Genomic DNA, 144,179 nt, shown 5'->3' with positions numbered 1-144,179 from the left:
AAGTGCGTCAGGACACCAGAGGAGGCATCAACTGAGCGAAGCCACCTTGGGTTACCTCCAAGCCCACCCACCCATCCCCATCTCCTGGAGGTTCACAGTGAATGACAAGGGAGGTACAGAAAAGCAGGACAAGCATATTGCAAAGCTCTCCTGGTGTATGCTCGCAGACGGGGCCTGGATAGTCACAGCTTAGTACTTGCTTGGACCCCGAGTGAACCATCCCACCTGTGGAGTGAGGGGAGAGAAAGCTGTTTAGAAGGGCAGCCCCAGATCAGTGTCTTGGGAACAGCATTTCCCAGGATCCCTCAAAAAAACAACTTCATCCGACTGCTCCTCAGCTGGTTAATCTCTTCTTTCAGAAAAAGAAGAGCTAGAAAAAGATCTTGAATTTTCTGCCACTTTTCAGAGGTCATGTTTGGCCCTTCAGTGGCCACTGGCCCATTCAGGGATGCACAAAGGGGGAGCAAGTCCACAAGCTCTTGGTGGGTCCACAACCACCACTCTCTGGTCTCTCCCCAGCACAGAGGTAGAAATATCTGAAGCGATAAGGCTTCTCCCCTTTCTCTCTAGTAACTCTTTCCTAGACTGTGGGATTTCAGTGTTAGAAAGCATTTTCTGCAATTCAGGCAGAGTTGCCCTTTGGTTAATTGTCTCATACTTCTCATGCTAGTTGTCACCTTTCCTTTCTGCTCCTGGCTCACCGGTGCTGCTCTGATGGAGCTGCCTGCTCTTCATCATGGGGTCTGTAGGCTCCACGGACACAAGGCAAAAACAGACGCAACTTTTGATCTTTCACGGGTTTATTTCTCCAAGTTCATGAATGATTTTAATACTCAGCCCTGTAATTAATGGTTCATTTTCTAACTGGGGATGAACTGGAGCAAAATGGATCATGTCAAACCTGAAGAAATTGTGTGCCACAGCTGATAATCTCTGGAGACTTTCAGGGAACACTAAAGCTATTACTCTTTCAGAACAGTATATTGTCTCATTAAATTTTCCCAGACTGCAGCGATGGGGCAGGTGGAATCTGTCATCCGTCCTGGAATGAGGCTAATTTGGGGCAAAACTAATGAGTTTTGAAATATTTATTTGCATTGCAAAACAGTGAGGAGAGACTGAAAGGAGATCCCAGAATCCTGTTTAAAAAGCACACCAACATGTATGCATACACACACACTCACTCCCACATACACACACTTTTTTTTAAGCAAAAGCAAACCAGATTGCATTACCCAATAAGATTAGTACTTTATTGAACCTCATTATAGGTTCACGTCCTCCCATAGTCATATCCCACTGTGTTATTTTTGGCACATGGAGCCACATGATTTAGTATCCTGTGTGAGAAAAATGAAGTCTCTTTCTAAAATATGTTGACTATTATTCCAGATGTGGTAGTTGCCTGAGATTCTTTTCAAGCAGGTTTTTATGGCTGAGGTTGTTTGAATCAGGCATTATTTATTTATATGTTCAAGTTAAAGAAGGGGTGGGAGCAATTTTTAATGAAAGCAAAAGGAAAAGGGATAATAAAGTGTGCTCACTGGAGAAAGAAATATTTACACATAATTTTTGTATGTTTCCCAAGAAAAATAAAATGAGGGTATATTGAAAAGCATAGTTATTATTTGGCATTCTCCTGCAATAGCAAAATCCCAGGAAAAGCCTGAATTTTAAGTAATTAGACTTTCCAGTTAATTAACTGGTTATAACTGACTGTGTTACTGGCAGTAGGTCAGAGAGAGGCAATGAGTCATTACAGATTCTTTTAAGGCAAGATCACAGATTTGTAGATATAAATGAGGCAGAGAGGTTGAGGGGAGGGAGAACGGACCAGAATTTCTAGCTACCACACAAAGCTTTCCATGTTCGGAGCTGAAGTCTTGATTTATTATTGACCCACTCTAAACAGCAGAGGTATTTGCACAACGAAGCCGTGGGCATAAACGCACAAAACCAAGTAAGCAATTGAGCAGCAACAAGGAAGAATGAGCAGTTAGTGAGTTGCATGAGGAGCAGTAAGAAATGAAAGCAGAGATGAAACTTATCCAGGGTATGAGCATATTGCCACTGATTTCAGCAGGAGCAAGATGTAACACCCGGAGTGTGGGAAAGGATGTTCCCCATGGTGTTTCAGGGCATTAATTGACTGCTAATTACTACAGGTGAGGGAGGACCTTCTCTGTGAGCAAATTCTTTCTAAATGCTTGTCATGGAGCATCTTGTGTCACCCTCAGAAGTGGGTGGCCCCAGACAGAAGATGCGAAGCATCTGTGGCAGCTCCTTTGACGTTCGAAGCATGAGCATCATCCCAGTGCAGCGTGCTGGGATTTCAGCTTCAGCTTACAAAGAATGCAAAAAAAAAAAACAAAAAAAAAAGCCCATAAATCGTGAAGCAAATTCAGCCAGAAGACAAGCTCACATCACTGTAAGAAATAAGGAAATGGGCCCAGGCCCAAATTCCCACTGAAGCATCCAACCAGCTCTTCCAGTCCAGGGCCCGTTCCCACAGTGATTTTGTCATGTATGTTCCCTTCCACATGTCTTGAGCAGAACTGAAAACGGAAGCACCAAAATACTGGGTGAAAAGTGTTTGTGTGGTATTTTCCTGACTGCAGAGAAGAACAAAGCCCTGGGAATCGCATTTCATTTCTAGTCTGTTTTGGCAGATTCAGTGGGGTGAGACAGCACAGTCTGAGTTGAAAACAAAGGTGGGTTTTGAGTCTTCCTCCAAAGAGGCTTCCTAAGTTTTTTGCTTACTTCGGTAAGTAAGCAAAGTAAGGTAAGGTAAGCGGACCCTCCCAAAGTAAGGTAAGTAAGTGGACCCTCCGCCAGGTCTGCAGAGCATCTGCAGCGCTTGTGCTCCTCCATGTTTCCGTGACATCAGGTGTAGAGCTGCGAGGTTTAAACTGAGCTGATAAATAGCCAGCAGAAATGTAGAAAATCAGTATAAACTGGTTTATCTGCTGGGTAGAGATAATAAAAGCCTTTTCTGCTTCTAACACCGTGTCCTAAATTATGCCAGAATTCAGTGGCAAGATGTGGTTTATTATTAAAGCATTGCACGGCTGGCGACACACCTGGCTGCAGCACGCACTCCTGCAAATTAACTCTTAGCCTGCCCACGCTCCCATGTGTTTAGTCAGACAAGCAGTGCAAAATAGCCAAAGCAGCGTGAGGAGTTACTGCTTTGAGAGAAGTGGATCGCGGCAGCACTCTCCCTCCTTTCTCGTGCGTTGCTCCAACGCTGGTTCGTGTGAACTCAGTCCGCTCTGCTCTGGAACGGATTAAGAGCACTCGTATGGCCGATGCTACCTCTCCAGAGAGGGGGAACGGGCCCTTCTGATGCTTTTGTAGCTGTTTCCCAAGCCACCATTTGCCTCTTGCCCTGCGCGCGAGACCTGTGATTCTGCACTTGGCCCACAGGAGTAAAGGGAAAGAGAGGAGCAGTGCACAGAGGACAGTGCAGAGGTTCAGACAAGTAAAGCAAGTAAGAAATAATAAATGTAGGAGAAAAAAACATAAAGGAAAGTGATTGGAGCAGAACAAATGTGAGACGAAACCAGTGCAGATTAATAGAAAAATCCAAAAAAAAAGCAGAAATGCTGGGGACGTTCCTGCAGAAAGACTCCACGAAGACACAGAAAGTGAGCAAGAACCTAGCAGAAAGGAAAGACAGGAAATTTCATCCTCATCTATGTAGCCACCATCTTGGCTCTTAACAGCTGTCAGCTATGCACATTTGCTTCAGATGCTTCGCCAGAGAGTGTATCCAAAGGGCAAGGCAGGAACGGCAGCGCGTGGAGTTACAGCGTGTGAGATTCACCTTTTGCAGCTCTGGACGCTTCGGTGGTGCCGGGACCTGCCTGCTGCGCACAGCAGCGCCAAGGTGCTGCCGATCCAGACGCATCTTCCAGGAGGGGCAACAGCTTGCTTTGGGGATGCAGACAGGCTGGCATTAGCTGCAGAAGCAGAGAAGCAAGCCAAAGCGGACTGGGTTTGCTTTATTATGTTCTAGTTCTTGGGGTTTTTTAGCCCAAGATAAAAAAAGATTTCTTGAGAACGCTTCAGATCCTCTTTGCTGAGGCTGGACATTGCCACTGCACACTGTGGCACCACACTGCGGGTGTAGATGGACCCAAAACATCCCCCCAACAGAGATTTGAAAATGTTTTCCACAGATATTATCTCCCAGTTCAGGGCGTCTCTAGTTAACTGCTGTTTCCACAAGCCCCCGGAGACAAGCATGTGACAACGGGGAGCGTGGAGCAATATGTACTGCTGCGCTATTGCCCAAAGTCAGCCAAGGAGACAGCAGCCAGAGCAAAACAACCTCCGGCAAAAAGCACCAGCTTCCCGGGGTCTGCCTTCGTGAGAATATTTCAGCACAGGCACAATGCAATTCTTGTTTGCCGGCAGCTCTGCGCAGGCGCAGCGAGAAAAATGGCACAGAAATGTGTTGATCAGCGGCCTCTTCTTAGCAAAACAGCGGGTGCTGTGTGCTGCAGCGGGGCTGCCTGAAAGCCTGCCGGTGGTTTCAGCGGGCTGCTCCTTCGACTGCGCTCGGACCCAGCTTGCGCGCTCCTGCCCCTGAACGCATGCCTTCATACGCCGGGGCATATGTCCCAGGCTCGCACATATGCGAGCACACGCTTGCGCTTATAAAAGGGCCGAGAACCTCTTTAGAAACGTAATACCTAGGAGAAAACAAAGGAAATGTGGCCGTAAGAGGAGAACAGGGCTCGGACATACCGTTTTTCACTCGTCCTGGCTAGAACCTGATGCCACGAGCAGCCCCACTGGGTTCAGAGCCTTCCCCGGCAGTGCAAAACTGCCAAACCGACGAACGGAGGAGTCGGAGCCTGCTTTTCCTTTTATGTGTGCCAGACTGACACCATTAGCAATCCCCAACTGGCCTGCACAAGTGAGAAGAGAATTAGGCATTTTTTGGCTAGATTTTCAAAAGAGCACTCAGCAGCTCCTACGGTTCTATTGGCAAAAAAATAAAAGGGATCAATCTAGAAAATTATATATAGATCTGCTGCTCTGCATCTATTTACTAACAGCCAGATGTGAGCTGCAGTCTGGGTATTTCAGCTAGAAGGCACAGAAGCGCCAGCTACAGATTAGGTACAGGAAGTTTAACTTTCATCCCGTGGCCTCCATCAAGTCTTCAGGAAACTGAGGAAAAAACAACATTACACTCTGATGCTGTGATAGGGCAGAGTAGATTGTTCTGGCTGAGGCAAGGGCATGAAATGAATGATAGTTGTATAGGAAAAGGCCATCCCTTTGGAAGAGGACAGATATTTTCTAAAAAACAACAGGCAAGATACAGGAGAAGAAGGAAGAACCCCTTTTACACCAAAAAAACCCACAGTGCATCCAGAAAAATAGGATACCCAACCTTAGTCCTAAAGTTCAGACATGTTTCCACTTTTCTCAGCACCTCCTGCTTTCAGCTGGTGGTAGAAGCAGAAACAGGGGTAGAAGCTCAGTAAGAAATGCTGTTACTGGGTGCATGGCTGAATCAAGGACTTTAGGAGCCACATGAATGCCTGTCTCTGGTAGGATCTGTGCGCTGGAGAGGTCTGGATCTGCTGAGATCCACATTTCAGGAGCACCCAAATGCAAACATAAAGTCATACATTTTTACTTGGCTACTCCAGCCCCTAAAAACATCCCACAGTGTGTCTAGCACAGCCTGCAATGAAGGGATTTCTCAGCAACAGGCAATCTCAGTCGACAGCTCATCTTCACTGGGTTGTGTCAGCTCTCTCACCTTTGGTACGGCAGGTTCAAGCCTCGGTAGGACAACATAGCTGTCTTCCCTGGAAAAAGGCAATGAATTTTGTAATATGTGATGCTTGCAGAGGAAGCCTAAAAAGCACCAGTCCCATCCAATTTGTAAGGACGTAGTAACCTGGAGCTCCACAAAGCTCAAGCACTGGCTGTCTCCCAGTCTGCGGGTGCCTCTGTATACTTAGAGAGATGTGAGACAAGGTATTTGCACAAAATACCATCATTTCAAGCAATCTTGGTCATTCCAAATGATTCCTCTCTCTCATGCCTAGCTCTTATTGCATTTCAGGTCTCATCAGTGTGGTTGCCTGGGAAGTTCTTCAATCTCGTTACTGGTGTCCAGCTCTATTCCCTTCTGCAGCCGTCACAGGCACCCTGGTATCGATGCACCCTCCATCTTCAGCAGTTTTCCATTGCTTCTACACAACATCCAGTGCGATTTTTTTATGCTGAGCAGTTTTTTGGGGTGGAAGAAGAGAGAATTTCATGTTTTGGATATTACATAGGCACACTGAGTTACTAGTATGAGGTTTAACATTTTTTCAACATTACTCAGCACTCAGGGAAAAAAAAAAGTCAGACGACGGATTTACATCTCTGAATTTCAGTGGATGTGAAGGGTCTAAAATCTCCCTCATGTTTCTTTTTATTGATTGCTCCCAAGATGAAACAATTGGGAGTTTGAGTAAATTTATAACTAGCTTGTGAAATAAACCTCACATCTAGCAAAGATATTACACTGAACAGGAAACAAGCCCACAGAAATTCATTATGTTCCCAGAATTAAATGAAAACAATATAGTTTATGGACCATAGAAGGTAGTTACAGTAAAAATGAAACAAAAATCCCCAGGCTGCAAAGCAACCTCTCGCAGCGGTCCTCGATCTTTTGGAGGGAGCATGTTTTAGCTGCCAGTTTTGTGTCATCACTTCAGCATTCATGATCTTTGAACCACATACTGTAAATTGCAGCAGAAAAACACACACGTACAGTATTGCGCCTTGATTCTCCCCAAAAATGCAAAAAGCCAGCCGGGGAGGTGAGCCCGTCTGCAGCGTGAGGGCAAGAGGCACGGCAGGGGCAGGCATTGCACCCGGCATCGGAGGCAGCAGCCTGGCCGCATCCACTGCCGGGGAAGCCAGCGCCGGAGAGTTAGTGCACCTCCGCTGCCGGCGTTTGGAAGGGAAAGGACAACATGAGGTGGAGCCTTTTAAGCTAGCAATGAAAGACAGAAGGGCTCTTGATAGCCCGTCTTCCTGAACGTTTATTTTTAGAAAAAGCATTCCTCTCCTCCGGCTGCTCCCAGCTCTCTCCATGACCCGAACTGAGTTTCTACGGTGGAAATGATCTGTTGAATTTCCAGCAGGGGAAATCTGCTTACTCCTGGGTAAATACTGAGGGATGGTTTTTCAGGAAAAACAAACGACTAAATAGCACAACTAGTAAATACGGAGAGCGAGCTGCGAGCAGCACCTCTTGGCTTCCGCGGGGAAGCAGGCACGCTCCCATCGCACCCGGGGGGGAAAACTGCCGCTTTCGACTCTGCATTTTGCTAGTGGAAATAAATAATTAATTTCTCATTACCAGAGTCAGCCTTAGAGGGCAAGATGAAACCCGGGAAAACAAAGGTGTATGCCCACACCCCCGGAGACAAGTCTGGCGATCGCAGCCTGCCTGCGGTACGGTCTCTCTGAAGAAGGCATGGGCAGCAGGATGCTCCTGTCAGCACCCATTTTATCTGGAGCAGTTGTGAAAAAGAGCTGGAACGTGAAGGAGAGAGAGAACTAGACTAGAAGACGATCATCTCACGCATTTACAGTCCAGTAGGAAGGAAGATTTTTAAAGGCTGAGTCGTACAAGGAAGGTAAATGAACAAAAACACATCATTAGAGCACTGGAAACATGCAGGGTTGCCCCTAAGCGCCCATCACGGCCGGGGGGAACAGCCAGGGCTGCGTAACGTGTTCTTCAGAAAAAGGCTCACTTGAAGCACTGGAGATTTATGGCAGCGATAGCGTGCTGTGGAAGTGATAAATGATGTTTCTGTATCACAGGCAGACGCTGGGACATAAAAGAGCAACTGCAGGTTTGAATATGCCTTGAAATAAGGGCTTGAAAATCCGGACTCGTTCATATGATGGTTGAACCCATCACCTGAACGTGCAGCTGTTTGGCTATATTACGCGTTCCCCCAAGCTGGTGAGCTATCACCGTCGTGGCCGGGAACGTTTGTTAATAGGCCTGCAGGTGAAAAGAAAAAGGATTTAGAGGGTGCGTAATGCTGCTGACTTTTGCCCAGCCTCCTACTGCTGTCCCCTGGCCATTGCTGTCTGGTTGAGCCCTGTGTACATCTATCACAGCAAGGCAGAGACAGGCGTCACCCTGGCTCCAGCTACAGATGGGGCTTCTGTCGCTGATGAAAACAAAATCTTACTTCAGGCTGATAAAACAAGATCATATTAAGCCTTGCTAATTAAGACCTGACCCAACATAGGAAAGCCCTGCTCAGTGGCCCATAAACAATAACTCTGACAGACAGCCTTTAAAAAACGGCCAGGGACTTGGGTGCACAGCAAGCCTTGGTCAGAAGGTTAATAGAGAGCCAGCCTTGGCTAATGGCAGCGTGGCCTCCTCGGCCAAGCGTGACAGGGCTCCTTCCCACGCAGAGAGGTGCTGATGGAGCGGCAATCGCCTGGCTGAGAATACGAGGGTACGAGGAGGCAGCTGGGAGCAAACAAGCCTGCAAACCCAGCTGCCTGCTCGGAGAGCGGATGATAACTCTCTCAGGCCACGTCTCACCCAAGCAGCGGTAAAACACAGCAGGAGCTGAGAAACAGGTCCCCACGCAGAGCTCTGCTTCCATGCCGCTCGGCGGTATCCGCTCTCCTCCCCACAGTGCTTCGCTGCCTCTCCGTATTTTCATGTGGCCTCCAGCAATGTCATGTTTGAAAGTCTCAGAAGGGTTTTAAAACAGAAATGGGGAAGAACCTTCCTTGTAAGCCAACACTGTCCATTTACAGAGGAGGCTCCTGCTTTTGAGCAGGGACAGTATCATACCCTCCAAGCAGGGTGGCTTTAGTAGACATAAGGCATCAGCATACAGAAGACCTTATTTCTGTTCCCAGCTCCACCAGGGACCTGCAGGTAACCTGCTCCATGCCTCAGTCCCCCCCGAGAACCAAAACAAAGACCCTGATCCTTTTTGCAGAGCACATGGAGATCTAGTGGCGCAAATCACTGCACAAGAACTAGTCTTTAAGTTTATTACACATCTGTGAGGCACCAGCACATACAATAATCGCAACAAAAAGTGAAGGAAATGGCTGTGGCTCCCAGCTTATTGAAACAGGGAAAGTAGAAAAGCCGTTCTGGAGCGGCTGGGCAAGCTTAGCAAGCCAATGGAAAGAGTGAGGGGACCGCACGGGATGGAGGTCCCCTCCCACTCTACATCCTTCATTCCTTCAGTCATCCAAACATGCAGTCACAGCAAGATGGAGAGAGACAAGTGGAGGAACAATGTTATGGCAGCTGGGATCGATCCGCAGCCGAATTCACACCAGACCTCAGCTGCCTTGAGAAAGCCGTATAAGCGGCACTGGCCAAAACTCAAATTAGGAAAAAGAAAACCCATAAAATGGCTTAATAGTCCCTAAGCGAAGCAGGGAGTGAAACTCAAATAGCAAGGAAGGCAGCTTAAAGAAGGGTCACTTCTTTAGGAATTACTGCATGGAAGAAATAGAGTAAGAATTGCTTAGTGATCCCCTCTGCTTTGGGGGTTTGGGGAGTGGAGGTGGGTGGGAAAGGGTTTCCCTCCAATGTTACATTTCCTACGGTATCCTTTTACCTCTGGAAAAAGTTTTCACATCTACTGAAATAGGAGAATATGCAACAAATAGTGTAATGGAAAACCTGGCAAGTTTGGTTCTCTGTAGAGAGCCCCAGAATTTCAACGCTAGGTTTTCCTGGTCTGCGTAATAAGTTTCCAAAAGGGGAAATCAGTGTGATGAGAGCTCCCGGTGTAGGCAGGAGCTCACTGGGCGCTGCATCCCCCTGCTTGGGAGTTTGACATGCCTGTCCAAGACGCATCATGCTCTCTGAAAGGAATGACTTTCTCAACTGGAAAAAGGAAAGCTTTTTGGCATCACAGGCCCATTGATCTGGCAGAATTTTTCAAAAGAAACCAGGTTTCTTCTGACTGTTTGACTGAACCTGTCTCCATTTCTGAATGGCAGAAAGGTTTCCATAGTATTATCCTTCCCCAGATTACAAGGAACATGGTCTCAGCTGTGAACAGTGTTTCTGGACATGTTCAACTCTGAAGTCATTGGGACTTGCACTGAGTTTAAAACTGGGCACCACTTTAGCTGCCTCCCTCAATCAACGTGCAGCAAATGGACTCCACCATACGCTGTGACCTAATTGTCACGGGAGACTGCTGGGTTTTCCAAACCCAAACTCTGTTCGCGCTGAAGTCAATAGTAAAACTCCCATCTGCTCCAATGAGAGTAAAAACCAGGCCCAAGCAAAACACTTTGGAAAAATCCCACTCGATCTAAGTGTTAAGATTATTACATATGGCAATGAAAATTACAGACGTGCAGAGAACGGGTGAGACATCTGCGGCGTTCTTAGATGAGATATCGTTTATCCACTTGCTGACAAAGGCCAAATAGTTGCAGAATTATCTCATTCCTTGACAGCACCTTTTCCAGGCCAGTTGAACCTCGGCCCCTAAGTGCCAGCTACTGATCTGAACATCAGATGCCTTCATCTCTTGAGCTGAACTAGTCTATGGGCAACAAAGGCTACGTCTGCTTAGGCCAAGGGAGACCCTGCAGCCACGCAGCCCGACTCCAGGTCACGCCTGAGCCAGGTGTCCACAAGTCCCATCTCATGCGTCCTTTCCATGCAAAGGAAACCCTGAAAGCAGCCCAAACCACATCCAATCCTGCTAGATGATTTTGAAAGTAGCGTGGTCAGCATGAAGCCAAGCCTGCTGGGCTTCTCTTGTAATATTCAAACAGGGGGTGTTTTAATCACAAATATAAATATTCATCACAATTTACAGCTATTTCCTTTTATTATTCAACCAGTTTATGTGTCTCAGATGAAGCCAAACTATGAATCTTTTGAGCATCCCCAATTGCTAATCTACACCCGGGCTGGTTTCTTTCTTGCTCTCAGCCTGCTGATATTCAGCAGGACACTAACTACACAGCAGGGCTTTCTCAGCCTTGCGCACATCCAAAGACTGTATTCAAACAGCAATTACTCCAGCAGTGACTTATGTGGTTGAGCTGCTGAGGCCAGTGCTGGCAGGAAACACATGTTAGAAATTAGTGCGTGTCTGGTACTGTCTCCTTTCTCTGTTTCTCCAGGTGGCTGAGCAATAGCAAGCACAAGAACATTTTCTGATGCTGACCCTGGTTAATGTGAGCATAAATACAAGGTTAATACCCAAAGGATGGCTGATGAAGGAAAAAGTGAAGAAAAGTAATCAGGATGAGAAAAGTAATTCAAACAATTCCTTGAAAAATGTGCACCTTTGGCTTGTATTCTGACAACAAAGGGTGAGATTACTGTGAAATAGGAGAATAGCATGTGTTATGTTACTTACTCCTCAGGAAGTAAATCATCAATGTAAAGAAGATGTTAAATCTCTTAGTAAAACTAACTCTATCACTATTTTTAATCAGTCGGTATGCCCCAGTAAAAGGCAGCATGTGCAGTGTGTGAATTCAGATGTCTTTTTTGTATGGACAGATAATGTTTTCTTGAAATCTTACAGTTTAGCTTATCCTCAGGGCTTTCAAAATCTGCTGCACTGAAACAAAGATCCTGCTGCCAGAAGTTTCCGCAGAGCCAAGCGCATCCTTGCGCAGCAGCCTCCTGAGCACCACCCTGCGATGCTGCGTGCTGCGTCCCCTTCCCCACACACACCTCACTATTGCAGGCAGAAAATGCTGTTTATTCACATCCAAAATATGGCATTGCACCTCCTACAGCTGACAGACCTGGAGACTGTATTCCTATTTCTATACTGGCCGAACCGCAGCTCCGAAGCTTCCCAAGGACCCAAGCAGCCATCGCACCCCTCCCTCGCACACCGGAGGGGACAGGCTGAGCAGAGCCCATAGTCACCCAGCAATCATCTGTGCACCGTGGCCACCTTGGGAGAGCGGCAGGCCAAACCGCTGCCCGCTCAGCCTCTACTGCACAACTCCTCTTCTCTTCGAGGGACAGGCTGGGGAGGGAGCCAGCTTCATCCCCAGGGTATTTCCATGGTGTCGGGGAACGAGGAACTCCAGCAGAGCTTTTCCGTTTCTATTACTAGAGACGCTGATGCAAACAAGGATCAGCCAAAAGGCAGGGATATGCGATACCACAGTAATTATTCATCATCTCAGTCTTTTTCTCATCTTTAAATATTTTTTCAGCACTGAGTTTAAGATCTTTTCTACATGTTTGGAAAAGCAGCATTCTCCCACTTGCCCCTTGCCTGATGAACAGTGCAAACTATCAGGACAAGAGGACCATGATTTTTTATTATCCTTCTGGCAAGAGAAGACCAAGGGCCTGATTTCGCTCTTGTTGAAGTCAGGAGAACTATGCTTGCAGCTGAAGCAGGATCATATCCTAGATACACGAAAAATGCACAGAGATAAGGAAGACTTGTGGTTTTGCTATCTACTTGATGGCTTGCCTGTGAGAAGCGCAGTGCCAGCACGTGTCCAACGTGGAGGCTGCTGTACTTTCTGGGCTGGCCCACACTGCTCCTCGGGATGATGCCTGAGGCCACCTCCTGCTACAAGGGAGCGTGGAAGCAGAGGCTGGTGAATACAGCCTTCTCCCTTTTCCAGCCCTCCCAAATTCACCTTCCCTGAGCCATTTGATGATGTCATTTCGGGCAAATAAATGTACTAAGTCCTGCATTTTTTAATGCCAGAGACTATAGCACTTTCCTGTGGGAAGGAAGAGGGAAATTCCTGCTCCCCCTCCCAGCACATACTCATGTAAAGTACAATCTGTCCCAAAGCTTTAATAAATTTTTATACATACTTCAGGCCAGTTTTTGCTCTCAAATTCATGAAGGTAAATCAGGAATGAACAGACTTCAGTGGAGCTGCTCCAGTTTTTCTGAGAGCAGAATTTCACTTTCTCTACCCAGTGCAATCAAATGAAGCTGTGGGAACCATAACTTTGACTTTTCTCTCCCAGACTGACATCTCTTCTTCTTCCCACTTGTCCAAAGGTTTGGTTTCATTGAGGAGTTCTAGCTGTGATTTTCTCTAATTTGCTTGTCTGCTACTTTTTATGTCCCAGAGAAGGGACACATGGCCAGCGTGCCATGAGCCAAGGTGAGGGACCATCGCTTCCTCTCTGGTACAGCTGCATGGAGTCACACAGCATGACCACAGCCTGTTTACATTAGGCATATATCCATCTCCATGGCTGGGCACATGGTTTAGGCTTGCCACTTCTGCCTTTCCCAGGAACACTTTATTTCCCTGCTCAGAAGCTCCTGCAGCAGCTAGGAGCACTGCTGGCTACAGAAATATCCATAGGATCTGCCGACCTGTAACTTTTTATCACTGTTCTTTCTACCTGGTGAGCAAACCAGCAGCACCACGTCTCCTCTTTCATCGGTGGCCTTTTTGTCTCCTGAGTAAACAGCTACTTATGCCTGCGTTTCAGTCAAGTAACAGCAAACTGGATCCTGCTCAGGTGAGCGCGCACAGCAGGCTGAGTCTCACAGCCGACTCGGCACTGACGCTTCCAACGCCATGCCCTAGAAATGCAGCCGTGGGGCAGCGCTGGCCAGGGCCCAGCTGAACAGGACCTGTCTCTGCCAGGAGGCCCCTCAGCCAGAGGGACGCTTCCAAAAACACTGTTCAACACAGGCGAGGTGCTGAGGGAAATGACAGCAGAGGGACAAGAAATCTCTCCCCAGATGCTTGCGTTGTCAAGATAAGAGAAGTAGCTCTTATCCATAAAAAGAAACATTCCTAGAACGTTATGGCTAATGCACAAAGGGATGAGCGTGTGTTCACCCTGGCTCCTGATTTACAGCGTTGTGGATGAGTATTAGGAAGTGCAATTCCTTTTTCAGGAGAGAGGCTTTCAGCACGAACAATAGGCAAGGATGTGAATGCTTCTAATGCTGCCTATAAATTCTTGTTGAACAGGTAGGAGGGAGAGTTAAGAAAGAGCTCGCTTGGTTAGAAAAACATTTCAAATCATTTCAGATAATATGAAATGAAAATTAATACAATATATGTTTTCAACCTTCTGTAAGGCAATAGTCTCATCAAGCACAGAAGCATGGCTCTGGTTCTCCTCTCTCGTCCTTGGGGGCCGCAGACCAGATAGGAGAAAAAGGCTTTTAACCCTCTCAAGTCATCATTTCTCTGAGCCTTAGCTTCCCTCTCTCTACTGTGGCTCTTCCAATTCAGCAGTATATCACTCTTTCTGCTTTTGAGTTGCTTTTGCTCTACCACCTTTTAACCACATGTCAGCTCGGGATGAGGGAAGGGAGGAAATCTAAAGTCAGAAAAAGTGCAGCTTAAGACAAAAGTCCAACTCAAGGCAAGTTTCCTGGCCCCCAGCCAAGCCCTGCTCTCAGCTTCTTCTAGCAGTGCATCTTCCCCTTGTTTCTGACAGATCCGTGCTGCAGGAGCAGCATTACATCTTTATGTATTTTGATCTGCGAAATAAACCTCCTAAGTTCTTACTTTGTCTTCTGACCACCCAGTAATGCATTAAAATACACCACATCACCTCTAATCTGTAGCTATAGACAAAGAGCCTGCCTAAAACCACTCTTCCCTCAAAGAAAACCAGACGCACTTGCAAGACCTTCAATTACCCCTTAAGCCACCTTCTCCTCCCTGCTCCACTCATCCCTAAAGTCCCTGGAAAACAGATGGTCCTTGCAGCTTGCCTGAGTGTTTAATAAATCTGGTGTCTGGTGGACCAAATGAGAGGAAGCACATTGCAGAAACAAGGGGCTGGGATGCGAGCGCCCTGCCAGCTACTCCCCCGGTTCATTAGGAATTTCGGCTCAAGCCCTTCTGCCGACCGCGGCTGCAGCAGGCCCGCGCTGGGCGGGGGGAACTCCCTCGCTCCTTCTCTCTCTTTACTACCTAGGTCACAAAATGGTTAAGACTTTGCAAGCTCAGTTCCAGACATGGAATTCCATCCCGAAACGCACCGGCAGCCAGCGCCGATCCCAGAGCGCTGCTGTAACGGGCTGCTGGTGTGAAATGCGGCTTAATGAGCGGGCAGCTGCGCTCTGCAAGGGCTCCCCTTCCCCGGGCTCTCACGCCGCAGCCAGCGTGAATGTGCTCGGGAACCCAGCGGGCAGGTGACAGGGCCGCGAGGAAAGGCAGCGAGTGCCATTTCCGGGACGAAAGACCACACTCGCATCTCCAAGCAAAGGCAAAAGAAAGCTGTGTCCAAGATGTGTCTGCCACTTCCAAAATAATTCACATGCTTCTGGCAGGAAATACATAATGTCGTCTCACATGTGCTCTCTGCGGAGGAGCAGAGTGGATTTTTCTCCTGCCGACTCCCCCAGGGAAACACATTCACTGCCTTTCCTTCACCCGCTGGACGTACACACAGTGCACCCCTGCTTGTGCGCAAGGCGCCCTGGGGAGCAATGAGACCATACGTGCCATATTTCATGATGGAATAGCTGACTTTTCTTCTTAGATTAACCCTCCAAGAACCTCAGTGTGACCATTTGGCAGATCTGCTCTAAAGTCGCTGTCTGCCTGTTGCCCACAGCCGTAACGGGGATAAGCCACTATGTGCATGAATATGGGACTACTGAACACAAATGTTGGAATACCAAACACTGATGCAGAAAATATCTTCTTTGCAACTCAGGAACAAGTATCGCAGCCATTAGCCATCTAACTCTCATCTACAAAGATTAGGGTCCAGTCTGGATCGAACATATGCCAAAAATATGGACCAGAGTAATGCTGAATACTTGTAATCAGCTCATAAAGAGGACTTTCATCAGCTTTTTATGTGGATTTCCTAAACAGGGACACTGATGCAAAGTGACTTGCTGAGCATCAGTGGGTTGGGTGACACCACTTCACACCACCCAGATACCACAGGAGGCTGGAGAAATGGTGGGTGGAGAAGGAAATCAAAGGATGAATTTTGCCACTTTTAATTTAAATCTCAACTTGTTAGAAAATATCAAATAGCTCTAATAGGTACACACAGGGCTTAGCTTCCTAATGTAGCTACCAGAGAGAAAACCCATTTCCAATTTAACTCAAGCTGCACCGAGGTTCCTATTTTGGGAAATGTAGCTTTGATTGCTTAGGTGCAGCACAGGGATGTCCTCTCAAGTGTGTTAACTCTGGGGTCACCCTACATTATGCACAAGGATATAAAATATCAGCCAAGTTCAATTTCCTTTCTCATTCTGATGGAACATAAAAAAGAAACTACAGTGATCCCAAAACTTTCTCTGAACAAACAGAGGGCAAAGTTACTGTGCTTTAACGAGCTTCTATCACCCTGACTGGAGAGCTGAAGTATTTCAAGACATTTCTCGTCAGCTTCATTGCAAAGTTAATGACCTGTTCGTTACAAGAGCACATACAGATTCAGGCTGAAGGATATGGAGCCATCCTATTTGCCTTTGCGATTAACCTCTTCCTGGTATTTCACCTCAGAAATGTGACCAAAGAAAGTCACCAGTGTAAAGGGAAGAGACTACTTCGACAGCAATTAGCTGGTGGACTCCACATTTGTGGAGTCTAAGCGCAATGGATGTAGATGAGGATGTTTTCACAGCAGGGCCTTCTTTCCTCAAACCTGGAACAGACTGACAGTTCAATGTAGCTAAAATAGAGGAGATTAATGTCAAAGAAACATTATATGTTTCTATAAAAGCTGGACTGGCAAGAGTTAAATTAGCTTTATCTCAGTGAGTGGACAACTCTACAGACCAAAGCAACATAAAAGACTGAAGAGACTGATTTCAAGATGAGAGTTTATGAGAAGAGGATCATTGTTTTAACACACTTGAGTGTTAACAGAGAAAACAGGTTTAAAAGGGACTGTCTTCATATCTCCAGATTTTCTTAAAAGAAAAGCTTGAATTCGTTCTCAGAACATTATCGAGAGAGGAAAGCTTATTATATAAAAGGACACCATCTGAATCGAAGGCACTTGAATGCACAGAACACAAGATTATCCTCAAAGCCTGTTTTGCGAATGCGCAAGTATTTCAGTTTGCTAAGATAATTTTGAAGTGTTTATATAGAAAAGAGAATGGCAGTGAACCACTTTGAAATAACCTCTAAACACTTGAGGACAAAACACTTGAGCATCTTAGTTTGCCAGCAAATAAACTTCAGGGAACTGAACCTCAGAATAGCCAAGGACATTTCTGTATAGAGGGAAAATTAAGTAGATAGGCTGAGAAACAGGAGACAGGCTGCTAGTCACATCTATGAAACATAACTCTTCATATATCTGTGGCCTTGAGGACAAATAACTTTCAAGTACTCTTGTAAGCTTCAGAGCAGGGAAGTTCAGAGAAATGAGAATTTGTTATTAAAATGGTTATAATGAACTGGAGAAGTCGTCGGCATGATCTCAGCTCGTCTCAGTAAGCTCTGAAGATCCACTCGTTTGCAGAGTGGATCAGTTCCTGGAGAAGGTGAAGCTCCAGGCCTTGCGCAGAAAACCTGCCTTTCGGCAGAGAGGCCAGTGCCATTGGCATCATGGTATATGTTCTTTTGGAGCCTGATCCAAGGCATGTTAAAGCCACTGGGAAACATTTCAGTAAACATTATATCTGGCATTCAATGCTTAAGTGACTCATAATCTCATATTCTGTGGCAAGTTTAAGAATAATAATTTTGTTTAATAGAGGCTTTTATTTTTTTGCATGAGGCAAAATGAATATATTCCACATTATTATAAAATTCTGATTTCTAGAAGTACCCCATTTTAGTGCCTCAAGGAAGGGCTTCCTTTTCCAGAATCTTGCACATCGCGTGTAGTTCATTTTGGAGCATGACTCGTTTTTAGACAGAAAACCCTTTCACTGCCAGCTTTGTGTGGGACGGAAAAGTTGTTTCCCTGGATGCAGTTTCCACTTTGTTCCTTTAGACAGAAGCAGTTACAACCTAGAAAACAGAGACGCCACAAAAGCTCTCTCCTCTAGGATGGCTACATGAGCATTCAATTTTCCAACAGCACCTTTCAGGTGTGAAAAGAATTAACATAAAGACCTTATTGCTTCAAGATGAATCTCCCGTCAGGTGCACGCAGACAGGGGCTGAGGTCTGCATGCTGCGCCTCCGAGCGAGACCTGCCAAAGGATAAGCAAGGGCTTAGTGCGCTTGATCCTGCAAAGCGGCCAGAGCTCAGATCCCAGCTCTGCAAGGCAGTGAAATGCAGACTTAACTTTAAGCACCTGAATAGTCTCCCTTACTTAGCAGAATCCCTTTTCCAGAGCACATGTAAAACAAGATTGGACAGAATACCAGAAATCTGAGAAAAAAGTGCGATTCCCACAGTAAGTGGGAAACAGGCAAGGAGGTCTAATAAGCATTCGTCATTCCTCGAAGCGGCGCTTGCAGCGGACACTGCCTTGGAGAACGATCCTATCTGGGGCTGAGCTGACAACGTGCTGCGCTGGCTTTGAGTCATCTCAAGCGCCTGTCGGCTGTGGAGGGAATATCTTTTGTTCCTGGGGCAGGGGAGGAAGAAGAGGAGAGGAGGAAGCTTTTTCTGTGGATAGCTCAGCAAAAGGAAATATTTCCCAACTGTGGCAAGGTTACTTTCAATATACTTCACTTGGTCCCTCTAAACTTCATTTGCCGCTGTCCTTGACGTAGCAGTAGAGCAATTTCACGGTTCGTCTTGCCCTCAGAAACGCCCTGGAAGCCTTTCTGCATCAGCAGAGTCAGGGCTCCTTCCAAAAGGAGCTGCAGAATTTAATTAACTCTACTCCATGTTTGCAGTCCTGTGATTTCTCTTACCTTTAACGTGAACTCACATATGGATTAAAGTGAAATAAAACCTACAATTTGAGTTCAATTCAAAGCTGATTGGAAACATGTATTACCTTTCCTTGACCCGGCAGTGAGAAGGGAAGTTATTACAGTTCTTTAGTGAGTTTGTAAACTCTTTACTGCTGTGGCAGTTTTAATCCTGCTGAGAGAAAATTTGATCTGGAGAATAAATTGCTCCCATTTTATTCTTATGTTTTACAATCACAGGTTTAGATAGCAAATAAGCACCAAGTTATTTTGGAATCAACAAGCAAGAGTATTATCAGAATCCAGATGGCATTTTTTAGGTTAAATAATAAATAACCATAATTAATAATAAAGAAATGCTCCACATCTTGCAGATTTTAACATGCTGACATGGTATAGAAAAATTTGGAGATTTTAAAGATTCAATAACATGGTGACCAAGAAACAAGTTGTTTGTCCGAACAAAACTAACAGACAAGTAGGTGATATATTCCCAGGCAAACCATCAGATACCCACTCATTCCCTGGAAGTTGCAGACATTTTAGGGTCACACAGAATAGAGTCACAAACTTCAGATGCCGAAATACTGGAAATAGTTTCATGAAAATGAGAATGAGAAAATGAAAGTCTAGTCCGACCGAATTCAGAGCAAAATCCTGTTGGTTATAACACGCTAACAAGAGCTAATGGCTGTTTGCATGTCAGCTAAACTGAAGTGGAAATAGAGCACACGTTCTGAGCGAGGAAGGTGATTAACACATTACGAAAGGAAGAATTGGATTCTCTCTCTCTTGAGGTCTTCAAACCGAGGCAGGATGCCTTCCTGCAAGATACACTTTGGCAAAAAAGAGGTGACGAGGTCCAAACAGAAACTAGCTGGACAACATTTAGTGGCCTATGATAGATGAGAGAGATAAACCTAATTTAATGCTCCTTCTAGCTTCCAGTGCCATGAATCTCTGAACAGAAATCCTTGTGGATTTTCACTCAGGAAGTCTAAATCAAATATCTAGAGGTCTTTGCTTAAATTAAGCAAATCGAATACTTTGCACAGGACTGAAGCATCTTCATGGTTCGAATGGTTACACTGTACCTCCTATTTCCTTGCTTTTATGCGCTTGTCCAGCGGTAGGGCACGACTCAACCACACTGTCCAATGTTTTCTCTTCATTTAACAGGAAGAGCCAGTTCTGCACATTCCCATACCCACAGACCTGCCCGCGGAGGTGCAGCACCTTGGCGTCCACCGAACAGGAGCCGGCGCTGTCAGGAGAGAACAACCTGATATATCCTAGCAATAGAATGAAATGCCTCTTGCTAAGGATTTTCTTTCATAATTTCTTAAAATTATGAAGAAAGTACAGGAATGCAGAAAAGACATTTTCCCTCTAATCATAATTTCGCCAAGCTGAACACTTGGGTAAGTCACCTGGGCATTGGGGCACTTCTAAATACGGACAGTCCACCAGCAGTATTTTCTGTAGCACCTAGGTACCTGATTTGCAGAGTTTCTGAGATTCATTTGTCACATCACTGAAACAGAAATGTAAAACTCTCCAGGACATTCAGCCGAAAAGTGATGTCTATTATGAATGAGCTTCAGTCTCACCAAGCCAAAATGATCAATAATATTTGGCTTTGACCCAAATAAATTATTTGTACTACACACTGGAGACACCATAACATTATTTATTTATAGGAACAACATAATTATTCTGTCCCTTCTGGTAGCTCCACTTTTTGGGTGGTGCAAGGGTAAATAGAAAAAATCTTGACATTTAAATCAAATCAGGCTGAAGATGATTCAGTGTGAACAAAGCATGAGGGAAGAACTTAATGGATTTGCTTTTGCTGACATCTGTTCCTTCTGACACAGAAAAATTACAGAGAACGATAGCCTGCTTCCATGGGTGAACAAGAAACTAACGGTAAAATAGAAATAAAATCGTAACTACGTAAGAAAACCTATAATGGGTCACACCAAAGATCTACCATCTGACAGTGGCTGGCGACACACACTTGCAAAAAAAAAAGGAGAAGGGACAGGACAGTTGCAGCGAGCTCCTTCCCTCGGTATCTCCCTGCTTCTGCCAGTCTCTTATTTAGAGACTTCCTGAACTGAAGCTCATGTCCAGACTACCATGTTTCCTATCTACCAGCTGACCGGCAGAAATATTTCCACGGTTCAGGTACACTTTGTAGGAGAAGTCACTCCTTTCTGTTTGTCAAAAAGCTGCTGCCCAGTAATTTCACCGAGCGCTCCCTAATTTCGTCTTACGCCAAAAAGGTCTAATCATGCCCTCCTCAATTTCTGTATTCCACTTCCAGTTTAATGCTCTCTGCCATATTCCCAAGCTGAAGTCTGTCCATTTAGCCTCTCTTTTCATGGAAGCAGTCACCTATTTCTGACCCTCCGGATCCACCCCGAAACCTCTCCCTCGCCAGGGGCTTACGAGGGCCGCAGGCAGCATGGCCTCATCCGGGTACGTATTGATCTTTCCTGCTTTGTTCTCAGCTCTTTTCCTACCTTTTTATAGAGGATAATATTAATTTTTGATACTTCTGATACTCACTGAAATTCTTTAATTTATACATGTATGAACTAAAGAGGTAAGCTGGATCCCGCATATAAAAACCCACGCACACAGCTGCGAGCAAGGTCTAGCGGGTTTTGGGGAGGAGGAGAAGGGAAAGGTAGGGATTGCTTCTTTATAAACCCCAGCAGCGTCCCTCAGCCCCGGGGCAAACGGCGCCCGGCTCCGTCCCTGCCCCGTGACTCCGCGACACTTCTGCTGCCGCTGCTGGAGACCACAACCCGCCCGAGCCCTGCCGCAGCCTCTTCCCTCTGCCCCGGCGCCCGCGTGGGGAGGAACGAGCGTAGGATTTCCGCGCGCTTTCTTCAGGATTGCAGTTACCAGCTGATTACGCTCCCCCTGGCCCCAATTTAACTTGCTATCGTTAAACAACAAGGTACGGACCAGACTATCTAAAGCCTTTGAGTGGTAAATGTAAACTACACCCACGGAAAGCTCCTGATCCGCAGCCAAAGCTAACTCGTTAGGTGCAGCGAAAGAGCAGTTGTAACACTGTTTTTCTTGAAATGCTGACTGCACTGGGGATATTAGATGAGGAATGTTTAAATGGAATATAATTTTTACTTGGTCAGTAATAACCCGGTGATGTTTATAATTGCTCAGGTCTTATAGGTCACCAGTTATTAAAATGCAGTTATTAATTTTGCATACCTACCAATGTCTGGTGCCCCTGCAATGCTCCAAAAGACAGAAGGAAAATTTGGGTGATTGGAAAAGACATCAAAGATGTTGTCTGAGAAAGCAGAAAGGGACAGGGGTGACGGTGGGAGAGGGACGGGCAGCGAAGTGCTGCGAGGAGCTTCGGCGGTTCGGCAGGAAGCCCCCGGTCCGGCAGGAGCTCTGCTCTCCCCGGGAACATCCCCACACCTCCGCTGCTCCGCGCTCTGCAAACATTCCTCTCCAGCCACGGCGCAGAGGAGAGGGACTTGCCATTAATTTAGTGTTCAAACTGTTCTAAATCAGGGAGAGGCAGCCCCAAGACTATCATCTTCTCTATCGTGATTTTTGACGAGGAACATTAACTTCCCCGATCCAGCGCAGGCCTGGAAGTCCCCCGCTGTGTGCAGAGCAAGGGCTCAGCAGAGCTGGGCGGGAGAGAGAAAACTGGGAGCTCTGGGGTGATGCTCACGCCAGCCCCTGGCCGGCCTGGGGGTAGGCGCAGAAACAGCGCTGGGACAGGGGAGGTTGAGCCCCCCGGTCGTCCCTACGTGGTCTCCCTGCTGTGACACCCTGCTGCTGTTTGGGAGGCCCTTCCGCGTGGTGGGAGGATGCATCAAGCTCTTTTTGCAAAGCAGAGGTCGCTCCCCGGGCCACCCACAGGACCGGGGAAGGCTCCGAGGAGCGGGATGGTGAGCGGCGGCAGGGAGGCTTTCGAGCCTTTCTGCCTCCTCGCCGTTAATCAGCGCGGGGTTAACGTGCTCGCGGGAGCATTCCGCAATTTCAGCCTGACTCCTGGCTCCAAGCGTGCCGGGCAGCGGGACGGCGCGATGGGGACGGGAACAGCTTCTTCCCTGTGCTGCTCCCGGCGTACAAGCCTCCCTGCTCGTAGCTAAGCATCTCAGCCGGACTTTCGGCATTGCTTCTGTTTTCTTATTCGCTCCTAAAAGCCTGCCAGGGAAATGCCATGCTAACGCGTTAGCCTGTGCTCTGCTCTGCACGCGAGGGGAGAAGGGCAGAAAGGCAGAGGCACAGAAACCGGAGGTCACCGCGCCGACGGGCAGCACAGAAACGGGCTTTGTGCAAATCTGCCCTGCCAGCTCCCTTCATTCCTGACTTGAAACACTTGCTGATAATCCACTCCTTGACCTCTCCCACACAGGATGCAGTGTCGCTATATGGAAGCCATATGGAACAAAGGGATTGCTCTTAATACATGCTGAGCATAAAAAGTAAAGTTTACAATGGCACCGTAACCAAGGCAGCTGCATCGGCTTTCTGCCAGAGTGCCCTCGTGTTGGCAGCCGAAGGCTTGTGTGCCTTGTAGGATAAAGCGTGGCGGATCAGGCTTTAATAAGGAGCATTTCAGTCCGAGGACATGTTTGTGCCTTTCTGTAACTGAGCTAGCTCCTGAATTTATTGTCCAGGTTTTCCCCCCACCGCCCTTTGAATAATCATTAAAACTGCGAAATGCTTTCTGGAACATGCGAAACACATACGACTCTTGATGTTCACGTTCCTTTGAAGGAGGATACCTGTTTCCCATTAATAACCTGTGTGCTATGGGGTGTATCTACGGGCGATTTGCTTTCTAGTGATTGCAGGTTGGAGTACAAAGCTCAGTAACAGCCAGAAAAATACACAGAATTTCTGCGGTGAATGTTTTAAATGTGCACACATATCTCATGTCTAAAAGTTAGAAATGCCCCATTATTTGCTGATTGCTCCCCTGACGGGACTTGAACCGTCCTTGCCAGGATAAATGACCTACCAGAGGGGATAGAAGGGTCAACTGAAAATTAGCATCATTTTACAAAGAAACAATAAGACTCAAAGTTTGTCCCTTCAATACAGAAATGAGCACAAGGCTTCAAATAAACTTGGCTAAAGATTTAGAGGATGGAGCTCCATGTAAGGTTTTGACCTTCTTGTTCCCTGCTTCTTCACTGGTCTCTCTCCCTAGTAGCACGAGAGATGTTCTGGCAGATACAAAAGCCACTTGATGACCAAATTCTGCCCAATGTTTTCATCTCACTTTTATTGACAAGGTGCTGTCATATTCTGTCCTGCATTTCCCGTGCTTCTGGAGCAGATGGCTAGGGAGAGATTACAACCAGCATCTTGTCTCTAAACTCCTTCGCCTTTCAGGGAGGTTTTATTGGAAATCTCGTCTGCTCCCATTGGTTTGGTTCTGCGCCAGCTCTCAACGAGAAATGGCCCATTTCCCGCTTCATTTCCTCCTCAAAATTCACAGGGAGTACTCAGAAAAGCCTGGCGATTTCGAACCAAGCCCCATCCAGAAAGCCCAGCCCAGGCTAAATCCGAAACCAGAAGCAAACCTCCGTTATTCAGCCTATCGCTCTTGGGCTGGCATCACTCGAGGCGAGACCGTGCTTTGCATGCTTTTAGCCGCTCCAGCAGAAAACCTGCTGTCCGCTACAGAAGAGAGCACACGCTTTTCTTGCCGATCGTAGGAAACGCGTGTCAGCGACAAACTTGTTGTATGGCAGTGCACCAGCAACGGGTAGTTCAGCAAGACCAGCAAAAGACACCCCTTTGCCAGGTTTCAGCAAGGAAAAAAGGATTTAGTTTGGGTCCAATTATTCCATTATTACACTCAAGAATTCAGTACCCCTCAGAAAAAAAAAGAGAGAAAAATATGATGTGCTTTCAAATGCAGAGATTGAGTCGCTTTCCACGCACACAGACCCAGCTTGGCACTCTGGACTTCTGGGTGGTGAAAAAATGAAGGGCAAAATGTGTCTTTTCTTGTAAGCTAGCAGCTGACCTCAGGATAGCCTGAGGGCAATTTAAACCTATCTCTGCCTTTATTATGTGTGTCATATGCCCCTATTCTTCCTTTGTAGTTTAAAGCAAAAATGACCTTTTATAGCTATCTAAAGTGTAATTTTGCTCGTGTTTTCCACTCTCACCATTTGTTTTGAGTTAAATATCAAACAGATGTGCACCCATTTTTTAAAAAAATGTTTAATATTAGAGAGCATGCCCTCATATAAGACTGGGAAAGCCTTTCAGGGAAATAAGCCTTTCAAATAAAAAGGCATATTAGTAAATTTTAAGGTGATTTTAACTGTATATTTTCAAGCATTAAAGGAAATAGATCCAGCAAGCCATAAAGTGACAAGTGGGAGGTGGGGAAAGATATACGGTACTAGTTTGAAAGAGAAATTAGACTTGGAACAGGGTGGAAAAATCCACCTACCCCGGAGCTATTTGGATTCACAGGCTTGGGGGTAGGGACATTGGAGCAAGGGAAGAAGCGCCAAAGACTAGAAGGGGGTGCAGGTACCTGCATCACCTCCCTCCTTCCGGAGACAGGTTGCCGACTGCCCAAATCACATCATGGAGAGGATGGCAGCAACCTCCTGGCTCATTTTATATCCCACGACTAATAGGTAAACAGCAGAGCACACAGGTTTTTCAAAGCCAGCTCTCAGTTTGAATATCATGCTGTGGCTCCAATGAAAGTATCAATCAACTCAGTAAAACCTTCACTCCAGCTCCCTTCCTGACTGTGCTTGCAATGCCGATGGTGCAGGGCTGCATTAAACATTCCAAATCCCCTAATATTTCTTGGCGTTGCACATATTTAAAGTTCAGAGCTAAATTACCTGGCTCCCATGATCTGTAACAGCCATCTCTTCTGTTGGCTAATGCTGAAATCAAAGTATTTCCATGTGGCTGCTTGAATTTCTTCTCCTGTAGGGAAGGACTTTCTCTGCTGACATATGCCTGCAAATTACATTTCCATTTGGCACCAAAGGTGGTTTGTATAGCGTTATTCTAGGGCTTTCATTTGCAGTTTGTGACACTAGGGAAGAGAGCTGATACTTTTGGGGAACTGCAGGGCTATTGGTGTTTTACAAAACTAGGGTTGCGTCTGCTGGTGCAATCCAGGAAGATGTAACTGGTTACGACTCCGTTAGGCTGCTGGAGCAGTACCTGAAACACCGAATAATCTGAAGTCATTTTTCTTAATGACTGCTTAAGGGAAACAATCCTGTTTCCATCCACTTTGCTTTGACAGTGCAACCAAGCCCAGGGGTCTGTAGGAATTAGAGCTTTGAAGGGATGGGGAAATAATTCCCTGCTTGCTCTCTCTGTTGGTTTTACAAGCCAGACTGCCAACTTGCACATCCACAGCAGGCTCACAGGTTCAACTGTTTAGCTTTACTGCACTGTATGAAATATGGTTTCCTCAGCTTTGGGCAAAAAGAAAGGACATATCTATTTCTTTTAATCTCTTTATTTCTCATGTGCAGATGAAGTGGGAATGGAGTATAATTTATGTTTGGGGAAGTGTATCAAGGACCTTGGAGGCACGTTCCTGGCTCTGCCGCTCTATTGCTGTGTTATCACAAGCAAGTCTCTTAAACAAGGTCTCATAATTATGAGGGCTCTTGAGCCTGCGGCAGAAGGCAACGCCCGTGTTCGGGTAACCTTTGCATATCCCAGGAATGGGCCATGCAGAGCACAGCACCCGGAAGTCACAGCAGCTGCAGGTGCTTTCACTCGACACTTTGCACACCCCATTCCAGAGTACCTATGACAAGCCTCATCCCTGTGGGTTATGTGCAAGGGCAAGGCAGAGCTGTGTGCTTCGACACTAATAAAGCCAAATATCCCCCTTTGTTTAACCTGAAATGACTCCATTGAGCACCGCCGGTTTCATTTTGAGAGTCTTTTACCACAAGTCAGTGGAACTACGTACACCAGCTTAAGCTGAAAGTCACCTCTGAGTTAGAATTGTCTTCATGCACCAGCTAAAAGTCCATCAGGCATTGGAGAAGTCTGTGACATTGCAGAAGCTGCCTTCCCACAGCCTTGCAGGGACTGCTCTACCATTGCTGTTTCATAACCATTCTCACTGGAGTTAGGATGCATTTTCCATGCTAATCAAGATGGCCCACTGCAAGGACTCATCCCTTGTATCATAAATTTTAAGGTCAGAGAGCACTACTTTCACCTACGGGAATTTGTTCCTTCGCTCACCTATTTAGTTAAATTATGAAGGTACAAGCCATATCATCACCATCTAAGTCTAGCATGGGGTCATCAGTCACTGATTTTGGTTGTGTTCACTCACAAAAGAGCAGCTCAGCTCTTTGGAGGCCTTCCAACCTGCCTAGGGCTTGATCCAACTCCCAGCAAGTCAGTGGAACCGAGATTGGCCCTTCATCCTTTCATCTGGAAAGGAAAATTAGCACAAGTCAGGTTGGAGAATGGGAACAGTAGAGTATGCAGCTGTATTATTACGGCAACTGAAATCACAACCCAACAGAACTCAATAGTGCTTTTTAAATTCAGTCCATTAAATCAAGGCAACCCAATAAAACCAGCTTTTCACCCTAACTATTGAAAAAGAACAATGAAATTATCGCTCCTTGCTGGACCTGTTACTTAGCTCAGTAGGATTTTCCCATCCTTTGCTGAGAACAAATATAGCAGCTGCCAGAATGTCAATGTGTGGTACTAAGCAATGAGAATCATTTAGATTCCAAACCATCCCATCCTAATCCTTGCCTCCCCACTAGCCGAGTTATTCATAGGATAACCAGAAACACCTGGGTACAAGGAATTTCCTGCTGCAATTCAGCCTTAATTTCCTCAGATAGTAAAAACCTAAGGCTCGCAAAGGTGAAAGAAACCAGCAGTCAATCAAGTAAATCACCACCACCACCACCGCAGCAGTGATAGTACATTCTAAATTAAATTTTAATTCCCACCTGATGGTTTGCCGTGAGTTACTTTTATACGAACCATTCATCTGACCCACCTTTGTATTGCAGACAATTTGTTGGGGTCCCATTAGTTATTAACACCCATCCAAGTCCCAGAACTGCTTTTTCTGTATTTGTGATCAGAATCAAAATGAGAACCAAAGAAGGAAAGGTCTGTAGATATTAGATAGATATGTGAAGGCTACATGGACAGTCTTACTGGGGAAGCAGTGAACAACAAAAATGGCAAGAAATGTCCCAAGTTCCAACACGAAGTACAAACCGAGATCATGCCTGCAATGAGCTTAGTCAGCTTTTTTTGTGGCCAATAGTCTGACCAGTAAAAAAAGTCTCAGAGTTTGGCACAATCTGGCTTGACGTTGTTCCTCACTAAAAGAACCTCAGACGTGAACCAGAAAAGGTGAGTGGGACCAAGGCACGTGGGCAGAGCTGTTTGGAGGAAGGTATGATGGGGCATTTCAAACCAGCACTTTTAGCCTCTCATCACCTGCATAAAATAAATAAATAAAAGGAAACCATGTCTTTAAAGCCAGATTTGTATAAGAATATTCATGCAGTTCCTATTTTTACATACTCAGTATGGCATCAGCAGTCATTTCTGCTTGCAATTCTGCCAGATCTGTCAAAGTGACACACACAATTAAAGGAGGTTTTGGCAAAAAAAATACCCCAGAAAAGCTGCAGAGGAAAAAAAGTGTGAACTCAATAGAAGAATCACCACAAAACTGCTGACATTTCTTCTTCTTTTCAGTAAATCTAAATACAATTATTCACAATGCCTCTGAAAACTAGACTCTTTTTCCTAAAAGAAGCTTTGCTGTGCTGCTTCTGAACAGCAGCACAGCTTCTCGCAGGCTACTAAAAGATGTAAGCTTGCAATCCTCGCCAGACAGGGGGCAACAACCTTACGAGTCATGTTAATAGACAGCTGTCCATCACCAGTGAGTGAGCCTCCTCCAGCAAAGGCGTTATTAGGTTTCACCGGCAGGCCCAACGACACAGGCATTTCAGCAAAATATATTGCAGCTTCAGCACACCAAATACAGAGAAATGTAATAGCACCCTTCCATGGCGGGCGACTCTTTGCCTCCTGGGGCAGGTGGGGAACATAAACTACTTGATCAGCTGTACAACTATTTTGAGATGAAGGATGTTCTAGTTACTGGTGTGAACGCAGTAGCATCTTCAAGGAACAAATTTGCTCTGACTGGTTGCAGTGTGAGGTTTTTTAAGAATATGTTGTTTTAAAACATTCTTGTCGTTTATGTTTGAATAACAACAGCTTGGCAGCTGGAATGTCTGTTTTCAGCTCAGTAGCAAACTTCTTTACACATCAGTTGCCTCTCTCCCATCAAGATCAGTGCAAGGTAATGAGAGCTTTTCAAACACTGAGACAAGGCAATGAAGAAGGGTGTCTGCATCTGCAGTGAAATGTAGTGTCAAACCAAAAGAAAAAAAAAAGCTATTACAAAGGCATAGTAAATTTTGCCTTTGCAAGCTAAAAAACAGTTTAGGATGTCATGGCAAGAACTGAATTATGTTCTTGCCGGAGTGAAATTCTGAACAAAATGACCTACACTCATGAGGAGAAAACAAAACAGATGGCAGATTTGGGTCTTTTCATTCTGATTTTGATCATGCTACAAAGCGGAACAAAGCAAGGAAAGACTCCCAGAGTCAATGCCACCATTACATCTCATATGTATTGCTGGAACCTCTTGGAGGAGAAGGAAGAAGCTCTCAACCTGATGTCTCCTCTGTAATTCGTAAGGCCCAGCTCCCCACTGCTCTATTCCTTGGGCAGTTGTTCAAGAGAAGCCAAAGGAAGAGCTGTCGAACCACAATGGCAGCTATTAAAATCCACTTGGTCCCCATTACTCACAATAAAACATGTCCAAGTGACAGGTCAAGATAAGCAATGGTCTTGAAGGGCAGAACATCTGCAGTGAAGAACGTTTTCCACAGACCAATATTTCCAGCCTACAACGTAGAGATTTCCCAGGTAGGGTGTGTTTTTTATTATTGCTATAATGATATATGTATACATGGACAACCAGCTCCAACAAACAGACTATAGGAAGGAAAGGTTAAAGAAGTTACAAGTGGACTGAACGAGGACTGTGCCAGGAAAAACAAATGCAATCATACGAAAATAATTAGAGCTTTTTTAAAGGGGAGGAGACCTCTCTCCCCTTCTTCAAGCTTTTTTTTTATATTCCTCCCCTTCAGTTAGTCTGTGTAGTTTTTTAATTCATAAAATGTATTCTGTAAGTGGGATTTTCCAACCTCCTGGCTGTTTACAGCAATTAGGTTTGCCTCTGTAGTGCTATCATGTCTATTTAAAAATGTTTATCAATCACTACTTTGACCAAATTTCAAAGCATATTTATGTTGCCCAGCAACAGGAAAAAAGCTGGCTGCTGTTTCCTGAGCAGAAAATTAGGAGTGTAATCACCTAATGTCATGTTGCTCACTGGTAATTAAGCAAATTATGTTCAAGAAAATGCCTCATACTAAGGTTACAGCAGTCACATGTGCTTCTACCTGCAGGATCAGATCTTGGCTCCTCTTCTTGGCTTGCTGGGCAGCCTGAAACGCTTAACATTTGACAAAAAGTCCTAATAGCTCAGGCAAGCCTCAGAGCTATAAATCAGATCAGGTCGCGCAAGAGAGGGACAAATCGCACTCAGACCTCTTGAAAGTCACCCCAGTGCCCCGACTACACCAGGAGCCTACCAGAACAGTTTTCTCTAGGTCTTATTTGTATTCTCTGCTTCCAGCAGCCAGGCCTGACTCCGAGGTCCTGCATCAGCTGGTCCCTCCCCAGCTCAACGACACACCAGTAATGCTGCCCAGGGCCGGCCATGCCCAAGGGTCCACTTGGCCTTAATGAATGTGGATTGATTCCTACATGTCTCTGGATGCAATGTGCACTAGTAACATGTCTGTGCTGTCTCAGGTGGCTCTGATGATGCCAATGGAGCCTTCTCCTGCTGTGTGAAGGATGATGAGAACTGGGTCGCCAGTGCTCTTCCCAGAGCCTGGGAAGAGGAAGCCATGGGCATTCTGAACTGCTCAGAGTCTTCATAAAGTAACAGCAATTAATTTTAATCCCCACTAGATGGTGCAGGAAGTCAATAAATGTCAATTGTTCTCTAACACTGGACTTGTCTTTCAAGCGCTTCCATGTTCTACTGCAAATGCCTCTTCAGATGGTTTCTCTGATGAAGCCCTAAACAGAACTCCAAGGCTTTTTTATTTTTTTGGTTTTTTTGCTTGAACTGGAATCTTAACAGCACCTAAACTATTTTCTGTGCATCAAAAAGAGATTTTGGGGGGCCATAGTTCTCTGTATGTACAGCACATTATTATTATGAAGAATAATAAAACCAACAACACTAATAATACCCAAATAGAAGTGACTTAACAGAAATTTAGTTCTACTGACATTCAGAACTTCTCTATGAGATTTAAAAGGAAAGTGCATCCTTTTTCTATAATGAGCTGGTTAAATGTATCAAAAGACAAGATCTGTTGTCTTATAATTAGATTGTAAATGATTTGGAGGCACAGACAGTACAGCTTCTAGTACAAATGATCTAATTCATGGTTAAAGGTCTCCAAGACGCTGGAATAATATGAAAATATACATACAGATAATGAAATCCTGATGGTTTTTATAATTATTTCTGTCCTGCAAGATTACAATAGCTTCATACCCCTGTTTCAGTTTTCTGAATCTCAGGTCATAAACCAGAGGGGTCTTGCAGGACCAATATGCAAGTTATTTAGAAGAGTGTTTGATGCACATATGACTTTCTGTAACACTGACACATGGCAGCATGTAGATCTAAAACCAACAACAAAACATGCACACGCTTGGGTAAGGATGAAAGAGAGAATGAACATGGCAGATGTTAGCTGGATCACATAATGCTTAGCTGGAAGGCACTCTCATACTCTGGTGATGAAGGTGGAATAACATCCTGTATGAATGAGAAGGCAATTTACCCAAGGAACTTTCAAGCGAATGAAAAAAAAATACAATACTATACCCATGAAACAAGCCCTCTCTCTTCAATCCTAACTTTGCTGTAATGAGGCAGGGCTACCAAATATCTATATCTATATGGGTCAGAGGAGTTTCCAGCTCTCTGAACACAAATCAAATCTGAAGAGATAATGAGCCAAACAGGGACATTAATTATTTTTTATGTTGTCATTTATTCTGAGACATTTAATTAATGTCATAAAAAAATATAATATACATTTTCAATAAAGAATTCAAAGTACCACAATCAAAGATCACATGACCTTAGTTTCATTATGAAAAGTACCTGGATTCAATAAAAAGACGACATAGTTTTATCCTACACATAAATTTGGTTCAGGCAGTAATATTGAGAGAGGTTAAATGGTAAAGAAAACTAATCTCTTGAAGCAATATGAATCATAGGAAAAGAGGTTGTGGTAAAAAGGTAATAAAAATCACAGCTGTAATTTTCTTCTCACAGAACTGATGCCTACTAGCTAATGTACAACACTGTCGGTGCCTCCATACCACAGCGATGGACTCATAAACATGTTTGAACAGGGACCAAATCTGCAGCGTCTGTAGGTCACGCATGGAAAATGAAGAGTAGATGCAATCTGCTTCATATTAAGCAATGAACATCTCCTTAAAACGACTGGCTTAAAATCTTCAAAGTGTCACTGGGGTAAAAAAACATGAGCAAATTGCCTTCTGGTGTCAAATGGTGCAGTATCATCATTTCAGTGGAGCTGTGCCAGTTTACCCCAAAGGACAACTTGATGCACTATATTTCCAGTTAGTGTAGTTGCTTGCTTCTATTTTTGATGCCAGTTTAGATGAATCCAAAACAATTTAAAACTTGTCCTTTACTCTTTGCTGTTTATTCTCTTTGCTGTCAGCCTGCAAATGAGACTAGACCAAGGAAAGTAAGTTGTCTTGACTGTCATTTTGTACAACTTGGACGAGTTCAAAATTTGGTGTCAGCCTGCAGAGATCCACCTCGTGGGCAGCACATCTGGCCAAGCAGTCATTTGGATTCTGGAGCAGTCATTTACAGATATGTATAGGAAACCTTCACATTTGCTTTTCAGGTGTTTCCATTCTTTATTTTAAGCCTAGGCATGTTTTGGGTTTAAGATTTTTAATAGCCTCTTTGGGGGGGGATCCAAATTTGACCTGAAGAAATATATCATAAAGTAATTCTTCTGCTAATGCTCAAATGCTATTCAGAGGCAGTGAACTGCTGTGTATGAATACCCGGCACAGCAGTAAGGGTTTGCCACAAAAAGGCTTTTAATTGTTTGAAGGTGAAGCAAAAACACTAGTTCTCCACTACAACTTGCTTTTCCCACAGAACGTGATAAACACCTCTAGGAAGAAATGAGCAAAAAAGGAAAAACAATGAGCCTGTTCATCAGACTTACTGGTTTACTTTAGTCTTCCTGAGCCCAAATTGGAAAAACAGAATAATGTGTGGCAAGGTGTCAACCTATAATGAAAATAAAGCCAAGTGTCTCAAAGCCATTGCTTCTTGAAGGGTGTGACTCCAACATGTCTTCATAGATTTACAAAGGAGATGATTCTCTCATTAGGAAAATGCAGTTTGGTTTCCCTACTGGCATTAGAAAAAAGACTGCCTTTAGAGTATCATTCTGAATGACAGCACTACTGAGAGGTTTATGAAGAAAAGATTAAATTCGTTTTTTTAACAAATCAGTTTTTCCCTGTATTTTCCTGGTACCTATACGAAAATCTTTGCCACACATGCATTGTCCTGCTATGAACTGTGTAAAACTATAACGGGCATCTCTGGGATGACAAAGGCACTGGCTCCATCTCATATGTGAACCTTTTTGATGAAAACATTAGACACAGGCTGGAATTAAGTTGGCTCATGAGGAACGGTTGATACTTCTCAAGAATAAAAATCCCACCTCTGTTATTCACCAGCTGAATGTGGACAGCATCAGCTCATATTCCTAATAATTTTCATATATGGGCATCGAACAGACTATGAAATGGATGAAACTTGAAACCTTCAGCAGTGAGGCCTCTCTGGATTTGGTGCTCATGCAGAAGAAAAGAAAGAGAGCTGAGTAAGACTGAATTGTTTTAGGCTCTTAAGCAAATCTGGGACCTTCTGTCATGCTGGTTGTGAACTGGACGTGACCTTCTGCCATGCCACTCTCTCCTTCCTGCATCCTTAAACCTACAGCAAAATATTGGATTTATTCATAATTTCTCTTACTGTTTATTGACAGACCCTGAGGAAACTTCCCCAGCATCCTTTCCTTCCCATTTCCCTGGCAGCCCTGCAGCTACAATTAGGATTTATTCCTTCCTGAAAGTACAGACTAAGTCCTAGATACAATCACAGTCAATGACCTCCCTTTAGGTAGGGTGTCTTAACATTCTGCTATATTCCCTGCAAGTTTCTATATTAACATTACATTTTTGTTTAATTATATTTACTCTGCTTTTATAGCTGTTAACTTGTCTGATAATCAAAATATGGCCATCGAAAGTGCATGTTTAAATGCCTTATTAGTGTACCAAGTCTCCTGTATACCTTCTAGAGGAATAGATGTTGCCTGCTAATGCTATCTGGAAAATGTGAGTCCAGGAGCCAGGAATAATGGTGTAATTGAACATGTTTTACACAGTCCAGAGCACTGACAAATAACGATATAAAGCAAAACAAAAAATACCTCATGAAATACACTGCAGGTATTGCCTAATGAGAAAATTCCCATCTTCAAGATGTATATCTGACCAAAATCTTTATTAGATAAACTCAGCAAACTCTCTTCAGATGAATCGTCTTGCAGTCTCAATAACTTATATCTGCTCATTCCAGCTGCAGTATCATATGTTTGCTTCTCACCCTATAATCTGCTCTTAGAAACAGTCAATGGCAATCCTTACACACTGCTAACTGATCACAACCTCCTCATTTTAACATCAGTAGTTAATCCAGTCAGCGAAAATGGAGGGTTCCACTTGCCTTTTGAATAACTGCTTTTCATGGCCTGTTGAGCTGTTTCCCATATTTAAAGAAAGGAGCATTGCAAATCAGAACTGCATTTGTATCACAGCACCTCCAGCACCGCCATCTGCACAGGAACAGCACACATGTACACAGCAGCGATGGTGACAAACTGTTCTCTTTGCAGCAGGAGGTGAAAATTTCATGAACACAGGTTGAGTAGAATAATTTTTAAAAAAATGATAGCCAAAGCAATGGGAGACAACCTATTATAGATCTCCTGCACACTTATAGCCACATGCTGAAGGATCAAGCACAGGAGTAGAGGCTGTTTAACCAAAAGACACCAGTTTCCTGGTGATGATCTTCTATAATCCTCTCCCATGGTCAGTTCCCCACCTTACATTTCTCCCCCCTTGCTTTATCCCATTCCCTCTCTCCACTACCTAGGGCTTTTCTCACCACTCTCTCCTCTCCCTGACCCTTTCTTTTCCTGCCACTCCTCTCACACAGGAGGACTGGTAGAAGTGGGCAGTAGCATGATAACAATAAAGCATCCAGGTCTGTCTGCTGTGTCTTCAGATCGAGGTGATGGCATGGGTCTCCGCAGAAAACAAGAAACTACTGCAGATGAAGAAATCTTAAAGCCACCTGTTGTAATCTACAGAATAATCAAGTGAAGCCTTGTTCTTCCCCAGTTTCAGTGCAAGTTTCCATTGTTCTGGCAGATATATAAAGTTCCATTGGTCTCTTATAGAAGTCTCTGGGTGCAAAGGCACACAAACTAATTGTGATGTTCCAGCCCACCCCAGCGGCTGTCCAAACACTCTTCATCCAAGGCAGATGTGACAGCCCCCAGATTTGTTCAACCCTCACTGAAAAGCATTGCAATACAGCCAGTTTTGCAATACAGTAATAGTAAATTTCTCCCTTCCCTTCCCCACTGTCTGAGGGCTAGTACGATGAGCTGCTATGCTGGCAGTAAAGGACAAGATCACACAGAATGTATAGCAAACCCAAGGAAAATTGGAGTTCATTGGCGAATTGATTGACTAAGGTTCAGATGCAACACAAAAGGTAAAATCACATTACCTCATCATCCTTCCTTTCATCTTATACAGCAACCCACCATCCTTGACTTTGAATTCCTTCCCTCTTCTCTTTTTTAATGCCTGTTCTTTTCTTTTGATGTCTGAAATAAAAATCAGTGTGCTGGAAATATTGCAGTTAATATGTGGGAATCCAACCATTGCATTACTATTGGGATCCCATTTGATTTGAGGTGCATCACATTGACCTCACGTTCCACACACTGGCTGCTAGATTTTGTTTAGAGTCTGAACAAAATATTATGAGAAAAGTTTATTAAAGTAAAGGAGGAAAGAGCCTGATTTTGGCAGAATTTCCTACTTATAGCTTTGGGAGGTTTATAGCTTGCCAGTAGTTAAAGTCTTCATCCTTTGCACATTTCTCTTCCTTTATGTCTGCAACTGCTTTCCATACTGGCAAGCGTAATAATGTTGGGACTGTGAGCACTGAAGTACACAAGTATGCTGACATCAGGCGTGAAGCATTGCACCAGGAGACTGGAAAGACATTTTACAGTGTATCGTTTCAAGGGTGGAACACCATATATTTTCTTTGCTTTTTGTAGCTTTCTTTAAGAAGTCTTAGCGGCGTGAGCTGCTGATTCAGCATTGCCTCCTGGCTAGCTGTGAGACAGTGAAACTGAAACCCGAGACACAGGACTGGAAGAGATCCCTAGATCAGCAAAGCCAATCTTCTGCTATGTCAGAAAGAATATCATGCAGTCTTTCAGATTACTGAGGTTTGTTAAGGTGGCAACCAAAATATTGTTAATTCATGCTGCCAGCTAGACTGCACGAATAAACTGGGGCTTGCTGTCTGAGACCACACAGTCTGGGATGGCCTGCATCCTGAAAGGCTTCATTGCTTATTTATGACAGCCTCTGCAGACATGGCTGCTTTCCTTCTCCAGCAGCGTTTGCCAACTTTCATTTCTTTGGCACTAAGTATGGAGAAAATTTTGCTTCTTGCCAGGGTATTTGGTAGTAAATTCTTTCTAGAGCTTTGTTTAATGGTACTTGGGTCTAGGCAAAAATGCAGTTTGTCCATCTGCTCACTAGCTGCTCTGTCCATTACAAGTCCTGAGACTGTAGCACCAATTCAAGTATTCTTCTGCTCATTTTAGGGTTCCCGCTATTTCCTCCTCTCCTCTAAGGCATTCTGCTAAGCACATGCCTTAGTGATTTGAGTATATGAGCTCTTTTCAGATGTAAGGGCCTGATGGACATTTAAATTCTTCAAAAATCCTGGGCATTTTTCAGCAGTTTTCTGCAAGCCTACCAACCTGTGTCACCTGCTCCAAATATGCTTTTTGTTTTGCATCACTCTGAGTCCTCTGCCACAGGTTTAGCGCCACCAGTTCAAGAACATATTTTAGATTAAAGCAGTAGCTTTCCTGTAGTCTCTACAACTGAAATTTCGGCCTGTATTTTTTTATTCAGTGTTCTGCCTGTAATTCGCATTGTCTCTGCAGCAATAGGGTTGTGTCATCGCATGCTTTCAGTGGTTGCCAATTCCCTTTCTTCTCTTGCATAGCTCCGAGGATGTCAGGGTAACCTGGCAGGCCCTGATCTGCCTGTCTAGCTGGCTTTCCCCTTCCCTATTTGCATGCTCCTGCCTGCCTGTGTGTCCAGTATTACTTTAGGCTTTATAGACCGCACCTCTGTGAAGTTCTGCATGCTATTCCTGCCGGGGAGGTGCAAAATTTCACCCTTCAAATCACTATAGCATGGAGCAACTTTATTTTTTGTCCCAAACTGTGACATAAGGACTCCTCTAGATGCCTGTTCTATGTTTTTATTAGCCAAGGCATACGTTGATTATGATCTTCTCCACAGTCTTACACACCTTTCATACTGATTTGTGGAAAATAGCAGCAACTGTCTCCAGAACAGAATAGCTTATTAGAGCACCATTTATAAATCAGACGATAGGCCTTGTTTTTTAACTTACGCCAGGCCTTGCAGTGCAAGATAAAGTGGTGCCAGACCACACAGTTTATCTCTAAGATGGAGGAATAAGCTTTGGAATCTGGCTTCGTTCCCAGGCAGATGCCAGCCATCGACATATCCTGCCTAGAAGGGTCGGCCAACTCTAGTTTCTCTTGCTTTGGCTGTTGTTCAGAACTATACTCATAATAAAACTTAGTGACAGATGTAATAAACCCTTTTCAAATCTACCTCCCATTGCTACCAATGTAGCATGATGTCTTTTGTCAGCTATTTCTTGACCCTCTAGTCTTTTTTCTGTGCTCAATACAGCTTTGAGTGGAGCATTACCCTCAACTCCTGACTGTTCTTTATCCTCTTATGAACCAATGCAAAAAAAAAAAAAAAAGAAAAAAAAAAGAAAGAAAGGAGAGAGAAAAGCTGAAATTGGGAATTCAGTTCAGCTGAGTGCTTCTTCTCCTTTCTTGTCAATTCAGGTGTGTATAAAATTGGCAGCTTTTTTTCTTTTTTAATTTACACATAATGTCAATTATTTAGCACTCCTCCACATTACTCCAAAACCAATGTGAACAAGTTCATAAATTGTATGTGCTATCTTTGAAGCCTACATATAGATGGTTTGACAGCTGACAGAAGCTTTAGTGACCCTAAAGCTCTTTCAGAACTGTCACTGAGAGACTTCCAGCAGCACAGTTCCAGCTAAGTCTTAATTAGAGTCAAAAGCTCTGCTATTTAAATGCAATTTAAACTCCACCTGCTGGCTGAGCTCTTTAATGGCATCATGTCCTCATACATAGAGCAGAGGTGCTTAAGCATTCCTTTTCAGTAGTATGGGGCTTAGGAAAGATCCCATGACACATCCCATTAAAAAAAAATACTAGGCAAGATTTTCTGCAGTGATTAATGATTTCTATAGCTCTGTTTCCAGGTGCCTAATAGATACATGTCTAAAGGATCTGATTTGCAAAATCACTAGTCCCTTTGAAAATGCTGGCCACCACAACAGAGACGTATTCTGAAATGCATATGGATCTGAGGAGAAGCAAGAGAAGTCTTCTCAGTTCCAAAAAAAAAAAGAATATATTTTATGAAGAAGGACTGAGCTAGTGGTTTAAGCACCCAGATGTTATTTCTCTGGCCAAATCCAGTTTCCACAGATGTATTTCAAATAATTGTATAAGAGTAGACTTAATTAATTGCATATACACATGCAAAACACACGATGCATACATATGATAATGAGGGTAGTGGGACTGGGGCAGTGTGTTGACATTAATTTCTGTCGGGACTCCTGCATGCCTCTGTTTTTAACAAATCATGCACTGAAAGAAAACTAGGATTTTGTTTTCTCTTCTTTATTTTAGTATCTAAAAAGCAAGTTCAGTGGAAAAATAATCTATAGAGCAGTTTAAGAATATGAAGTGTACTCAGGAGAAATGCTGTGCACTAGTACGTTTCCATGTCTGTCAAGGGTAATTTAGCATGAAACTACATGTCTTGTTTTCCAGAAACTGGCCATACCTTAAAAAAATGTTATCACATTAATGAGGCAAAGACCTCCGAGAATTTAGTACGTAGCATGTAGGGAAATCAAAAATTAATTTAAGAGGCATATTCCCAAGCTCTGGGAGCTATTCACAATAATTAGTATACTCAGCAAGTCACCAAATGCTAACTGTTTTCTTTTCAAAAATAGTACATAGAAGGATTTAGGTTTTCATTAATGTGTTTCATATTCATATTTAATATTCTTTTATAATCTAATAAATGTTTTACGTGACAGTATTTCTATTGCATGAACTGTTTGGAAAGTATTCACCACAACTATCACCTGGAGAATGCTTTGTTTTCCATAATTCAAGTCATGGCACAGGTCAACAGACAGACAAGACTAATTCTGCTTGACTGGCTGACCCACAAGCTTCAGGCCCTGTAAGCACTTCCAAACAAATATCGTGGCATATGTCTCATCGATATTCACCCCAATGCTTTCCATAAGCCATTTTTAATGAACAAATATGTGATCAGATGAATTAGCAAGAAGCAAATAGGAGGGAAGAGCATATCTCAAAATGAATTGTAGGGCTTTATCCAAATAAAGGAACAATGAGTATTTTTCTGCCAAATTTTTTTTCTCTTCTAGTTATATTATGTCACAGGCACCTGCTTATTTTTATTGTGTCCAGTCATATAGTCAAAAGAGGACAGAAGAAAATCTGCCTGACATCCTTATATCTTTGCTCGGGTTCAGGATAGTGATATTTTCCTCCCTTTGTAATGGCTAAAACAACATGGTTCCTTCTTCTTCCAGGGCCATGCAGAATGACAGAAGGAGGGACCTGTTCACTTGGGGATACACAGTTGACTGGAGCTGTATGCTGGTTACCCCATCAAAAGCAGGACATACAAGCACAATCATATTGCTAACAGCAAAGCCCGTGAGAAAAAACAAAACCCAACAACAATCATTTGGTTCCTCATTAACATGTGTAAACTCTTAAAAAGCACGAGTTCTGAATAGTTGTCAAGGAATCACGACTTTAGTTAGAAATAATTGGTTATAGTTCATACCCTTAGCATCTGTTCAGTCAGCCTACACAGCCCATTTGGAATTAGCAGGAGCAGCTGATAAGGCCTTCCAAATAGGTAGTCAGCACTGCTAGAGATTTCAGCTGACAAAAGAGTCTGGGGTGCAGTACAGGTGATTCCCGTAGAGGGAGATGTTGCTTTGTTTCTCCTTTATTTTAAAGTTTTGTTCTGCCCATGCCATGAGAAAAAGTTCACGTTTCAGTCATTGTACAAACATATCTCAACATGAAGATTTCAGATGAGCAAAACACGCACTAGAACTTGTCATTCATGTATATTACTGAATTAAACTTTTTCCATTGTCTTCATGTAAAGCTTTTCTGGAGATTTCAACTCCACAAAGAGCTAAAAATAGACTGCTAAAGAGTGACAGTAGTGAATTGGCAAAAGCTGTAGAGCCAGCATCACTAAATTTACAATTCATGACTGTTTTCTTAATCCACTCTCATTACATTTCCCAAACAGGGAAGGAGAAACTTTCCCTTACAAACTGATAGTGCAGCTACTGTACTCTCAGCACTACCAAGCTCTTTGGGTCCATCAGCAGGCACACCGGGACCATGTGGACTGGCACTACTTTTGACATCAACATGCCAGCACAGTTCAGATTTCTGTCTCCATCACAAACAAGCATCCAGCACCATCATTTCTTCATTCTGTACTCCTTTGTCTGCACAGAGAACAATACATCAAAATAAACAGAAGAAACAACGTCTCAGATATGAATGAATTTATGAAGTTCAGTTTAAACTGAGGATGCTAGCTTCTGATAATTTTTTGTTTCCTGTGATGGTTGGTGATTTTTATATCTATATTTCAACAAAAGAAAATGTTTAATTCAAAAAGTAGGGTTTGATTCATGAGGTGAATATGAAATCTCTCTGACTTCATTGCTGCCTGGTATTATGGCGGACTCTAATTCTCTTGACTCCTTCATGAACTATATTCTATCTAATGTCTGTTGTCCAGCACAGGAGCTTTCTTAATTAATATTCCCTAGAGAGGTGATCTGATTTTGCTTTTGCAGGCAAAGAAATGGGACTGTTTTAAAAATAACCTCTTATTTGAAATGATGTATCATAGAGCTCTCATGCAGAACAGCAGTTAGTAAAGTATTCCATAGCAACGGCCACATCTTAATAGAAGATCATCTCCTGGACATCTCCCTCTGCATTTCTGCAATTACCAACTGTATCTCCTACCACCTGCAATTATATAAAATCCCTCTAGCAACTATAGCTATTGCTTACATGGAAAATTAATGTTGGGGAAGCAAAGGGATTTAATAACTAAAAATAAGAAATATGAGCTATTACTGCATGAGTATCCACCAAGCTTTCCACCAGCTACCAGTAACCACCGAGCAGATCATCATGGAACACAATTTTGGATCCTGGGACTTACTCGTACAAATCAGAGCTCTGAGACTGAGTGCCTTGTTTGCACAATAACACAGAACTTTCCCCAGCCACTTGGCATTAAAAATGCAGTCATGCAAGGGGCTGTTTCTGAATAACAGAAGGAAATGAACTGCTTTGCTTAATGTACAGCCTGAATCAAGTTATGCACAGAGCAGAAGGCTGACTACACATAAGAGGTGGACAAGTCTTTCTCTGCGTGCTCCACTGTGTTTCAGCCTTATTTTAGAGCAAGCTTCTTCCATACTGCTGGGAGACATGCATTTAAGTTTCCTCTGTCACTGTGTCATACTGCAATATTGCTACCAATTTTATAGCTTAAAATAATGACATTTCGCTTTTATTTTGAAGAAGTAGGTTTTGAAACACATTATATGAGAGGTCAATATTATCCCTACTCTACAGATCAGTTATGATTTTACAGATTTGGGCATTTTTTTGAGTCAGAGCTGCATAAGTAATTTCACAACCTGGGTTAAAAAGTGCAAGTGTCATAGCTGTTTTCATTTTCCAGATTCAAAATGGATGAAGTTTCCATTCCTTTAAAAAAAATCTCATCTTTTTTTTAAAACATTTTCAAAATAATTAAAGACTTTTTTGAAAGAGGGTATAACCACTCATAAAAATTTCCATAGTTCATATTTTCCTGGAAGAAAGCAATTACTAAAATGGCATAAGATATTCAGAAAAGTTGGTTGTCACAAACTTCATTTTTGGAAAAAAATAAAAGGTAGTCTGTTTTCCAAAAGTTTTGAACCAAAGTCGCTTATCTGTTCTAACTTATCTCTATCTAGCAACCTGGGAAATGAATCACAGACATCCACTTCTTGTGCTCTGAAAGTATTACTCTAACCATAACATACTAGCACCAGTTGGCACTTCTGCTACAGAACAACACATCTGGAAATAATATGGAGTCAACAGTGCCATGAGAATGTCAAAGCAGGAAAAAATAATTGTTTTCCTTGTCCAGAAGAGGGTAAGCAGGCTCACAACTGTCAGGACGTGAATGTCAAAGCAAAGAGTGACTATCTGAAAATGGAATGAATTCTGTTCATCTGTGGTAGAGAATGGCAATAGTCATCTTTCAAGCTGAATGCAAAATGGCAGCTCACTTCAACAAAAAAGTCAGTTGTCAGTTTTTGAAGTATGCTGCAAACCAAACTACAGTCCTCTGTCTAGGTTATAAAGCTAAAAAGGGATCATTAAGATCAGTGGTTCTGACCCTGCACAACATAGGTATCAAAATTCATGCCATGATTCCAGCATCAGGCCCAAGCATTTGTGGTTGATCTCACTTGCAGTTGCTCATGAGCTCGATGTGCTAATTTTGAATAACAGGAAATCTGCATATCTTTATGGTGGCTGGAAGCCCATGTGAAGTGAAAGAAAAGTAAAGACCTGTTCCATACACATTCAGCTATTGTAGTGCAGAATTTCTCAAGACAGTAACAACCACGGTGGATTAGAGCAGTCTATAAAGGCCAGTGTCAGCCCTATGGAAATCACAGTTAATACTCTCTGCTGTCAATGGGACAGATACTAGGCCTCTGTGTGTTGCATTAAAGAGGGTGATGACCATTGACTGGATTTGGTAAGAGGTCACTGTGCCTGATTGATACAGAAGGCAAGAATGTTGACTGCATTAAAAGTATTACAGGTACATATATGTGACTGTCACCTGACTACAAGGAGTTAACTGAAGCACAGATTAGTAGTATAGTCTGCAAAAAGCAATAGCTTCAGATAGCCCCTTCAGAGAAATAGGTTGTGCCTGAGGAATCCGTCCTTTCTCCTGACCATATGAAGATGAAAGGAAAACAGCAGGAATCTGTGGGCTTTGCACACTGAATTCCGTAAAGATATTTCAGCAAACTGAAGTAACCTAAGACTTGCGTTGTGAATATCCGATATAATAAACACACGAAAAGCCAGTGACAAATGAGTTGACACATTCAGAATTTACACAGCTATCCTAAAGTGAAAATGCTTATCTGAGTTTAAGAGGATTACCACCAGCCACAACCCTTCCCACATTGCTCTGTCCCCTCCCTAGTAATATTTCCTTCTCTGCCACCTATGCTGCATAAACAAGTTAAGTGTTTATATTCCCAGTCACTCAGAACTATTATCTTCTGCAAATAGTCCCTTGAGGTTGCTGAAATTGATTACGGAGTCATTGTGTCAAAATGAAGCAAGAATACAAGAATGTAAGAATATGAACTGTTTATATTAATCATAATGATGGTGGAACTCTGGAAAGGTGCTTTTTATCATTCTATATCTAAATAAATACAACTCTAAACTGGCAAACAGAATACAACCTAAGCCAAGATTCGTTTTACTGATAGCTTATGTCCTGCAACTTCGCAGACTTTGTAAGCAGCGCTCCCTTTTAGGCAACCATTCGTGCCACACTGTGTGCTTTCAAAGCTAATCCAAAATGAGCACTCTCTGCAGATCCGGCAGATATTCGGTATGATAAATATGTGCTTTGGTGGGAAGGTGGGAAGGTAGTCAACGTTAACATTAAAATGATCAACACCGATCTCCGTGCTAGGGTCTGCTGTAGTAGATGGTCCAAGCTATCCCACAAAAAAATTTTTTCAGGCCCTCTGCAAATTCAAGCAGCTGTCACTCCAGAAATTATTCAACAATTTTGTTTTGAAGGCTTTCTTCAAAAGCACAATATCCAGAGACTTCCCTTAAAAAACAAACAAAATGAAAAATGATGGTAAAACAGCATGGAAAGCTACCTGCACTGGTTTCCCAGATAAGTCTTTCCATCTGCCCTTGTAGGTCAGGTCCCTTCGCCTTGAAATGCAGCCTTGCATCAACCCCATTAAATAAACAATGTTACAGGCACTTTAAATTCATCATAGGCCTTTGCAGCTTGTCCTGTCAACAGAGATATTCGGTATTATTTTTTTAATAAAATTTGTGGGGGTGACAGCAGAATGGGGTGGGAAGAGACAAGCATTGGAGGACAAGTTCTGTTCTGTGCTCTGCACACAGCGTACAGGAAGGGTTGCTGTGTGGGTAGCACTACCCGTAAGAAAAAAGGGAGCGGAGCTACGCTGTGGTGTGAATGCGGAGGAGGAGGTGGGAGGGAGATGGTGGTGTGTGTGGATGATAACACAGAGAAAGCATCGCATATCCTCAGCTGTGTAAGATGAGCCACAGCAGATGGCCTATTAAGTATTGTATCTATATCCTTAGGTTAAGGGCAATCGCGGACTATATGGTACTTTACTTAGCAGGGAGTCTTTGTTAGGCAAAATTGAATGTATGAATAGTATTCAGTTTACAATTAGCACTCAGGGAGCACAGTCAGACCAAGGCTGCATATGACAGTGTGCTGCACAGAAACATAACGAAAGATGATATCTTGGGAGACCAAGAGTTCAGCAGCATTTAAAAAAAAAAGAGCAATCCTGGCCATATATTTGGATGACAACATCAAAATTATAATGACTGAGATTCATTAGTGTAGTTCCAACGCTGCATTGCACACAGCTCTGTATGTGTAATGATTCCTCTCCCCTTATTTCAGAAACTTTTCGAGTGATGTTTCTCAGACTGGCGAAATGTGTAACCCTCCTTTTTTTTATGCAAGCTGTCCCCAGGTCCCCATTTTTCATTCTGCCTTTATGCCATGCTCTTCCTTTCTGCTTTCAATTTCTGTGACAAAGGAACCATAAATATGTGCTGATACTGAGCAAAATAAGGAGATCTGGAGCACGGGGGGAGGTTGACGTGAAGAGAGAGAGGGAGAGAAGAATCTCCTGGCCTCCACTACCTGTTCCCCTCATCCCTCCTCACCCCTTGCCCCACAGTTAATGTCACTGGGCCACCATCACCTGTCACAGCTCTAGCCATGAAAGAACAGCATGGGACACAGAGGAAGCGGCTGTCTGGACGCTATGGGCCGGCAGCCTGCTCCTGTGGAGGGCTTTGGGCACTGAAGAGAGGGAACGCTCAGCCCAGATGGTCGCAGCAGAAGGGTCTGGGAGTGTCAGTGAGTCAGGCATCTCCCATGGTGTTCGAGACACCAGCTTCCAATGGTCCCAATAAACGCAGAGGCAATGTGTTATAACTTGTCAGTCCCACAGCCAAGACCCGTTGTGGGAGCTGCCCTCTTTGGCTGGCAGGGAGGGCAACCGGGAAAAGGCAGGAGAGCAGGGAGCGGTGAAAGGATATAGGCTCCTGCCCTCGGCCTTTGCCAGTACAGGTCGGAGGGCAGGACCTCATGGAAAGCGGCAGCAGCAAGCAGGCTCTCCCGACACAAGGTGCACTCAATGACATCTGTGTCTCTAATGCAGAAATTCCTCCCAAAGCTCCATCTGGGGCCTTTATAAAATGGCAGAAAGCCATTTTTGTACAGTATGAAGAGAGCAGAAAGAGCATGTGTGTATTGTGACAGCAGTAAAGAATCAGTCTCCCCCTGACACACACCCCAAACCAGAAACTTCATTTAGAGAAGAAAGCAGCATTAGCCATATGCTTTGTCCTCCCCACCCTCCTTTTTTTTTCTGCCTTTCCATCGAAGATTTAAGAGTGAACACATTTTTACACAATGGCCTGGCTAGAGGCGGGGGGGGGGGTGTGGGGGGGGAGCAAGCAGCTGTGGAAGAAACGGTGCCAAGGCCCCGGCTCCACGCAGGGACGCGGCTTCTGAATAGGCAGGCCGAGCCCTGGCATGGGAGCCCGCCGCCGCAGGGGCCGCAGCACCGCACTCCCCCGCGGAGGGGAGACGAGGGCGGACGCTTGCGGTTGGCGACGCGGGAGGCCTCCCACCCCCGCCAGGCCACACCGCTGCGAGGCCGCCGCGGAGCGAGGGGCGAGCGGCGCCCTGTGAGGGGAGCGCGCGCGCGCGGCCGTTGCGCCAACGGACGCCGTGAGGGGAGGGGGGGGGAGGGGCCTCCCTCAGGGCGCGCGGGGCCGCCCGCCCTCCCCACACAGAGCGCCACGCGGGGGGGGGGGGGGGCGCGCGCGTGGGCGGGGGGAGCCGCGGCAGGAGGGGTGACGGGGGGGGGAGAGGGGAGGGATGTGACGCGCGGGCGCGCGAGGCATTGTGGGAGCTCGCCGCCAGCCCCGTCGAGCCCCGTCCCCGTTGGCCCCGCGGGCTGAGCCGAGGCAGCGCGAGCGGCAGCGCGAGCGGGGCCGCCGCCGCCGCCGCCGCCGGGAGACATCTTGCCGCCGGGAGCCGCGCCGTAAGTCAGCGCCGCCGCCGCCGACGGAGCGGGGCTGCCGTTACTCGCCCACCGCTTGGGGCGGGGAGGGGGGAAGGGGGCGCGGGGGGCGCGGGGCCCGGCGGCGGCGGCGACACTCGGGCCCCTCGCGGGGGGCGCGGGGGCCCGAGGCGGCGCCCGCATCCCCTGAAGCGCGGGGGCGGGGAGCGACTTCGGCAGCTGGGGCGGACGAGGAGAGAGAAAAGGGTCCTGTCGTCCCCCCCCCGCCCCTTACTGGAAAGAAAATTGGGGATCCGAGCTGAGCTGCGAGGTTTGTCCCCCCCCCCTTTTTTTTTGTCTTGTTTTCCTGGTTTGTCTTCACTGAAACCAGGAAATCCACTCCATTCCCAGCATAATGGTGGCAGTAGAATCTTATTTTTATTGAATCTGCATCTGGGTTATGGTATTAAGATTGGAATGAGTCCAGTGAACACCCAGCATACACTTGCATCGCACAGTGATTTCAAGGAATCATTAGTCTTGAACCAAGATTTCTCTCTTTTCTCTGCCCTTATGTACACGTATAGACTTTTCTTCTTCTCTCTTGCACCTCAATAGGAAAAGATAATATAGAGAGACTGCAAAAAGCACGGCTAAAAAGCAGCAGAACACGTTTTCAGTAAATCCTACTTTGCGATGAAGAAACTGTGGCATAAGAGTTATCTGCCAAATGTTAATGACTTAATAAAAAAGCAAAATGACATTTTTAAAACCATAAGCAAAGCAATCAGAAGCATCTAAGAGTAGTGGAAATAAACACTGCGCTTGGAACGGGGCCCCTTATTATTTTAGAACTGTCACTTCTTGTATAGCCTGCAATATGTCTGCCTGCAGGATTTGAGCAACCTATACAGACTGTCTCTGGGTGTGGGTGTTTCTCGTAGGGGACTGCAAGTACTGCAAGATGCAGGTGAATGCAGGTTCTTTAGAGTAAGCACAAGGTATATCACATGAGTGCCTAGATTTAGACAGAAAACTGACATGTTTGTGCATGTAGGAGACAGTAATGGGAACAAACTGTTTCTGTAACTTTATCTTCCAATAGTCCTTTTGTTTCCTATGTAATCTTTGCAAGTAAGTTGCAGAAGGCCCATATATTTGCATATATGAAGCAGGCAGTCAGGACCAGCTTATGCGCAAGCACAGTGGTGTAAGACTGAGTTTGCTTCATTTGTGTTGCTGAAAGGAGACTGGTTGTTGAAGTACGTTTGGATGAGGCTTATTATTATCTCTTGACCGTACAAATGAACCATTTTTTCCCCCACAACTGTGTGTGGCTGTCACTTAGCAACAGGTCTGTAGGGAACTGTTCAGATCTACTGCCTCCCCCCATCCCTAAGAGTAGGTAGAAATAAATGAACTAAGGAGCGAGTGATTAATTAATAAATCAGCACCTGGGTTCCTATGCACAACTTGGAGTTAAAAAGATCTAGGCATAAACAAGACAATTACAGTTGCATTGACAAACATTTTAACACAGTTGGTTATGTGAAACTTTGAATCAAGGGGTCCCTAGACAATTTTTTTTTTTTTTTAAAGCAGTCTGAAAGACAGGAATTGTGTTGTTTTGGACCAAATGATGATTCCAGGTTATTTTGCTGTGTTATGTATCATGACCTTTCACACACAAGGCATACTTTTCTGATTGCTGGTAAAGCCAGATGTTGACAGTGCAGATTTAACCATAATTAGGTCTATAATTTAGTGATAAAACTAGAATTTACCTAATTATATTAACATAGGAAAAATGTTTAAACACTTTTTATTTGATAGATGAGCATTACTAAAAAGAAAATCCTGTCACTGCAAACTTAAGTACTTGTTAAAAGAATTTAATATGTTTAAATGTCTTCAGGATTTTCCTGTTTTTGTGGATAAAATTCCAATACACAGCAAGCAGTTTTGATAAAAGATATTTTCTTGATAAGACATGTGAAATATTCACATTCCTGAAGAATGGTCAAAATCTTGTTTACTCAAATTCAGAAGTATTTTTGTGCAACCTGGTCAGTCAGGATCAGGGCCAATTGTCTTTTCTACATAAAAGGTAGCCCTGCACCAGCAAGCTTATAATATAAGGATAGGAATAAGAGAGGAAGGGAATGGAATTGATCCATAGTGTCGTGTCCTCCCTCCCCCCCCCCAAATTCAAAATGCTTTTTGGGGGTGAAGGAATATTGATCCAGTGGACAGTCCAGTGACCATTAGGTTTTATCAGCTCAATGCTTCCTATAGGTAGAATTAGAAAAGAAACATGGTAGATCCAGTGTTTATAGAAAGAATGCAGTGTTTGCTCATTTGTTAGGGAAATGCAGCTCCTAAAGAGATGGTGGCCAGGATTCAGCTCATGGTCCTTGCTCTCAAAGGAGTACAGATACTAGAATCACATCATCCACAGCCTCTTCAGTGAGTTGAGTTCTTGCACTCCCTCCCCTCAGCCGTATACAGTATATTTTCAGTTTCATACTTCATCTGGATTTTGCCTTGAAAATATCCACATTCTGTAGTGAATTTTTGCCTTCTTTCAAAAATGTCAAGTGACAAAAGTTCTTGAAGTGTTCTTTGAAACAGTTTTTTCTGAACATAGATTGAACTCATAAGCAGTCCAGTGATTTAAGGTTCTCTTATTGAATTCTATGCTTCCTAACATACAAAATGCTGTAGTGCACAAATGGGCTTGTTTTTATGTCAGTACTCCCAACAGTGGTCAGTGAAGACAATTGTATTTACATTTTCCTGATTATTGGTGGCAGGATGCCCAGCTAAAACTCTTCTCACACTCCCAGTACTGTTCATACAGAAGGTTTGCATGTTAAGTGGGTATTTGTTTTGGTGTTTCAGAGCCGTGGTGGGAGGGAGGGACTTTTGCCAGTTAAATAAAATTGTGTAATAGTATTCAGTTCAGCACACGGATTTGGCAAAAGTATTCTTCTTCCCTCCTTCACTTTATTATTATGGGAAGATTTTAGCCTTCAACAAAATGAAGATCTATGGGGCATTCCTAGATGAAGAATATTTTCTCAGTTTTTCAAGTGAAAATATATGCATGTGTAATGCTACCTTTTCAGATGAGAAATTAATAGCTGTTTTGCAACTAGTTTTACTCCTCTTTTCTACCAGAGGTATTTTTATTTTTACCTTTTCAAACCACAAAGATTTACTGCTTTGATAGAACACTTCAGCTAAAAATTGAAATCAGTCGGACCAAATAATTACTTAGTGATTAACTCTTCCTTTATTACTGTGGTACCTAAGAACCACAGTCATAGACCAAGACACTGTTGTGCTAGGCAGGCATTATTAGAGACCATTTTATACAGACTCTATAAGCAATGCATTTTATAAATATGCCAGACTAGCTTCTGATTAGCCAAGAATAGAGCAAGCTAGTTGTCAAAGCAAATTCAAATGCACCTTTTCAAAAAGAGTTCACTGAGCAGCTATTATTGTAGTACATAAATAGATTGAAGATGGAATGGCAGCCCTTACATTGTTAATCTTTTGAAACGGAAAGAAAACAGTGTTGCAGTTAATCTCTTGTGATACAAAAATAAACAGTTTAGTTCTTATACTGGGAAGAAGAGAAAATCTACTTAATCTTTGTATTTATCCTATTGGAGTAAAGGTCTCCTGCATTCCGCTACATGTGCTGGTGGGATCCTGTAGATCTAAATTTAATCATCTGTTTTGTTGAGTGCAATTAATATACCAATGTAAGCTCATGATCAGAACAGCAATAGCATTCATAGTAATTTGGTAAGTAAGAACCAGTATCTGACAGCTATTAATAGCAAGGTTTTTTTTACTGCTACTGTTTGATAAAAGGGTCAAATTAACTGAGCTAATGAAGTACTGATATTTGAGCCACTAGACATTATGCATCATTTTACCAGGATGTTCAGGCTGTACTCCCAAATATGATGTTAAACCTTTCAGAAAAACAGATGCCTATAGGCATTTTAGGAAGACTGTGTTTAAGTATGCTTTTAGGGGAGTATCTATCTTCATACAGAAGAATTTGGCCAGAGTTGCAACAGCCAATTTCAAACAGAAAAATGTTTATTATACTGATTTCATCAGTACCTGTGAATATTTTGTTTCTTAGAGAATTTATATCTGGCTCAAAGACCAGACAGCAGAGGAGCCCTGTAGCTTAAATCTTTGCTGTGAGCCAAGTTAACTTACCATCAAATTTTCATTTCTGTGGATTTTGAGACCTCAGAAAGCAGTATGAATCTGAATGCAGTCATTAAGTGTTTTTCAGAAGTCTGTGAATCAGGTACTTACACAACAGAACCACTGAAGACTATAGCGCTAAGTTTGAATCAAAGTCAAAGGTGAACTAGGCAAGTTCACCTCTCAGTGATATCTCCTGATAACCACAGTGATAATTTTGTGAACTGTCACATCAAAACTAAACCGTTCTATTGTCTGATCTTTGAAGAACCTGCGCATTTGTGAAAGTTTCTCAGTAACTTCACTGCAAAGGCAGGAGAGGGGAAAGAAAGGAAAAAGACTGGTCCATTAACTGTGATTTTTCTTTTCCTGCACAGATCTTTTCTGCTATGCTATGGTACATGTGATAAAGCTCCCTGTGGTTGGCACTGCCTCCCTCATCTGGTGGTTACCAATGACTCAGCAAACAGCTCTGGTTCATTAGTGTTGGCAGCATTCCAGCGTTTCTGGTGTTACAAAGATAACACTTGAGAACATGTAAAACACACCATTTTCTTCAGTTTTTGATCTGTTGCTACTCTCTTCACATTCACCTTCAATGAACTTTGTTGCGGCTGTTGCACGTGAGCTCTCCTCTTTCCCTTCTCTGTGGCCCTAGACTAGAACTAGAGAAGAGACTTTGAGAGGTCATTGGGCTGTCCCTCTGCTCAAAGGCAGGACAAACAGGTTCTACAAAGTAATGATCCTGAATCTGTAATTAAGCCTGAAAAAGCTCTTCTGCTCTTCCATGCCAGGCTAGATTAGGTGGTTGGCAAAATTAAAAGTGCTACTTGAAACTTAACTGGAAATTCCCTCCCTTCACCCCCAACATCTAAAGATCTAGAAATTCATTACATGTTGCAAGAATGGGATCCTTGAGACAAGAAGCTCTCAAGCTTATTATCCCATTTCACTTAGTAACACATAATGCTTTTAATACTAAAAGTTCCAGAAGTTCTTGCTTTGTTCAATATATATGCCCCCCACCTTTCTGATTTGGGCCAAATTTTTCCTTGTAAATAAGCTTACAGCTAGAAAGTTCTTTAATGTACAGTGTCTCACAGGATCAGGTTAATTGTCAAGATAGGTCCAGGGTTATCCCAAGTATTAATGAGAGAAGTGTGACCAGCAATATGAAATAAAGGGGGACATTAGCCTCTAGAATTTGCAGGGGTGGTAAAATAAGCTCATTATGAAAGAGAAAAATACACCATTTTGTATATGGTTAAGTAGGTTTATATGGGTTTTAGATAGCCACAGATGACAGGAGGCTTGCAGGTATTAAATATAAAATAGTATGTTTAGAAGGAAGAACATCTGAACACCAGATGAAAGGTGTTGGAAACCAGCAGCAAAGCTTTTTGATCAAGCCTGGTAGGGGAGGTTGGTTTGATAGACTGATGGCAATCAGCAGGACATTCACAGACTGAGCATCACTGTAGATAGATGAAATATAGCAAGAGACAGTGATGCACAGTACCCATTTTTTTCCCCACATATGAAGGGTAGAGTTACAGAAGTAGTTCCTATGAAGAGAATCATTTCCTTGGAACTAAAAATGAAAAGGTAGTGCTCTTTGATCTCCTTATATAACCAGCTTTAGCATGGCCATCCATGTATATCTTCCATTTAGATTTTTAAATTGGGCAAGTTGCATTTACAGAGCTCCTTCAAAGCTGCTTTGGCAATAATGCTGTATTGCTCCATATTTTCCTCATACCTTACTCCAAATGTTCTAGCAGCTCATAGCTGGAATGACACTCCCCCCCCACACACACAAAAAAAACATCATTAGGATATAAGGACTTTCATATTCTCTTCCAGCTATTCTGACTATCCCATAAACTCAGTAAACTAAATTCCATAGATTAAAAACCATAACCACCTGCAGAGAAGCTTTGTGAGATCTCAAATCCACATCACTCCAAAAGGAGACCAGATTGAATAGGGATTCCATGGGCCTTCTCCCCTTTCTACCCCTCAGCTGGCATTACCCAGCTATCAGGGGACACACAGTGGAACTTTTGGAATTTTTTCAGAAAAAGTCAGGGCTGTTATTTGCTTCCTTCTTTTCTACACCATTCCCTTCTTGTTTGTACATGAAACACAAGTTTTGTTTTCTCATTTGGGGAAAATAGTCTGGATTGAATTTGTTCATTGTAATGAGCAGGTCTACTGGATGTGTGTTTTGTAGAAGTGCAGATACACTGTTTATTGTTGCCAGTCTTGATTCGTACTTACACCAGTTAGAAGGTAGGACCAATAGTTTACGTGGGGCATGCAGTTTCAGCTTTTACTTTCCCAGAATACTCTGTTCTGCATCAGGGTCCTCACTTAGCTGTAGAAAGTGGATGGATTTTCCCAGGGGAATAATAACCCTTTTTAAGAAGGGTTGCATAATATAAAATGCACTTTATTGTGCATTGTGGATGTGTAAAATCCAATTTCTTTCTTATGGAAACACTTCATGATTAAATACTCAGTCCACTAGAAAAGATTGTTTAGCACAGCTTTAGATGAATGTAACTGCAACCACTGCTAATATTTCAGTGTAGGAAACTCATGCATGCATAGGTTCATGAGGTTTCCCCTGCCGTCAGTAAAGAACCTGATATTTGTTTCCATTAGCTAGGCTTGCAAGCTATTTAAGATTCCCACATAGTTACCACCTACATATCTTACTATAAAGTCATTAAAATATAAGAATATGCTATATATTCTGACTTTTCTGGTGTCTAAGATTACAGCCTTGAACACTTAGGCAACTGGTTAATAGAAGCTTACCACTTAAGGCCTCCAAGTTTTTTCTTTGGAAAAATTAGTTCTTAACATTCACTTTAAGTTAGAAAACACAGGATTTATAGGAGAAAATAGAAGTACAGGTATTTTTCATGCCTATTTTTCTGGTGTTTGAGTCAGTAAACATTTTTGACTAAATGGACTAGGGACTACATGAATATTTGCAGGCAGAAAGTTCATAGCCAACAAAGCCACAGCAGCTCTCCTGCTAGCAAAGACAGTGCTAACTAAACGACAAACTGCAAATCTTAACTGAAGGGGTTTTGGGGTGGGGTTTTTTTGTTCTTGGTTTTTTTTTTTTTTTTTTTTTTTACTCAGTTGTATGCTTCAGTCTAGGCAATTTCTTAAGACAAGGAAATTGACTTCTGTTCTGCATGGAGTAGGAGTTATTACAGCGCTGAGTTCACAGTGGAAGAAAGAGGAAGCAGTGTTTTTGGTGGCTTCCCCCCTCCAAAGTTTCCTGTCTGCTTTTTAACATCAGTTTCATAAATGTAACCTGACCTGTGTCCAAGCTAATAAAATGGGAATATTTGTTTTACCCTTAGCAAGCCATAAGCCTGCTGCACTTACTTTGCTTAGTCTGTTATCCAAGCATAGAATAGAACATGGAAGTGGAGAGGGCAAGAAATGGTCAATACTCAAATGTTTCTTTAGTTACCCTGAGTGGGATTTGTTTGGTACTTATGAAGTGTGGATTTTAGTGACTCACTGAGATTTAAAAGACTGCAGGACATGTCAGCACAGAACAGAAGTTGGGTTGGGTGAACCTGTTTTGCCTAATTCAGAGTTCTCTGTCACTGAGGATTCAGAAGTTTGGCAAATACTGTTAGGTTCATATGGCAAACTGTTAGGTTTCAAGAAGAAAATCCAGGATAAATGTAAGAGAGAAGACTGAAAAGGGAAGCAGAAAACCAGTGTGATAGAAAAGCGGGCTGAAAAAAGTTGCACTGAGAAGGCTATAAACACACAAACTTCCTATTTGTATCAAATAGGATTTGGGCAGCAAGGAAAGTAGTAGGATGTACAGAGGTATATGTATCACTAATGCATACCTCTGGCCTCCCTGGAGTTCAGAAATGCTGGAGGGAGGGAGAGGGAGACGTGCACAGTCTCCTTTCCTCGGAGTTAACTTCAAAAACCACAACATTGCCTAAACCTTCAAAAATACCTTGGCAGTCTGCAAACCTCCACCTCTTCAGATTTGCCAGCTTCTACTTACAGCCTGAGCAAACATGAAAGAGAAAAAAATACATTTGACAGCTATATTAGCAGCAGGTTTCTTCACTGACATAAACTGAGATACAGTTGTCAGATATCTGCTGGGTGTTTAGAGCACTGTTATGTTAAGGAAAAGTAGCAGATTGAAGTTTATCAGATTCCTAGAAGGCATGTCTTAGTGGTGCAAGCATCAGTGTGGGGACAGCTGGCTTCCAGCAGGTTCAGATCTCAAGAGGTTTATCACAGGTATTTGTCAAAAATAGCACTTTTAATGTACAGGAGATATAGTTTACTGTGCATAAGTCTTTGTTCTATAAATTCACACATGCTTGAAAAATCTAGTTCTTTAAAGGAGATAAATACGCTTTATGAAAGTCTTAGTGGATGCAGTTACCCAGTTTAATAGGCACAGTCATTAATGAGTGGTGCAATTATACCACAGTTCAAGTGTCCAGTGAACAGTTTTTCCAGGAGAGCAAAGGTTTGTGTCTCCTTGGAGAAAGCATTCTCTGCTTTCATGTTGAAGGTCTATTTTACATGCTAGGTAGTTATCACACTTCACTCCGTTTATGGTGCCACTATTAATCTGTTAGGAATTACAGAAAAGTAGTTCCAAAGCAGATTTATAGAAAATCAGTTCTCTGGCTTATGTTTTTAATGTATAAAACTATGCCAAGGTTACAATGGCAAGTAAACATTCTGCATAAAATAACATTTTAGATTCTTGTACATACTCTAAAAAAAGCAACTTGCCTGTATATTTTCAGCACCCTAGTTCATTGCCCACCCCAAAATTTGTCTTGAAGTTCAGTATATGGTCTTTCAGCTTCAGTCCAAAACTTTATTTTATAGAATAAGTGAACTTATTTGCAGTTTTATAGGAAGAGTGAAGTTACTACTTGAAAACAGTCAAGTGTTTTATTCCTTATTGATAACCTTTTGTTTTATTTCTTTTTTCTTTCTTTCTTTTTTTTTAAATAGAGTACTGTTCCAGATCCAATACAGACAAAATGTCCAGCAGGGGTGGAAAGAAGAAGTCAACCAAGACTTCCCGTTCTGCAAAGGCTGGGGTCATATTCCCTGTTGGAAGAATGCTACGTTATATTAAGAAAGGTCACCCAAAGTACAGAATTGGTGTTGGGGCTCCAGTGTACATGGCTGCTGTACTTGAATATCTGACTGGTAGGTTTGGCAAAACAATGTGAAATAGCAGCATTTAAAGTAAGAATACAAGCTGAATTTGCACAGTATACTAACAGAAAAAAATAAAATGATCCTTTGATTTATAGAGGGCTGGAAAAGTTACAGCTGAAGTAATTGCTATGCTGGTTGTACATCTAAGCCTAAACCAAGGTACAGACACCCCAACCCTGCTTCAAAGCCTTACTGGCTTTTGTGCATTCCAGTACTGGATTTGGTTTGAGCTGTTGTAAACACTTCTACACAGGTACATCAATGAGCATGGACTGGGCTGTCTGCATTGTAGTCCTTCCTGTTCCTATTTTCTGCCTCATGGCTTTGTTTGGGTTATAATTGTCTGTTAAGAGTATACATTCCTTTTAAATAGGATCTCCTCTGTATTTACACAGGGCTGAGATTGCTTACAGCATTGTTTAAGCATTTTTTCCTCAATTTACAGATTATTTGAGTCTACATATGCCTTTTGCAATTTAATTGAATCTGTATGTAAATGCATATCAGCATAGCTTATTTACTCATGTTTGTACTTCTTTTTCTGTTCCTCTCATGACATCAGAATGAAAACACCTTAAATAATTATGTAATCCTCACAGTACTGTCTTGGGAAAAAAAGGACTTTTTCTCCATTTAATAGAAAGAAATTTGGAAGGAAAACACCACTTTGGCCAAGAACATAAAGGGTAGTCTATAACAGATACTCAGCCCAGACATGAAAGTAAAGGTCTTTACATAGCCATTCTCCTCTCATACAAGGCTTAAGACATTGCAAGTTTACCATCTCCTGACCCCTAAAAACAATCTCCCGATGGAAAGTAAACCCCAATTATAATAGCAGCCAAACAGGAACATTCATCAATATCAGTCCGCAAAAAAAACAAAACAAAAAAAAATCAGCCCAGTCACATTCACATGGCCAGGTTTGGCTCACAGACATACCTGTGGGCTAGAAATTTAGCAGAAAGTATCAGTGCTAAATGGACTGGTACTTGGAAACAGATTCTATTAGCATGACTAAGAAAAAGCTTGAAATGGATCTCATTTCTCATAGCAGCATTTCTTTTTTAGAGTGCATCTGTTCAGTTCACTGTTTTTGTTCCAGCAGATACAAATATTTCAAAGAACAATAGCCTTTATGCTGTAATGGTAAACCGTATGGAGAGGAAGAGATACTGTTCGTTCTTTCTTTGATTTGAGTACAAAGTAGAAAACACAGTGTTTTAACTTTGCTGGGAGTTCTTAAAACTGAAGTGACTTGACTTTCACAGCTATGATCCTGTACACTTAAAACAGTTTTAGATACACTTTATAGTAGATATTGGCAATAAAAGAACAGAAAGAGTCTGAAAAATATTCTGCAAAGTTTCTTCCTCTACTAAAATTAAAAATCAGTAGCATAAGAAAACAATTAAGAGAGCTTGATTTCTATAAAGTATTTACATTACCTTATTGAATTTTCCTCACTCAGCTATCAAACTTCTTTTTTTCATGTGTTGGTGTTCAGTTTTATTTATTCAGGCCTCTTTTTTGAAAGAATGCTTTTAAACTTCATAGATGTCTTTAGGAAAAGAAAAAGCATTTCCTTTAGGCTAAGTTCCTGCCTACAGCTATAACAACTCAAATAAAATGCTTCTTAGGATGAAGGGTGCTTTGAATGCTGTCCTTTTAAAGAAACAGAGCAGCACAGGTGAGCTTAAGGCTCTGCTAATGAGCAGCACATGTTATTAGTTAAATATTTGATTTAAAGGCTTTCCCAGGCAGTGATAGTTTAGGTAGTGGAGAATAGGCTAGAAAAAGAAAGGTGTTTTTTAAGTATTATGTGTTCTGGGGACCTGGCTGGGGAGATAAAAACCCATCACACAACACACCCTTTTAAAAAAGGGGAGAAGAAAAAAAGTGGGGAGGAAGAGGAGCACAAAAGGGAAGAGCACCTTCTTCTTTTCAGTATTCTAAGGTTTTCTTTTGTTTTTATACAGTGATGCATCTCAGAAACATAGCTACTCTTCCTTTCCATACTGAGTTAGCAATAGTTGTATGTATTATGCCTGTTTCTGTCTGATGATTTTCTTTCCCTTCACTTTTTATAAACTTTTCATACTCTATGTAGCATAATTTTTCTTCTGCCTTTAATGCTTAGAAGTGTCTTATGAACTTCAGGTCATTCATCTTTTTTGGTATGACTCAGAAACACTCCCTTGAAATGGGATGCTGAAGGATTTTTTGTTTTGTGCTCTATTTACCTCTTGGCAATTATTGCTTCATAAAACCAGAGAAATTTTGAATTCTGTCATGGAGAGATTTTAAAAATGCTCGTGTCAGCACATGATCTGATACTAAATCAAGGAGTTTGAACCACTTCAAAATAAAAGCAGGAATGTGATATGATAGAAATGAGATCCATACAAAATGGCATGTTAATAAAATGGCGAAGTCAAAAAACCAATTCTGTGCATCCAGGAAGGAAAGGAGAAACTTCAAATATCAAAAGCAGTTGCAGAAAAGAAAATGTTCAAAAAAGACCAGGAGGGGAAGTGAGACATGATCTAATAGAAAGGAACTTACCTAGGTTTAAAAACTGCCTCGTGTATACAGAATATGGCAGTGATTTTAATCCTTTAGAAGATGAGGTGCTAAATTTTGCTGGCCTTTTCTAAAGTTTAATTCTGGATGTAAGTCTGAAATTAGCCCATAATGTGTTCAGATCTGGGATTCTGGTTTGGTTCAGCTTGGGGCTTGAACTTCCATAACACTTCCAGCTGTTCAGACTTGTAGTTCTGTTCTGGATCCATCTGTAGTTATGACTTTATACACTTTGTACTTTGAAGGTAACTTACTGTTACCATATTTGCACTGCTTCTCATCAAACAGCAAAAGTACACATTCTATAATTTCTTTTAGCACATCTACCCATTTGTAATTTAAGCGTTTTTTCAGTCTGTGTTCGACAAAGTGCTTTTCAAACTACATTTCTGTTTTTACTATGCTTGTTATATTAGCATGTTTATATACCATACAACTCCACTAAAAAGAACATACACAGTTTTAGCACACAGGAATTACTCTGGCTGCTTCAGTTGCTGTGAACTAAAAAGTGTGCATGTTTGCTGTGCTGCTTTTCAGGCTCTTGGGTTCTGACAGCTTCTTCTGCAGGGGCTGGCTGAAGTACCTCTTCCCTGTGTTGTCTGTAATAAAAGAAAAACTACTATATAATTAGACATACAATTTGTCTTCTGCTCTTCAGCTAATGAAGTGATTTTCATTATCTCACATTTCAATATACTTGACATCTAAAATAGAACTTTGGACAGTGAGTATTCTCCTCCTGTTATTTATTCATTAAAGATTCTTTTGCTACCTAGAAGTAATATTACAAAATAATTCTGTCATCAGCACATCCAGTGTATGTAGATATTGGTTTCTATAACCACATCTCAAGCTCATTCTTTCTTGTGTGTTTCATCTAAGGAAATAATGTGTAACATCCACTGTACACAGGATGCAAATGTGTGTTTGTGGTTGAACGTGGAGGAGATAGCTTTGTGTTTTAACAAAACTGAAGCAAGTGGCTATACTTCCTTTTTGTACCCTGAAGGAACACTGTGGATGCTGAAGAACTGTAATTCAGTGTTCTTATTTCCATTCCTTATTTGCAGTAGTCCATATAGTCCTGCCTATCTTGGAAGAATCCCATAGTCAAAATGTTTGATCAAATTCTGCTTATGCTGCAGAACTAATTTAAGAATTGTTAACTAGCTTATGTTGGCAAGAAGTTCTGTGTTAGTAATTCCTTTTGTCATCTTTCCTTATTGTGGCACTTGTCTTACGATGGTCCATTGCCTAATTATCTCCCCTAACCTGTTTTTTAGAAAACTACAATCCACTCCTTATTTCTTCTGTAAAGTAGTGCCTTGGTGCCAGTTTGTCTCAAATAAAATACTAGGACAATCAAAAGGATGGCCGCAGACTTCATCTGGAGTCTTGCAGCCACTCAGGTGAAGTTTTATGGTTTGTATTTTTCAGAACTGATCCAGCCACACACATAATCAGATGTCTTCCCTTCAGACTTATAAGTCACTGAAGCTATAGTATATTACAAACTTCTTACTAACTGGGAAAGGTACTCTTTTGCCTTTGAAAAAATAGAAGTCTCTTGAGCATATTTAAAGGCAGTAAGAACCAGGCCTGCAAGTAATTTCTGCCCCCACCCCTCCAATGGTCTTCTCTACGTTGTAAATAATTTTCAATTGCCAAAGTGTCATAGCAAATGAGGAGAAGGAGAAGTTTATAAAACAGCAGGAGAACGGGAATACAGAAGAAGTAGGGCTTTGATTTATATTTGTTCTGTACTTGCTGAAGTCAGGTAGGAGAAAACATTGATTGTCTGTTTTATCCATTAAATCTTTTTTCTCAGCTGGGTTTTATTGCTCATTGTGTATTGTTGATCATGTATTTTGTTAAAATGTAAAATAAGCACCTTTTGAATCCCAGAGTTAGAATTCCATCTCAGGCATTCTGGTGCTTACTCGAGCTTTTGTTTTCAGGCTTTCTGACACCACCAGAATCCCTTAATAGAGGTTCATGTGCTGGAGCTCAGTTGTTTCCTTTTTCATCTTGATTAATTTTAGATGTGGAGAACTTTCTTATGTCAGCTGCTGATGGGCTAAAAAATGAAAGCCCTTCTTGATGTAGAAAGTTTAACTGCTCACTTTAGATGCTTGCTTTTTGATGTGCAAACTGATCAACTTGAACTGCTGTTCACCTCTCGTGTTCTGCTTGCTGCTGAAAAATCTTCCAGGGTCACAGAGGAAGACAATGATTTGCCTTGTTTTTCAAAGCAGATGTACTGGTGAACTTCCTCTTTGAGGCAGACGGGTCGCTCAGAGTTCCACAGTAAAAAAGCATTTGGTTAAAAGCAGATTCAAGTTCCAGGCATTCTGAGACTACCGTAAGTAACGGTCCTTGGGGAGTAATTGAATTTAAGAAGAGAATAAATTGACAGTATCTTTTTGGTACAGTTGAAACATGCATTTGCTACCAAAATACATTTCTTCTAATTAAACAGGCGGCTTTAGAAACACTAATCCCTGTTACAGTGTCATACCACAAACAGTGTCCCAAAAGAGGTTTAAAATAAATTAAGAGGATAGTAGGACCCATGCCTTACTTCAGTAAGTGTGAAAATACCTCTTCAGGGAGAGAGAAAAAAAAAAACACTCCTGACAGGTCAAAAATGTCAAATAGCTGATACATACAACTGAAAAATAGCAGAAATATGAATTTCTAATTTAGTTTCAGTAAGCTTAAGTGGTTCTGGTTACTCCCTGTGATTGAAAATGTCAGTCAGAAACAGGATGTTTCAAATTGATAGTGTACTTATAATTGTGAACTGTATTTGTATATTGTACATTTCTATATTGCAAAATACTTGGAAGATGAAAGAAAATCATCTAAGTAATGCAATGTGTATCTAACATGGATTAATGCTTGACCTAAAATACAGCAGGGTTTTTTATGGCAGTAGCCCTGCAAGCAGAGAGCTTTCAAAAACTCTATTGTGGCATTTCTTTTACATAAGACTTGTGTCATTCTTTTAGCAGAAGTGAGATTGTCACAGTTCAAAATTGCTATACTTGTAAGAAGTGCCTCTTTAGCTTTAAAACTTTGTATTGTTATTAACTGAATGTCTAACTTTCCTTCTGAACTTACAAAAACATGAGTCAATGTGCTTCAAATTCATATAAATGAAGAGTTTTCTTTCAGTGGTAAGCCTCTCTCCTTGACTTTGACCCTGTAAACACTTAAGCACATGCTTAATTTAACTTGTAGTCCCGTAAACTTCACCAGATCTGCTAGTTATAAAACCTAAGCTTGCACAAAAGGACTTGCCAGATCACGGACCTACTGTATTCTCCAAGTCACACAGATCAGGTTTGACAAATAACAATAACAGCAAAAGCATTTTCATACATTTAAAGCCCTCACAGTACATACTGATATGTCAACATGGATACTTGTTTCAAAAGGATAAATATGTGCTGGAATTCACATTGTGATGGGTGTCACGCAGAGATAATGGGCAAAATGCTAGGCCACGTTGGTTTGTTTTTTATGTCTTTGTCATTGAATTATTTTCTCTATGAAATTTAAGTTATTTTAGTAGTCTCAGATCTAAAAATCTATATTTTTTTGTCTTGCTTTTATTCTAGTAACAGTCATTACATCTATTTTTTTGGCTAAGTTACAACTAAGTAATGACTTCTGTCAGTTGCTGCTCAGTTTAATATTGGTATCACTCTTTGTTTTGAAGAACTGAGGTGTGCAAGTAAAGCATAAAACAGAAAATAATACTGATTTCACTACACTTTTTTTTTTCTAATCCTACTCTTACCTTTGTCAAAAGAATCTGCATCTCTTGTGGAGAAGAACAAAAGAATGTGTGAAGCTTAAGACTCTTCATCTTGGCCCAATATTCTTGGGACTGACAGCTGCAGCACAGATAGCTAGAAGGCAGGAAGATATCCTACCTTTATAGAGTAGCAGGCAATATTTAGCAAGCTAACCAGATTTAGATTTTGAGTTGATCGGGAGAGCAAAACTATTCTGAATTTCAGCAAAACTTTTGTTGGGTCATGAAAATATGCTTGTACATATATTGGATGATAGCTAAACAGTTCATCTGCAGGACGGGACTGCCCAAACTAATATCTCCTTTCCAGACCAGCCTAGGTAAAAAGAACTACTATTTCCATGTTTACATTACAGAAAATTGATATCTCTGAGAACAATCTTTAATGTTCTTTCATTTACAAATGTGAGTACTGGAATGCTCAATACTGAAAAAGACAGGTCACTGAGCAGTCTCTATTTGTAGGGTAAGCTGTATGCAAACACAGCAAGCAGTCATCCCCTTTAGGATTAAAAGTCATCGGCCAGAGTCTGCGTGCTCTGTTCCAGGATGCAGAGTTGGAAGTTTTGTAGCTAGTGACCTTGATGTGAGCTCCTAATCCCACTCTTAAACCAATGGGTCGGGGCAGTACAAAAGCATGAAAACAGAGACATCCAAGGGGCAAAAAGAGAAGTTACATTACTTCTGCATTGTAACTAGTGTGAGCAAAACTGTAATAGTGTAACCTGTTCTGGTGTCTTTCATTCAAGCAGGATGCTAATTAAAGATCAGCTTCAGATTAGGACTAAATCCAATCCTACCTGCTCAAAATCATGCCTTTATACTGATGTTTCAAGAAGTAAAAGCATGGTTTTATCAGTCTATAATTATAAGGAGAACAGTATTTCAGCATATTTCTACTAGACTGAAGAACACCCTAAGAAAATCTTGTGTATGAGCGTTGAAGTGAGCCTAATAGTAGATGAGAAATGTAACAGATAATTATAAGGCTGTGCTTTGTCACTGATAAATTGTTCTGTCTGACTTGGGCATTTTTAAAATATATGTTGGACTCTTTTCTAAGCAGTTTGTGTTGTAGTTCAGATACAAACTACATCAGGCAGGTTCCATGATCTTGTCAGAGAAGAGAACAGATAGCATAATTGGTCATTCCTTCAGGCCTATACCGCCAGGTCTTTTTTCCCCATAGAATTTGCCCTGAACCAACTTCTAACTTTCCCTGAGTTATATCCCATTTTAGATACATGAGCTCATGTTAGGCTGACAGAAAGAAGTTTGGTCTCAGTAAAACGCTGGCATTTATGGTAATGGTCCCTCCTCTCACATAATATCTCTATTATCCCTACCTTGTAGAACATGTGAAATAATACAGGATATTGCTAGGATAAATCAGCACTTATACTCTGAAAATACCAAGCGCAGTAAATTATTTTTAACTCTTTAGACATCAGAGGCCATGCATATAAATGCTTTTATTATTCCAAATTATCAAATACTTTCTCCTGTCCCCAGAATCAGTGCTATGTTTCTTTTGTGTTCTTGAGTGTCCATGACCTATAATAATGAGTTACAATCGCAAGCTGGCCTAGTTTGCAGGGCTGGAATCTGTATGGGAGTTCTCCAACAGTTTGAAGGGATCCTGCTTCAGGGCTGAGAGACGGATTTTCAAAAGCAGATAGCACCTAACTTTTATGAATTCTGACTTGAATGCGTCAGAACTGTTTTGTTCTTTTCTTTTTTTTAATGGCATCATGGCTAAGGGCCAGTTTCTTTCCTCAGACTCTCTCAAAGTTTAGAGGTTCTAACATCAAGAATTGTAAGAACTTTTTTTTTGCTTTCTTTTTCCATAAGAATTCTTTAAGCATGCTTGAGTTCTGGTCATGTTACATGTTTGCCTTGGGTCTTCACTCTTTTTTCTACACTATATTTATCCCTAATTTTCTTTCAGGGTTGAAACTCCATATGGATTCTTAGGTGCAGTTGGATGAAACGCTCCATCCTCAGCATAAACTTCACTGGGGAAAAAATAAATTTAGGGGGTATGCAGTGAAATACAATATTTTTAAAACAAACAGAGAGGAGGTACTTTTCCTCAGAACTGCAGAATGTCTGTGATGTTGTGAGGCTCATTATCACAAGATGTTATGAATGCCAAAAGCTTGAATGGTTTCAGAAAGCAATTAGACACATTCATAGAAGAATAATCCATTGGGGGACGAAACGCAAAGATAGCATTTCTAACTTGGGAAGTCCCTAAGCTGCAGAGGCTGGAATCAGAGGGAATATTCTGGAAAAATACCATTTTAAGTTTGCCTGCTCTTCTAATCCTCCTAAGCTCTTGGGCACTGGTTGGGGACAGGATATTGGGTTAGATGGATATTTTGCTCTGATAAAGTTATAGCTAGTCATATATTAAGTTAATTTAACCTACCCCGGAACATTCAAAGTAATAGAACTTTTTACATGGTATTTTCTCCAGAGTTAGATCTTTCAAAAAAAATAGTGTTGAGCATGCTATAGAGTCACCCCTACAACGCTGCTTTAAAGTAATAGGGAAAAATATTTGTAAATATTTTTCTTCTAAATAATAACAGCTGTATTTGCCTCTAGATGTTTGTATTTATTGTGATTTCCATTGCGGTCTTGATACAGAAAAGATTTGGTATGGGAGAAAGACTTTGAGACAACAGTTTTATATGAGTGGTAATATTTTCAATAATAAATATTGAATCCCACTTCCTTTTGTTCAGTGTCAGAGGCAGCGTCTAAGAAAAGTACCAGATTGTTTTGACATGAGCACACTGCAAAACCGAGAGCACAGCATGTGCAGGTTGCATCGAGTTTGGTCTTTGTTTAGTAAAGTCCTTGACACTGGCCCGTCCGCCTCGCTGTGCCGTGCGCGGGCATGGCTGCACACAGCCTTGATATACATATGCATTTCCTCTTTCTGCTCAAGCCCAGAGTTTGGAGACATTTCAGTAAAATCCAGACTTTCAATATGAGCTCGACTCCTCTTTTTCTTTTGTTAAGTGTTATTAGTGCTCACTAGTTTCAGTAGATGAGTGGCATCTTCCACCTGACTTTTTTTAATGTTTGAAAATGTAAGTTCAAAACATATGCCTGCAAAGGTCAAAGACTAAACTAAGACCAAGTCTTCAGGCATTAGTAGTCTCCTGTACTCTAAAGCAGCCAGACCAAAGCATACGTGCTGCGCTCTATCAACTAACGTCTGGCAGCAGTTAAATTAATCATGTTTGAGTACATTTCTAAAACATATGTAAACTGTTAGGAGTAACAGCAAAGTGTAAACTGCTAGGTAGGAGAAGCACCGCTGAAAAAGAAAAAGAGTTAATTTGAGTTAAATAGACTTCTTTAAGTCAGTGGAGAAGAAATAGACTATGATTTTTTACTTAGTACTCAGGGTGTTACTGTCTGTAATAAACAGCATTTGAGATTAAACTGACTTTCAGGTTTACCTGAAAAATGAATTCATATACCTTTTACAGATCAATATTTAACCAAGAAATTTGTAAAATTAGGAAGTTAAATAGCACTGGATTTCCTACAAAGAATAATGGATGGTGTAAAAGTGTGGAAAAGAGAAAAGAGCTGAACAGAAGTGTGAAAGGGATCAGAAAGTTCTAAGTGGAAGTGGCTTTTGTGGCCTGAATTTGAGTTTTATGTAAATAGGAGTCTGTCATCTGCCTCACAGAAATGCAAAACTTACAATAACTTGGCAAAGTTAACCGTTTCTCCTTTGAGGGGCCCAGTTTTGATATAGCGCAGAGACTAAAGACTGAAGGGTTTTTTTATCACAGCCTAAGAGGATGATTGCCCTGTTGAGGGTTGAGGTTTCATCAAGGCTTGTTCAAAGTAATAAAATTTCTTGAATTGATTTTCACTGCATCAAATTTCCCTGACTTTGAATCAAGGCTGAGAATTGTTTTATTGGAATGCATACGCGGGAAAGTGTTACTAAATGATTCTACCTTTGCTGTTAGGGCTGCAGATTCCAGGGGGATTGGGTGGAATATGGAGAGAGAAGAATGCAGGAAACTCTTAGCAATCTTTGTTGATTGGGGTTGATTGGGTTAAAACCTTCCGGAATCATGTAAAATGATTCTGAAGTCAATAAAATGCTGATGGAAGGATGATTAATTTAAATTACGATAAACAGACTCCTTGTCATGTAGTTGGCTTTGTAGCAAATACACATTTTCTCAATGGGATTATATCAACATTCATTTTTCTTTGATTTCTGGATATTGTTCTCAATTTTCTTTTGGAAGAGAGGCTTCAAAATTTTTTAGAAAACCCTGACTTGTTCCTATTGGAAGCTTCGCATTCAGAAATTGGCTTTGTCTCAGCACGTCACCTGTTAGTTGTTAAGAGTTTAATTTTCAAAGCTATGATTTCATCTCCCTGAAGAGAAGGTGGACAAAGGGATTCAATACAACAGCAGTAAACCAAACAAAGAAAAAAACATTTGGGGGATGAACTCGGAGACCAGACTGAATTGAATATTTACATTTAGAAAGCAAGACTATAGTCCAGAATATATGCTAAGCTAAAGGCTTTGTCACTTAGGCTTTAAAGAATCTTATTCAATAGTGACCAATAATACTTAGTTTGATAATTAGTATAAATGAACTAGCGCGTTGCCCAGGAGTGGGAGAAGAAAGCATTTACTTGTTTCCAATGAGGTCTGCGGTTGCTACTGTGCCTGCTTTGTTTAGGTCTAATGGGAATTTGTTGTGTTTTAACCTCACTGGTGAGTTCTTGTTCCAAAATTCTCAAGTGCTGTGAAATACCAGAGCAACGGTATTCAAGGCAGAGTGGTACAACTGCAAAATAGGCAAATGAAAATAATGAAATTGGGAACTTTGGATGTGTAAGAGGTGCCCAGAGATCAGATTAGACAAGCCCCCCCCAAGGATGAGGAACTCGCTCTGAAAACTTGCTCCAGGATGAGGTTTCTGTGGAGATTTCTAGCACTTTTTGGTTGAGTTTGAGTAGGAAATGCCTTGAGAACAGCTTTTCCTGTGGTCTTATCTCAGGCTTAAGTACAGAGATATACAGCCTGTTTTCTTTTCTCCTTTAAAAATATTTAACTGAACTTTTAAAAACCTCAGCAGAAAAAAGCAGTTTTGGTTCAAGTTTTTAAGAACAGGCTTAGACCAGTTTTTGTTACCCATATCCATTAACCTAGTTCTAAATATTGCAAAGGATTTTTTTCAGCTGATAGATATGAGACATACATTTTAGTTAATTTTTAAGAGAAAATTTCTTAACTTTTAAGACTTTTTCTTCCCACTAAACCATCTAGTTTAAAGATGAAGGAAAATAAAAATATTAATCATAACTGTGTCTTTTAAATCATGCTGATGTGTTCATACTATAATCTAATTCCTAAAGCATCCTGTGCTTTTCTTGCTACATAACAGCTGTCCGTACATGACTGTATGACATGCTGACATGACATTACTGTTTTATTTCTCTTCCCTAATTATATACCTCTAACAGCTTTTTCACTGAAAGTTCTTTTTTTTTTTTTACATCTGCAGTTACAGCAATACATGTTCTGCTTTTTTTTAATCTGTAAAAAAGCACAGAAAAAGTCATTGTTCAAATATAAGGAGTATCTCTTCATATACCTAAGATTTCGATATGTAAGAATTGCAGAATTGAACCTTCAAAAGCTTATAATATCGAACAACTTACTGTGTTTCTCATTTAAAAGAAATACAGATTTTGGTGTTTAGTCCTTCTATAAAATGTGTTTCATAGTTGCCCTTTGCTTGAGTGTTATTATTGTTGTTATTCCCAGCAGGGGGGGAGAAAATGCCTTAAGTAAATATATGAAGGGAATGGAACAGACATTATGCATCTTATTTACATCTGTTCTGTGAGCTCTCGTTTTTGTAAAATACTCTTGTTTTGGTCGTCTGCCTGGATAAATATGTGCTGAGTGAATCCTAATGTCACTGATGAAGCTCTTAAAAGGAATTTTTTTTTTCTTGATGCTTAAGAAGAAAACTTTCTGTCTCGACTCTGTTGCAATTGTTCTTTTTTTTTTTTAAATCCATTTATTGTGAATTCTCGTAGATGATTGATATTTACTTGTTTACATATCCAGGCAGGCTTAAATTAGCTTGTGTTTACAAATGCTAAACTTGCATATAATTAAACCTGCCTCATTATTAAAAAAAAAAAATTATATCTCTGCATTAGGCTTTCCTTTTGACTGCCTGTGACCCAGTGTAATGATGCTCCCAGACTAGGGATGCTGCACACTTTTTCCCATGGTTTGAAGATAACCTGCAATGAAACAGAGCTCTTTAGTGACTCAAACCTTTGAACCGGGCAGAAGGGCACCTGTAAGGATGGGTCTGACCGAAAAACTGAGATCCAACCTCAATTTTAAATACTCTTTCCCACCTAGTACTCTTTCCAGCACCATACCTAAATCCGGAGAGATTATTCTGGAAATTTGAGTCAGCTCCCTTACAGAGAGAGCTAGATTTTCAACTCATTTAAAATTGGTTTAAAACATGGATGAAATAACATTTAAATCTTTAGAGTTAAAGCAGCATAAAACAGATGTGAAAGGAGAACTAGCTGCAAGCAAAATCCAGCCAAGCGGTTCAGATCCCATCCGGATCCAGAAAGTCTTGGTTCCTGACATTTATAGGTGCTCTGATCTGTTGGGTTTGGATTAGGCTTGTCTTTGTCAGAGCTGAATCAGAAAATTCTGCTGCCTGCCTTGACTTCAGCTCTAATACCTCGCAGTGGCCCGTGTTCAGACCGGGGAGAGTCCCGCGCAGAGGAGACGGGTGCGCGTAGCTTAGTTTCGCTGTGCTGTGGGTCTCTTTGCATGCCCTCGCAGTGCTTGATTATTTTTGGAGTGGTGTGAGGAGAAGGCCAGAAGAAAAATTCCACCCCTCCATGCCCTCCTCCTCCTCTCTCCCTCCCTCTCCCCAAGCTCCTCTTTTGTGGTCCTCAACGCCAGTGCAAAGCTTTCTGTTCCTGAAAAGGAAGCGGGGTACCTCAACTTCCCTAAAGGACCATTAGAAAACTGTAATTTCAAAATGAGTTTCCTGTCCAAGGAAGAGGGCTTAGCACTTACAAGAACAGTTCTCCACTGTACGAGGCAGACATTTTAGTTTTATGAGGAACAAATAAAACATTCCTCTGTGCTTTACAGGCATAACACTTTCTGAGGCTCTTTAGTTACAGAATGACCTGTCTGCATAGTTATGCTGATCAGTTGCAGAGAATAACACGGCCCAACTGTTCGGCAGTGCCTGATGCCGTAAAGAAGAAGTGGAGGTGGGGGAAGCGGAGGCAAACCAAAAAGTAGTCTGCTGTTTGTGGCAAATCCTCCCCATACTTTCCAGCCAGTGCTAAACTCTGAGATACGAACAAAGCAATTCCTGGCTGCAGAGAAGTGGAGGTGTTGGCGTTATTAGAGTGACACGGAGTCTTGCTGAGGTCGGTGGGATGCGCTGAGTGTAACCGAGAGCGCGGCTTGTCCTTTGGCATGGGGTAGAGGTCTTCTGTCACAACAGGCGGCCGTATTCTGCAGTGAATGTAAACTAAACCTGAAATGTCTGAACTGTGCCTTAGAAGTGTATGAAAAGGGTTATGCCAGCTTAATTCTGTTCTTTTTGGAGGTGTGGAAAGCATATTCAGGCTGACCTTACCCTGCTAATCCTGCTTTAAAAATAAATTAAAGTCATTGTGAGTGTGAAACTTAACAAGAATTACTTCTTTGGACTTAGACTTTATATACTATCTTGCCCTGTACTGAAGTAAATCATGCACTCTGCAGAACATCCAGAAACAGCTATAAGATTTCCAGTAGGTGTCATAAGTAGCTTATTATAGGATTTATGATGAAAAATAATCATGTTAAATTCAGTCTAATGAAAAGCCATGGTATGTTGGTATATAGTATTGCTTAAGGTTTACAGTATGTTACAGTGAAGGCATGTTATCATGTGAGCTTTGATTTTGGTCTTTTTCATTTCTAGGTTACTGTCTTAATTCCTTTTTACTTGCCTGTAAAGCAAACTTAGGTGACAGCTTTCATGGTGTAGTCGTTATTAAATGTGAAAGGAATCTCATACAGTAGTTCTAATGTTCAATTTTCAAATATATTTCTGTGTAATAGACTTTAAAAGCATTTTCATTTTCCTTTCTTTTTTTATTTTTTTTCCAAATGTTACCAGATTTACAAAAGGCAGCATACCAAAAGCAACAGGGAAACGGTCTGTACAGAGGGAGATGAAAGGTTATGTATAATGGAGACAGCAATAGCACTTAATTGCAAAGTCAGATAAACATGTGTTGTCTTTTTTTTTTTTGTTATTATTCCCCAGACTTTCTTGTAATTAATTACATTTTTTGCCGAAGGTTTGTTGAGTTGAAGACAGATAAGTTAGCAGGTAATGCTCTAGCCTTTCACTTCACAGACCCTTGCAGGAGAGCAGTTAATCTTTCCTAATTCCAGCAAAAGCCATCATATGCACAGCTATTAAACACAATGTGACTGGACTGGAAATTTCTTCTAAGGAGATAATCTGCTAGGAGCAAACAAACATGATTCATCAATTACCTTTTCTGGAGAGAAACCTCTTCTCAAAGAGACAAAAAATCATTAAGTTAGTGTAGCGGCAGAGTTTGTGTTTAGTATCCTAACTGGGATGTGTGCTGACATCTTTCCATAATGTCACAAATGAGAAACTGAGAATAACATATTTTTCAGGAATAAAAAGCAATGCAAGCCAGAACTCACATCTGTGACAGGTTTGAGGAAAAAATACAGCTTTTGTACAGCTAGTACTCTGACATCTGCTGGGAGGGGAATCCTAGGAAATGAACACAAAGTAACCTGGAGAAGTACACTAAAAAGTCAAGAATGCTGGGTGACTGTTTTAGAAGGACAAAAAAAAAGTAAACATAGTTTAGACTATGAGACTTCAAGTGTGCGTTTTGCTTTCATTGATCACATAAATGAAAAGAAGATGATAATTTTAGGCTTAGATGTCTTGAGAGAGCAGTTAGCAATAATGTGATATAATGCAGATATCTTTTGCGTGGATGCTAACTAACACCTATTGATCTTTCTTAATGATCACAATGTAATTAAGAAGGGCTTGCTTTTCCCCCAGCGGAAATTCTTGAATTGGCTGGAAATGCAGCAAGGGACAACAAGAAGGGTCGCGTCACTCCTAGACACATCCTGTTGGCCGTAGCAAATGATGAAGAATTAAATCAGGTAAGAAAAAACTCCATCGTGTGAGGGCCAGGATTTCCTTTAGGGCTTTTTAAATTGTCTTTCCACATAGCTGAATTGCAATTCAAGACCTCTGCTTATTGAACAGCCCACCAGGAAACAGCTCATTCACTCACTAACATACTGGCTATGTAACTAGCTAGAGCACTCAGCTTAATTATGTATTTCAGTACACTTAAAATGTGTAAAAATGTGAGAGAGGTGTGTAATGTGACAGTTACTTGCACTATTACAACCACTTTTGTTAAAGAATGGGGCATTGTCATAAACTCTTCAGAGACGTGGAGAAAATCTTGTAGATTTTTTTTTTTTTCTTCCCCCTTTACTGGGGACCCAGTGGGACCTATCCTGTTCCCACTGAAGTCTGTCACAGTGGCCTCAGAAGTAAGAATTCTGGAACTCTTGAGAGTCTGTGACCATTGCAGGTTTCACAATGTCTTTAACTTAGCCAGAAAAGCTTGGGTGTAATTATCACAGTGTTGTGGTGTCAGCCAGAGGCACCGGCCAGGATTAATATCCTTTTGTGTGAGATGCAGTAAAAACTATCTTTTCAGATGTGTTTTTCCAACCTTGTGTATCATGATGGAGGAGAAAAAAAAATCCCCCAACTAACCTCCTTTTGCTTCTGTCTTTGGTCTGGAAATTTGATAATACTTTCCGTTCATCATCCCTTTGTAAGGTCAGAGTCTCGCTGAGTTGTGGCTGGGGAGCAGTCAACATGAATCAGAAGGTGGGAGTTGATGTCATCATTTGTGTCCTCCCTAATATTGAATTAGTCCCTGTTTTAGTGGTTTTAAATATAGAACATGATGTATTTCCCCTCTGTTTTTGAAGGCTTAAATGAACTGCACTCTTTTGAATATTGATCTGCTTTTCTCCAACTACGTTACAGGGTTTTTTTTAAAAGACTTCCAAATATAGTGACTTTTATAGATGTTACCCTCCATTTGAAGTTTCTTTAAAAAAAAAAAAAAAAAAAAACAGTTAAAAAATGCCCTCTCAAGAAAACTCAGCATTTGAGCAAGGTGTTGTGTTCTCACAATTTGGTACCCATTGCAGTCCTGTACCATGGACTTTGGGGTTCATCCCTCACACAGACTGCCTTGCAAAGCCCACACGTGTGTGGCTATCCTGTGTTCTCCTAGTAGCTGGTTAACAGTCTTCATTCAATGGCTTCACAGCTTAATGAAGAAACGGGTCTTGTGTGAGCCCAAATGATTTTCACAATAACAAATATATGTGCAAGAAGAATACCTATTCCCTGTGCAATTACAATTCACTACATGATCAGCTTCGTTTCAAATACTTCATATATTTCAATTCTCTTTTCTTCAGAGATAATATGTATTGAGAAACATAAAAGAATAATTTAAAACTCAAGGCAATGTACAAAGTTTGCAGTAAATGCCATTTTCTCTTTATTGGTGAGTAAATCCTGGTATTTGTCATCTATCACTTTTATTTTTTTTATTAGCTATTGAAAGGAGTCACCATAGCCAGTGGTGGAGTGTTACCCAATATTCATCCAGAGCTGCTGGCAAAGAAGCGAGGATCAAAAGGAAAACTGGAAGCCATCATCACTCCACCTCCAGCAAAGAAGGCAAAGTCTCCATCACAGAAAAAGACTGTAACAAAGAAAGCAAGCGGCAAGAAAGGGGCAAGGAAATCCAAGGTAGAGTAATCTGTTTATTTTAAACCCAAACAGGCCTGATAGAAGTAGCTCCAGGAAGCATCATGGAGGGTGGATTTTCTGTTCAGTGTATTGTTAGGATAGTGATTTCAACAGCAGATGCTAAAGGTGGAGTACTGCCCTCTTCCCAGTGTGGGTGGAAGTCTGAAAGCCCTCGGAAGTGGCACGGATCTGCAGGACAGAAAGCCAGTCTGCGGTTACTGCATGCTCTGCATGAAGCAGTGGTTGGGTGGGCACTGCCTGGAGGCCCCAAGAGCTGGAGGAGGAGGATATATGGTGATAGGGCAGGGTTGCGGCTTACTGGTGAGTGAACGAAAGGTCTCACATAGCAGCTGTAGGGGCAGCTTTGCTGTGACTACACAGGTGCCTTAGGTTGGGTGGTGTAAACTTACTTGGACTTTGTGTAGTAATATCAACGTATTTGTCACTTAGAAACAAGTGATCTGGGTATTTTTTTTCAAAAGTCAAGTCACATTAAAACAGCATTCTGCAGTTATAAATGTAGCACAAAAAGAGCATTCTAGGTCACTTGCATTGTATATGTGATTCCTCTCACTTAGTGGATTTGTTGACATTCAAAGAGGGCGAAATACTCCTTTTGAAGTAGGATGCAATTCTCCTAGAGCAGGTAGCTCAGTCTTTCAGCATCAGAGAAATTGTATTTATCATGGCTGCACAGAATTTCTTTGGCTGAGCTAAGAACCTACAGAACTGCCCCTCTGTTGTTAGCCTGTTATGGTGAGACTCTTCCATGTTTAGACCTGGTGTTTTCAATTCCTAATGATTAATTAAACTCATTCAAAATGAAGAGTGGAGGTAGGGAGGGGAAGAACAAGGTGATTGACATATGTTTTTTTTACTCTAGGAAAATAAGAAAAACGCTACTGATTTTTTTTCTTTTTTAATTTCAGTTTGTAGGAGTAGGGAATCTTTCTGATGTGCACGTGTTTAACCAAGGGTTTCTTTGCAAAGCAAATACTGTCAAGCAGTAGATTACAAATGTAGAAAGAAGGGTACACAAATTTCACCTGAAATTCACAGCACATTTGAAAACGTTGCCTTCTGAGTCGAACAAAGCTTCTGTATTCATCCTGCATGTTATTGTTTACTTGGTCACTCTTCCGATTGTTTCACTTTTTTGGAACTGTTTTTTTAATTTTCCCTTTTAGAACATCTAGTAGCTGACATTTCAAGTGCAATGCTTCTAATAACCATGCACTAATAATTTCCCTAAATCTGGATTTTTTTTCCTACTTGATTACAAAAGCAGGAAGTCTGTTGTGGGGTTCTGTTTTTCTTCCACACAATAAACTGTATTGTCTGCTTACTATATTGGTATTTGGCTAACAGTAAACTCCTGGGGAATTGAAATAAGACCCATGAAAATCTAATTTTCAAAACATTTGTGTAAAGTAAAGCAAGGTTACAGGTCCTAGAAACACAAATACACCCTTGCATCAAAGTCATCTTAGTTACTGAACCACAGATTTAGTTTTTATGCTTTGGAAAGGGAGGATAAGAGAACAGTAGCTTACTTAGTATTCCAGGTATGCTTTGAGCATCAGCAAACGTATTGTTGAGGCACCAAATATTTACACAAAAGTACAAGTGATGCATTACTGAAAATATGAAATGATTTCTGGCACCAATTGAGTTGATAACCGCAGTAGTCAATTCACTATCTTCATGAAGCATCTTTTTCAAAATGTTTGTAATTCTCATTTTTATCCAATAAGTTGATTCAGTCCTGAAACCTGTTATTTTACTTCAGTAACATAATTGAACTAAAGGAATGATGGTTGAGGGAGAAAAAAAGAACGTACAGTTTTCCTGGAGATGAAGGAAAGTGATAAAGTTAATCAAGACAGAGAAAATTGTTCAGCCCATTTCTGACTACCAGGCAGCTAGAAGGTAGAATGTATTCTTCTGACACTGGCTCTGAGGACAGCCAGATTTCACAACAATATTTCTAAAAATACTTCTGTGAAATCTGTGAGCATTTCATAGAGAAACAAAATTTGCCTTCTGACTAGTCATTATTTACTTTAGAATGAGTGTCTACCCATATGTATGAAGAGGTACATATCTTTTTCCAAACAGGCCATTAGAAAACTGCTAAAAGTTTGGCATTGTTTATAATTTTCCCTACAACATTTAAAACATCTTTGAAATTGCAAATTGTGCAATTTCATAGGCAGGAAAGGCTTATGTAGACGTACAAACTCTAAGGTCATTTTTCCTATTGATCAGCATAGCTTCCTTCAGCAGTAATCAGTCACTTGTTAGACTAAAGGATAGAATCCAAACACCAGTATTTTTGCTGGCATTTTATTGCCTGGTAAGCATTTATGGCATGTCATTTATCATAGTGTTATTAAACAGTGTTTTTCTCTGAGCCTTGAGTTAACTAATTAACTATATTTTTGGAAGAAGAAGCAGGGAGAAGTGAGCAAATCAGCCAGTGCTGACAGTACAACAGAGGGAACTCCTGCAGATGGTTTCACAGTCCTGTCCACCAAAAGCCTCTTTCTTGGCCAGAAGGTATGCTCCTGCATTTTTATAAATGAATACCTATTTTCAGTGCTGCTTAGGGAATACCCCCTCCCACTATCCCCCTTTCCCAAAAAGGTCTATGTACAATTGACATTTCCCTACTGAGCACAGGTGGAGGTGTATCCTTAAACAAAGAAATTCCCTGAAACAACTTCTAGAACACTTTAAACATACATAAATGGGTCTTTATATGCCTACCTAATTAAATATTCAGATAGAAGGAAAGCCTGTGTGCTTGTAATCTATCTCACCTTATTTATAGACAGTATAATTGTTACAGCTAAGCTGCTTTGAAATTATTCTAAGGATGAAATGGCTTTTCCAAAGGGCAGCCCACTTCATTGCTGATATCAGTGATTTGCAGGCTTTTATCAAATTCTATTTTAGACATTGGTTTATAATAGTGGTTTTGTGCTTTATTCTGCTTTGTTTTTTACAAAAGTTAATGCTGTGTAATAACAAATGATGCTTTTATGAAAAGCTAGAAGTCAATGATCCTTTTTTACCTGTGAATGTGCTTTGGGACTTGGGGTGATTTAATACAAATATATATCCATTTAAAGAGACAATTCAATAAGTTAATCTGGTCTCTTATCTTGAAACCTGCCTTTAGTTTGTGATACAAAATTTTGTTAAGTAAAACTGCATCTTTCTTCTGTCATTCAATAGTCAGATCATTGTGTTTTAAGTCATAAAAGATGAGCCATTTTTGTCCATTGTGGAATGTATCTCCTCTGACTCATTTTTACTTCATATTGAGGTTGTTCTCCATTTATCCTTGCACAGTTTGTCTGCTAAGTTTAACATGCATGAAAATAACATTATTTTTTGCAAGACTTCTGGTTTTCTACATGTAATTTTACAGCTAGAACCAGATTGTCAGTTTGGTAGGTTTTGTTATTTGACTACTTCCAGGGGGATGATTTTAAATATATTTGGGTTTTAAAACATTTTGAAGGCTTGATTAGAACCTGAAATTTTTAAACTAAATTGTTGTTTCAAGAAAGCAAGTACTGTAAGGCTTTTGGACCTGATTTTGAACTCCTTTTAGTACCGTAGGAAAACTGTAATAAGACTAAGGTTGTGTTTTCTAACAAGCCTGATCCAGCAAATCAATGGGGCTTTGCTGTTAGGTTCGGTGGAAGAGAAATACGAGCTCCAAGACTGCTTTAAGCTACAGGGAACAGAACCAGTATCTGCTGTAGAGCTTTCCATTGAGTGCCTTGCACTGGGGAATGGACTTTCTGGCTTTCTCATTCACCTGGAGCGCAGCCCCCTGAAAGGTTGCTAGAACTAAGTGTCCATCCCCACACTGCCTCGCTGTCACTTAGCCCTGCGTTTTTTCCATTGACATCAGAGGGGCCAGGTGTTAGCCTGTATTTGTAACACAGTATGCATCTGATTTAAAGAAAAAATGAAAACCAGTTTTGCCTCCTGGGAACACTCCAAATGAAACGGATGGTTCTTCTGAAGGACAGGATATACACAGATATTATTGAGATGTGTCTAGCATAAATTACATTTGGCTTTTGACTCCGTGTAAAGAATTGTCTTTAGAGGCAGTAAATGGTTAGTGTAAAAATCTAAGGGTAGAAAGTATGCTATGTCTAACAAATACTTTATGAGTTAAAAATGAAAGTCTTACCTTGTTTGAGCTGATAAATAATATATTAATGTATTTGGTCTGATTTACCCCCAAAATAATGCATTTAAACCAACTTGAATTCTTTCAGGTGTTCATGGTAAGACTAAAAGTGTGGAAAGCTTAAAATGCAAAGAAAACTTGCACTGTAGTGATCAGAGAAATTTTGTTTAGCATAGAGGCAAAAAAAAAAACATTATGCTGGCTCATTCTTAAACCTTTTCAGAGCATTCCCCAGAAATTATTTTTCAAAACATACATTTTCCAAATTACCAAGATATGTGTTTGATTTTTCTGTGATAAAAAGGCAAAGATAAAACTTTTAGTAACAGTGATGAAATCAGTGGGACTCGAGTGCTTCCTGTTTCCTAAACTTCAGGTGCATTTTGCATGGTCCAGGTGAGAAGTTCCTGGGTATGACAGGATGTCTGTTGCTAAGTTTAGCAGCCTGGGACTTCATTGGTGGTGGTAGTTATTAATTATTTAAGCAACACATGGAAATTTCAAATAATTGCTTTATTTTGAAAATTTACAAATGACATAGAACAATTATCTTTAAAAAATTTTAGTGACTTTGAATCAATTAAATGCTTCTGCTTAGCCATTTCTACATGCAATTGCTGTTTAAAAAGGTAGTATTGATTTTAAATGTTTACCTAAATCTGTTAAGTCTGATGCTATTTTTCCAGAAAAAAAAAAGTTTTGTTGTAGTTTTCAAATTATTGCCACATGGTATTCATAAACATAAAGATCTAATAATTTTCTTAAAACCATAGATAGTCATTTTAAACAATAGTCTTGCAGCTTGGCTTTATGATAAGCAGAAGTTCCTTAGGACGGTGCATGACAGAAGGTGCTTGCCTGTCTGGAGGAGAACTTTTCTCTGTTCAGCATAGCCTCACTCTTAAATGTGAATTTGGAGGAAGGCAAAACCCCTTGGTTTCATGGCTAGAGAGGACAGTGTGCTTAGGTGGTTCAGACAGAGGCCTGGAAAGTGACTCCTGGCTTCTAATTCTGTTTGATTTAGAGATACTGTGAATCACCTCATCTTTCCCTGTTGCCTTCCCCATCTGGGACATGGAGATACAGTAGTATGTATATACTCTTCACATGGATGGTAGGAAAGTATGATAGGTTAAGACATTTTGAGCTGCTCCATTTGAAAAGCAAAAATATTCTTATTAATCACAATTATTTTAATTGTCCTTGAATTTAAACACATTGATTTTTCAGTATATTTTAATGTGCTCTATGCTCTAAATAGAAATATAAACTATAGTGCAAACACAGGAACTGAAAACCAGAAAACCCAACCAAACAACAGTCAGTATCTTTCACATCTCCTGTGACCTCCTTGAACACCATAACAGCGTGTCTAGTAAACCGGTCTCTGCAAAACTGGTATCTGCTAGGTCACGAAATTATCTACTAGATGTGGAGAAGCCAGAAAATAATCCTGTTCTTCCTGTCATGTCACTCATAAGGCTTTAATGGGAAAAATCTTTCTTCTTGACTCCATGTTTGCAGAAGAGAAAGGTTTTACTTGCAAGAATGGGCTCTCCATTGTTAATACCACCAGATTTAATTACTGAAAACACAGTTGAGAACACTGCAAACCTGGGTATTGTTCAGATTTTAAAACGTACTGTTATTGCATAAAATCTTGAGATAACTTTGCTGACGTTCAGGCAAATTCAGAGGTTCTTAGGGATCAGGAAATGGCAGAGAACCATTCAGTTATACCTGTAGAAGTGTACTAGTATTACACCATAAAGTATTAAAACCTAGTTAATTTTTAAATGGTTGTGCATCCTGCAAATACTATCCCCATGGAAATCTGATACTCCACACAGTAACCAGTTCGTTCTTCTGGGACAGTTACGGAGTAGAGGGACGGTTGTAAGACCTCAGGCCTAAGCATTGGGGTTTGGACTTTAAAAAAGACCTCAGCTTATTGGCTTGCCACAGGCGTCTTCAGTTTTCTGTAGGAAACTGTTCTTAAATAATATAAAATAAAGTCCTCCCTCAAGCAAAATTTCCATGACTTTAAAGGTAATTTTGTCTGAAATAAGAAATGCAAGGCTTGGCTCAGAATACTTACGGATGTGCTAAGTGCCATCTGCATTTTATCTAACTAACATTTAATTTAAATGTTACCTAAAGTTATGTCTATTCTTTGTTGCACATGTACATGCAAGTTGTGGATATTTTTATAAAATGTGGCCCTTTTAGGGGATCACTTCTTTCCCCTAAAATACATGTTTCATTCTATTATATAGTAACATTGTGCAATAACTTGTCCAAGGATTTAATGCCATAAGAAAGCTTTTGATTTATACTGTAGGATTTGGCAATTAGCTAACAATGCATTGAACAGTAAATGCAAAATTTAGCAAAATAATACTTAGCTGCCAGCACAAGCCTATCAGTGATGGTCAGCTTTTAAAGTATTTCTTCCTGTTGTTAAATTAAAACTTAAATTACCAATTGGTTGCTATGTAAATCCCATATATGAATAGATGCAGAAATAGTGTAAAGGTGTAAAGCCAAAATGGTCTGCAGCTGATAGATCTCTGGCAAAACCTGGTAGAACACAGAGAACTAGAGATCAAAAAGAGTCAACTATAAAATTAACAAAATACGCTTAGGTACATATTACTACTAAAATCTCCACAGAACAGTCTTTTGGTGTGTGCATGTGTTTTGTTGTTGTTTTTTTTAATTTCAAAATTCATAAAGTTTCTTTAACATTTCGGTTTGGTTTGATTTGACTTTTTTTTTTTTTTTTTAAACAGCAGTTGCTTGTAGTCAAACTCAAGACTCAAACTCAACTATAAATAACTTGCCACGTGTGAAATATTAAAGGATTCTAAGCTATTTGGAAAGTAAGCTTTCTTAGATCTTTTTACACATTCCCACACAGACCCCTACAGGGCTGAAGTACACTCATTTGTAGCCAAAATCACCCTATTTTGAGGGACCATAGTTTACTCAAGCGAGTTACATGAAATTGCAGGCTTTTAAAAAGAAAAAGAAGGTCAATTCATATAATCACATGAATGAAATGGAAATGCTTTTTTTCATAAAATTTAAATGTATGAATGTTGGCCTCCTTAAATGATCCATTCACTCATATTGGTTTCGTGAATTGACTCATATATTCCTATGTTTACTATGTTAGTAAATTCACATATACATGGAGAAGATTTTAAAAAGTTTACAAAAATGGATTACAAACCAACAGATGAAATTCAGCTATAGATGAGAATAATTGCCACGTCTAAATGTGTTTTGTTACACTGAAATGTTATAGTTCACAGATTGAATTCAATGGGCTTTGGATTAGAAGGAAAGTTTCACTTAATTTCAGCTGGTTTCAGGACTTGCATAAATGAACAAGAACTTTCTCTTTAATAGCTGCTTCCCATATCGCCTAATCAGCTATTGAAACAATCATCTTAAATGCATGTACATGCTGGTTGTAGATATAAGCGTAATTTATAATGTAGATAATGTATTTCCACATATGAAAGAGTCTGGAAAATTTTGTGCACTTCAGTGTTTTAATTAGGGGGGTAGTAAACTTGGTGCATGTGAAATTCGAGTTCCCAACATTGGCTACAAAGCAGTGTCACAGCCCCCCGGTTCGAAGCTTCCCCCCGTACCTGCCAGTGAACTGCAGTTCTTGCTTGTGCCGAGTCTGGACTTTACATCAAACTGCCTCAGATTACGGAGTTGTTTCTGTGGTGTGGATCACAGACTTTCAGTAGTAAACAAATTGTGCTATCGCATTACACCGCTAAGCGTTTACAGAAAACATCCTCAGTAGTACGGTATGGCAGTGTCAGTCCCTTACCGTTGGTGGTCTGGTTTTCTCATTTGAACTTGACTTCTGACTTTATGTAATAGTTTGTAAATCTTGCTCGAATTGTGATGTTAAAGGTGAAATCTGCACTTCCTCATAGTTCATTAATTTTATTTTTTTAAGAACACGAAGTGCAGATATGAGGCTAATCTCTAGACATCTGTGCCAACTTCCTCACCGTGCTATATGCCCATGATAAATCCTTCTAATTTTGTAATGATTAAGACAGCAATTTGGAGACTTGCTTGGAGGACATGGGTGGGGCTCAGGGGCAGCAGTGGGTGGAGCTAAAAATGCTGTTTTCATAAACGACTAGAGGGAGTAAAGCAAATAAAAGCTCTCCACTGGACTGCAGAGTACCTCTATTATAAATGATAAGTACCTAACAGTGCCTATTTAAAGTGCTTTACCAGCCGTTCCACAAAGGCGGCAGACCTGGGCAAATGAAAACTGAAGCGGCTGCAATACAGGCTGTGGCGACCAATAATATGGAAAGAAAAAGCAGCATGTCCCCTTGTTAGGATGGAGGTATCTGTGGAGGCAAGTGCCTGTTTTCCCAAAGACGTGCTCACTTTTACTGGCTTAAATAAGGAGGACCTTCCTTTATCCAGTTTCAGTTCTGAGCAGTCATGACACTTTCCTATAGTTGATGCATAAGAAAGGGTTGGAGCATCTTTCATCTATACTTTGAGGACAAACAAATACCCTTTATAATGCGAAAATAAGAATCCCAAATAGTGGTCAGCATAAAGCCAAAATAGAGCTTGTTAACAGGTACATCATTTTCTTCCAGAGTGAACAATGTTTGAGTCTTGTGTTTGAATTTTTTTTGATAATAACCCTCCTTTATGACCTGCCTTTTATTTTGCATATTTGTTTGCAGTGATGCTATCTCCATCTGTGTTGCAAAGCTCACTTTTCTGCAGCTTCTCTGTGATTTCCCAGCTGTCCTGTTATTTCCCACCTCATGCTTTTCTTTTCAGCTGAACCTTATTCACAGTGAAATCAGTAATTTAGCCGGCTTCGAGGTGGAGGCCATTATCAATCCTACCAATGCTGACATTGACCTTAAAGATGACCTAGGTAAATGGGGCATGGGTTGACACAACTAACGGTCACATGGAAATTATGGAACCCAGAATTTACTCTAGGACTTCATACGTTAAACTAAAAGCAGAAATTCAGATCTTCCGGTTTCTGTTCTGTTGAAGAACTATATTCCAAAGACTTTTCACCAAATCTGAATACTTGCATGTATTGCTAGCCTTCAAGTTGATTTTGATTAAAATCATTTAAATTCTTTTCCATAATGATCATATGTGACTGTTAGCTATTTTGGGGGGTTTCTTATGTGGATTCTTTGAGGACTAAAATACTTTTTTGTCAGGTTGTTTTCAAAATAAGCAGTTTCTCCATTCTAACTGTAACCTCTGTGTTTTTTCCTGATATTCAGAGTAGGCATAGAAATTTGTCAAGTGGGATGATTAAATAACTAACTATCCCCAAATTTTCTTTTTACCTTGATTTTGTGTTTAATTCAGTCAAATGATTTGTTTTTATTATGCTTAAATTACTCCCTCTCTGTGACTTTCACATTCAGCTGAAAACAAATACTGATATTAGAGCAGCACTGAACTTGAAGATAGATAGTTGGTGTATCGCTTTTAAAGCTTCTCACTTGTTTCAGATAAAAAAAAAAAATCCGTCTTTAACAAAAGCCTGTTCTTCATCAAAAGTAAAAAAGAATTAACCTTCTTGTATCATGCACTGTCTTCCATATTTATTTGATTATACCTGCTGCTGGCATCATGTTTAAAACTTCCTTAATGGAATACAGCACTTAATTCTTCTACTATTGCATTTCCTAATGGAAAGTATATGTGTAAATTAACAAGAAAAAGATATAAGAAGGCAAAGTTATAAATCCGCCATCTTCAGAAGTGTTTATATTTTTACATCTGTCTCAACCAGATAGAGTCTTGTATAAAGAGAAAAATTAAAAAATGATCTGCTGTAGGAAAAACTGTATGGCCAACACATAATTAGAAAATAAGTCTTACCTCTAAAATATGAGATGGATCGTTTATGTTTTTTAAAGTGAATACGATACAAGCAAAAACGTGGCTTTCTCCATGTGAAGGAGACTATCATTTTTAGAAACAAAATTATGAAACGTAATTTTTAAAATTAGTGCCTGTCGGTTTATTGATGCTGACAAAATGGAGAAACTAATTATTTTGTTTGGTTTGATGATCCCAAATTTCTTTCTTAAACAGATTCCATATTTTAGTGTCATGCTCTGTGGGGTACTGGTTGTTCTAGGTTTCTGCAAAGTGAAATGGGGTATTAGCTGATTTTAAAACTTTGGAAATGATCTCATGTGATTGCTCTGACTTGTCATTTTAACATTTATTTGAACATGTCATACTCAATATTCCTCCTCCTGTTCCCTACACCCCTTTCTCTACACACACCTGCACACACAACTCAGCATACTCCTTTGGCGCAAGGTTTGGAGGTGTAAAGGTAGGAAAATATGGACGTTGGTACATGTGTAAATGTAGAGCCTGTGCTGGGTCTCTGTCCAACGTGGTTGATATACATCTGTTTACCTGTTGTAGTTGCAAGTTGTACAGGCTGACATTGCCACGATCGACAGTGATGCTGTCGTTCACCCGACAAACTCTGACTTCTACACCGGTGGTGAAGTAGGTAATGGAAAGTTCAGTGCTGCGGAGTTTGTATGTGTGTGCATGGTAAATCAGCAGCCACAAGCTTGTTGTAGCTATGCAGATTTGCATTCATTTCTCGCTTCCAGCAGTCCTGACCGATAATAAAAAGAAATGAGTAAGTGCAAACTCAATAGACATTTCTGATTTTTATCATCAAATCAGACTTTCCAAAGTAATAATAGAATGCACCGCCAAAATTTGAAGTGCAGGAACAGTATGTTCAAGACAGGCATGTGACCAAGGAAAATGAATTACCGCATTATTTGTTTGACATGTTAAATACGTTGTTTTGAATAAAGTTTGAGTCTTGATCTTTAGATTTCTGACTGGTTCCAATATGCTCTCTTCATGCCAAGTTTCAGATGTTCACATCTGACATGCTGGATCTCGCCCATCTGGAATTTCTGAACTCTTAAGATCAGTTAGTTTTTTCACGTTTTGATTTGTGGACCAGTTAACCTTCACAGTCCTGCTGAGCTGCCCTTTAACCACAGGCACGCATATCTAGTGGTGCTACGTACGTTTTTCAGGCAGTCATCTAAACTATGCTGATGCGAGAAGGCATGATAGGCCATACGACAGAAGTCTTAATTCAGTGTCTTATGGTTCCCCTGAGTAACTCTTACCTTAGTAATATGCCTCTATATGCACCTTTCAGTGCAGTATTTCAAAGGTTTTCATAAATGGGTATTTATTGAACTGCCTTGGTAATTTAAGAAGGCAAATCAGAATTTGGGCTAAATACAAAAGCTGCTGCTAAAGGTGATAACCCACCATATTTTACAAAATAGTCACATGATGCCAGCCTCTGTTTTGCATCTCACCTTAACCTCATCATCACCATGCAAAGGGTGTCCCTTCGTGCCTGAGGCACTGCCTCAGCGCTGGCTTGGAGGGACGCGTGTCCTCCTGCGGAGCTGGCAGGCCTTGCAGCACCTGTTCTTTCTGCAGGGGCTGCTTTTGAGTAATGCCCGGACAAATGCAGCTCTGGATGTCCTGTTGAGGCAGGAACAGCTGTGACTTGGCTGGCTAAACAACCTTGTGTAGAGGCATTGAAAGAAGAAAAGTGTCGTGATAACCCTGTATCTCAGGAATATGCTTCTAAGGGCTGTCAGATTCATTTAGCTAATGTGCTCGTCTCTGATCCTTTGACAAAGAAACGCTTTCGTAGCTACCCTACAAAGAAAATTCTCAAAGCTGCACTGCTCATACTTTAGTGTAGGTTCCTGTTACCTCTGACTGCTGTAAGAAAGAATAGAAGTGCACAAATGCTTAGCTTCCAATGATTAACTTTTACCCATCTAAATTTTTTTTAATTTTTGTTTTTTTTTCCCTAACAATTTAAATGTATTGGGGGCTTATCCTGAGAGTTTTAGAGCCTAAATTTCTGCTAACGCTGTTTTCAACACTGATACCAATGCCTGCTTGGAAAGCATGAGATAATGACCTAATTCTCATGGGAGTGACACATATTTATGCCTATGAGCAAACAAGCTACTAACCTTGAAGCTGTGAAGCAAGACTTCCATCAAGAAACTTACTAATGTAGTGGAAAATGGTTAAATACAGTATGTCCCTTCCAGGATGAAGCTAATTTACAACATTGTTCTGAATGTAATTGCAATGTAAACCTTCACTGTTAATTATAAGAAGAACATCATTGTAGAGTAAATGCAGAAAACATCACTGATTCACACCAAATACTTCTGCTCTTTGCACCAGATCTGCAAGGAGAGTTCAGTTTATGTGAAATAAGCTGCTCGGGTTGTTCATTGCTTTTAATTATAAATTAATTCCCAGTAGAAGGGAAAAAGCCGATCCTTCTAAATTGAATTAAACCAAACTAGGCTAAATTCCGTTAAATGTACAACAGCTTTGCAATGGCAGAGAAATGACCTAGTTAGTAGATCTTTTCTCTTTGTAGGTTCTGTGCAAGGCTTAATTATGTTTCCCGTTGAAACGGGAGATATTAAGGATTGAGAATGTCACGAGTTTTAGGACTGGTCTGAGTTCATGGACTCAAGTGGAATATAACTGGACTATACATACATATATATATATAAAATATATATATAAAAACTGGATTGATATGGAATATATGCAGCAAGAATATAACTAGAATGGAGGACCGTCCCTATCCATCCCCATCCATTCCCTGTCAGAATGATTTTACAAAACCCTGGTGTTAGCTGTGTCTGTTAAATAGGTTCAGCAAAAGGCACCGTATGTCAGGCTATCTGGCATATAATAGCATTACGCTTTTGAAAGGCAATATATTTCCAAGCACCTCTGTTCTGCGGGTGGATCTCTTTTCCTAGCACACTCTCTTAAGACACTTTGCTGCTACAAATGCAACCATAATGTCTTATCTCAGGGATTTGTAATAAGGTGTCTTCCACTCAGTTGCACAGGGATAGATAACTTGGAGTTTCAGAAAAATCTTAGTAAGGAGTTTGTCTAAATAAACTTAGACCAAAGTGTTTATATAAAAAAGCTAAAATGATTACAAGGAGCAAATTAAACTCTGACCTACACAGTCAAACCTTGCAATCCAGCTTTCGGCAAACACCCATTGTGAATTAGTTATGAAGAAAGCAAAATAAAACCTTTTTTTTTTTTTTAATTATCTTCAGCTTTTTTACCCCAAAGACAATAGACTACCTACAGCAAAAATAGAGGCAGGGTCATAGAGATAGTTTTTAAATGAAAAAACAAGTGCATTCAGTTATTTTCAACAAGCTTTTAATATTCATTTTGGAAAAAAATTAACAATGGTGTCAAAGCAAAAACATCTGGCAGTGCTCTTAGAGCTATAACCCTATTTAGGCAACTAAATCTTGGAGGAAGGGCTCTGCTTCCTTGAGCATATAGTATGTGCACTTCCATCAGAAAATGCAGTTTTTCTTTCTTCATCAGTGAAAGTAAGGGGCTTCACCAAATAAATGTCTAGACATTTAGAGATCTTAGTTCTGAATTTTTGGAAATCAGTTTTCAAAGTAAGAAATCAGAGCCTTTATGATTCCACTGCTTCTTACTTATCTACCTTTATAATTAATATGCACAGTGAAAATTTATTTGGGATGCTTATGTAGTTAGGAAAATGCTTTCTTGGGCTGTTTTTTATATTAATATCTAAAACTAGAGCTGCAAAATAAGATCTAAACCATTTAGTGATGGACTGCCTTTGTAAACTGCATACCTTTTGGTTGCCCTGAAACACTGCACAGCTCTTCTTTTCCCAGACTGACTTTGTCCAGCTCCTTAGCTGTAGTTAGAGAAGTTCATTGGAGGAATATGTTCCTTAGAGATTCTCCTTATTTCTGAGGCTCTTCCTCTTGGTTAAAGGTGGCTCAACAAGCTGGGCAGTTACCAAGTAAAGCAGCCCGCTGCACTCACGAGACTGTTTCATTCCTGGTGCCACCTGTTGGGGTCAGGGACCAAGATCAGGTGAGTTTCAAATTCTTATTGTGGCAAATGGCTCTTTAAAACAATTTATAAGAGAGAGGGGAAATGAATCTTAGGGGAAGGAATTATGAACCTTCAACACCCTTGAGCTAGCACATTCTTCTGGAACATTTCACACTAACAGATGCTCGTGATAAGGAAGGAGATAGGGATGTCATCTCAGATGTATTGACATTAAAATCAGAGTCTGAGAATGTTAGCAAGGGATACAGATGTGAGGTTTTTGGGTTGTTAGGGTTGTCTTCTTTGGTTTTTTCTTGTTGTTGTTGTTGTTGTTGTTTTTAATGACTAGCTAATTCTGAAGTCCCAAAAGGTTTAGATCTTACTTTGCAGTCCCCAAAAAACGTTTGGGCAGAAAAATCTAGAATTATGTAATCGCAAGTAATGATCAGTCACATGTGTGCTGTGGAAGCCTGGGATCAGAGGAGTAAAATAACAATTCTCTGTTCAGGGAGCACTTTGGAAAAGAAAGGCGGCAAGGAGTTTGTGGAAGCTGTCATTGAGCTTCGCAAAAAGAACGGGCCATTGGACATAGCTGGAGGTGAGGTTCTGCGCTTCGGGAAGCCCCGGATGAGCACGGTGGGCAGCGGGTTCTTGCGGTCTGCCGCAGTCTTCGCTGCAGTCAATCAACCAAACACGTTCCAGCCCAGTGCTTGTGTGAGAATCCCTCTGGGTTCGTGCTATCCCCAGACGACGTTGGTGGGTTACATGATATTTGTATTCTCAAATGTTAAAATACATGCACTGCATCTTAAGGAACCGTATCAAAGCATCTGGGAAATGGTATAGTGATGTAATATTACAAATAAAAAGAAGCTGTTCACAGAGACACACATATACAAAGAATGTTGATTATTAAGGACACAGCTCAGGAAAGCCCTTAATTAGGTGCTTATTTTCAAGAACAGCTGAAGTTCAACTCTGTTAAACGTCTGCTTTTCTGTCTGACTTTCACTGAACTTAAAGCACTTGCTTAAAATTAAGCATCTGCTTAGGTACCTTGTTTAATCAGTGCCTAAGCCATTGCTGTAAAAGCTTATGATTTTTCAATGCCTAGTTATCAAAATTTATGTAATATCTGAGGACAATCTAATATTGTAGAGTAGTAAAGTTTGATAAATCACAGTATGTAATTTTACGCCATCTGTGAAATTGCTGATACATGTTGTTCATATAGAACTCTGATTCTGCCATCTGTGTTTATGCTATGAAAATAAATATAGTGCGTGCAGTTTTGTAAACGAATTCTGACTAAAGCTGAGGAGGAGATCTAAGGCTTCAACTAGGACAGGAGAAATTTATGACTGTTTACTTCTGGTAACTTAATGCAATTTTTTTTCTTCCTGGTTTGCTTTTCATTTAAATTTTTAATAGCATTTTCTTAGAATTCTGGTTTTGCAAAAAAATATAGAATCAATTACTCGCCTATTCTTTGCTCACTTCTGTACAGTATTCCTTATCAAGCTATCGGTTAGCTAGGCCAAAGTGTGCTCAGAACTAGATTTCAAGTTGGAAAGAGATTTTTTTCTCAGCCACCACTTCATTCCTCCGACCCGAGGGCAGCTTGGCAGTCTTAGCCTGAGAGTGTCACTGAAATCAAGAGGAAGCTCTGTATCACATCAGCAGAAACTGACTGTTAGAGGACTCTAGAGTAGAACTGGCACAAGCCATTTCCCCAGATTTCTCAATTATATGAATATTCCTTTAATCTACCAATAACCAGGTTACTGTGCATATAATAGTAACTAGCACAGAATTTGTCCACAGTTCTTTTTTTTTTTTAATAGAAAAAGTATAACGTACTTTCCCTTTCAGAGTATTTTGATGTGAAATAAGTGACCGTTGCTCTTGGTAATTAAGAGGTGTCCTCAACAGAATCATAATGAGTTAATTAGTGACTACCCTAGAAAACACTCCTGTCTCAGAAATATTAAAGTTGGTGATGTGTATCAATACAATGTTTTATTCTTTCAGTATGAAGATATCATCAGCATTCCACATCTGAGTAGAGAGATGTCAGCTGCTTTTATTAGTTTCTTCTTGGATTTATGATGTATTCTGAATTTGCCAACATTTTAGATGCACATTATGACAAATTAAAATTGCCTAACACTGAGGTTATTCAATATGTTGAGAATCTACAAACCTATAAAAATATAAATGCTTGTGCTTCCATTGTCCCTTAAAATTTACACTTCTGATTAACCTCCTGTCAGAGTGCCACATGACAAAGTCTATTTTCTCTTTTCTGCAGCAGCTACAGAATAGTATCCATATGTGATGATAGTGCTCCAGGAGTTATTTCTGTGATATTTTAATAACAAAATGCCTCATAAACATCCCAGAATGGAGCAGAGAATTTCTGGCCTTTAAGCACCTTTACAGACCTGATTTTTTTTAATCACTGGTATTTTTATTGTTGTTTTTAAAGAAGCAAGCTCCCATTTTATACCTACGCTTTTGTGGGCATGTATGATTATATCCCAAAGCCTCTTAGAGGGCTGACGCTTTGTGAAGCTTCAGTGTATGCTCTTGTGAGACTTCGACTAGGTGGTTTTTGTCCCATGAGCTTGTGAATAGAGTATTTTTCTTCCATCTTTTTTTTTTTTTAGCGAACCAAAGTTACAAGCTTTTAATTGCAGCCACAGACCTGCGAGTTGAGAATGGCAATGATCCTGTTATCCTGTTTTCTGGCAGGCAGGGCACAATCTGTTGTTGCTCTGTGATGGGAAGTGGTGAATCCAGAATATGTTGTCCTGCTGGGAGAAGGCCACCGTTTTGGAGCCTGACTGACTGCCAGCAGTTTGTCTGCAGGCTCTCCCGCGTCCACTTAATCCCCACACATCCATGACAGTATCATGGTGATAACATACAATTAGCATGGTAAAAAACCTTTCTCGTTTCTTTGTACATACAGGACCTCGCCTGTTGGTATATAAACAGAGTGAATCAAACATTGTAAATCTGTAAACGCATCCTGTCCAACAGTCTGTCAAAAATGTGATGAAAGAGGTAAACTAGAAAACAGCATTGTTTAAGCAATCAAGGATGACCCATAAACAAAAAGCTTGAATAAAAACAGGCCCAAAATGCCTCCTTTACGCTTACTCAGAAATGAAGATAGAAATAAGGCAAAAATCTTAGATAATTCACCTCTTTTCTAGCCTTCCTTACCAGTTTGCAGAACACCAATAGCTTTGAACTGATCCCAGTCTGGGCTGCCGTCTGATCAGAAGCTGGCTAAACAAACTGTGTATTTAGCAAGAATAGCTAAAGGTCGCAGAGGTCATACCTCTAACAGTGTATTATCCTGACATTTACTGTAGCTCTGCAATAAAATCTGAACCAGAGCAAGATCATCCCTTGAATGGGTTTACGTTCTGACAGATTACTGCCTTTCTGCTTAGACATTACACAAGTTTGCACAATCCCCAGTATAAATGTGTTTCCTTTGATGTCAGTCATGAATTCTTGCTCTCTCTAAAATAAGCTCTATTATAGCTATGATTTATAAATTACCACAGTGAAATGCAGCTGGAAATGGAAAATGCAAAGTCTCTGTAATCATGTATTTTAAGCCTGCGTGATTTGTAATCTAAAACATTCACAGGGGCTAAAGGAATGTCTGTCGATTGTTTGCTATTTTAATCACATATGCACTCTTTTAATCCTAATGAGAGGAAAGCAATTACCTTTCACTTTCGTTTCTGACTAGCTGTTGTCAGTGCTGGCCATGGATTGCCCGCAAAGTTTGTGATCCACTGTAATAGCCCAGGTTGGGGCTCAGACAAATGCGAGGAGCTGCTGGAAAAGACAGTGAAGAACTGCTTGGCTCTGGCTGATGAAAAGAAGCTGAAATCAATTGCATTTCCTTCAATTGGCAGCGGCAGGTAAGGCTGTTATGCAAACCTTATACTTGATGCCAGACTGGTCACGTTTTCTAATGCCATCGCATATGTTCCGTTCTTTCCTGCTACAATAATAACTCTATTCTTGTTCATTTAGATCAATTCCCCAAATGAAATATTTCTTGTAGATTCATTCAAGCTGCACATGGAGCCTAGAATATTCTCCTGAATCCTAGTTTAACTTTGGCAGGTCTAGCAATGATCCTGCAAAAACTTAAAGCATACAAATAGGTTAATGTACTCTAAGAGTATATTAAAAGACTTTTTTTCACACTATCAATTTGTTCATATAAATTGAGGATGTGGAGGAGAGCATGAAGAAAAGGAATCTATTTTACCTAGTTTTACTGCATAATTAAACATACTACTATATATGTCTTACATAGGTTAGCAAGAAGATGTGTTTTAGTGTTAGTTTAAGCATCGGACTTGAAATGCCTTGATTCTAAGGATTTGCAGAGTCACTTCAAGCTTTCTCCCAAAATCTGTAAGCTGAATTCCATGCAGTTTACATCGTGGAACTCTTCCAGAAAAAAAAGGCCTTAAAGTCTTTGCCAAGATTTTTGAAAGCCAAAATCTAAAGTTAAGGTCCTCTAGCTGTGGTAGGATGCTTAATGCCTTTGAAAATTGTATCACATTCTTAAAAGTCTAAATATGGACTAGAATTTTAATTTGAGGCTCTTGGGAAGGGGGGGGCACAGCTGGAGCATTTGGCCCTTAATGATGGCTCAGTATGAAGACCAAGGACCAAATCCATGCTGAATTACAGTTGTGTATTTAACCCTGAACAACTGCTACTTTGAATTTGCCATAGAAGTAGTTGACTGATCTTCTTCAGCAAGAATATTCTTCCCATTGTGCCACGATGCAACATGAGATTAATTCCTGCGTATTCTGTGTAGGGCAGAAAGTATTACTGGGTGAGCTTTTTGGGTGAATGACAGTAAAGATATAGCAGTTTCACTGGGATAATAAATTTAAGCAACTTGCATCAGACTGAGCTTCAGAAAAAGGCTGAGGTACATGAATGACATTTTAAGGAGGTAACATAAGCCAGCTTTGTAGAACCATAGAGAAAATGTAGTGGAGGATTCATATTAACCAGTTGAATTAGTTGTCAAGCTAGTCGGTAAAAAGAGAAGCTCTTCCGGATGGTGATCCAGCACAATTAAGCTGTTCTCTGAATTGCTTTTTGGGAGAAACTGCATTCCTCCACTCACTATAGAGTGTTTGTGGAACTGTTTATTTAGGTGCCTAAAGCAAGGCTATATGAAGTATCTTCCCTAGAGTCCTTATTTACTGGATAGCTCCCAGGAAGGAACCGTTCGCAACCATTGTTGTGAAGTAGTTGATTGGTGTTGGAACATGATGAAACCCTGAATAATCATGATTCACATTCTGTTATCAGATCTGGTTACTGACAGATGAGATTTGTGGCTGTGTTGTCAACTTGGTGTACACACATAATTCTCACTCAAGCCAACTGAAGTGATGTTTTTGAAAGATGGAGTGGAATCAACAGGCCTTGGGAAATATATGGTGTTGTATATTTTCCCTTTTTTCTTTAGAGATATTCAAGCATAAATTAATTTTGAAGAGAAAAGAATATATTCTGACACTACTCTACTTGTTTTTATAAAGTCAAAAGCATAAAAATGTAAAGCTTTTAAGGACAGCAAATGCCAAAGACAGCACATGTATGCAGCTGTTCTGGTACAGACATCTGTCAAGCAGACATCACCCAATAAACCCACATAAACAGTTTCATTCTCTTTTATGGTTGAGGAATGGGATTACATGAGGGCAGTTCAAATAAATCATGGGGGAAAATAAAATAGCATGCTTATAGCATTCAGTGGGCCAGATGCTCAGCCACAGCCAACTTGTGGAAAGCACAAGCTGGGTGCTGCACAAAGGTAGCTTGGAGTTCACTCTGGTAGGGCCAGCAGGAGAACAGGGAAAGATGAGTTTGGGATTGAGCATAAAATCACCCTCTGAGTGGGGATTTCATTCTGAGGCTCTGACTTTGATCTGAATTGACACTAGCTTGGCTAAAATCTCAAGCTGCCTTTTTACAAGAATTTAATTCAGACCAGTAGATCCAAGGCAAGAGGCTTCTGTTGCTTCTTGCAGCCCACACATGGCACTGGTCAGCATCCTACTTGTGATTTTTCCACTCTGCCTCTTTCCCTTTTTTGAGGCATAGGCCCTAAACAATTCAGTTTAATCAGCTTCCATGTGCACATATCTCCTTTAAATCGGAGGCAGCTCTGTTGTCATTTGCCCTGCTGTGACCACCTTGCTGGAACACTACTGGAGTGAAGCTCGTACAGCTTCAGAGTCCCCTTTGAGCATTTCAGAAACAGTGTTTACCCCGATTTTGATGCTGACCTGCATAACTATTCCTGCTCAGCACCAAAATTCCTTGAAGGTCCATTTAATATATGCCAGGATGCAGCATCCATAAGTAAATGGCAAGCGATCGAATGCAGAGGCATACTGACTCCATGCCCTTTCCTCTGTGTAAGCCAACAGTAGGAAGTAGCTTCTGTGTCCAAAATATGCTCTCAGTGGGTTACCTTGTCACATAGCTGATTCTCCCTGGACCAGCTAAATTGCCTTTGGAAGAGTACAAGTTTTTTCACAATGCTTTTTGCTTTTCTTTATTTAAGTAAAAGTAATTTTAGTAAAAGAAAAAATAGGGTATTTTCAGAAAGGAGGGAAACAGCATGTGCTATTTCATGTCATCATTTCTGAAATATCACAAGCATTATCTTCATGCAGCGTGTATAAAATCACATTACATGCAGCACTACCACAGAATTGCTCTTAAAGTATATTTTATGGTAAGGTAATGTGCAGTAAGTGGTCCATGACACAGGTAGTTGCCTTTCTTATTTTGCTTCTTGCAGCATGTAATAAGAGGGAGAGTACAACGGTGTTTTATTATCAGAGTTTGGTGCTCCAGTGAGCAAATGCCAAGCCATATTGCACCTGTTAAAGCCAGAGGTGAATTTAGCCCTGCTTCTTTGAAGAGCAAACACTAAGAAACTCAGCTGTGTGTGTAATCTGTGAACTATTAATACTATTCCTCTGTATTATAGGACAGTATATCACAGTCTGTAGCCTTAAATAAAAGAAGGTGTGTTAGATGACATCTCTCTTTCCCCCATTTTACTTTTCTTTACTTTGTAAACTTCCTTGGATAGAAAAATGTAATTGTTTGCTGTTCTTCTTCCTTGGAGACATCGCATGCCGTGCTTGAATTCAGTGGCAGAACTTCCATTAGTAGAAGATTCTGAATTCTTCTGCATTCTTTAAGCTTCTTATATCGTTTCTGTCACTGCAGCATTCCAGTAGCCTAGTGAGGGCCTGAACTAAGATACATCTTTCAAAGCTGCTATCTAATTGCTGTAATGTGGATTTGTTCAATAGATAGGGGGCTCGGAGATTTGTACAGAAATAAGTGGCTTCTAGGAGGAAATTGGTCTGAACTACAATAAGGAGAGAAGGAGAAAGAAGATATGATTTGTAGTAAGGTGAAACATTGGTAGCAGTCTGTAGAGAAATAAAAATGAATTATGTAACTGCAAAGTATAGCCTTCACAATCCAGGAAAACATGTGCATCTTTAAAAGCCTTTTCTTTGCTCCTTCCACTTCTCCTCTTCTTCCTGACAAATTTATTAAATTAATGCTGTTGCTGTATTGTTGTCACACACAACTCTCTTGGAAAAATGGATCACGCTCATCAGACCTGTCACAGAGAGGTTCGTACTACTTTGATTGCAAGCAACCATATCACCCGGTGGTTTTCTGCTGCCACTGTCCCTGAGTATCCCCCTTCCTCCCCCTCCAAAAAAGCAGCATTAATTTCATGAGCTCTTCCAACAAGAGCTTCTGTGCTGAGGATGCTGGCTAGCATAGCCCTCTTGTGACCGGTGACAGAGGGGACATTGTGTAAGCCTAGAAGTTCTTCCAGAGAGATTACTTTACCCTCTGCATCATTAACGCTAACTGTGCCACCTCTTCCTGCTGCAGTTGCATAGTGAGAGAGGAATTTATCCTTGCCATAGACTGTGTAATTATGAGCAACATCGATACTTGGAAGACGTAGTACAGTCAGAATAATTAGTTCCATAGACTGTCATACTCTGCGCAGTAGCTGCATTCTGCTAGCTTTCAGATGACTATAGTTTTAGTCAAAAACAGCTATTGTTTTTTTCCTCTCCTAAAAATCCATCTACTGTAATAAAGGAGAAAAAGAAATCGCTGAATTCATGGAATTAGAAGGAACAAAACAAAGATAGACAAAATACTGCTGTTATTAAAGTTCCAACTGTCAAGTACCATCCATCTTTGAGTATTGAAAATTCATGTGAAAATGGTTTCAGTATCTCCTTATTATCCTACAGCTAAGAAAGATTCAAGTAGATCCATGTTTTTTAACAGGGAATATTGACAATGTGTTTGTGTACATGTGCATGTGCCAAGCAACCAGGTGATGTTCAGCAGGCTCTTTAAAATTTCATTGGGGTACTATTCTTACCAGAATGATCACATCTCATCACCGTCCGATTGACTACTGCAATGCACTTTGCTGGGGCTGTGCTCAGCAAAGCCCAGGGCAAACCTGTGCAGTCTAGGTAGATAGCAGCGCTTCGTCTAGACCACCTTCAAAGTAGTTACCAGGGGTAATTTCAGGTTTTAACCATAGCCTGTAAAACTCTCTTATAGTTCAGGTCGTGGCTTTGTTCAAGCCATTCTACTTTTGTTCAACCTGTGTTAAGATTAGATGAGACTTTCAGACAACAGCTACTAGATGGAAATGTGAAGAAGCCTGTAAGAAGTGTCCCCAGGCTGGGTATACGTCTTTGAAATTCAGCCGTGCACAAATTGGGCATCTGAGAAAGCGCTGTTGGCAGTGGTTTTTCTCACTACCAAACTACCAGAACTCGTTCTCTCTTCATTTTCAGTCTGTAGCAAGGTTGTATGAGTAACTTGTTTAATTTTGTACTATATTATTAACCATTAATAGTGGTAAAGTCATTTTTGTTCTTTGAGTCTTTCATATTTTGTTTTGTGTATCCCTTTCTGTTTTTCTTCTTGGTTGGTCTGCTTTCAGGACAAGTCTGACTGTGCAACTCGAACATCTATGCAGCTTTCCTGAACCCTTTAGCCTGACTGGGCACTGGTTTACTTGTCTGTTAAGGGAGGGTAATTGAGCCTTCAGATATTGTAGGGTTCAACCCATTAATGTGTTTGGACTCTATACTCATATTTTGGGAATGCTTTCTTCTGCAAGCACCTTTTTCTAAAAGTTGTTTGAACATTTTAAGTCCCACCTAAACAAACAAGTTTGTAGCTTCTAATTCAGCTTGTAAACACTTGCCCTGTAGCTTTATTTACTGTGCTGCATACGAGAAAGCCCTGAGCGTTCCTTGCAAGGTTATACTACCAAAAGCTTGTTTGGCAAGTTTTGATTCTCCTTTTTTTCCTCTCTCCTACTAGAAATGGCTTCCCAAAGCAAACGGCTGCTCAGCTGATCCTGAAAGCCATCTCCAGCTATTTTGTGTCAACAATGTCCTCTTCAATCAAGACGGTGTATTTTGTGCTCTTTGACAGTGAGAGTATAGGGATATATGTGCAGGAAATGGCCAAACTAGATGCCAACTAAGCCTAGAAAGCTACAGTACCAGCCCCCTTACCCGTCATCCTCCTCCTCCCCAAATCCTTAACTCATCGTGAAGCAGAGCATCCCTTATTTTAAATTTTGCTCATTTAGGGGAATAAAAGTGTTTTTTTGGTTTTGTTTGTTATTTTTGGTTTGTTTTTTATTTTTCTTTCTAAAATGTTTTATGTTGGCACTGATAGTTGGCATTACTGCTGTTAATGCACTGTATACCAGGCATCGTCTGAATTTAGTGTAATCTAGGAGATTTTATAGTTTTATTTTAATGAAGTATGGATTGAAGCAGAAAGCTATTAGGAGTATGTAGTCTTTTACTTGTGAAAGAATCAGGCAGACCCTATTTTGTAACTGTGTTGTGGTGCTTTATCAATACATCGAGTGGCGTTCCTTTCATTTTTTTAAAGAACAGATGCTATAAACCTAATTTGTGTTTGTTTATTGTCTTAATGATAAATCTGGAAGAAAAAATACAGAAACCCTGTTGTCCTTAATTATATTTACAATTTTGAAATGTGTGAATTGATTTAGTAAAATGTTTGAACTGTTGCTGGTGGTGTATTTGAATTAATTTTTCTCTTAAGCGTTCATTTTATAAATTCTGAGCAGTTAGCTGTGAAAAGCATGACAAAATCCCAAATCCAAACCAGTGCACTGCTTGGAGATGCTGGGCATCTTACAGGTATTAGCTGAATTTCTGCATGCTCAGTGACTTTCCAAATCGGATCTTTTTCCAGTGAGTATTCAGACTTTCCAATAGGTGCTTCAGACCCTCCTGTTCAGAATCGGAGCTAATTGGCTGTTTAGGTTGGGAGGTCCAAGCCTTTTCACAGTAAACATTTTTTTGCTGCCTGCACACACTGTATAGATTCTTTCAAACCCTTCCACTATTCCTTTGGGTTTTGGAGGTAGTTGGGTAATTTTTTTTTTTTTTCGGTCGTTCTGGTTTACACAAATCAAGATATAGGATTCAAGTAAAGTCCGGGGGTTTTTTGAACTAGTTCCAGTAATTTAATATTAGTCTGTTTGAAGCCATTCTGTATTTTTTCCAAATATTTATGAGCCCAGTTTGTACTGTTTGCCATATAGTTTGCACAGCTGAAATCCATACCAACATAAACCTTTACAGAAGCCACTTGTTTTTGTACTTTAGGAAAGAAGAGGCTACATGTTCAAAAGCTATTTCATATGAATGCTATCTCTGAATAGGAAGTTCTTCCTTTGAAGTCTTCAGCCTACTTTCTAGATAGTAGGCATACGCTTTTGATTTTTATTGAAAACTTCATTTGCTGATGAAAGAGTGCTTAACTTTCATTCTGGATTGATCCAGAGCAATGAGTGGACGGAATCTGACTCATTGGTTTCAGTAAGCTGAGAATTCACTAAGATATGGATCCTGAATACCAAATATTAAAAATTTGTAGCTTGAGCTCCTGCAAGAATTTGGTTTTATGCATCGAATTCTGGATACTTGTAACTTTGGAATGGACTGCTGTAAAGGAACAACAGCAACAGTAGAAGGTAAATTTTAAAATAACTTTGTTGTTTTAAATACCAAAGTTTAAGTGTTTTAAATAACAAAGTTATTTTAAACAAGTACACAAAGCTAAGAGGAGCAAAGAGTAAATTAATTTTGTGCCTCAAACACATAAAACATTTGGCCATGCTATGAGCTCAAACTTAAGATTTCTAAAGAATGAATAAAATGCGCCTGATATCACAAGGCTTAAAAGACAGCAGGATAAGTGGAAATAAATGAAATTAGTGAAATAGTATGGCATTTAATTGTGAAATGCCTGTGTTACTGTAGTTCCATTGATTTTCATACAGAAAACTGAAACTGCACTTTCCACAAATTTCACTAGATGTCACTAAAAGGATTGAAAAATAGGCAAAAACATGAATAAGGGGGTCCTGAGTAAACACTTGGTGCGAGGAGGGCACTGATTTTTGCAGAAGAGAAGTAGACTTTTAACACAGAAGGAGCATGCACATCAAAATGAGTGTGTGCCCAGCAGTTTACAGCTTCTTGGCCTCTTTGCACTAAAGCGGACTGTACTGAAATGTGTAAAGTCTCAGTTGCAAAATGTTAATATGTCACTAACTGAAAACCCCAGATGTGTTCATCCACAAGCATTTTCAAAGTAGTTAAAAATACAGCCTCCAAAAAGGGCTGTAACAAATCCATCCTTACACTATTACAGCCTGGCAGGGAGGGATCAACATTTGTCTTTCAGCTAAAAGAAAATCCAAAAGCAAACTGGAATGTAATTCAAATTACATGGACTTGTTTCTTCTGACCTAGAATCTTGTCTGCTTTTTCAGCCACTAGGTCCATAAATACATAAATTCTGTACGTTTCCTTGGGGTTGCTTCTGCTGTGCAATTTGCTTCCATTGGATTCAAGGCTTTCTGCAAATGAAGGGCTGTGAAGAGCTCCCACCTGAGGGGCCTCCAACCTGTCATGTCCCAACGTGAACAGAAGTGGTTTTCAGGGACTTTTTACATTTCCTTGAACGTTGGGATGATCTGCTTCCCACGGCAGACAGGTCCACAGCCTGAGAGCTCTTAGAAAGTGTTTTGCTCCTGTTTAAAATCATTTGCAATTTTGAAGCTGGTCTCATAGGGGGTATCACTGTATTCTCCTTTTGTACAAATCCCAGAGCATCACCCTTCTTCCTGGAGTTTGTTCAGAAGCCTGCAAACCCTCTGTATTTGCAGTGAACACAACAATTCTGTTGTTTTGACCCAGCTTGTTCCCTGGGTGACCTTGAAGCTGCTGCACAGCTGGTCCCCCCTGCCCTTGTAGACAGGTAAATCTGCCGAGAGGAGGAGTTAGTGGGTCTGTGTCTTGGCCCTTGCCTGTCAATATTCACCCATATCTCCCACAGTCTGCAGAATGCTGCTCTGAGATCCCAAAATCCAGCCGGCTCTACTGGAGAGGAAAGCAGAAGCCAAAGATCCAGGAACAAGCTTGAACCCAGCCACAGGGCGTAGCCTGAGTAGATTATGGCGTACGTTCAAGAACCTAAAAAGTAACAGATCAGGTTACATGCATAATAGAAAAACAGAAGAAATTCCTGCTAACATGTGTACTGCAGTGAAGACAACGTTACTTTTGGAACCTTCTTAGCATTTTGTTTCTTATATCTAATTGTGCCAACTCAATTTGCAAAAAAAACAAACTAATCACATTTAGGAAAGACCATGAATGGCAAAGTCTCAGTCAAAGTGTCTTTATAGCTTGTTCTCTTATTGATAAGTCCATTATGGACCTTATCTGAAAACACAGGTTAAAATGGACCTCCCATTTTTAAAGGTTTAAATGCTTTAAAGCATTAGAAGCATTTTGTGGCCTATAGCATTTTCTATTCAGTATTTCAAACCCCGTTTTCCACTGTTACTCTGCTTTTAGTCCACTGACTTTTTCCACTGTAGAGGAGAAAATTCATTATAATACTGTCCTTAGGGTGCATCAAATTGTGTAACTTTAGAAGTTCTCTCTGCTTTTACAGCCTACAATCCTCCCGAAGGTTTTCTCATTCTAAGTTGTCAGCCTGTATGATCTGCTGATCTGGTATAATTATCCTACTGCATTCACGGTCAAGTTGCCAGGCGAGGTTACGGCGGCAATTAGCTCTTGACAGAAGTGTTACTTTGTCCCAGAGAGGAAGTAAGCAAAAATGCAAGTTTGAGTTCTTTTTTGTTTTTTTGTTTTTCTTTTCTGAAGAGGAAGAGTTCATAACCGTTGTGTAGATCATCTGCCTCTGAATCCGTGTTTCCTTAAGTCCATTTTTTCCTTCTGAGAAATGGAAGCAATAAAGAACATTTGTGTAACCTTTATTTTTCTAAAAAAATTTGGGAATGGCAGATTATTTGGTAGCAGTAATGCAGATGTGTCTTCTGGATGATTAGTGCCATGATGGACAGGTTAGACTTTTAGTCTCATATTACATTCCATTGAAATCAGCCCTCCATATTTCGTGATTAATTTAAGATTCAAGCTTCCTCCATTCACTTCAGCTCCTCTCTGGATCTCGAGTTTTAGGAAGTTTGGGTTTAGTGTTTTGGCAAATTCAAAGGTATGAACAAACCCCTAGCATTCACATCTGGCCTGCAATCCAGACTGAAATTTCCCTAGTGTTCCTAGATGTGCTTTGTGTGAGGGATTTGGTATGAACTAGCTGCTTTACCTCTTCCAGCTCAGATGGCGCTTTGGACATCTCGCCTGGCAGTAGAGACTGGGACGCTGGTAAAATGCCAAGCAAGGACCAGTCTGCATAAAACATGGGTGATGTGAGGCAGGGAAATATGATGGGGGCTGCACCCATTCTGATGCAGCCTGTTTGCAGTTTGGGAACCACATTTTCCCTTGCTTTCCGACAAACGGGCAGGCAACACAACGGAGAGCTTTTTAGTCATTGTGTTTGGCTTGGAGGTCTTCAGTCTGTCTTCTACTGTATGTTCTATTGTTAGTATTTTTGCTTCTAGGATAACCAAGAGCAAGTAATTGTTCTAATTGTTTAAAATTAATAAATTACGGATTTATTAAAATAGGTTGTCTAATTTTAGATTAATAAATCTTAAAACACCTGGAAACTGACCACTTGTGCAGCTGCCGGTTCGCTAAATACTGTCCCTCGCTATTAACCCACTTCTCTGTTGCCCAGTGGACAGTGCTGATCGCCGGTGGGTACTGGAGTTCAACCCACTGCTTCCACCTAGAGATCCCAAGAGCCTCATGGTCTGCCCCAGGCTCCTGCCTTGAAGGTTGTGTCCATCCTTACGCCTTACTGTTACAGCAGTGGTCAGACTTCTCCTCTGGGTAAAGACAGCTCTGCTGACAAGGTTACATTTTTGGGCCTTTAGGACTTGCCGACATTCACGGGAGTTTACAAGGAGAGGTCTGACATCTGGTGAGAATGGTGGATTTCCTTGTAATGCTCCATTTAGCTGGTTATTTCCAGATTATGTTGGATTTTCATTTGTTATATGTATGTTTCAAAGAAATGCCTGCAGCTAGCATCTTTTTAAGTGGCATTATAACCTCAAATGTCAGCTACAAAACATACAGGATGTTACTTTCCAAGCCCGGATTCAGCTGCTTCTGCAGTTTTTCCCCAGGTATTGATCATTCTTCTCACAGACTAGATTAATTAGCACTGTGATGATCCATTGAATGATATCTCTTGCCTGCTACAAATTGAGAGTGCATTACACAGGCTCCCTCTTAACTATTACATTGAACAAGTACAACATACAGCATGGTAATGAGTGCGCTGATGGGACAACATAAGAACATCTGCTCTCCAGAGATTTGTCTTGAACAAATGCTTCCATGCGCAAGATTTCATCGTAATTATAAAATACCATTCAAGAAGCTCGTTAAGAACATCAGCAGCATGATTATAAGCACTATATGAAAATATAAAAAGATAGGTGTTAATAGCCAGAGAGGGGAGTTTCTAATCTTTCAGCCTTCAAACACACAAAGGAGAAGTCACTGAAATTGCTACGTATTTGTGCAAGTGTAAGGAAGACTGGAATCTGACTCATTAGATGTGAGCAAAGCACTTTCAGAAATGCTTTTTTTCAGACAAAAAGGGAGGCAGGAAGATTTTTGTTTGTAAACTCCCCGAAAACAGTGTACCTACATTCAGTGAATCTGAGAGATTAAGAATTCAGAGAAAGTACTCTGAAAGGTAAGATGGCAACTCCAACAAAACATAGGTACTATACACAGCTAAAACACAGAGGAGATTCCTTGTTAGCCCAATAGGCAAAAGTTTGTAGAAAAATAAGGTTCCAATTTCCCTGCATTTGTTAGTACCAAGTTTTTATGAGCTCTCCCTTGATCCTAGCTAAAATTGTTTTTTCTAGCCTGAAAAATAGCATTGACAGGAGCTGCAGGTGCTCAGGCACTGGAAGATCAGGTCTGTAGCCTGCGGTAACTAGTCACATACTCTGTTCTGCGATCGTTTTACAGAGGACTATAATACCTAAAGTTGTAATGGCAACTCAAAGGAAGCAGCATAATTGATAGGCCTGAAGAGTGCAGGTAAGTAGAAGGATTGTATTTATATCCCTGGAGTGAAACCCAATGGGAACCAGACTATTGCACATTGGCTAAAATGCTTGAAAATTGCCACCAACTCCTCCTTGTGTTCCGCTCTTCAGAGATTTAGTTCATTCCTCCATAGAATCCTACTTAAGGCCTCCACAACTCCTGTTTAACCATTATCACTAGCAACCAACTCATAAATGCCTCTTCCCTCGGTTGGATCCACGCACAGGAATCAAGGGGAGATGATACTGCTGTTTCCTAATACAAAGCAAAGAGCAACAACAGTTCACAGTGTAGCCCACAAAATCCCAACTCTTCCACACTTTTTCACCAGCCTGGTTAACAGAAGAAATTTGATATTTTTGTACCTTGAAATGACTAGCCTTCTTAGGCTTAGGAGAATAAATTAAAGTTGAGCCAAAGTATGCCTCAGCTGCAGTGGATGGGCAGATTGATTTGCTTTCCATCTGGGAGATTAAATTCCACTGCCAAAAAAATGGCACCAGCATAATTAGCTGTCAGTCAAGTTGCAAAGAGACAGACTATGTGGGATAATTGAAAGCCCTGCAGCTTCTCATTACATACTACAGTAGCCCTATTTGCAAATTTCCACCTTGAGGAGGTTCCCCGAACGTTGTCAGGATTGTACTTATTCTCCCTGGCACATTCTTTTGAAGTGAAGCAGGAATATTGTGCAGAGTTGGATTAATTTTAAGTAACATTCACTTAACCTAACTTGGTTATAATATATTTGTCAACAGCCCCTGACAGCTCCACTAGGCTTTAATTGCAAGCAAATCCAAACAACTCGAAGGAAATGGTAAGTGTTCAATGCTGCTTATGCCCAGGAGACACCTTTACAGGCATAAAAATCACCTCCCTCCTTTTTTTTCCCCTCTCCATGCAATATCCCTCCCTTGCGGATTCTCTTATTCAGCAAATTGTAATTCATAATGGACCTATCAGTATGCGATATTATAAACATGTACGTTTCATATAAAATAATCAACTCCTCTCTTTTTTTTTTTTCCATTTTGTGAGGCTAGAGCATGCTTCAGAGACTGCCGAATGTCCAGGAAAGTTTAGGAGAGCCAAGGAGTTCGGATAATTGCCCCAAGCCTTGCTGAAGGATTGCCGGGGTCTTCTTGTTGATGTGGAAAGAGGCAAAAAGGGCCCTAAGAGAATGAAATACTTTACAGTCTTCATCCTAAAGCCATAGGGAATATGCAAACCAGATCGTTTCTCTCTATATAATAGGAGCCAACACTGACTGCAGTCCTCTTTTAGGGTGAGCAGACGCACTTTCTGTCACCCTTCCCTAGTGACTTCCTAGCTCACCAGTACAACACAAAGAGAATTAGGTCCGTCCTGCTTGCCGGCTTCCCATTTTTTAACAGGAAACGACTACTGCCAATATAGGGCGAACGTTTCAGGTTCTTCCCATCCGTAACTTCCCACAGGAGGAGGCAGCTCCCTGTGTCATTTGTCTTAGAAGTGGACACTGTACGATCAGGTCTCCACTCATGTGCTTTCAGGCTGATGTATTCCGTGTGGGAGGGGAGGGAGAGGTCGTATGGGCTCTGCCTGCTTTTGGCAGCTTCCAAGCTCTCTAACCCAGAAAAGTTACTGCTTCCCACAGAAGAGGGAGCCAGTGTCACACCTCCCACATGTGACTCTGAAACCTCTTTCAGCTAATAAAGCCCAGTCTAATACACTAATAAGTCTTTTTAAACCAAAGCTTTCATTATAAAATGTAATTTATACTCACCTTTAAGAGCACCACAAACCTGAGTCCTCTTAAAGGCACAGATTTTCCTCTTGCCTCCCTGCAGCGCTTTCTCAAAGTCGGCTGTGTTTCCAGACCTGATGGGGACTCACTGGTGTGAACTGGGAGCCGAACTGGGAGCAGAACAGGTGGTTCATAAAACAACTGAAGCTCAAGTAACTCGCCTGTTGCTATGATGTGGTAGAGGACTAGCCTGGCACAAAATAACAAGACAGAAACTGCAAAGAATGGTGTGAAACCCTATTTCTGATTATTCAGGCTCCATCAAAAATATAAACACCCCAACCTACTCCCATGCCTACTGGGAGCAGGTCAGGATTTAGCACACAGACGGGCCTCAAGGTGGCTTATCCTCGTGTATGTTAGGAAAGGAAAAACTGCCCTTTTTGTCTGTGTACAATGCCCCTCTATGATTTATTAGACAGTCGTCCTTTTTTGCCTCAATTACTCACTTCAAAAGGGGGTGGAAATGGGACATTCCTAGCCCTAATACTAAATGCATGTAGTCAATAAAAAAGAAAAAACGCTGAAAAATGTTTAAAGGGAGGGTGCTTAAGTTATTGCAGCCCTTGGGAGCATTAATGTATGTGCCAACAAGTTACTGTATGTGGCTTTAACATGCTTATTTATTCTGCTGTGCAATAAAACTCTGTCTTAAATAGTGCCAAAACCTGTTTGCCATGGCAACTCCTCATCACACATGTGTTCCAGTACTACTTACAAGCACCTTCTTAAAGAGAAATACACAGCAGGATGAATGGCTTGTGACCTTCAGGGCATTTTACGAAGTTTTAAGCACCCAAGTAAATATTACTTTGGACTGAAATATTTCTCCTAGGTATTTTTTTCCTCTTTGGGTGACTCTTAAAGCAGTGAAGCAAAGCCTTTTCCCTGTTCCTTGCTCATTTCTCTCCAAGTGAGTTGTAATGACTTGGACAAAGGACAGAGTCTGATTTTTACCTGGCAGGTCTCAGGCGTTGCCACTTGGCTGGAGAAACATGGTAAGAATCAGCTGGTCTTCTATGGTTTCAAGTGCGCTGCAGCTGCTCTTCGTGTAATTAGTCATCCTTTGTATTGGCAGAAGAAAATAGATGTTTTCCCTCCTCCCATCTGCAATAAATGTTTGCTCAGTCTAGCCACTGGCCTTAAATCCCAAGTGTGCACGTGTCCGTAATAAAGCCATGTAATGCTAACGCTACACTTAGCAGTTCTGCAACTGCCCAGCCCGGGAAAGAGCTGGATCATGGGTCCTTGTTCCACTACTTAATTTACTGCTTTGCCTTGATGTAACTGGAGACACAAGCGCGTCTCCCACAGCGCGGGAGAGACACATCCGCGCATCCTAGCGGCAAATCACATAGAGAGGAGCAGGTACAGGTTACCCTGCTCAAACATCCTCCAACGGCAGGATGCTGCTGCGTGGGAATCCCTCGCGGAAACGGGGATCCTCTGACTGTTGCACTGCTAATGGCTGTCGGGGGTATCTGAAATGCAAACGGCGCTAAATGGGAGACCGGTTCCTCGGCCTTTCTAGATACAAACTCCCACTCTGCTAATACGTGGGCCAGGGGAAAATTAGGGGAATTTTAGTCCTCTGGCATCACGTCACAGATTTCTTCACAAGAAAGTTCAGTTTAATCCTTACAGAAAGAAATGTCTCTCTGAACGTTATCAGCCTCTCATGGGCCACGTGCACGCTCTAGAGCTATCAAACTCCCCTCGCTCCGTCTCCCACCGAAATCCCTATCGTGTGTCCTGTTACAGACCGTGATGGAAGGGAGAGGGCCAGTCCCCAGAAGAAGGGCTCAGTGCGCAAGGTCTTGTCCGAGAGACACAGGGAACATCCCCAGAAATGCTTGAAGTGACGTTCCTTCTCATAGCCAGGTCCAGGGAAAAGACCTCTCCAGCACCCAGAGGGCAAATCCTAGAAAGCAGCAAAAAAGAATTGTTTTAAAATAAATAGATGTACTTTAAGCAAGAAAAGAAAACAGTGTGTTCTTAATGCTCCATTATTAACGGTGCTCAGTAAGGGATTTTCTGCTTTGCTGGAACATGTAACAGGCTTAAATAAGAATCCCTATCAGAATATAACTCTGTAATTATGCAGATAACATTTTGCTGTTGCAATGACAACACAAATGCTCACACACTGTGTTGGCTACACATTTCTATAAATAACAGAGACGTATCTCGGCTTGCACTTCAGCCATGAGCATGTCACCTTGACAAGCTACTAACCATTTAAAACTCCGGGCATTTAATATTGTTTTTGCTTTTAGTGAGAAGTTCAACTGCTGGTCCCTGGCACGACTCCTGATGCTGTTGTGCCACGGAAGAAAGTTGATTTTCTGGCCTCATGCTGTTAGTTAACCTTTTCCAGCCTCCGTTGTTAGCAAATTCCAGCACTAACTCAGGTGCATCCTATGGATGAACCACGAGCACTGCCACTGCGAGAACCCCTGCGAGCTCTATGCACAGACAAGGCAGTTTTGTGGTCTGTGCAGGAAAATTGTCCTGTTTGCACTGTGCTTATTTGCACATACCTCTCATGTGGGATATTTTTCCTCACAGTGTATAAATTGGAACAGAACCACAAAGCCTACAGAAACAGAGCTATCCTATTTGGATATGGCATCATTCTACGTCTCCAAGCACTTAGTTTTTGCTCTTTATCTCCCCAAAACAATAACAGCATTCCTAGAAAAAATGCAAATGAAATATGCAGCACTTTTTTTCCTTTCGCAGCAACTGATCATGTCTGCGATCTCAGCGACCACCATGGGATATACCCACACCTTTGCATACCTGCAGGGTGACTCAGCGTAACTCAGAATCGCTTAATGTACAGAAACAAAACGTAACAGCTCTGTACAGTAAATGATTCCTTCTGGTAAACTGCGACCTGCTTCTGTGCTGTTGCAGCGAATGTGTGTTTTACTGCTCTGGCAATCGGATCGATCCCTTCTACAGCAAGTCTTGTAAACAGATACGTTCCTCAAGCTGATTCCTGACCAACTCCATGTGAGTTCGAATTTGTGCTGAAATGTCCTCATTATGAACACTTCTGTCATGTCTTGCAGCTTCCTACATCCCAACTGGAAAACATCTTAATATTATACTGGTGTCATCAGTTTAGAGGAACGTATAAAATAAGTTTATTGAGCTGCAATCATGCAGTGCATTTGCAAAATTCAGAAAATATGTTAATGGGTTATTTCTCCTAAAAGCAGGCACTGGAAACACACACTGATCTACTTGTGCATGTGTTTACAATTATTTCTGTACATTACTGTGTCCAAATAGCTGTTAGAAAAATATCCAAGCTAGTGTGTATATGTTTAGTTTTACTCATAAATTCCCATAAATGCACAAGAAATCTCGGCTGCCTAGAGACTTTTGAAAATGTAGCTTTAACTGGGATCAAATATCTTGAGTGATACCTATTATTGCATCCTACCCGCCTTTTCCATTATAACTTGGAGGCATCACAATACTTCGTGTCATTACATAGTGCTGGAGGCATGAAAACTCTCCAGGCTGAATTAGCATCTTAAAATTTCTCACAGTAAAGCACCTAATCCATCGGAAAGGACTGTTAGGTCTCGGCTGATCATTCATTTGTCTCATTGAAACCCTATGACTCCATTTTAAGAGCTTTTTTATAGACTCGTATAAAGGAGAAAGTGAACTTTTTAACATGTTTGCACTCCACTAAGTCAATACACATAAAAAGAAGTACAACTGGGGTTCCTCTATGAATATATGGCCCAGAAGTGCTAAGCTGGTAAAGAGACACAGCTACTAGTTAGGCAAGAGATGAACTTTTTGATTGACTTTACTTTACATAGCTAACAACTTCTTAGAAGCAAGGGGCTTCCAAAAATGCAACAGCAGGATTTGGGATTTTTTTCCCCTAAATTATTCTCTCAGAATAGTCCATCTTACTCTGGTTATTGCTCTGTCATTGCTTACCTGTCCCTTGAATGCCAGTCCAAAACCAACAGGATTGAGCTGTTGGTATATGCAGAATATGACGGCTATATAGCAGATGTTATAAAATAAACCCTTTGTGGATGGACATGTGCACATCCCTTAGAAGTATTCCCAAAGCACTGTAGTTACTGTCTCTGTAGGACCTTACTGTTCAAGGGAAAATGCAGGTTCAAAATAATGAGTTGCCTCAAAATAACCCTAAGAGTTTATACTGTAAGTGTCATCAGAGGAGGGAAGGAGGCACTTTGCCCATGGTTACGGGCTGGTCACAGAGCTGGGGTAAGGTTTAAGGGTATATTTCTCCAAAGTGAAGGCCTCGTGCACTTGGCCATCCTGCCTCCCATGTGCCTGATGACTGTAAAGCACAGTGGAGTTTATGACCGTCCCATCTACTGTGCACATTACACAGCATCTTCATCTCCCCACCATCTCTGGTACTTGTCCTTTCCAACATCAGTACAACGAGCTGAGTTAAGGGAAAGAGAAAATAAAAGCAAGCTCTCTCCACTGGTGTTGTTGAAGGCACTTGGCCCCTTTCTCTGATGCCTGCAATATAAAAAGAGAAACTTAGAGGAAGCACGACAGAAAAATTGCAGCAGCAGAAAGACGCAGCGAAAAAAGGAGCATGTTTTTAAATAGAAACCATCAGTACCATTACAGCTGTCAACTGCACATTGCCCAAAAAGTGAATTTTTATTAAGCTTCTAAAAAGCTTCTAAATCTGGAACTTCTAAAAGCATTTTTTTGGTTTAAAATGAAAGTTTAAAATGGTGGAGCTTTATTGAAAGCCAATGTTAGAAAAAGAGTTTGGCCAAGAGAATACTTGAGATAGATACTGTTATTTATTATTATTTAAACTTCTACATCTTCAACAGTTTTTCACAGACTGCCTAAGGAAGTGTAATCAGCATCTCCCAGCCAGATGGCTAAAGAAATACCATCAGCCCGCCTTTCCCACAGACACTTCTTTCCTTCATAGTCTGTAACTGCCAAAATGTCCAAGCTACCAGCAAAGTTTAACAAAGAAGATTTAATCCAAAGTTAATGATAGCATTATCGTACCACTGATTGTTCAGTATGCAGGAGTCTGAGTAGCATTTGGGATGCAATGAAAGAAACAGGGGAAACCTCAGATGAAGCTGTCCTTCATCGGACAGCTTCTCAGGTCTCATAAATCAATGCAGTTTATCACCATCTTCAGGTCTGAAGAGCATTTTGCTTCCTAAATCCAGTGGAGAATGTGCCGTGCAGCCAGGAAGTGGGAATTGAGGGAGGTTATAGCAGCACAGTCAAGTGATGGATTTGTCATGAAGCTTAAATTGGGGAGGAAATCTCAGGACTTCCATTGTCATCCTTTGCAGTAGTTAATCCCACACTGCTCCAAGCAATTCCTGGTGATTCTTGCCATCCACTGGCACAAGAGGGCCATGCTTCCCAGCAGTGTTCGGCAGGCTGGGGAGAAGGGATCTCAGAGGATCCAGCACAAGGAAGAAGCTCCCTGCATTCCCAGCTTCCTCAGCAAGTGGGAAAACAGTGACCTAGTCCACCAGACAGGTGGGAATGTCAGTGGGAATCAGACAAAAAACTTCAGAGTCTCCTGCGTAAGGACCTCTCCTTTACTGACCTCAGAGGCCCAGTCTCCTCCTTCCCTCCCCACCATAGCTGTGTTTTACACTGAAAGAGTAAAATCCAGGCCTTGAGATGGTGCTTCCTACAAGTTCAAAGCACACGGATTCATCTGGTGTTTCCAGAAGATTTAACACATTGTGATGTGTTTTCTATGTGGTTTCTTCTAGCTCTTTTTCACACTGCATCCTCCGTTAGTTGTTGGTAGTCCCGTGGAAATGGGCCTGAAATAAGGCGAGGAACCTGCAGCTCTCCGTGGCACACGCCTCACGGCTTTCCTTCCAGCGGCTCTCCTCTGACCTTCCTATAACGTCGTTCCTTTGCACTTGGCTTGCTTGGGATCAGATGTGATCCCAGCATTAGATCAAGAGCATAATTAGCCCTCGACAAGCACCTGCTTTTTGCCAGGACTTGTTGGAACAGTTCAAGCTAAGATAATTCTTAACTGCAAAACTGAGCACCAGCAAGGGAAGAAGCAAAACAGGAAAAACAATGGGAGGAACGTACACATAAATGAAAGAATGAATGAGCAAAGAGGGGAGAAGTGGGGAAAAAAAGAAGAAAAAAACATGAACGTATGAAAAATAAACAAGGAAAGAAAAACTAGGCAGCAGTAAACAGAGACTGAGAAAGTGCAATTATATTCAGAAATAAATAAAAAAAAACCTCCTTATGTCACACAGTCAAAGGAAGAGTAAGTTGTGAGATGTCTTGGATGGGGTTTCAATTAAAACCTTCATGTGAGTTGCTCATTTTTTATTTGCTTGAACCATACATGTATTAGTCAAAGCCCTCTGAAGGGTGGCAAAAGCCACAGAATCCCCAGCCATTGCTGCACATGCCAAGTCGCTTGTTCTATTTCCAAGCATCGTCTTTTCCTAAAAATATTGTTCTAGGCTGTTATTTATTTGACCGAAAAGTTAAGATGACATTTAAACCAGTGGGAACCACAGGCTAGAGAAAACACTTATTAAAAACTGCCTCAAATTATATGCATGGTTTGCTATCGTATTTGTCAAACTATGTAACAATAATTCAACTCTTTCAATAGGCTCAGGGTATGCTGCCTGGCAAAACAGCCAGGACGTATGCAATGTTCTCATAGGGGAGGTTTTCTGATCTTGTTCTTCTACAGCTCGAGCAGCATGCAGTACACCTTCTTTGGGTTGCCCTGCACCTTATTGCGTCCAGAAGACAGTAAGAATTGCCACATCCCATCCACACACCTGCAAGAAAATAAGGAGCCTTACTTCGAGGAGGGGTGGTTTTTACTCTTCAGGCAATAGTTTGTGCCTGCCTGCTGGCTGCATGAAGAGGGCTTTCCCCATGGGCTTATTTAAAAGGCTTGTTTTCAAAATATGAGTGCAAAAACTACCAGCTTCGTTGATTTTTCTGGAAATGGGAGCGGAAATCTGTGCTCTAATCTCCTCTCTGAACCTGCAATGAGAAGTCCTCTAGAAATGCCTATTTTCTTACCATGAAATGAGAGTTTTCAAGTAAGAGAAGAGATATAACAAGGCAGGCAGACCTTCAAGTAAGTGGATCAAGATAAACATGTATACAGCAAGAGAAAAATATTCATGGATTAGCCTGAAATTTGGAAGAACCAGATTCATTGCCCTGCTCCACCAAAGGCTTTGTGCAAGTAATTTATTATCATATCCATAACTGTATTGAGCCTAACTGCTGATGAAAATAACCCAGAGAATTAGGTACTTAAATACTTTGATTAAGTATTAAGTATTAAACTTCCTGGTGCCACCATTTCTACATTGTAAAATAGACATATAAACGCAATCCTTGCCTCTCAGAATAAAAATGTTCAAGTTGTAAAGCATTATATTAGGATGAGTTGGGGCAATGGGGAATAACTAAGATAAATGCACTATGTATTTCCCTCTGTCTGGTGAGAAGACCTGGGAGCCACTAAAGCCCTCCAATCCTTGTTGAGCTATACCAACCAACAGGCAAAGTTTCCTGTCACCAGTAAATTTGTTGTGGAAGATTTGAGGTGGACAGTGCCCAGCCTCAGAAACCAAAGGACAGACATAGAGCAATGACAGTGCAAACTCCTACTGTCTACTATATCATGTTCAAACCTATGGAAATCAGCTGTCAGATATAAATGGGCTTTCAAAGCATTGGCCATGCAGAATATGTTCTCTAGGGACTCTACCAACCTTAATTTTAGCAGGGAGACCTTGATTTAAGGATCCAGAGAGTGCTGCATTGACCTGATCACCCAGGGATTAGGGGAACCTTGCAATAACTGCAAGCTTGTTATAACTGAAGATCATTTTTTGCACCAAAGCTTTGGAAACTTCTGCTTCGACAGGATCTGCAGACCCTTCTAACTGCAGTCTAATTAGCTTTTGATTCCCAAAGTCTTCAGAGGATGTCAAGAATAAGAGGACATCAGGGTCTTTGGATGAATACAGGAGGGCAGGCCATGTGTAAGTAAAGTGTTTAAAAATTTCTACTGTTACCCTAATTCCTGATGTGTTTTGGAAGACCTAGTGGAGCTTCAGTTATGATGGTCAATTTGACAACAATCTGAAATATGCCATATCCAAAATAAAATCTGAAATATAATGAATGGTTGAGGCAGCAAATACAATGTTTGCCTGTATGTTATAAGATGAGTTTGAACATACGGAATAGCATGAAATAAGAATTTGAAATGCTTACGAACTTAACTTTATTACCTCATCCAGTGCCTTGTTAATTAGGCCTAATTTTAATCAGCCAACTGTCCTAATTCAGCTGCAGGCAAATTATCTTCTAAAGGATGGTGGGAACTACATGTCACTGCTGCATTAGGTTTATTCAAAGAGCAGCATTCCTGGAGTGCTTGTCATTCTAAATGACTTTGTTTCAGAAACAACAGGGAGTATAATTTTATCTCACCCTGATGACAGTCTTGGGATCAACTTTGCCATATTTCTAGCAATGACAGAATTCTGAGAGTTCCTCCAAGTTTCCAAGCTGTTCATTTCAGTAAGATCACCACAACTCTGCTCCCATCTTGCAGAAAGGCCAGAAAAGACACACCATCCTGAAGACAGCTTTTGGGCCAAAATATTTGAACCGTTCCATATTGCAACAGCTCATCAAAAAAACTTCCCTAAATTCTAAATGACAAAGTTTTCAAGCAGCTCTTTTCCTTTTTCCTTTTGTTAAGACAACCTGTTTCTTTTTAATTAAAAAAGCCAGTGCCCTCCTGAGAGATAAACAAAAGGGAGAGGGAACCACAGCCAAGTGAACAGGATCCATTCTCTGATATGCAGTTTGTGCATGGTTAATGGATGTTGGGCATTAATATTTCTTACCCTTTTGTCTGTGTTCACTGTAATAGAAACCCCTGTCTAGACTGAGTGGCTACTACAAGTAATCCCAGTAATATCCAGTAAAATCACTCTGAAATGTGATAGCTATAGTTATCAAGGAGCACCAGGATTAACTTGATTGATTGAACAATGGACTTCTGGTTTTTAACATGATCTATATGTGTCCCAAAATCAAAAAATATACATATGGTTGTAAACCCTTCAATGTAGGCAACTTATCATAGTCTGTAAATGTACTGACACACCCTAAAAGGAGAGAGATTAGAGCTGCTCTGAAATGAAAGGATAAATGGCAATGGCCATAAAGAAATACTTTCACCTAACCAGCCACTGTGTCTGCAAGGACAGCACCCATCAACCTCTCTATTGGTAGCCAGGGACCAAATAATATATGCTTAGATCAATCTCCCCTTTAAAAACTCTCTCCTGGAAACACATCACAGATGATGTTTGCAGCAAAGCCAACCAAGACAGACATCTCCTCTTCCTAGGGTAGTCTCAGTAGGAGCTCAACAAACGACTATTTCAAATGAGTGAGGAAAGCAAGATTTTACCAAAGGGGATGAGATTACATTGAAAGCACTTTCTGAATTTAAACAGGTGGTAAAACAACTAGGCCCAGGTGTAGAGTGTCATCCACTTCCAGAAAGAGCATCTGGCAGTTTTCTTGCTGACCTAGGCCTGGAAGAGCACATCTGATACCTTTGCTCTGAGCAAAGGTATCTTGGGATGAACTCTGTGGTGCTTATGGCTGACCTTTCTGAAGATTGATTCACACCAATGAATAACTAATTAATCCAAGATGCAAGACCTGGAACTAGAACTCCTCCTTTCATTTCTAGATCTGCCCACAGATCTTCTTATGAATTTGGTTAGACCTCCGGGTTCTCTGTATATGCAAGTCTGGAAATGAGAAAAATGCTTCTATCTGGCACGGTAGAGTTAACATTCAGCAACTGATCTAAGCATGGTTAGATAGAGGATGGGCCATTCCTTGCTTTAGGAAAGCATCAGGCTTTAGAAAAATTACTTGTTAAGTCAGTTTCTTCCAAGGAAGGACTACTCAAAGGCTGGATTTTATCTCTGGGTTTCATACCCAGTTCCCACTAACAGAAATGGGAACCATCATGATTCTGGAGTGGTGCTTAGCTGTAGAAACGATGACAAAGACTAAATATATGGTTACCAAGAATTTCAGCACAGTGCAATTCTCTTTAGATATGGCTTTTGGAATGACCTGACAGGGAGATGGGCTTCTTTTTCATCCGTGGTGTAATGACAGACCATGTGATCACAAGGGAATGGCAAGGTACTAACCCCAGTGAATTCTTCTGGTGTTCATGTTATTTCTGCCCCAATATGTGATAACACAGAATATTTATGTGTCCAAATATTTTCAAGCTCTGTCACATGCTGCAGCTAAGAAGCAAGCTTTGTTTCTGAGCATCACTGATTTCCTTTTTATAATGCACATGTGAATCGTGTTTCCTTTTGTTCCTTTATTAAAATGGCAGAATAGGTGGTTCAGGTTTGTTTAAAATTACAATTAAAAGAACTCTCAGTACATTGCCAGTTGTTAAGTAGCTCACACTTACTGACCTGGGACCAGTCAGCTACAATAAGTCTGCTTATTCCCTTTGTGTCTTTAAGTAATTCAATGCGAGCAGGACAGAGCAGGAAAGGCAACTCCACAGAAAGTCCCTCATTCAATTTTTTATTTTTCTGGTGGAAATTATTTTCATTTCTGTAAGCTGGGGCCATGCCAACGGACCAACCTTCCTCAAATGCTGACCAAAATCCAACACTTAAAATGAGTAAGAGATGAGTGATTTAAATCACTTCCACTCCATCAGCCCCTATGGAGCTGTGACAACTTCTCAGGTGAAGATGTGGTCAGCGGGGTGATCATGCCTATCAAAATGCCGTAAAAGAATTCTCCTGCACTGACCTGACACTGAACCTTTTGCTGAGCCATTCACAGTGCAGGAAAATATTTATTTTATTACAGCCCTGCAGAATTCATCCCAGCCCGGTTGTTCAGATTAAGACCAAATGCGTTGAGCTTGCATTAGGTGAAGGTCTGTGAGACCTATATTTGGGATTTTATCTGTCTCCTTTTGTAGGTGCTAGTGAAGCTGAACTGGCACAGAAGAAAAGAACTGCAATATTAATAGAGCTCATGGCATCTTGCAGGCTTCGCTGGGACTCTGTAAAGGGGTTAGCCCTATCCTGCGCCAAATATTGTTTGCAAAGCATCGTGTAACACAAGTCCCTCAGAATCCTGAGAAATTCCTTTTACAAGAAAATTCCTGAGGACCTCCTGGCAGACTGAGCAACTTTGAGTTCTCTGATCTCGGCCTCCATTTGTTCCTTGCACGTCACAGGTCCTGCAGTCATCTCAAAGCCATACTCAGTAAGAGCACCAACCATCCTAACAGGAGTAGTGGGGTGGAGGAGGGAACCTCTTCCAAACTGGAAAGATATCAAGCTGTGGAGAGCTCATAGTGGAGATGTGTCTCTAGGCATAACCCAGATCTGATCTTGGGACTCCTGATATATGATAAAAGGGACCCTTTGATCTGTACCAAGACCTAAGTCTGAAATGTACTGTAAGACACCATTGAAACAAACTCAAAAGTTTCTGATTTTCACTGCATTAATGGTTATTCCAATAGCAGTGAAAGAACTGAAATCTCCTGGGTTTAGACACTGATGAAACCATTAAAGAGTTTTCTCACCAAAATTTCTAAGTAATCCATGTTCTCATGGTAACAGCAAAATCCCTGCTAAAATATAGTTGCAAATATCCTGTTTCTTTTTATGGCTGAGCTGATATATCAGACTTGGGATATGAGATATACGATATTTCCATTACAACCATAATGTCTCCTTGGGACCTATATGGTGTCACTCTGTATTACCAGGCTTCAAGAGCAATACTGAATACAAGGAGTTTATTTACTAAAAATATCACATATACAGTTCCTGATTCATCAGTTGTAATATGAAAATAATGTAAAACTAAAAAGCTAATTCCAACATTTTAAAGCCCAAATGTACCTTTTGAACTTAGAGAATGTGGTTGGGAAAAACATGGGAAAATAATGTGAAATATTTCAGAAGTTCTTTTATCTGAACACGATCATGAGAGAAACTAACACCCAAATGAATAACATGAGGTTTTATTAGTGTCTCTAGGCTTGTTTCTGAGTGTGTGTGAAAGAAACCTTTATAAAGGAGGCATTATTTGAAGACGCCCCCAATTTTTATACGGTTTTCCAAAAGCGTAATGATATATCACTAATACAGAAACTGAGATCTGCCACAGCATTATCAATCCAATCTATCTGGGAGTAGCTTGAGACACAAGGAAGGGTGGTGAGATGCAGATGTTATCAATTAGCCGAAGTTAACAAAACAATTTCAAACCACAACAGTTGTTCCAGCTGAAAAGTCTGAAGTTTGAAGTGGGTATTTAGCTATCACTGTGTCCTCACTTCTTTTCTTTGTGCTGATAGGAAGGCAGTCAGACCGCAGCTGTGAAATCCCAGCTTTGGGAACTAGATCCGCCCCATCAAATCCGAGGGGCAAGAGTCAAGACTGCATTGTGGGTGATGTCCAGCCCTGAGGCACAAACCACAGCTAAAACACAACAGGTCTTGTAAAGTAGCTATTGATAAAAAAAAAGTGAGGGATAAAGAAAAGTAAACCTGCTCCTGCCAGTGGCAAAATCAGCAGTGATACAAAGGTTATGTAAATTGCCATTTAAAAGAATTACCCCAAATCATGGCAAATAAGGAAAATATGTGGGAAAAGATGATCAAGCCTAGAAAGAGTGAGGAAATGTGTTTGTTCTATGCCCTGAAATGCCATTACCTGACTCAGAATCAATTGCACAAGAGTCTGCACAGTTTTATAAATATTTCTTCTTCTTCAGACTATGCTAAAGCCTTGGCACCAACCCTTGATCACTAGCTAGAACAGCTGAACTAAGGTAGAGGGAAAATCAGGGATTTGTATTTGCTGCTGACATAAAACAGCAGATGTCCAGAGCACTGGAGAGACTAGAGACATTCCTTTTCTGCTCCAGCTGCCAGACTCCAACCCTCTGTCTCACTCCCTGGCTAAGCTAGCACAGCCCCTGACCATCCTAGCAGGCCTGTTACATTCAGCAAAATCTGGGTTTTGAAAGCAAGCCTCTGAAGGACGCAGATAGACCTGGCAGGACTAATGTGATGATGCTTTCAGCTGCTGAAGGCACTGCAGGTCTCAGGAGGCAGCCTGAGGATACTGCGGGATATAAGGGCAGTGGGTATAATCAATGCAGAGCAATGGTGCTTTCAATGGGAGTCCATGTGAGCAGAGCTGATGAACCTGCTTGTCACCTCTGTGAGCTAAAGTTGTCCAGGCTGCCCATCTTGACCTACTTTTGCAAAAGTCAAAGCAGAGTCTACAAAACAAGTAAGTTCAAGATAAATACAGCTGGCCTGCAAAGGTGTGATGCCATGGCCTTGTCTGTGATGAGATTCCTGGTGAAGTCCATGGTCCAAGATCTTGTGCAGGAGACAGAAAGGTACTGCTGTGTTCAGCCAACAAGGCTGTTTGGTGACAAGCAGATCAAACCGGGGAGAGATTGTGGGTTACAGGGCTGGGAGCATTAGGAAAAACTGAGGATAGCTGGGTAATTGAACTTATCACATTCAATTAAAAATTGATGTACTACAGAAAGAGTGCAGCCAGAAGCTTACAAGGCAAGCATGGTTGGAGAGTGTTTGTTGGTGTGGCTTACAAGAAATAATAACAACAAATACTATGTTCTCTGATGCTGAAGTGACAAGAGACAAAAAATAAAAAGGTGCTTTACCTGCAATTTTTCACCATGCCCTACAATATGCAAAGGGGAGTGCAAGAGTTTATTTCATTACCTTGGGGCAAAAAGACATCCCTTTTCCACCATGAGTCCTGCATGACATGGCCACTAGTCCAGAGCTGCTGTGATCTGTGGTGTGTCATTTGGATTGCATCTGCTGTAGGCTAGTCTAAAGTAAAACACTACTTCACTGAGTTTATTGCCAAGTGGTTGCACCAGCATACAAGCAGTTTGAACAGGCTCTGAGTCATGCAGTCATGGCACCTGGTGCACCAGTCCTTACATAAAATAGGACTGAGAGAGGCCCCCTGGGTTACTGAGCCTTGTCTCCTGCTATCACAGGCACCATGTCATATAATCCCCTTCATAAACACAGCAGCAGCTGTGGGAGAAAAGCCTGGAATGGCTAAGGATGCTGAATGCGAGGTGTTAGAGGTTCCTGAGTCAGTGGGATTCGGAGTATGCAAGGAATGCAGTTTTGCACTGTTTAGAAGAGCAAAATAATATTTTATTAATGAAGTTGGAAACTCATATATCCTGGGAAACACCCAAGATCTTAATTATGCCAGAGAGGCATCAGGGTAATGCAGTATTTGCTTTCTACTTCTGGCCTCAAGTTCAGAGAATTCTTTTTTTCTGCTTTAACATTTGGTTGAGCGCAACCCGCCAGCAGAAGAAAAAAAAAATCACACTGTTTTCCACTCCTGCAAGGACTGTGTCTGTTTTAAATCATGAGAAAGGGAGACTTCTAATGAGGCTGATTCATATAATGATGTATTTTACAAGCTATTCTCAGCAGATTCACTGCAATATGTCATTCTTTATGTACCACGAGAGAAATATGAGTGCACAAGCTTACGAAGGGTGGGGAAGTATCTGAATATCTGACTAGTTTTGCACCTCATGTGTTGGAGAAGGAGAAAAGAATTGGAAGATCACATAGAATATTGCTTCCAAAACATCCAGACCTGAGGTCAGCTGTGAACTCCACTCCAGTAAATATGAACATTACAAGACTTAAGTGTCTTAAAACTTATTTCCAAGGAAGTGTCTCATTTTATTACAACACGAATAAGAGACTCTAAGGTAATATTTACTTTGTTTTACATTTCATAAAAAAAGACGACTGTAATTTCATGGAGGCTCTAACAGGAATTCCTCTTTCCATCCAAGCGGAAGAAATCGTGTTCAGGACCTTTCCCTGAGGGCTGGAGGAAAGCACATTAACATGGAAACTCCCACTCCGCTTTATTTGTGAGTTACTCTTGCAGGAGGATGAGGCTGGAATTGAGAGAAGCTATAACTGGACTAACTGGCCAAAGCCTGTGACATTAAGTGGTAGGTGAGGGTGAAGGATCTATGCTGAGAGGATAATCCCAAAGACGCAGCTCTCCAGCTGATGAAAATCAGAAGAGAGAGATTCCCACCCAGAAAGAAGGTAATTGCAGGGGCTTGAAGGAAAATGGTGCAGCAGTTACTCCTAGTCTGCCTGTCACTTCCAGCACTGTCTTTTAAGATGCTGGAGGAGGGGCTGAGGCTCTTTTAATGAGGTGAAAGGATGAGCAGGAGGCCTGTCAAGAACAGCAGCGGAAAGAGAAAAGACATATGCAAAGAGCCCCATGCATGGGGAAGCCAGAGCCATAGCCTGTTCCAGACCCAGGAGCCTCTGGAGCACAGATGTCTCCAGGAATTCTCCACGCTGCGCCCCAAAGAGTCTTGGCCAGGTGAAGAGTGAGTCACTTCCGTGCGGAGCTGGAGGGCGAGGCGTTGTGGGCCAGGGGCAGCACCAGTGCCGAGCTGCGGAGCACACCTGCCAGCACAGGATTACGCCCCGCAGCGCCGGGCCCCTGGGATCCCGTGCCGAAGGATGGCTCAGACACCTTCCCTCGGTCGGCTGTGACTGGTGAGTCCCACCTGGCCTCGGCTTTTCGACCCAGGTGTCCTAATGGCACAGTCACAGGTCTTTTCTGTGCACCTCCTTGCAAACCCCATGCCTGCTGTGTCGAAGGGGCCCTGCTTTTTCTTTTTCTTGCCGCCAATGTAGCAACCTGATTTCTGGCAAGGCGAGCTGGCTGCTGTTCCCTCGCTGGGCTGCCAATATACCTCCTCTTCCTGGCCCGAGGGGTCACCAGAGAGTGATACGGGCTCTTGCCAACTCCGTCTGCTTGGGAACAAGGGACCCAGATGGAGCCCAAGCCCAGATCTTAGCAGTTCCCTGCTGCTAGCCCACAGACCGGCCCTTCTGGTTTTCTTCAAGGCAGGCTGATTTTATTTAGTAATTTTTTTTTTTTTTTTTTTTTGTGGCCTCGTTAGTGATTTAGTCACAACACCAGGGTCAGCTACCAGCTGCTGCCCCTTCCCACGGTATAACCTGCCCATTTTACTGTCTTTCCTTAAATGTAATACGTGGTGCATTTGTGTCTGGTACTTTCTCTTGTTTCTGCAATTGAAATTTTATCCGTTCATGGAGTGCCCGAAATTCTGCAGAGACACTTGGCCTGAATGCTCTTTTCATTGTTGAAAGCCAATACTGCTTTAACAGATGTAGTAAAATTGTGAGAATCTGAAGTTGACTTTTCTGCTATAACTACCACAGACGAAAGAAGTCTACTCCACATAGTTGAATACTTCTGTTGCTTACTGGCACATGAGAATTAAAGGTGTTCTGGTAGTTTTCAGTCCTCTGTGTTGCCTAAGTACTTTTGGCCAGATCCTTAGCTGGAGTAGATGGATGTAGCTTTGCTGCAGTCAGCAGAGCTATGCTGATTTATACCACCAGGCATATTTTTTTTTACATGTAGTTATCCTTAGAAAGCAATCACCAGGCTCCCTCAAGCTGATTTCGCATGACTTGCAACTGCAGTTTCAAAAGTAATGCTGTTCCTGAAGCTCCGGCACCCCTCTCGGCACGTTCCCACACTGTGTAGGCATCTGTCCAGGATACAGAGGAATCCAGACCAACACCAATGGCAAACTCCCAACCTCCACTTGAAGTATCATTCATCCTTAGACATACTTAGCTGTATAATTATTGTATTGCCTTGGACAATTTTAAGCAGCATTTCATAATGGAACAGAAATCTCTAGACCAAGCTGTCAAATAGTTTTCATTGCAATAATTCAAAATATGCAAAACCTGTCATTTCCTCCTCTCTGGGAAACAAAAACAGAACAAGTCAATTGGAAGTCTGCGTTGCCAGTGCACGCTGTGTCTAAACCCCATGTCTTTAGATTCTCCTTCAATATCATTTCTGCCTGGTGAGTTAGAGCAGCGCAGACCAGTTCCCTTTCACGTCTGCAGCAGCTAAACACCCTGTGGAGATGTTAGGCTCTGTTTAGTGTACAGAAATCAGTCCTGAGTTACATGGCTATCTCCATTCAGCAACACAGTTTCTCTGTTCTCTGCCAACCATGCAGGTTTGTCACCATTTGAAAACAATTATTTTCTTCTGACTTGGCATTTTTGGCTGCTACCCAACTGCTTGCGGGCGCTTTGGGATTTATAGTTAGAGCCCCTCAAAGGAATAGTTATCTTGAAAGTTGAAACTATTTCCAAAAGGCTAAAATGTAACTTTCAGCTGAGTGTGGTTTCCCCCACTAGAATTGCTTCATAGGGATCTAGACAATTCATTTTCCTGCAACAGAGTGATTGCAGGAATAGTTAAGGACTGGGGCAGAGGGAAGGGGTTGGTTCTCTCTTACACCAGTGCCGTTTCATCTGGTGTATGGGGACTTTAAACTAGCTGTATAACTTACTTCCCTTTTGAGACCTTTTACATCCTTGAAAAATGTGAATCAAATCTCCTAAATGGAATAACCCCCTATGAAGAAATAATGTAAAGTAATTTGTTTAGTAAATGAGGCTAATAAAAATTTTTAATGTTCATGAGAGAAAGAGAGAGGAAGATCCAGGCATTATGGCCAGATCTGGCTCCCTGTGAAGTGTTTAGTACCCGAGAAAGTCCTCACACACCTAACTCAAAGGTCCTGACCCAGCCAGCCTGTCTTCCACCACACGCTGAGTCTGTGAATGCATCAGCAATGGGGAACACTGGGCACGGGGGCTTAGGGTGAAATTACAGTATCTGGCCTCCAAACTGCAGGTTGGGATCTGGACATCCCTGAATGTTATATGGTGATGACAGAGACCGTGTAATCCAAACCAGCATCAGGATCCCAACTTTCCTGGCTAACATTTAGCTCTAGGGAAGCCCAAGCAAGTCCCTAGCTCTGAACAGGGAAACTAGGTGTTTAGCAGAAATGAGATTCCAGACCTGGAATCAGCACTTTTCCCTAGCTGAAGCTTTCCAGGTTAATGGAGTGCTCAAAAGAAGGTCCACAGCAGCCCAGTCAAGTTGTGCCTTGGTTTCAGAAGTGACTGTCTGACAGAGAAAAATGAAAACAAAAGGAATAATCTCAAAGCAGTTTTTACCTTGCAGTTAGCTCATAGTCACCATATTTTGCTTCAAGCCATCTTTGAATTATTCCTCACAAACTCATTAGCCCCAGAAAAGAAATCCATGTTTCTGGTGTAAAGAACTTCCCCTCCTTCCTGGGGTAAGGATTCCAGCCCCACGTGCAGTTCTGACTTTTTATGACTACAGAAGGAAAAATGTTAAAACAGGTTTTGAATTTATACTCTGATCACTAGCTGTATAACACAAGAGGACGTGCCAAGCAGAACTTTCTATAGTCTTCTTAGGAAACACCCTTCTACAGATCAAAGAACAGGTCTGGATAGCTCACCAGCCTGGCACACTTAGGACTTGCTAATTTCTGTAGCCAGGAAAACATAAAGGAGCAATGCCACTAGCAGCACCTCTGGAAACATTTGATACCCTGGTCTCTTCACGTAGCCTGTTTATAGAGCAGTCAACTGGAGCGGCCTTGGACATGACCTCATATAATACTCCAACTCACATTTCTGCAGCCTGCTACTGCCCACTTGTTCAAAGAGAGACAAAGATTTTAATCATCTTCCAAGTCTGATTTCTGCAGTTGCAACAGACATCCTGAAGTGTAAGTTTTTAACTGCTCATTAGTAAAACATGCAGATGGCTGCAGTAAAAAGAAGTGAAGCTATGTACCTTTATATAGGCCAGAAGAATGTCAGTGATTTTGGACAATGACTTTGGTAAAAGTAGGGTGAACTGAAGGTTCAGTGTGATGGTGTGGAAGGGCAACACCACTTTCCCAAGCAGAGAGTAACAAGAAACCTACACAAAGTTCTGCATAGACAGAGAATTCAGTACATACAGAATTATTTCAAACATAAAGAAAAGTAATGAGTATCCACATTGGGTCTAAAAAGGATTTTCAAAGCTCTATCATAGCATGAATCTATTCATCTGCAATTAAATGAGCCTTTTCTCTTCCCATTCACAATAATGTTACATCCCTGTAGCTACTACAGCAGAAGTAATATATCAAGGGCACCTTTACATAGACATTTAACAGTCTACATTACATTATAACAGGTGGGCATGAGGAAGAAAGCCAGCGCCACTGGACAGTAAACTTCTGGCTGCCTGCCAGCCGTCCATGGACTATGGTCTAGGAAAATACTCACTTAAGAAAATCAATCAGAGAGAGGACATGGACATGACATGAGTTGACGTCTCTGCCTTTTGTGGAACACACAGACTTATACAAGCAGATACATCAAATGGTGGAACTCAGCCTGCCTGTTTTACAAAAAGCATCCTATACTGATGCTAGCTTTGGCCATGCATCATCCTCAGGAATGATTCCTGACATTCCCTTTGACTATTTCTCAGCACTTCAATACCTCAGGGATTTCACTGAAAAACCCTTCTTGCAGGATGTGCCATCCTGCCAGGACTCTGCTTCAAGTTATGCCCATGCTACCTGCATCCACTGATCCATTGGGAGGGTCTGCAGTTCCCTGGGATTCCTTTCCCATCTCAGACATTGTCATTAAAAACTGTTAGCAAATTCTGTTTTTAAGTGGTTAAATAAGTTTCTTCAAAGAAAAGTGAAACCATGAGCAAGATAAGAGATTCAAGGGGACAATTCCTAACACCTGGAGTCCAACATGATTTCGAATAAAATACGACAAATTTGCTTAGTGAGTGACAGCAGCACTTGGTAAGAATTTAATTGTGAAGCACATCATTTATCAAAGCTATGCTTTGCCCCGCAGCTTTATCAGCCAGATTTCTTTGCAGAGCTTGACTACATCACCCTCTGAAAAGCTCATATTAAAATGCAAAGTTAGATCTTACCTGCTTTCACCTGTTATCCAGTCCCTTGCCTCACGCTGCATTTCTGACACCTTCACCCCTTGCAGACAAGAGCTCCGTTCAGCACAAATTTTAGGTGATATTCAGACTGCTTTCGACACTCGGAGTGCTTAATTCTTCAGGCTCTCTGGAATATATTGGCATCAGGGGTGAATAATCCCTCCCAAGTCATCACATCAGGCCTGTTTTACTAAATCTTTCCACTTATTAAGAACAAATTTAAACAGCTCAAATATGCTTATTTTTGTAAGGAGTCCTTTAAAAATAGTTCATAAATTTATGAGCCAGCATATGCTGCAAAAATACAATAAAAAAAGAAAAAATCAGTGACATATTTTAGCCCAGTTTAAACTATCTGTCAGCCATATCCTCCCATCTTGTACAAAGCAAACAAGTGGTTTTGCATAAAAGCAGTCAGCAAAGTTCTGCTCGGGTTAAGATGCTCTTTTTGAAGCAAAGGGCAACACTTCATCTGCTGCATTAGCCCGTGGCTGAGTTGGTATCCACATTTCCGAACAAGCAGAGAAGATTTAGAGACGTACATGTGCAGACCCAGTGACTCCACACCTCAGGAGGAGGGGAGGGGGCCTCCCAAGGACCCAGCTGAACACTCAAACCTCTTGCACAAACTCCCTGTGTCCTTGTTATTCACACCCATGCCCAGGAGGAGCCAGACGGATCCAGAGCAGCAGTTACGAAATGGAGTCCATGAAACTCTGGCGTGTCCCCTGCCATAGGTTAGGCGAGTTCATGTCTGAACTATTGCCAGACACTGAAGGGATCTTTAGGGGAAAGAAGCCAGGGAAGCGGTTTTCTTGGAGCAACCTGCAGGCTGCTCTAGGCAGCCCGGGGTAGCAGGGCTCGCAGATGTGCTCTGCGTGCCTGCGTCTCAGCTGGGCAGCAGGGCCAGGCTATTGCGATAGTGTCTAGGAGCTATCAGCAACACCCGCGGTGTTACTGTAAAATCTTAGTGAATTAGAGCCCTGTATAACTGAAACCCAGACTTCTCAGAAGCATGCTTGCTGCTTCCCTCAAGCCAATGTACTTGTGCAAAAACACCCAGCACCACCTGACAAGGGCTCTGTGCTCTCTCCTTACACGCTTTTACAACAGGGTAGTGCTGTTCGACTTCAGTGGGGGTCTACCCTCGCTCCCAGGTGTGCAAGAGAGGAGGTGCAGGTCCAAACCTGGGTATTATCATACTCTGCCCCAGTGTAAGCTCTGTAAAAATTGCAGTGGTTTGGTCAGTGTGCTTTTAAATCTCTGACCCTTTTAAAGAAACTGCAAATGCATGGTAGGTTCATTGTTATTGCAGGAGTGTCTTTTAAAGATGGTCCCCTGGGGCCATCTTGAAGCTTCTGCTTGACAGGTGTGTGTAACGTACCCAGATCCAGGGAGAAATCCTGCCCTGTCAATTGAACTGAAATGAGTCAATGAACAGAAAGGACAGAGTGGGGGTTTCACATGTGGGTTAATTTACAGCATCTCCAAGTGTTTGCCACTTCACTATTTGGAAATCCTGTCACATTCTTTGCAAAAGTATGAATTATAAATTCTGCACTGTATGCCAATCTGGCTCCCACTAAAAGCCTTACACATACAGATGTTTCAAGAGTCAGTAGCTTGCTTGTTTTTCCTTTTCTATATAACCAAAAAGACAAAGGGGGATGCAGTACATTCTAAGCCAATCTACTGCCCTATAGCAGCAATACTTTCCTATACTGGTAAGTGTTTTATTTACCATTCAGGATGGTATCCTTCTATACTTATGATATAACTAAATGTAAAACATTTGGTCTGTTTTTTTATCCAAGCATATTTTTCTCTTGAAAAAAGCCCACATCTCAAGGTACAGTCCATATTAGGCAAGTCAAAGCAAAATCTGATGTTAAGATTACATAGTTTGGGGACTGAGAAGATTTTGTCTTTTTTCCCCTCAAAACACCAACCATATGCCTTGCAATATTCCCACTGAAAGCAAACATGATTACACTGCCTGAGGTGTAATCAAAGCAGGAAGGTGTGTTTATACAGCACACAGAAATATACTGAGGTATCCAGAGAAGATTAGCATATCTTGCTACCACACTGGCCTCGAGGTTTAAAACAACAGTTCTGCTGCAGAGCACTGTAACTCCGTCTCAGATTTTCTATGGGAATCTTTTGATAGGAAGCAAAGCAGAATAAATATCTCCCTTAAGCCAAAGATTTCAGTGTAGGTTTCTCCAAGGCGAGCACCTCAGACACCTGTGGACTTGAAATAAGGGTGGCTAAAATTTTAATCAAAAAGTATTTTGAAAGGAGTAAATCTCAGAATTTCCAAACAAGTACAGTGCAACTTTGATAACAGAGATTCAGATCATCAGATCTCTATCAGCAAAATGTCAGATACTTACTCTGAAAACATCTTCCGCTATTCTAGACTACATCTTAAATTATTCACCAACTTTTCTACATTCAGATAATCCTAAATTCTCTGTATTTATTGGGTACTAATTACTATCTGAAAAGCTGACTACACACAAACGTCTATGATACTACAGCTGGTTTGGAAGCACTTTTTTTCCTAGAAGTTCTGTGCTGCTGGGAAGAGCTACAGCCACAGCACTGTAGGCACGCCAGAGCGTCCTTCTACCCTCCACGTGCTGCATTCAGCTATGCAGAGGAGCAAGCAGAGGGATAGCATCGCCTTCTGCATCAGCAGTTGCTACCGAAGCAAAGCCTGGAGCTTATCTGATAGTGCCGTCGCCTGTTAAGAAAGTACTGCCTAAATCCACAGGTTCAGCCCTTTTGCTGTGGCAGAGCAGCTCTTAGGTAGGCACTCAGATGTTTCGGGCAAGTGGACAGAAAGCAAGAGCTCCCCTTCATCCCACCTTATGTGACAAAGTTGCTTGTACAGCCCATCCCATTAACAAACTCTCTGTGCTCCTTCTCCCCATCTCACACTGGTGTGTACTCAGTTCTGATGGGGGAGCAGGACACCAGAGTAACCCTTCTGTTTGCTCCCTGCTCACCTCTGTGGCTTCCCTAGAGAACATGGCAATAGGATTGGGTTCAGGTCCAACTACTTATTCTGGCAGGCTGCTCAAAACAGGCACGTAAAACCCAAAGTCCTCTCTCTGACTCCTGCACCAATGTGGTGTAGCTTAGCAGACCAAGACTATCCTCTTTTCACTGCTGAGGTGTTCATCCTGTTCAGTCCCCCAGCAGGGAAGTCTTCTCAGGGTGCCAGAGAAGAAACAGGTTCCTGAGCCATGTATAACCAGAGAGGTTTTGAGAGGTGTAGGATTGCCTGGACACTTCACAGCCTCTTCATTATCACAAGCCTCAGCAGTGTGCATCAGGTTTAACACATTTACGGTCGCTGCATATAATGTTGTGGTATTGCAAAACATGGAGTAGGGCTGACATGGCTGCAGAATAAAGCCAATTTCTACTTCATTTCTGGAAGCACTTTCCAAACACTTCTTCAGCCTGGTTTCCTCGTGCCAGTCCCAGCCTTCACTGGACTCTCATAAGGGAGAGCAACAGTTAGAGAATATGACTGATGCTGGACTATCTGTCTTATTACTTACATTTTGGTAACAGTTGCTCTTGCTGTGACTACATCAGTAAACGGCGATAACAGCTCTTTTCTCCAGGGCCACATCAAGCTGCTTCAAGGCAGACTTTTTTATGTCTTCTTTCTCATGCCATAATGCACAGGCTTCATGTCCAAAAAAATCTTCTGTCACATTCAGTTCCTGCAGCATTATTCTGACAAAAATCAGTCACTAAGGAAAGTCCTTGATGTCAGAGGTTTCATCAAAGCAAAGTAATAAATATTGCAGCAGTCAGCCAGTCTTTGGAGTACTGTTGGTGTTGCCAGGAATCTCACTTACTCCTTCAACGCTGTTGTCAAAAGAATTGCATTTGTTAGAGTTTCTCTTTCCTTCCACTGCTTTTTTTCACCTCCTCCCCTCTTCCTTTTCTTCTCTTCCAAAGGAAATGAGGGCACAAACAAGTGAGATACCGTACCATCTTTATCACTCCACCATCTGCAAATGGTTTCATTCTTCTGACAATTTCACATGCAACCTTATAAAAAGACCTGGTGCACTTATGCTGCTAACTTCAAAGATGTACATAGCTATGTTGGACCAGTCAGTGCTGATGGGGCAGACAGTAAGAGGCTGTGTTTGATTTTTTGTGAGAATCTATCTCTGTGTCAAATAGCTAACGGGTGAGAAAACAGTTCTTCCAGTTGTACAACTCAAACCTTTAAAATGAAGTCAGAGAACATATTAGTGGTCAAGTGAGACTAAGAAACCCTGAAAGTAAGAAATGACCCTCAGAATTTTCCCATTCATCCTGCAGAGAAGGCCAAGAAAGCTCTTGGCAAGCCTGCAGATATTCCAATGGGATTTAATACTGCTCTTTCCCACTTTTAATACTTTCTCTGTGTCCACACATTAATGGAGGGTAAGCACATGAACACCGGGAAGGTAATTGCACTGTCAACATCAGAAGTTTCACAGTGAATGGAGGCAATCCTCTCCTGGCAGCAGGCTACCAAACTCAAGTCAACCATATAGCGCCCATCTTTACCCAAACTGTCTTTTCCTTGGGATGGTGCTGTGGACATGTCAGATGTTAAGTGGCAATGCCTGAACCTCCTTGTTCTTCCATGGGCTTCATTGTGTTCGGTTCAAAATACTTCTGCAACGCATTCAGCACTCCCAGCTCCCATTCGAATCTGGGTCTTGGAGATGCTCGGGACCTCGCAGTACTGTGCTCTGTCTGGCCTGCTCCTCCAGAGTCAACAGTCAGCCCAAAACCTTGTAACCTGCAGGAGTACAAACACCAGCGAATCTTTTCTGCCTCCTTGCTAAAGGCAATCTGAGTGTTTCAGTGGCAGTTTTCTTCACATGAACATTTTTCTATCATCTGTCTGCTAGAGAAAGTCATGACATTATATTTTGCCATGCGGAAAATTTAACCAAAAGTAAAGCTATTTTTGTTTTCATTTATATTTCCAGTTCTTGGGAATGTCAGGTACATTAGCCCCTTTTGCTTCAAAATGACTTTTTAAAGAAAATTCATTTTTCCCATGATGAAGACATGGCTTTCTGTTCTCTTGAACACTGTTATTTTTATTTTAAGAAGCTCTGAGGAATATGACTTTGGTTCTCTTTTACTAATGAGCTCCCATGTAGCAAAGTAGAACATTGCCTTGAAATTAAAAAAAAAAGAAATAAAGGGAAAAAAAGTATGATTTTAGTCTTTTGATAAAAACCTCTACTTTTTTTTTTCATTTCTTGCATGTTAAAAAATAATTATCAAATCAAAGGAGAGAAAGTCTTGAATATTCCTCTTTGGCTCTGTGCTCAAATTCAAGGGTTTTTTATTTCTCCTTGGCTGTTCACAAGCCCAGAGGATTTCTTTTTTATTTTTAAGGCTCTCTAGAAAGTGCAGCCTTCTCTCTGGGGACAAGTTCTAAAAGAAACAAATCAGAGATGAGGAATTTTAGTAGTCAGTCCACTACGGTTCATTCCTTTGTCTCTCTCCTGTCATGACACTTTGATTCTGCATCCCCCACATATCTCAGCCTTTCGAGGCATTTATAAATTATAGAAGTATTTATTATTGTGGAGAAAATATGATCATTCACTGAACTCATGGTGAACTTTGCACGCATGCTCACTCCTTTCGTCCAGAAATTTTTCATAGCAAGGAACTTGCCTGAAGTCTGAAGAATGACTTTTAGGGCTGAGATCTTGGCAGGTGATTTCAGGCTTGTACTGGAGAACCTGGACAAGAGCAAAATGCAAGATCCTCACTGTATCTTACTCTTTTCTAAACTGAATCTGAAATGTTCCTTCATTTTTGTACAGTTTAGCATATATAAAAAACAAGTACAAAGTAGGTGGGTAAATCTCTGAAAAAAAAACTACCATCATCGCACATAGGTTTATGGAAGCAATGTTATGAAATTTTCAGTTCCTAGTGTTGTTAAAACATATGTTCGAGAGAATGGGGTGTGAAAAAAAGTTTAATGCTATTAAAATGTGTCACTTTCTCTGGCAAATGCTAGAAGGATCAGCTGGTAGATATTTAACAGGGATCTTCTTATTGCCCCAGTCTTCCAAGACTTTCTGCTAGAAAGGAGAGTTCAATGCAGAAGGGGCTTTCTGATATCCAGGTATGGAAGAGGTTGATAATTCCTAATCTGTGCGATCTGGTCCACTGCTGATTTTGGAAATACATGACAATGCCATGTTTCCTTTCATGTTCCTCCTTGTAGCTGAAAAGAACAAAGTTACTCTCACTGTGTGCTATTCTGTTGAGGCAGAGACACTTCTTGGATATAGACATTCTGGATTTGAACTCAAGCCTCCAGAGAAGGCCACTTAATCCTCAGAAACACCTACAGTAGCCCCCTTAAAGACTCTTCACTTACTGTGTCTTGTGTGATATCTTCCATTAACGCTACCAGGGACCCACACTCTGCCTGATCACTAAATGATCTGCTCTCCACAAGGCCAGAAAATGAATGCGTTTAATAAGGATTAACCCCTGCTGGCACTAGGGAGCAATAAATATCATAGCGCCAGCATTTGTAACGCTATAGTTATCATTGTGTCAGCATTTCTGTTATAAACCAGGGTTTGGGGGGGATTAGAACTCAGCCATAAAATTTGCTCCAGGCTGAAACTTGGCATGAAAAAAAAAATTTCAGTCTATGATTGCTTTTTTTTTTTTTTAACCTTAGAAAAAAAAATCCCTTCGGTCTATTTTAAGTTGAAAAAGAGCAAAATATGAGACTTCCCAAATTCTTGAGACCAGCATCTGGGCCTTTGAGAATCAAGAAAGACTCTGGCCGTGATTGCACTTAGGGTGAGTTTTCATTGGGGTATCAGAAGTTCAGGGATTAAAGAGACTTTTGGAATTTCTTGAAAGCCAAAAAAGCTTAGTCATATTATATGAAAGAGCTCAGTCCTTTAGCAATGGGGCTTTTTAAATGCATCTTGCTCCCCATTTTGTAGCAGAAAAGTGGATAGTTTTAAACTATCAGGACCTCCAAACCACCCTCAGTTCCTTGGCCAAGTCAGAGGTAAGTAGTCCCACTGCGCTCTTTGTGCTAGACTGTGGTGGAACAAGGGGGCAGCTTGGAGTAACTGAAATAAGGTTTGTTTGGGGTTACTTCTGTGCCCAGACCTGGCGTTTTTAGCAGAATTCATTCCCTCTTAGAAACCAGATGCGTGACCGAGGGGCCCGATGAGAAAGGAAGGCATCCCAGTGTTGCTGGTGCTGGAAGGCATGGAGGAACAGTCGGCAGAGACCTCTGCTCTGGGGTGTCACACATGAGGCTGAGCCTGTCTCAGCTGCAGACACTCATCCGCCTGTTCCTGCCTTCCCACTGTACGACAGCACTGCGCAGGGTCCACTATTAGGAGAGGAGCTGCAGTTTGGAGGAAAGCATGATTTACCCCTCCCTGTATAAACACACACTATCAAAAGGGTCGCCACCGCTTCGCGGAACCCTGAGGAGCAGAACATGAATTAATTTGTTTCCCCAAAATAAGCTTTTCTCTTGGAAACGGGAGTGCTATTTTGTTTCTCGTGCAGTCTGAGGTATAATACTGAGTTCCAGTTTCCCTTAAGAGCTGAGCTTCATCCTCCTTCTACTAGGATGGTTTTATTTTAGTTACCAAATATTTGAGGTTAAAGTGAATAGTTCATCTTTAATGGGATTATCTCTTTCAATGTTTGCTTTCATTACAGTTCGAATTGCTCTGAGCATGAGAATCTAACCTCACCAAAAGCATATTTTTGTAATTTGATACAAACTAAATTTAACCTTTGACTCCCATCTATAAAGACGTTACTTTTTTCCACCAAAAAGCAGAATGTTAGATTAAAGATCTGCCAGTTTCAATTTCCAGGTTGCTAACCTTCCTGTGATTGGGTCCTGAAACATGGAAAGCTGGGTATTTAGTAAAGGTATTTAATATTAATAGTAACAGTCAAGATGGTCTTATACCTCCTACTTTTAATAACTACGTGGAGATTCTCTACTGATTTTTTAAAAGAAGAATAATTTCTTTGACCTGTACTGTACAATACAGTGGACCTCTCTGGACAGAGATATTTAAAATAAAATCTTCTTTTTAAGATACTTTACCAGTTCATCACAATTCTTTTGTTAAATAATTTTTATTTAAATGCTTTGGAATATTAAGCCTGTACTTAGAAAAAACAGCTTCATGTTCTCTCTTCAGAGGGTTGACTCTTAACATGATACAGAAAGGGAAACAAATTCTTTGTATTATTCAATATTTTTCTCCAGTAAATCATCAGGGAATTTGGAGGGGAGGGGGTGCTTTTTAGAAAAACTAGATTCTTGTTCTCATCAGAGAGAGTCCTCATACATGGAGTTTTTCACTTCTGCTCTGATCAGATGAAGTGCTGAAGCTTTCACTGAAAAAGCTTTTCAGGTATTTGTCAGGAATTTAAGATGTTTTTTTAAAAACAATTAAGCTTGAATGAAAATGTATTATGTCTCCAGTCCTGCAAAGGATAGTCCACAAGTGGATCAACTGCCAGAGCTCTGGTGAAGTCAATGACACCTCTTCCCTGCATTTCTGCCATATCAAAGTAGAGGGGGAAACAACTCGCTTCATACGTCAGGATGCAAAGGGGAACGTGGGCACTTTTATGTATTTATTTAACACCAGAAAGTTCACCATGAACAGTTTTTACGACACTATTTTTGTGCAGTTCATAGGAAAGCCTTTGTGTTCATGCACATACTCAGGCTCAATATGGAAGGCTGATTTTGGTATAAAAATTATACTCTGTTAAATCCTTCTATTCTGTACAGGGAAGCAAGCAAGAAAAAAAAAAAAGAAACCTGCCTTATATTTCAGCTCAGCAGTCTTCAGAAAAGGATACTGCAAATAAAATTCAAATTGTAACACATACTGCGCTAATAAATGGTCAGCTTAGAAGCATTTCCTGTTTATACACTGTGTTAATAAGCATCCATCACCCATGTCATATATACGGGATACCAAATTCAAATGTCAAACAAAATGTAAGAGGTCACACATTTTCCTTTGCTAACTAAAAGTGTAATTCATAAATATTATTGCTACCAAACTCTCCATCTACAGCACTTGTTTAGAAATATGCACATGTAATATAAATTGTGATTAAGTTAAATGGGTATATTATTTCCTGTTTTAAGGGTGAACAGCAGCATGAATTATGTTTTACTCAATAGGCATTTCAATAAAAACGTATAGACTAACAAGCTGCTATCATATACTTCAGCTGCACAGTCTAACTTGAGAAGGGTCTTATGATCCACCACTGATATTTAAGCTGTTTCTCTGTCTGTTATTTCTGCTGATGCACAGAAAAACATTTCCTTAACTCAGAACCTCTTTCCATTTTTTTTGTTATAAAAATAAAGCCTATTTGACTGCGGTGGGTTTATACACGCAGAATAAATACGACAAATGTATCAGCTAAACTCAATTTTTTTCTTTTTACTGACTTAAGCAATGTAGGGCTTGAGGAAGTCTCTCTCTGAAAATAATCAACAGCTCCTGTCTTTTGAAATGACTCGTTTCAGTTTGCAGAAATCAAACACTTAAAGAACAAAATAAAACATAAGAATGACTTTAAACACAGAGATTTTTAAAAATGGGGAATGTACCTTCAGTGTCATGTAGTTGATATATTTTGTAGAATGTTCTGGTTCCCTTCTGCAGTAACTCATTTGATACTGTATTTCCTATTTATTTGAAGCATTTTAGGGCCTGATCAGAATTTTCTGAGGTCTGCTGGTAGATTAGATTTAAATGAATTTAAAATTTAAATTTTCAATTTAAAATTGAAAGTCTGATATTAAAGTAGCAAAGCTGTACTGACAAAATGTTCTCCTTTCAGGCCCAATTAAAGAGCTTTCTTGCAGACAAACGCAAAGAAAACATTAGAATGGAATTAAAAATATACCTTTTCCTCCATTTTTATGTTAAAAATGCCAGAGTCACTTAACTTTGCTGAGTGCAATTAAACAATAGACAAGAGGAAAGCCACATTTTGCTAAAGAAATATCTTAAATTGTATGTAAAGAGGGTTATTCCTACTGAGTAGCTGCATACCCCTGAGATAAGCAAGCCCGGTTACTGCTTGTCTTGAACAACTGCCTACAAAACTTTGTCGCAAATACTGTCAAATCAAAGGCTTTCAAGGCAAATAAGAATGCCACACATTCCCAAGTTATCTACTCTTTTTTTTTTTAAGCTTTGGTAGAAAAGAGATTTTACCAATTTGCTGGAGTCTGGTGTTCTTTTAAAAGCTTGTAAAATGGGAGTCTGAATATTTTGTTTTATTAGCAGGAACATAGTGCATAGCAAACGCAGAGAAGATTACTAAAAAGGAAGGGGTGCTAAATCCTTTAAGATACTCAGAGATGAAAATAAGTTCCATATTCTGAAAATCATAGGAAACCAGGCATATAGGAACATTGTGCAATAATATAATTCAGACTATTTTACAGTAGTATAAAATCTTTGATGTGTCCCTATTTATGAAGTGAAGGAGACACCAAAGCAGATATAATCAAAAAGGGAAAATATCATTCCACTTAAGGATGCCAGTGAAGGAAAGAGAGTCTTATTCATTAAAATTCCAACACTGATAAATAACTAATTGTGTTAATCTTATTCTGCATGGTTTGGCCACTGAATTTCAGTAGCTAAAAACATAATAAATTGAGGCAATATATTGTCATTGATAAGTATTACTGTATTATTTCCTTGAGAGCAGTGAAAAAAATACAAAAGAATTCCCACATCTATTTTTAGAGATGAGTTTGTTTTGCTGTGGGGTTATACTGCTCTTTTTTTTCACAACTGCTTGGATAGCTTTTTGGTATTCCTGAAACATTCCCAGATCTTGGAAGCATTGTAGATGTTTATCACAAATATACTAGTCACCAGAGAAGGGGGTCTGCTTTCCCACTGCACTCCAGTAGTCCCACTAAAGCATGGATCCATATTGTCTATCCAGCTCCAAGGTGGAAAGAGAATCCCCCGGGTGGTTCAGAGAGCAGCCTCTGGCAGCCAGCTCCAAAAAGAGAAGATGCTGGGTAGCAGCAACATTGAGGGTCTAGAGCTGATCCAGAGAAAGAGGCCTGTCATGGGGAAGAACCAGGCCTTTTGGGATCCCAGGGGGACCCTGGAGCTGGAGAACCAGCCCTACAGCTCAGTCCACGAGGGAAGAAAAAATGATGCAGGAGGGAGGAGAGGATGGCAGCAGCTACTGCCTTCTTGACTGGCTAAAGTCTGGAGAAGTCCACCAGGAAAACCTCTCCCAGGATTTAATAGGGGAGGGGTGGAGGTGTGATCCATGCCCAGGTTAGGAGCCCCTGAATGTTCAAAGGAAGCCTTTTATGAGTAAAGGCAATGTCCTTACACAAGTGAAGATCAAACCCTTCCTAATCTGTTGCAATAGACAAATGACTTAATAAATGTCTGCATATTCTCCACATAAGCTTTTTAAAAATAACTGACAATGTTAGCAGAACTGATATCTCTGCGTGCTGAAAAACAGCAACTGGAATAAGTAGGAACACATTTTCTTTTCTCTCCAAGAGGCCAAATCCTTGTTTTTTTTCCCTTCCTCACACAAGTACCATTTCCTTGAAGATAAAAATTTTCCTGAAGACCAACAGAAATAATGCAAATGCATGTTTTTCTGGTCCAAGAGTGCTCTAGGCATGTTCCAGCTGATTCCAGTTAACTGATAGATCTTCTTCAAAATCTGTCCTTTCTTTGTATATTTATTGCTAAAATCCCAGTTCATGCCCATATCAGCTTTTGATGAAATCTCTGTTATAGAAATCCTGTGAATGTGCACTGATGTACCAGCAGATCTTTACATAATAATAATTTACGCAAAATTTGTGAAAAATTAACCAGTGTTGTCACCACAGATATTTACAATACAGTGACATTTTAATGATGCTTATTTCCCCTCCTCCCCAAGATCTGTTTTAATTAAAATGAAAACTCAGTAATTTTAATAGGTTGTGAGAGAGCTTTGTTCTGCTATCATTTTGTATATACATTTATTTAAAGCACCTCCTCCACTGGAGGAGGCAAAAACTCTTTACTGCTATGCTAGGTTTCCATTTTCTTTGCATTTCCACTTGCAAAATCTTACAACTAAAAGGAGATGAAATAACATCTAGCCACTGACACAGAAACATGAATTTTAAAGAAAGAGCCTTAGGCAAGGATTTGGGAAGGTGTCAATACCTCAGACACTAGCAATGGGTTCAAGAAAAAAGGAAGATCATTTAAGAGCCAACCACCAATTAAGGCAAAAGTGATTTCTACAATGTACTTCTAAGTTATGTTCATTTATCAAAAATTGCATTAAAACCCATGCATTATCCACAGATACAACAAACAGTTGCCTCCAATCCAACTGTTTCCGGATGAATGTGACTAATAGAGATCTCCGTGTTAAGTCATCTCCCCCAGAGAAGACGGTTAGAAAACCCTCAGTAAAAAGTTGATTCATGCAATAAAGATCCATGTGTGGAATTTATGCATGCGCTGAGAGGTAAATGGGTGCAGAGTCAAGGTCCAGGGGCCTGGGGCTATGTAATGGACAAAGACTTTCTGGAAAGGGCCATGTTCTTTGCACTCCAATGCTCTGTTTTTGACAAAAAAAAACCCTACATAAGTTCTTCCTTCAGGACCTAAAACATGCAAAGGTGTAAATAAATGAAGCGGCTCTTTGCATGGCAGTCATTGGCTGTTTAAAATAAATGTTCTTAAAAACAGCCTTAGAAGAGGGGGAGCAGAGCAGAAGTCATGTACGACAGTGGAAGTGACCATATGTCCCAGCACCTAAGTGTGGCTCTGACACACCAGAGACATCTGCAGCACGAGGGAAATTCCAGGAAGCACTGCCAGTTGCCTACTCATTTTAACTTGAAAAAAGTTCAATCGGTCAATACATTTTCTTCTAGTTACAGACTGCTTAACTTTGCCTATCTTCCCTGAGCGCACCATGGAGAGCAGGACACGGGGAATTAGATGTAATTCACAATCAGTGGCCTTCTTTAGGACCCAAAACAAACTGACAAAGAGGAGACATTGAGCACAGCTATACCCCAGTGGTAAAAAGATGTGGTGGGAACATGATTTGCCTTCTGTAAGTAAGGGTCTGGGTAGTAATATTTCTTACCACAGCTCCATTCTGCCCTGCCCTGAGTACTGCTCAAAAAATTCTTTCCAAAATAATACAGATCTATACCCTTGATTAACTTTTTTGCACAGCGTTGTCTGCTTCACTTGCAAAAGGCAGGTAAAAATGGTGCACCATGCGGGACAAACTACGATCTGCATGAGTAAAGGTGATGAACATCTTATTAGCAAAATAAAAAGAGGCAAAGTTGATCAACCAGTTAGAAATTAGGCTTTCATAGTTACAGCTATCTCGGCATTCAATAAACTGCTGTAGCAAGGCACAAAGGCTAAACTGGAGCAAAACTGGAGAGAGGCTATCTCCAAAAAGGAGCAATTCTTGTCCTTTTTCCAGTAATATCGCAGCTCCTCCTCTGTGTCAGAGACAAATGATGAATTCTGATGGGAGGAAGGCTGTGGGACAGAAACTTTGCAGTAAAAGCCAAATGATATTTCTTCCTGTTTATAACCGCAGAAGTCTGGCTATTCCCCTCAGTAACACACCAACTTCTTCCAGGCACTGAGCGTGTGTACAGCAGAGAGCTAAAACTGCATTAAGCCCTTAGATGGCAAATGTAACACAATTGTCAGGTCACAAGAGAAATTTTATCTGTTCATGGTCAATTAAGCTAATTTAATTCCCCAGCAACTCAGTGTATAATGTTTAGCCCTTGCCACCACTTGTTTTGTTCCACTGACATTCAATCACTTATTTATCTCTGTTGCCAAAGGGCCACACCTGAGTCCTGATTTATGGAGCATAGTTGCAAGGGAAGAGCAGACTGTTTGACTGTTGATTATTACTTTTCTGTTTAGTGAGTAACAGGTTCACCTGCACCGGTAACTTGGAGGGGAAATTGGCAACTGAAACTTCAGTCTTCCGCCTGTCCAAAAGCATTCCCTGCTTTTGTTCGAAGTAACAATTTAGATGACCACATCTGACACTTTCAGTCGCAAAATAATCTTTTTTTTTTTCTTTTTCCCCCAGCATTTATCTGCCTCGTGCATATGCCATTCATGCAGGTGGAAATAACACTCACAGTAGATTTCTCTAGTCATTAAGTTTTTCTTTTTGCCTCTGAGGACCTTTCATGCACCGCTGGGGTATGTTGAAATATTTCTTTCTGGGACTTTCCAGATACCAATTGAGTGTTTTTACTATTGGGCATATATAAAGAGCCTGACTTTTCTGGGAAGAATTAGACCTTCCGCACATGCATAGGTACAGTAAGCCCAGTGCATTATGAACATGTCCTGTTTGTCGCTAGCACAGACTGTCTCTGCGCCTCCCAAGCAGTAAGCCAAACCTAGTAGGACTATCCCCAAAGCACTTTTCTCACTGCATGTGTGTGATAGCTTTGATCTGTTCACAGGCAATGGGCAGAGCTGAGATTTCAGGATGGCCAGTGGCTTAACTGGCACGATAACACAGCTGGATTGCCAAACATCTGGATAACCACCCCTAACAGTAAAGAAAAATCTAATTCCACTCCAACAAAATTTCCAGGAGAAAAAGGAGAATGTGTCCAGGGAAACCCAAATGTAGAAGTAGTTCTAGAGTGGAAAGGGTTTAGATTGGGGGGGAGGGGGGATTACGGTTTTTTTAATAGGAAAACGAGATTGTAAAAAAACAGAAACTAGCAGTGGGCTTCGAGGATCAGTGTAGGCTTCTGGTTTCTGGCCCTGTTTACAGAGGTTCTGAGCACTTATAATTCATATTTAAGGCAAACAGCTTCAGATGTTCAGCTATGTTTAAGTCATTCAAGTCTATTGTGTCCCTTGAACCCCGAGACGTTGCAACCTTTTAACTGTAACTTCCTGTGGCTCATTTCCAGTAGAGAAACATAAACATGTGAGGTCTGCTGACTCTCTATCTCCATTTAGACTCTGGGAACTTGATAAATGCAAAACATTTGCTTACCTTATGAGAAGAGGAAGTCGTGCTCTCTATTGCAAAATTTTGATGGCAGAAGAAGGACTTGCTGCTGTAAACCAAGGAAAATAATGCTAGAAAACTGCATTTTCAGACAGATTGTGTGGATTATTTTTTATGATTTCTGACTGTTTTGACTTGGCAAAGCAGGAGTCTAACAAAACAAGTGATGAAGGCTCCTGGCATGTGACTTCTCAAATATTTAGCAAGTATTTGTAAGCTTTATTAAGTCAATATGACTCATTCATCTTGACTTGCTTACATGTATGTTTCATGTACAGTGCTACGTAGACCAATAGAAAGTGTTAGTCATTTGTTTTATTACTTCAGGGTTATATTTCAGCAAAACTATCTAGTTTTGATACTGTTTATTTTCAGAACAGATCAGGGTGGATTTTCTAGGTCTGCAAAGCCACTGGCCTTTCTAATTTTTTTCTTGGCAGGGGAGACCTAGAAATGTGAATTAGAATCTCAGTTTTCAGCTTAAAATTGAAAGAATAAATTTCTTTCCCTTTTCTTTGGGGACCATGTTCTTGGAAATATAACTCTGGTAAAGACAGAGCAATTACTTTTGCCGCAATGCTTCCACTGCTCTTTGAGCAAGGCCTGGTCTTTTGCAGCCAGGAAAAAAAAAATATCCATAACCATAGATATTTTGTTTTGGGGGAAACTTCCACATCAGGTCAGGTCTCAAGAAGAGAGTGACACTGACAGTGGTACATGCAGCCATGGGTTTACTGCAGGGATTGTGGGATTTTCAACCCTTTCTCACCATCAGCACATCCCACTTCAGTGCATTTATATAGTCTCTTCAGAGCCGCAGCAGCCACTGGCTGCCCAGAAGACCTGCACCAGCATCCATTGGCTTTGCACAGATCACCCTGCAGCGTGTGCTAGGTAAAATTATGCCCTGGATTGAAATATGGGATCTCTCAGCCTAAAGTCAGGCCATAAAACTGTGCCATGTTATTGTGCAGCCACTGGAGTCATGGCTATGCCCAGTCCTGCTAAGGCCACATAAACTCACTACTTCAGCAACTTATCAAAGACGTGAGTCCTCTGCTTATCACCAGGGGGACTTCTGACCAGAAGAGGAGTCAGCCAGCTACATAGACTGTGGCATGATCTAATGAGCTGCCTAACAGTCTGACGAAGGGATCTGACTGCTACCGAACCATTATTAAGTCACAGAGGCTGCAAGGCAATAATTTGAGACATGAACGTTCAACACATGACCTAAATCTAACTGAGGTTTGTTCATCTAGCCAGATATTAGTTTAAGCCAGTTCTGGAATTACTATCTGAAGCCAGAAAACCACACAGCTAGGCTTTATTTAAAAAAAGAAAAAATCAAACCTGTTTTTCTGTGGAAAATTGTTGTTCCAACTAAAAGAAATTCATGCACAGTGTTTGCCTTCTGTTGAAAACTTTGTCCTTTCACTGGAAAAAGGAAAACCTAGGCACTGAAATATATCTGCTGAAAAGTGCAAATTTTATGTATTAAATCCCTGCCAACAAGTTGCTCTTAATGGAAACTTTGTTTTCATCACATTTTCTGCATAAAAATCTTGCCCAATATTTTATCAGCTCCATACTTCACTGATTTCCATTTGTAAAGTCTATGCTACATTTCTTCATTCATGTCTCCATTGTATAAGCAGTCATTTTTATTACATTCTCTTTTTCTTGTAGACCAACAGCACATCTTCCAGAAAAGAGAGTGAGGGAAAATTAACTGCTTTCAGTAGACATGTCTTTTAAATCAGGAAAAGGGAATAGAAGTGATTACACATGCCAAGAGGTCCTTGAACTGAAAAAATATTTCAGTGGTAATATATAAATATATGTATATAAACATATATAAAATATATACATATATATACACACACACACATATCTCCATATATGAAAACACAGACACACATCTATGTACACAGATATACCTGCACACACGAATAACACATACATGCTGCAAGGTAAAAAGATGTAGATGGAAATAGATTTATGTTTCCTAGCCAAACTCACTTAACAGTATCCAAATGAACCCTGAGAACTACATAATATTGTATCTGTAATAGCAATCTACCTAATCTATTCTGGAACTCATAAGTTTCTGGCTGATGTCTCAGCATACTCTAATGTTGCCAATTGTGCAGTAAATCTGCTGGGTCATATTACTAGACATATCATACCATTGACGGTACAAATGAGCCATCCGCTAACAGCAAGCACCAATACAGATGATTTGTAAAAAAAAGACAATAATAAGCAGGACTGCCCTATCTTCTTACAGCCTTATGAGTCGAAAAATGAGTTATAATGCGGAACACCTGGACAACATAATGAAAGTCCTGGAAAGCAGTAATGGCTCAGAAAAGCTGGCTCACTAGCATTACATAACACTGCATCCACCATCCTGGAACATAACGTGCAGCAGTCATGCCCAAAACAGCTCAGGGTGGACACTGTTCTTGCCTAGGTGTTTTTCAGATGACAAAGAAGCCCTAACACAGTTCAGTGCTTAAGTTGCTTTGGAGGAAACCTTACTAGAATGACCTTCCAAATTCCATCTGGCACAGGGTAAGGAATCACACATTTTTAAGGCCATAGCGAATGTTGCATTAATGAGGCTGACCTTCAAGCCTCACCTGAGCCTGAAGAACCACTGCTTATAATTCCTGCACCAAACTCGATAACGTGGCTGAACCAGAGCATGTAGTTCTCAAAAGCTATGCAGGCATGATTCAAAGACACAGCCTGTGAAGAGAGGAGATGATTTTTCCTTAGATCAAATATTTTGGAAAAAAATGGGCAAGCTTTGGGGCACAAAAGCCCTTGTAGAAGCAGCCAACATCAAGTCCAACCCAAGCTGAGAACAACTTCTCTGAATGCGATCGAGTTGTGTTAGTCTTCCAGTTAATTTGAGTGCAAAAGGGTGATTGGTACTTGAGGAGCTGAGAAAGGTGATCAGGTTTTAACCCAGCGGGACAGAGAGGAACCGGTAATTACCAAGCTGGAATTTTTGAGGGTTAGCTGGAGGCGGAGGTCGTGTGAGGAAAATTGCAATGTGCCATAAAACCAGGCTTCCAGTGATGGAGTCTTTATCATGTCCCTTGGGAAACTGTTCCATTAATAACTTTACAATGTTTAAAAGTTTGCCTCTTATTTCCAGTTTTGATTTTTCCAGTTTTGGCTTCAAGCCATGCTAGTCTTAAACAGATTTTTACTTGTGATATTTAAG

The 144,179-nt window shown here is 41.1% G+C and overlaps 1 protein-coding gene and 1 long non-coding RNA gene across 6 annotated transcripts; one reads left to right on the top strand and one right to left on the bottom strand.

Moving 5' to 3' along the window:
* Positions 1-46,980: 46,980 nt before the first annotated feature.
* MACROH2A1 (macroH2A.1 histone) lies at positions 46,981-98,355 on the top strand. Of its 5 annotated transcripts, none has more exons than XM_067305180.1 (9): positions 46,981-47,113; positions 56,345-56,545; positions 72,140-72,246; positions 73,739-73,936; positions 76,388-76,495; positions 84,636-84,726; positions 88,663-88,752; positions 91,927-92,101; positions 97,629-98,355. In XM_067305180.1, exons 2-9 carry the CDS (start codon positions 56,374-56,376, stop codon positions 97,792-97,794), a joined length of 1,107 nt encoding a protein of 368 aa, XP_067161281.1. In that variant the 5' UTR covers positions 46,981-47,113; positions 56,345-56,373; the 3' UTR covers positions 97,795-98,355. The 5 variants fall into 5 exon arrangements, with proteins under 5 accessions (XP_067161281.1, XP_067161279.1, XP_067161280.1 ...); XM_067305178.1 differs by lacking the exon at positions 84,636-84,726 and adding an exon at positions 82,998-83,097; XM_067305179.1 differs by having other exon boundaries at positions 76,385-76,495.
* A 1,746-nt stretch (positions 98,356-100,101) lies between these two features.
* LOC106487204 (uncharacterized) lies at positions 100,102-106,689 on the bottom strand. The gene is made up of 3 exons (XR_001293028.2): positions 106,617-106,689; positions 105,639-105,849; positions 100,102-100,834 (listed from the first exon to the last, which is right to left on the bottom strand). It is a non-coding gene; the product is annotated as an uncharacterized lncRNA (long non-coding RNA).
* Between the last annotated feature and the right edge of the window lie 37,490 nt (positions 106,690-144,179).

The sequence above is a fragment of the Apteryx mantelli genome, chromosome 14 (assembly GCF_036417845.1).
Source record: "Apteryx mantelli isolate bAptMan1 chromosome 14, bAptMan1.hap1, whole genome shotgun sequence".
Lineage (NCBI taxonomy): Eukaryota > Metazoa > Chordata > Aves > Apterygiformes > Apterygidae > Apteryx > Apteryx mantelli.
Note: the sequence above shows the minus strand (reverse complement) of the source record. Positions and strands in the feature narration are given on the sequence as shown.

Coding starts and splice junctions, on each gene's coding strand:
- MACROH2A1 (XM_067305176.1), top strand. CDS start 56,374: ATGTCCAGCAGGGGTGGAAAGAAGAAGTCAACCAAGACTTCCCGTTCT. Junction 73,937..76,384: donor AAGGGGCAAGGAAATCCAAG/GTAGAGTAATCT, acceptor TATTTTTGGAAG/AAGAAGCAGGGAGAAGTGAG. Junction 92,102..97,628: donor CCTTCAATTGGCAGCGGCAG/GTAAGGCTGTTA, acceptor CTCTCCTACTAG/AAATGGCTTCCCAAAGCAAA.